This window comes from Alosa sapidissima, chromosome 4 (assembly GCF_018492685.1).
Source record: "Alosa sapidissima isolate fAloSap1 chromosome 4, fAloSap1.pri, whole genome shotgun sequence".
NCBI lineage: Eukaryota > Metazoa > Chordata > Actinopteri > Clupeiformes > Clupeidae > Alosa > Alosa sapidissima.
The window spans coordinates 26,621,694-26,765,872 of NC_055960.1; the positions used below are offsets into that span (position 1 = coordinate 26,621,694).

General features: G+C 39.2%; 8 protein-coding genes and 2 long non-coding RNA genes across 28 annotated transcripts in view; 6 read left to right on the plus strand and 4 right to left on the minus strand.

Moving 5' to 3' along the window:
* The window catches only part of LOC121707712, a 5,759-nt gene extending 5,052 nt beyond the window's left edge, over positions 1–707 (plus strand). For 4 of the 7 annotated variants that reach the window (XM_042090449.1, XM_042090450.1, XM_042090451.1 and 1 more), the window contains 2 exons: positions 1–54; positions 407–707. The exon at positions 1–54 is cut by the window's left edge and continues 6 nt beyond it. In XM_042090449.1, coding sequence (XP_041946383.1) covers positions 1–54; positions 407–688 — 336 coding nt within the window. In that variant the 3' untranslated portion in view covers positions 689–707. The remainder of the gene's footprint in view (positions 55–406) is intronic. The other 3 variants (XR_006031382.1, XR_006031384.1, XR_006031383.1) reach the window with 2 other exon arrangements.
* A 26,213-nt stretch (positions 708–26,920) lies between these two features.
* Positions 26,921–33,219, minus strand: srsf3b (serine and arginine rich splicing factor 3b). 4 transcript variants are annotated; one of them, XM_042089905.1, is made up of 7 exons: positions 33,085–33,215; positions 32,085–32,103; positions 31,118–31,328; positions 30,734–30,868; positions 28,146–28,184; positions 27,893–27,979; positions 26,921–27,668 (listed from the first exon to the last, which is right to left on the minus strand). In XM_042089905.1, the coding sequence occupies exons 3-7, from the start codon at positions 31,318–31,320 to the stop codon at positions 27,641–27,643; spliced, it is 492 nt and encodes a 163-aa protein (XP_041945839.1). In that variant the 5' UTR covers positions 31,321–31,328; positions 32,085–32,103; positions 33,085–33,215; the 3' UTR covers positions 26,921–27,640. The 4 variants fall into 4 exon arrangements, with proteins under 4 accessions (XP_041945839.1, XP_041945837.1, XP_041945838.1 ...); XM_042089903.1 differs by having other exon boundaries at positions 32,063–32,103; positions 33,085–33,201; XM_042089904.1 differs by lacking the exon at positions 32,085–32,103 and having other exon boundaries at positions 33,085–33,219.
* Positions 33,220–37,173: 3,954 nt separating this feature from the next.
* On the minus strand, positions 37,174–38,598 carry tomm6 (translocase of outer mitochondrial membrane 6 homolog (yeast)). The gene is made up of 3 exons (XM_042089912.1): positions 38,358–38,598; positions 37,983–38,125; positions 37,174–37,378 (listed from the first exon to the last, which is right to left on the minus strand). Exons 1-2 carry the CDS (start codon positions 38,456–38,458, stop codon positions 38,029–38,031), a joined length of 198 nt encoding a protein of 65 aa, XP_041945846.1. The 5' UTR covers positions 38,459–38,598; the 3' UTR covers positions 37,174–37,378; positions 37,983–38,028.
* Positions 38,599–38,622: 24 nt separating this feature from the next.
* On the plus strand, positions 38,623–43,449 carry LOC121707385 (ubiquinol-cytochrome-c reductase complex assembly factor 2). Of its 3 annotated transcripts, XR_006031312.1 has the most exons (6): positions 38,625–38,976; positions 39,378–39,452; positions 41,326–41,395; positions 41,476–41,534; positions 41,757–43,164; positions 43,270–43,449. XR_006031312.1 is itself a non-coding variant. In XM_042089910.1 (5 exons), exons 1-5 carry the CDS (start codon positions 38,839–38,841, stop codon positions 43,318–43,320), a joined length of 393 nt encoding a protein of 130 aa, XP_041945844.1. In that variant the 5' UTR covers positions 38,623–38,838; the 3' UTR covers positions 43,321–43,449. The 3 variants fall into 3 exon arrangements, 2 of the variants coding, with proteins under 2 accessions (XP_041945844.1, XP_041945845.1); XM_042089910.1 differs by lacking the exon at positions 41,757–43,164 and having other exon boundaries at positions 38,623–38,976; XM_042089911.1 differs by lacking the exons at positions 41,476–41,534; positions 41,757–43,164 and having other exon boundaries at positions 38,636–38,976.
* A 1,233-nt stretch (positions 43,450–44,682) lies between these two features.
* On the minus strand, positions 44,683–46,468 carry tspo (translocator protein). Of its 2 annotated transcripts, none has more exons than XM_042089907.1 (4): positions 46,172–46,468; positions 45,452–45,625; positions 45,198–45,336; positions 44,683–45,018 (listed from the first exon to the last, which is right to left on the minus strand). In XM_042089907.1, exons 2-4 carry the CDS (start codon positions 45,622–45,624, stop codon positions 44,842–44,844), a joined length of 489 nt encoding a protein of 162 aa, XP_041945841.1. In that variant the 5' UTR covers position 45,625; positions 46,172–46,468; the 3' UTR covers positions 44,683–44,841. The 2 variants fall into 2 exon arrangements, with proteins under 2 accessions (XP_041945841.1, XP_041945842.1); XM_042089908.1 differs by having other exon boundaries at positions 46,384–46,464.
* A 4,701-nt stretch (positions 46,469–51,169) lies between these two features.
* LOC121707387 lies at positions 51,170–59,844 on the minus strand. The gene is made up of 3 exons (XR_006031313.1): positions 59,731–59,844; positions 57,931–58,015; positions 51,170–51,795 (listed from the first exon to the last, which is right to left on the minus strand). It is a non-coding gene; the product is annotated as an uncharacterized LOC121707387 (long non-coding RNA).
* Positions 51,786–53,569, plus strand: LOC121707388. The gene is made up of 2 exons (XR_006031314.1): positions 51,786–52,223; positions 52,256–53,569. It is a non-coding gene; the product is annotated as an uncharacterized LOC121707388 (long non-coding RNA).
* frs3 (fibroblast growth factor receptor substrate 3) lies at positions 59,659–89,610 on the plus strand. 3 transcript variants are annotated; one of them, XM_042089895.1, is made up of 7 exons: positions 59,659–60,101; positions 61,775–61,899; positions 63,025–63,113; positions 64,450–64,636; positions 82,177–82,338; positions 82,504–82,625; positions 83,826–89,610. In XM_042089895.1, exons 3-7 carry the CDS (start codon positions 63,048–63,050, stop codon positions 85,260–85,262), a joined length of 1,974 nt encoding a protein of 657 aa, XP_041945829.1. In that variant the 5' UTR covers positions 59,659–60,101; positions 61,775–61,899; positions 63,025–63,047; the 3' UTR covers positions 85,263–89,610. The 3 variants fall into 3 exon arrangements, with proteins under 3 accessions (XP_041945829.1, XP_041945830.1, XP_041945831.1); XM_042089896.1 differs by having other exon boundaries at positions 59,679–59,762; XM_042089897.1 differs by lacking the exons at positions 59,659–60,101; positions 61,775–61,899; positions 63,025–63,113; positions 64,450–64,636 and adding an exon at positions 66,780–66,808.
* Positions 89,611–92,083: 2,473 nt separating this feature from the next.
* Positions 92,084–125,382, plus strand: LOC121707382 (sodium- and chloride-dependent GABA transporter 2-like). Of its 5 annotated transcripts, XM_042089901.1 has the most exons (16): positions 92,228–92,328; positions 93,044–93,149; positions 93,481–93,713; positions 94,485–94,619; positions 95,959–96,099; positions 98,626–98,713; positions 103,225–103,357; positions 103,862–103,996; positions 104,806–104,909; positions 106,346–106,470; positions 110,004–110,116; positions 110,216–110,353; positions 115,634–115,736; positions 118,782–118,882; positions 119,043–119,213; positions 121,768–125,382. In XM_042089901.1, exons 2-16 carry the CDS (start codon positions 93,103–93,105, stop codon positions 121,921–121,923), a joined length of 1,923 nt encoding a protein of 640 aa, XP_041945835.1. In that variant the 5' UTR covers positions 92,228–92,328; positions 93,044–93,102; the 3' UTR covers positions 121,924–125,382. The 5 variants fall into 5 exon arrangements, 4 of the variants coding, with proteins under 4 accessions (XP_041945832.1, XP_041945833.1, XP_041945835.1 ...); XR_006031311.1 differs by lacking the exons at positions 93,044–93,149; positions 121,768–125,382 and adding an exon at positions 116,111–116,142 and having other exon boundaries at positions 92,084–92,328; positions 93,486–93,713; positions 119,043–119,184; XM_042089898.1 differs by lacking the exon at positions 93,044–93,149 and having other exon boundaries at positions 92,089–92,328; positions 93,486–93,713.
* Positions 125,383–130,700: 5,318 nt separating this feature from the next.
* The window catches only part of LOC121707612 (sodium- and chloride-dependent GABA transporter 2-like), a 23,899-nt gene continuing 10,420 nt past the window's right edge, over positions 130,701–144,179 (plus strand). The window contains exons 1-4 of the mRNA XM_042090304.1: positions 130,701–131,085; positions 131,306–131,440; positions 133,336–133,476; positions 141,733–141,811. Of these exons, the coding sequence (XP_041946238.1) occupies positions 130,914–131,085; positions 131,306–131,440; positions 133,336–133,476; positions 141,733–141,811 (527 nt within the window). The 5' untranslated portion in view covers positions 130,701–130,913. The remainder of the gene's footprint in view (positions 131,086–131,305; positions 131,441–133,335; positions 133,477–141,732; positions 141,812–144,179) is intronic.

The window sequence follows — 144,179 nt, forward strand, 5'->3', positions numbered from 1 at the left end:
GAGCGTTTGCGTGAGATACAGGAGCTCAGCAAAGACTACCAGAACACTAAATGGGTAAGGGATTATATATTGCACATTAAACATCAGGTCAATGCAGATCCTTAATTACTGAGACCGCTAAAACACAGAACCCCCCTCCACACACACACACACCACCACCACCACCACAAACACAGGCTCTTGCATAGACACGCATTCGATCTATGATGTTTTAACACTGTTTTATGCATTATCATCTATTGACCTCCCCACATAGACCTACAGTACACAAGTGTCCATTGCTGCACACAGGAGAGGCATCAAGCAAGTGAGAGCATGGTAGGCGTAGGCCTGGCATGGTAGTGCAATGTTCCTTCCACTAAAAAAAATTAATTGACTGAACTGCCTTTTAATGTTTGTTGCTCAGCTCTTCGAAGAGGCAAAAAAGGCAGCAGACTGGTTGAATGAAAACAGTGGGCTGATAAAAAATAAATATTGGCTGCCACGGGTGTTGGACATGGAGGCGGAAGAGCAGGAGGAGGTGCTGGCCAGACAGTTTGTCCAGTTGGACGTTGAAAACATGAATTTGTTCACATTTCAATTTACCACCGTCCAAGATCACGAAACATTTTCTATTCATGTACGGGACGAACTTCACATTCGGGCAATGACATCATTTGTCCAAAGATCGTTTCCAAATGAAAAATAAAAAACTCAAATAACATTGATTCTGATTCCAGTTCTACTTATCAATTCTGGTTCCTATTGATTCTTCATTTCAATTTCAAAATGTAAACTTTTGTTTTTAGATCTGTTCAAGTGTACTGTATTGCTTGTACTGTATGCTACACATCTCTCTCTCTCACACACACGCTAGGCTACTGTATTGCTTGTAGCCTACTGTATTCCTATAAATGTGCCATCTGTTCTGGTCCTGCTGTTGCCAGTGACTTTATAGGCTACTTACACCATTTACTTTTATCTACATTGTGTACATGCTCTTCGAACAACAACAGAACTACAACACACAACAGTACAATAAATCATTGCTTTTGGTATCTTTATTAAAACTACCTCAAAAGCCTAGTGGAGGAGCATGATCTTAAACAATGTTAATACGTAACGCTAATTCGTTTTCTGCATTAGTTACGATCGGTCGATGTTCAGAGGAAAAACGCGAAAAACGTAAAATTACCTAAGTTAACGGAATATCACAATACCTAATGTTCATTTATATACAATTAATTTAATTATATATATATATCAAATACACAAATAACACAAACCTGAGGTCTCACGTTATTTCAGCGACTACTTCCTTATTCAAGTGGAGGTGACGTATTTCCGTTATTGAGTGGAGCTCCACTAATAGAATTCCCCCAGAGGTCTGCAGCCAGGTCCCTCTCCAAGAGCACCTGGCTGCAGACCTATGGGGAGTGGAGCTCCACTCCAGAACGGAAATACGTCACCTCCACTGTCTATGACGCACCTCCACTCCGCCCCTACAGTGGTGGCTGCCTGGCCGCGCTTTTTAAAATGTGTGCACATCTTGGAGGAGCTACGTGAAAGAAGATATCTCTTGAGAGACTTGTACAACTTATACAGCTGTAAGTTTGTAATGTTTTGATAATAAAGGAGTTAAAGATATAGCACGACGTCTGTTTTTTCATGTCAGTAAGTCAGCAGGTTATAGTAGTCTTACTCGCTAGCTGCTAATGTAGCTAGTAGCTCTAATAGGTCGGGCGAGGGGCAAAAAACTCCCTGACGTGCAGCCTCCGCCCGATTTCATCTTTATGGGGCCAATTTGAGGGGTTCAGCGCAGCCGCCGCAGAAAAAATGCAGTTGTCATCGAGCCTGCTCTGAATGTTATCGGCCAAGGAGATGAAAAAACGCTAACGAAAGGTCTCTAGCCTTTGTCGTTGTTCTCCGTCACTCGGCTGAGACACATTAACCCCTTAAATGTTTGCTTGCTGCCCAATTCCTCCTTCAGACATCGTATGTTCACTCCATCGGCCTTCCTCATGGACCTCAGTTCAGCATTGGCAGTTTCGTTTGTTTTATGGACTACTAGGTGGTCGTGGAAGAGATCGTTAAAACATTATTTGTCTTGTAAGCGGAACCAAAGTTTCACAGGCACCGTTGTGATAGAACAAAGGTCCTACAACCTCGTCCTTTCATTGGAGAGTCGCCTCGCGTTCAACTGATTCATTTGCATAAAGATGGGCATCGGCCAGCTTTTTGACGCGCGACATTATTTCAAATGCAGCACTGCCTTCCCGGAATGCTTTGTGGGCGCGTTAAAGTTGCTTGACGTCACCCATAGGACTAGAGTGGAATGCGACACGACAAAACGAAGTGAAGTACAAGTGGATCTGTGCCGTTAGTCCCTGATGTCGGAACAAGCTTGACCCGTCTGTGCTGACAGCTAGCCACTCACGATCCTCCCTCCATTTAGCAAAGCACCCCGGCTCAATGCACCCTCCTACCACATGCGTTTCAGAGTCACTAGCAACATCGGCGTTTCTTTCATCATCAAGAGGCTGGGAATCGTCCTGTAGGCCTACATGAGCGCCAACCTCCAGTGCATTTCTTGCGCTATCACTCTCAGGTGTTAATTTAGTTGTTTTATTATTGGATCCTGTAAAGTAAGACGATATGCTGCTCTGAACGTTTCATGTTCAGCGCTGTTTTCCCTGCGAAGTTCCCGCACTAAAATGTTACAATGTTTTTGTGTTCAATGACGTTCAGAAATATGCGCCGTCTGCCAGAAGGCTACTGAATAGCCTACTCTGATGTATTCGTGAAGATCGTTAGATTTCAAGAGTTTAAGTAGGCTAGCAGTTAAGTTGCATTCATCGCTATCAAGGGGGGGAAAATCGTTGTCCCCACCAGGGATAAAAATAATTTAGCAGAGGTAGGGATAGGAAAACCAGAGGTGAATCCCCACCATCCCCCCCTATAAATCGCACCCTGCCCACACAGAGACAGGGTGCAGTTCCTGTTTGTCTGGGTGGACACTTCTTAGAACTCAGCGCAACAACATTTAACTTGAACTCTCTGTTCTTAGAACTCAGCACAACAATATTTCTGCTTACACAAATGGTTATACCGTGATAATAATAATTTCCCCAGAGGAAACTTTTGCTTCTCATTTGTATCCCTTCTGTTGCTAAAGAGGCAAAATGGTGATTATCTTTTAAGGATCATTTAAGTATTACTTTTGTCACAATTATTTCTCCTAATTTTGCCTTAGGAGAAATAAAACAAGCAAAAGATGAGACACATAGCAATAAGACAAGTAGGAGTCACATAAGAGATATTAGTTTGTGAAGCAGGAGAAATACAGGAGATCTCTTATATGTTTGAGTGTAGTCTCATTTACAACTTGTTTCTCCTTAGGAGAAATAATAGAGCAAATGAGGAGACATTGCAATAAGAAACTGTTGAGAAGTAGGAGTTACAATTGATATATCAGTTTGAGGGTCAAAAAATAGGGCACTCCATAGCATTTCAAACGTTTATTTTATAAAACAAAGCAAAACAGTTGTACTTTAAAAGTGGACTTCAAGCAATGGAACCATGTTAATGCCTTGATATGTTCTTTTTATAATGTGTATTCTTATTTATTTATTTTTTGTGTGTGAGTGTGTATGTGAGTATTATTTTTAAAAGCTGCACAAGCAAATTGCATTGTACGGACCAACTGCACAATGACAATTTAAGTCTATCTATAAATCATACAACATGGAGAAATGAACTAATAAACAATAACAAACTGAACTTGTGCCAAAGCGTGCCATACTGTGTACAATGGTGGATGAAAGTGTGGGCTGGTCAATCTGCGTCTTTTATCCTGGTGGTGGAACCAACCAAAGGGAGGAGGGAGAGAAGAGCAGAAAATAGAACATTGTTAGTTTGTGAGCCACTCAAAAATAAAAAGTAAGACATTTGTTTGACCGTCTGCTTTCATAACTGTGGGAATTTTGATACAGCACAAAGATCATACACACCTTATTAATCACTTAAACACAGAATGGGGGATGTGATAGCTACCACTCACATTTGCTATATGTTGCCCAATTGAAAAACAGATTTTATTGATATATTTGTCAAGCTATCCAGCTTACTGCTAGGCAAAACCTTGTTTTGGCTGGACTAAGCCTATTCAGTGTAAAAAAAAAAGGGCAACTGAAAATAGTTTAGTTCAGAGTCCTGATGTCAAAAAAGTAATTTGGGCAATTTTTTTTGTCATCTGGGAGCTGGCTCCATAGTCCGAATGCATAACAACTAAATGCAGCGTTGCCTTGTTTAGTTCTGATAGTGGGTTTCAACAGGAACATTTCTCCTGTGATCAGTGAGGTTTAAGTGATGAGTATTGCTGGAACATGTCACACAGTCTCATTGAAGGGCAAATCTGGTGTAAACTGATTCAAAGCCTTGTTGTTCGAGCTCACCAGGCACTGTCCAAAGGACAAAGAACAATAAAATGTGTCATAACCTAGACAAGTTATGGACAAGAAAGTAAAGCTGATCTGGTGTTTTACACCCATTATGCGGTTGTAAAACACCAGATCAAATCCATAATGACAATTAAAACAACACTTCCCCGTGATGTGCTGTCCTCTCCTTTCGACTGATTATGTTGATTCATTGCTGCCGGTGCGAAAACCCAAAGTATTGTTTGCGCATATTCCAAGAATTTAGACTAGTGTAGTTGTCACAATACCAAAATTATTGTTTCGATACCGATACCACATCAAGAATAGCGATTTCGATACTTCTTCGATAATTCTTAAAAAATGTATTTGATTTGGGGGCCCAGACCACCTTGACATCATCAATAATATTGAATATAGTGTTATCATTCACACCAGTGGGCATCCTAGATTCTGCTTGACTCTTTCCACACACACGGAAAATTATGGCTTATTTCATATGTTTCTATTTCATACACATATAAAGTGTACAGTTAATGTCATATTCATATAAAGTGTACAGTTAATGTATAGTATTTTTTTAATCTGCATAATTACTATTAATCTGCTTAATTGCTAAACATATTTAGTCATTTGAATACTTAATATTTATTTTTTAACTATTACACCTAGGCAAATTTTAATGTGGTGTGTAGGCCTAGGTGTAATTGAGTGCTTGTCACTTTAAGAAATACGTGAGTAATTACTGTAGCCTTCAGTCGCACGGTTTTAGCCTAGTGAATAATAGTTGCACATAATGTATAAGGATATGTGGATGCAATTCATTGTTGTCTGTCATTAGATAAAATATATGTAAATAAAAAACTATCAAGTTCATAGAAGGGATCATGTTCAATAATGATTTTAGCACTAATGACGAATGACATACATGACCCGAGCTAGCAGAATTAGTCCAGATGTAAAAGTTTGCAAAGGTTGCACTGCCTATTTCTAAATGACATTAAACCCAATAGTAGACCTACGTACATCTCATAGCCTAGGTTGGTTAGCAACACAAAGTTGAGAGGTGCAAGTGAACTCAAATCAACTTGATATTAGCCTATTATTATGTGTTACCACAGAATCACTTAAGCTAAACTAGCAGCCATGTCTCGCTGTTTATGGCACGACAGCTGGGCGTATGTGTGTGAGGAGAAAAGACGCACAGCCACAGGCTTGGGGAGGAGGCACTAGAAGCACGCCTTGTGCACACGAACAAGAACACGGTCATTCTTAAAAGTATTGATACTAATAAAATTAGGTATTGTGACAACTGCTAATAGCTATAATAGACACTTTTGTAGTGTCGGTGCACCGTGCAACACTAAATTAGACGATCTCTGACGTTACGCAACCCCCTGTTGAATTTTCACATTGTTGTTGTTTTTTCCCCGATTTCACCTTGCTTGCAGGCTAGTATAATTAAAATTTAAGACCTTCGTTTAAAAAATTAAGACTTCGGCAACAGAATTTAAGACTTTTTCAGACCTTAATTAAGGAACATGACATTTAAGACCATTTAAAGACTTTTAAGACCCCGCGGCTACCCTGCATTAGGTCAGGAATACCAAAAGTACTTCTATACGGCTCTGGGCTATACTTAATAATTTTACGTTAATCATTTTGGCCATGTCATTTTTTTTACTTTTGATGTATGTTCAGCCCATCTGTAAAATATCTTCATAAAAATTTCGCCTCTATCATTTCTATGACAATGTGATTTTGTAGCTTTTGTAGCTACACAGTTTGACGTTAACTGTATGGTTGAATAATTTTAGTGCAATAGAGGCCTACCGTTTATAAAAAGCCCACCAATAATGCTCACCACAATTGGAAATAATTCAAAATAAGAGAAAATTACCCCAGCTTCATGGATGTTTTGGAACCTCCAGCCCTCGTAACAAAAGCCTTCTTGACCTTTGCGGATTCCACAGCTGTCCATCCGCAGAGCGTTCCACAGTGCATAACGTAGGCTGCAAATAAAAAGCAAAATCAATCTATCAGTGTGGTAATAATAGCTCTGAAACTGACAGTTCCAGTCATTGATTTTGATTAGCTGAAACGTGTTCCTTTCTGTTGTAATTCCCAAGTTAACCTTACAAAAGGTTACACATCCTTGTGTATACATCCCTAAACAAAAAATGGTAAAAAAGTTGTTACAAGCTGTGGCCAATGTTCCACTTACCATTGTGTGACAGTCTACATGAACTATTTATTGGTGTAGGGGTGTCTTTATAAAACCACCAACTGTGCATAAGGTAAGACAACCAGGCTGAAATGACTAAAAGAGGAATACAATAAATCATCTGTTGGAAATTGATCTTAATGCCTCAATTAAAAAATGAGGAAAAAGTCCAACCTTTAAACACACCAATATTCTTTGTGAATGAACCAGGTATCGTAAATTAATAAATGTTATTCCTTAAAATACAGGGGGCATAAGTAAGGAACCCCCTATGTTAAAATCCCATAGAGGCAGGCAGATTTTTATTTTTAAAGGCCAGTTATTGAATGGACTCAGGATACTATGCATCCTGATAAAGTTCCCTTGGTAATTAAAAGATAGATAGATAGCCCCACATCACATACCCTTCACCATACCTAGATATATCATGGTTTTATTTCAGTTAGGCTAATAGCTGGTTTGATTGGCATGCTACAGATTCTATTAATTGCAAAAGAAATGTTGACTGGTAAGTTATTCATGACTGCAGATGCTGACTTGCCTATTTCTCGATCCTTCGACCGCAGCAACGCTACTTCCTAGTTTACCTGGGTTACAAGAATGCCCTTTCACTCCTGTTACAATATGCTGTAATTTATAGCAGGTTAAACAAAAGTGAGAACATATTGTGGGGAAAAATATACTTACCATTTTGGTACACTGTTTGTTCAGCAATTTGATCAGATGGTCTAGCGCAGTCTTTTTTAAGAAGCTGCCGGCCTCTTGTCAGTGGCATTGAGCTGGAACCAGTTTAAACCAGTGGCAATAACGCTAGCTTCGTCATCTTGACTGACATCCCAAAGACATTTTAAAATTCTGTGCATTTTGGCTACAGCATGGCTTAACACCATTCAAAACTTAATAAGGTAAAGTAAGCTAGCAACGTTATGTCTAACGTTAGCTTTATATACAAGCGGGCCAGTGATGTAACTTACAAGTAGCTAACATTAACTAGCTAGCTAACTTTATGTGCTGCTTCGTCAGGTTGTTCAATGATATATTGAGTCTAAAAATATGCAAGAATGTTAGCAAATTACCAAAATGTTAATGTACCTTCTCTGAGTTTTCGTGGTGGCACAATCCACCGCCAAATCTAGACTGCGTTTTCTGCTAGGAGTCTTCTGCACATAAGTTTGTCACGTCCGACCATTATAGACCTCTGGAGTCTAACTTGATTTCTCTAACTTGCTAACAAGTCGCAAGTTAGCTCTGGGGTAGCAAAAATTGTGCCGCCTTCACGTACCATTGATTATAATATCTACTCGAAGGTTGAAGACAAAAGTGCGTTCAGGAAAACGTCTGCATGCATCTCCAATTTCGTTGTCTCCCTGCGCGTGAATTTAACAGGTGATCTCCTTATATGGGCATAGATGGTAGCTTTTTTTGTAGGCGAACTTCAGAGGTCTGTCAGAGCATCGTCATGTGTGGTGGTCACATCACATGGTTAGGCCTACTGTTTGCAAATGTGAACTTGAAAATATGTGCAATTAAAACAAATAAGCCAATTTAAATCATTTGAGAATTGTTGTACAACAGCTAGAGCTCTTACAGATCAGACTAATTTATAAAACAAATAGGTCTGGATGAGCATTACATGAGTTCACTTAGAGAGCTCTCTGATGGATAAGCCTGAGTAAAATATGAGATATATAAATTGAGCAAGTCTGAGTATTGTATAAGCCTTTGCTGAGATCTCATTTGTAAATCAAAAAAGGACTAAACTGAGATGACTAGAATGAGAATGGTTCAAGCTTGTGAAGAGATCTCTTTTACAGAACTGATGGAGCCTAATCTGAGATTTACCAAAAAGATCTGAAATGAGAATTGCATGAGTTTACAGAGAGAGCTCGCTGGTGGATCATCCTGAGTAAAATATGAGATGTATAAATTAGACAAGACTGAGCATTATTTAAAATATTTATGAGATCTCATTTGTAGATTAAAGGGAGTCTACACTGAGATAACTTAACTCTTTTGCTCCAGAGACAAACCTGAGAAGCGGGAGACAAAAGCAATAATCTCATTTTTATATCACTGTGATCTCATTATTGTCTAGGAGGAACAATTGAGAAAGAGAGGAGCTCTCATTTTAACATTTTCTTTCCTCTGGGTCCTTACAGTAACATAAACGTTTCTTCAGTTAGGAGCAGTAGCCTACTGTTTTTTTTTATGTTGCATTCATTTTCATTGGCAAGAGAACCTATATAGATTTGAGGGAGCTGCAGCTGTTAGCATCAGCACGGTCATATTAACACAGCAGGCACTAGCCCAGTGAAGGATCGTGTAAACACCATCCCCAGATGCTTTTCTTACAGGATGAACACAACCATGCAGGTTCTCTGAATCTCAAGCTCTTTAGCCTAGCATCTTAATGCTGTATTAATAGCACGGTGAATGACAAACGGTGACAAAATGCTGTTTATGAGTTCATAACCTGGTCATTTATCAAGGACTATCATGTTTTATATGTTATTATGATCACTCGCATCGCATTACCATGGGGTTACTGTGTAGGTAATGCTACGGTTAACTTAACATGTTACAAACTGGTTTCTGGGGATGGTGTTTACACGATCCTTCACTGGGCTAGTGCCTGCTGTGTTAATATGACCGTGCTGATGCTAACAGCTGCATATTAGGCTAGCTTTTGCCAATAAAAATGAATGCAACATAAAAAAAAACAGTAGGATACTGCTCCTAACTGAAGAAACGTTTACGTTACTGTAAGGAAATTATTATTATCATTGTATAACCATTTGTGTAAGCAGAAATATTGTTGTGCTGAGTTCTAAAAACAGAAGTGTGCACCCAGACAGACAGGAACTGCACCCTGTCTGTGTGGGTGAGATAAGAGTATGTCACAATGAAGTTGCTATGTCTTGCTTCCTATTTTCTGTGTGCATCTGTACAATAAAAGACAGCTTTTGGGCTGCAGAGTCAGGCTGATGGTGTGAGGAACTCTTCCTTACATTAGCAGGCTCTCCTCTTGGTACCAGAGTTTGTGGGCAAAGCCATACTACGTGTTGTGGTTCTTGTATCTGTATGTTGGGGTTAAATTCCCGTTGGGACAGTTACCAACAATGTTAACAACAAACTCAGCTTCACTGCTGCAAACAAAGTTGGCTATATGCTTTGCCATATAACGAACCAGCTTGCCTTGTGATAACAAAATCTTTTTTGCACTATATCCCACTTTTGCTGCCTTTTATCCACTTAAATCCATAGACTAGATGAGCATTGCGCATACGTTACAACTTGACGTGATGGTGAAGCTAAATGCCCAAGAAACGTCATGTCATAAAAGTTGTAGGCCTACTAAACGCAAAAACTTAATGACAGCTTGTTAGCAAGGGGGCAGGCGAACGTTTGGAGAGCGTAGACACTATGGCTGATCTGAGGCTAAATAGTAGACCAGTTCACCTAGCCATCCCATTGAAGCCCATTCAATTTTGGTGCCACTTTGACATCAAATAACGTTACAGCTGAAGCGTTTTAAGCCTTTATATGAACTTTTTCTATTTTCGGAGTAATACAACATTGTGTAATTGGCGTCATAACCTCGTAACTGACTTAACGGCTGAGTAATAAACTTTTTTCCGAAATCAATGCTAAAGTGACGTGCAGCTATCACAAGAGTTACACGAGTCAGACTACGTGCCTTTGTTACATTTACGTCCCCTGAGCCTGAGCAGAAAGCCTCGTCGACCAACAGGAAACGGTTGAAATTTGCTTCACCCGCCTCAATTTACTGCTTGATTGACGTCTACGTGATGACTCTGTCCATGTCTTTTACTGTCTATGCTTGTTAGTGGTGGTGTAGTGCTGCCTAATTGAAATGGGATAGGCAAGGGTTATCTTATATTCGGCTATTAGTGTGGCACATTTATTGGGCTTTTAGCCTCTTTTAATTTATTTGATGAGGAACTGATAAAGACTGAGCAGCAGAAAAGTCATAGTCAATCGTTTATTATTATAATTAGGCTATTGATAGCCTACTATTGGGCAATTCCATGTAAAGGTCATCCTTACCATGGAAAAAAAGTTGTGCATAAGCAAACAGAACTGTTGTTAAACTCTTTATTTAGGTCTATATTTTATTGTTTGTAACTGATCTGATTGAATTTGATGGAGAATGACACTCTCACATCATACATATGGTGTGCAACCATACAGAAACAAGATTTTTCACATGGTAATATTATACATATTTAAAAAGTGGATAAATGGACCCAATGTTCAAACAAATTGTGTCATTTGACAAATTCCAGATTGACAAGGGAATGGTAGAGCAATGTCTATGCTCAGCTTGCCTTTAAGAGCACAACTCCTTACATTTGTAAGGCTTTTGTTTTTAAGTCAGCAAGTTCCATGGCCATGTCACATCCATAATGTTTTATAGGAAAAGTTTATGCTACACATACAGTGTTGATGCGACAATGTCCATAGTTTCTGTGCAAAGCTGATTTATATCAATGTGAAGTGTGATGACCAAATTGTGCCCCTTTCTTACTTTTAAAACCTTTAATGTGACGTTACGGATGTTACATAATGTGAATTTACAAGACTGGGGACTTTATTATACCTCAAAGCCGATAAAACGTCTGTTCTGGTGGCATGTCAGTTTCAACGCATTTCAACTTAGTGTTTACAATTGACATTTCAAAGATTATTAGGATGATCAAAACCTCAGAGAGGCCTTGCCTAACCATTAGCAAAACAAACATAATATTAAAATACCTCCAGTGATTAGACTAGCCATAGCCTATTTTCAAGTGGCCTAATAACGAAAATCTGAGCGATTATCTTCCTGTAACTGTCATACTGTTGTTGTACAGTAACTGGTGAGAGTGGAATAGAACATTATGTCCAATATTCCAATATATGGTTTAATGTTCTGCATTATGTCCAATACTCCAATATGTGGTTTAATGTTCTGCATTTCTCATTAGTGAGTCACTTTGATACTAAAAGTATGATTCTATGTAATGACTGTATGATATCTGTACTGTCCCTGTGTATATCTGTGTGTGACTGTATTTAGAGATAAGCGGGAATATTATGACTTTGCAGTGTTTCACTGTTCTGCATAACTGCGTCAGTAGCTATCTGCTCCGGATTGCCAGGTTGCCACTAATCAGAGTCTGATTCAGTGTAGTCCACGTGAGATGGGATGACCAACGCCATCTCCTGTCAGCCTGGAAGGATACTTACCCTAACTATTTCCTTGTCTAGTTAGAGCAGCTGATGGATCTTTAGGTGAAGTCATGGTGTCTCTCCCTTGATGCGCATCATTGTAAATAAACTCTGTTCCTGATTTTTCATACTATAGGTCTGACTGGGTCTCTATTAAATCTATGGTATCAAAATTACCACTACTGGATTATCGTGTTAGCTGGTGAAGATGGCTGACTTTGCAGCTGGAGTTAACATAGCAACCTCCTTCTGTTGCAGATCTGTTCAGCCTGCCGTTCACGTCTGCTTAACACAGTTTAATTAAGTGTGCTTGCTGAAAGCAGCACACTTATTGTTCTTCTTAAGTTTTCTTATTCCTGTAAGCCCGATTTTTGGCCAGCTCCTGCTCCACGACCTTTTGAGATATCGCCACCGGTCCAACTCTGGAACGTTCAGCCGGAACCGGTGTAGTGTGGAAATTGAAAATGATGTCACTGACCCTTGTCATTCTTCCGCCATATTGGATTGAATAGAAAGCGAAACTAAAGTTTCACAGTTCACAAATATGGTCCGAACTTCACGAAACTTGACGTACATGTTCCTTGGACCAAGCCTCACAAAAGTTACAGAAAGGATTTTTGATTTTCAGAAGCGTTTGCCCGTCACAGCCAAACGAAATCGGCGGCGAAGCTCCGAAACAGGAAGTCGTCCATATCTTAGGAACACTGTCACATATCGATACCAAATTTTATGTTTGAACTCGGGACTCCAATGTGAGGGTGCATAAGCTAAAAAAAAAAAAAGAAAACGTTTCCAAAAGTTTCCAGCATTTGGCAAACCACCCTCCTGTATTTGGTAACTATCACCTTCCACATTTGAAGTTGTTCTGGTACATCTATCACAATGCCTTCCAAGTATGCATAATGTCTCTGGCCAGCCACAATGTCTCTGGGCAGCCCTGCCCAATCATGAAATCCTTGCTCAGCCATGGGATAGTATGGACTTACAAACTGAAATGGCAAGGAGAACATTAGCTATTTATTGCTGATGCAGTACAGTTATTTTCACATTGACGGTATTCAAATAAAATTTTTAATTATTGTTAAATATCATGATGGGAGAGTATTATTAAAAATGTTACAAGTATGCAAATTCATATGTTTACGGGCATTTAGGTTTACTGTGTTGTTTTGTTGTAAAGACATGCAAGGCATTCTGGGCCATGTAATGAACAGTGGTTGGCAGCACTCCATAAGTATTAATATGAATAGGTGTTTCTGTAAACCTAGGGACAATAAACAGCTATCTCTGTTACAAAAACGAGCTGGTAATCGCTCATTGAAGAGGAAACTATGATAAAAAGATTGTTTTCCTAAAAGCATGGAGTTGACGAAAGAATAAGCAGCTGTCACGTTAATCTTAAATAGCCTAGGCTACATCTGAATGCTAGGTGGCAACATTGTATTACATTTCACTAAATGTGGTGGAATTAGTGTGAGCTTCACAAGGAAGGAAGGTGCAAATATCATGTAATTTATCATGGGAAATTATTGGAAATGTTATTTCTTGTTTATTCTAATTGCAAACCACACATATCCATTCGTAATCACACGTAGGCCTACACATTTAATACCTGGAAGACTCTCATTTCGTTTATTTGATGTTGCCTAGCAACGGGAACAGACTTCAGAGCAAAGATTCTAGAACAGAGCTTCAGAGAGACACGTTTTGAGTTCGTGTCCAAGAACCTAAAATATCGGTTTCCATGTGTATGTGCTGGATGGTGTGCGTCCTTTATGAAAGTAAGTGTTTTATAGAGTTACAGACATAATGAGTCATGTTGTAGTGGTCCACATAAATGTGCCCCTTCTGTTATTAGAATGCTAAGCGGAGATTTAACATCATTCATTTCTTGTGTGGCTAGAAGCTAGCTAGCTATGTCATAGGGAGGAGATGTTGCTGTAACGTTATGGGATTTATATTGCTTAGCATAATGCCATGGTCATTTGATATGAGATGCTTGTACTCGTAACTTCGTCACTCTTAACTTTAGGAGTCCTATTTTTTTTTCTAAGAGTAATTCAGGAAGCATTTAGCCCTGAAAGTAACGCCTGAGTCTGTGACAGCTTAAGCGAGGACTCCTAATAAGACCGATTCACAAACAATGTTTTGTGGTGGCATTTCACGTCGCGATGTTTTGAACAATCACGAGGGAACAATTTTGCATTGTAGGCATAACTAAGGGATGCAGTAACACCACCAACAACAACCCAAACTAGCCTACTCATTGTTTACATGTACATTAAATGTAACGTTTCATTGTGAATCGAATGAAAAGATTCTCCTCTTTGCAAACGTTGGCATAGGCATATGGTGACAGATTAATTAAATAATGTTGCTGCGTGAATCACGGTAAGCGCGAATGAAGTGGTCACTTCTTAATGGGACTCACTATATGGAAGTAGGCTAAAATAGAGATGTTTCAAATAAGATAAGGTTAGGATATGCCCGCTTGACAACGGCAGAGATAACTGGCCTTTGGCCATAGCAACCATCCATTTAGAACGACTGGCCTTCATAGCAACCAAGGATCTTAGCTGTGATTCATGTAGCTACAGTATGCATGCAATGTGATGCAAAGTATAGAAAGGTGATGAAATATACAGAGACAGGTCAAGAAATATAGTGCAATGTAGACAGTAGTATACAGTTGATTTACAGAAGGTGGTTTAGAGTAATATGAATTAAATATAAATATGTGCAGTGTATTAGCAGTTATCTCATACAATAAGTAGAATAATGTATGTAGATGTAGCAGTAACATTATAATAGTAGAAATAATAATATAGATATATGCAGTGTATTAACAGAATATAATAAAACAGAATAAATATGGATATTCAATATGACAAATATATAACAGATATGTAAGCTATGTGCAGTGTGGAAACAGTGTCATTGTAGTGCAGAAACAACATTATAAGAGTAGTAAGAACTAGAAAATGCAATTCCAGGGAATTACCATGTAAATGCAAAAAGCTGCTGTGTATAACATTATATTACTTACAGTATGATTATTTATTAGATTACATAGTCTTACAGTATTCTTGAAAACCACTTACTTGGTTAGATGTTAGCTTAGAGTATATGACAGTCAGTAAAAATAAATGGTCAATTCAATATTGATCAACATTCTTTGTTTTAATACAGCAGAATGATACTCAGAATACACTAATGAACACTTACCAATGTAAGCTTGAAGTAAAAATCACAGTTGTGTATATTATATATATAGAAGACAGATCTATTTATCAGTGGTAACTCTGAACTGGCAGCAACAGCTAGAGGCCTCAGTTAATGGTATTAGGTCAAATTTGATGGAGATATATACACTGAAGAATAAAAGAGTCAGCACTTCAGATGATCAGTTTTAGACAGAACTTAGGTTAGAATCTTATTTTTCACACAGCACAGCTCAGGTCTAAAAAGAGAGGTCTAAAAGCACAGCTATGTTTCACAGATGTTACAGCACAGGTATGATTAAAGGTATGAATGGTTGACAAATATGATTCACAGGTATACATGTTCCATATAGTTAGTGAGTATAGTCCTCACACAACAATATATTTCTCAGAATGTCTCAGTGTAGATCTCAGATAAGTCTCAGTATGGTTAAATGGTATGTGCACAGATATGTTGAGATATGGTCACATGTTTGTAAGAATGTATGTTAGTAGGTATGTTGCTAGCAACATCGTCAGAGATGTATGGTTGACAGGTGTGCACACAGACAGGCACACACGTAATGTCATACACGGTCATCACCACTGGTCTGGTCTGGTCTGGAACCTAAAAGGCAAAAGCAAACAAGTTTAATAGCTAACTATATTCATGCCATGAATGAAACCCATGATGGGTTTCATCAGGTCCCTTCACCCAGCCTAGCCCTAGGCTATAATCAAGCACCACGAAGTCTGCATTCATAATCTATTCTAGGTGTTTGATTCTATACACCTGTGGAAAGTGACCTGATGTTGAATAGAACGAGCCTAGTATCTGTAGGCCTACTTCTCTGGTTGACGTTAACGTTCTAGTTAAAACGGTCCTGGTTGGTAGGCCCAGAGCCATATACCTTTATATGGCTCTGGGTAGGCCTAATGAACAAATGTAACGTTAGTGCATTACGTTTGATTGTCGTTAGCTATCTAAACCTACAGCTAATCGGTCACTGTAAAGTTGACATATTAACGTTGATTAACAGTGGGTTTCCTTACATAATACATATCAACGTAGCAAGGTGCTAACGTCAACTATTTCACTAACGTTAACGTTACCTAACGTTATAACGTTAGTTAAGTTATTTGTGACCCATCATTTCATACACGCTAACGTTACATAATGTTTGACGACATAAATGACTCAAATACCAAAAACCGGAACACTTACCTTGTCTGTAATTAGAGAAATGTGCCTCTGAAGGAGAGTTTTACAAGCAAATAAAGTGACCAAGGCACAGCAGGCGAAGACGTTCAGAAGATTCACAGCTCCAGGGCCAGCGGTAGCTCACGTTCAACTGTTGATTGCTTTCAGCTGGAGGTCACGTCATAATGCTAAAAGTTGCCGCCACGGCTGACAATGTTAAGTCAATGGGAATTTATTGCTCTTTTATCGTAAATATCTCAAAAAGTATAAAGTTCACAAATGTAAAAATTACTTTGTACAATTGTCCGTTACAAGACCTTTGTAGGAGTGTTTGAATGACGTCAAACGGTTCAGTGGGTTTAGTGTCATTAAACGTCAAATTTGGTCGGAAGAAGAATAATAACTAGAAAACGCAATTCCAGGGAATTACCAGTGCATGAAAATGCAAAACATATGGTGTGAAATATATTGTTAAAACAGATGATGTGCTAATTGGCAACCAACATGATGAGGTTTAATATAGTTGGAATGACTGAACTAGGTAGATGAGGTTTAATATAGTTGGAATGACTGAACAGTTAAATATAGGTGGATAGTTTAAAAGGTTTAATTATTTGCTAGGTAGATGAGGTTTAATATAGTTGGAATGACCGGACAGTTAAATAGGTGGATAGTTTAAATGGTTAAATTATTTTCTAGGTAGATGAGGTTTAATATAGTTGGAATGACTGAACTAGGTAGATGAGGTTTAATATAGTTGGAATGACTGAACAGTTAAATAGGTGGATAGTTTAAAAGGTTAAATTATTTGCGAGGTAGGCCTAGATCAGGTTTATTATAGTTGGAATGACTGAACAGTTAAATAGGTGGATAGTTTAAATGGTTAAATTATGTTGTGGACAGAGGAAACAGTTGAACAAGATGTGTAGTCTTATTAAGAGAATGAGACTGCATGCTTAAAGCCTGAGAAACTGACAGTTGATGCAGGTGGCCGGAACACCTGGCCTAGGATTCTAATTGCTTAAGTGCTCTATTATGATGTCATCAGCCCATGTTAAGTCTATGGGGAAATTTTGAATAGTTTTTAATTAATTTAAAAAGTATAACAGTTACAAAGATGAAAAATACAAAGGCCCCATGTCCTAAGTAAGACCTACGTAACATAGTTTGAATGAAGTTTCTAGCTTAAACGGTTGAAGCTGCATTAAATGCGTTAGCGCAAGAATAAGAATAAGAAGCCTAGAAAGAACAGTACAGTGCATTTTCATGCACTGTAATAAGAAGATGACTAGGAAGAACAGTACAGTGCATTTTCATGCACTGTAAAAAGCCTTGGAAGAACAGTACAGACTGTAATAACAGATAATAAGAAGAACAGTGATAATAGTCTATTGCATTTACATGCAATGCAATAAGTCTATGTGCAGGATAAATAGTATGAAGATCAGTAGAATAGCTATGTATAAATGTAATTACAGTAGGCCTATGTACATTTGTAAATAAATAGAAAATTATGGGTGAGAGGGATAAATTAAATTTTATTTAATCGTAAAAGTAAATTGCATTCAATTAAATTGCAATTAAAAATCTTTCCAGTAGGCTTTAATGTCATGCAAAAAGTACAACCAAAGCTGAGCTTGATCAACTAGAACGTCTAAAGAACCAGAACTTGAGTGTAGTTTTTTGCTGGGTCACAGGCCATGTTGGTCTGAGGGGAAATGAGAAACCGGACAGTGCTGCTTAGCAAGCCCTCAATGAAGAAGTCACAGAATGTCAAATCCCTGCCCCAGACCTTAAACCTATACTGAACTCTTACATCACAGATAAGTGGCAATCTGAATGGGATTAAAATGTACCAACAAGCAAGCAAGGAATGTGAATTTTGGCACGTTTTCATGATCCACTGGGTCGTTATGGGCCACACAAAATACGGTGTTGCTAAAATTACTCCTATTGTGGCTATTAGAGACATCCGTTCATGAGTATCCAGCTACATTCAATGAGTTAAGTAAAATACATTTACACACACACAAAAAACATCACTAATGTTGTGGACATTCCTTTATTCTGAGATACATCAATAGGCTCTCAAAACAATCCCAAACAGACATAAGGTCTTTATAGAGCAAATCCATATAGATTATTTGTCAAATAAACCAGCAAAACAGAATTAGGGGATGGAATATATAACATTCACACTCAAAGCTCATATTTTTAAAATAAATCAGTGAAAAAGTATCCTGACAAACAAGCAGCATTTTAATGCCTTAGTCATATTTCATAATTTCAAATCTCTAGGTTACCTGATAGCCCAGTTTGAGAGGTGCAAGATGCGTGACATGCGTGATAAAGTTTGTTAACAGTCACGGTTTTGTCATAACTCTCTCTATGCATTTTTGCATAGAATAGCTCTGAAACCGGGGGCGAACACGTCGCGGGGGCGGGGGGGGGGGGGGGGGTTTGGGGGGGCACCAGTGCGTGGATATCTCAATCGCAAAATTAAACAATATTTTTATTGGGCGCCTACCATGGACTAGGCTGGGTGAACTCAGCCTGATCTGCCGGCGATTCCTTTTCGATTTCTTAAAATATTGAGCTGCCAGACTAACCATGGACCTCATAGTTGCAAAATGCAAGGGAACATAAATCAGCATATTATTTGCACAAACAATAACGGACAGTAGCTCTTCAACTTGGCCCGTGTATGAACAGTCTAGCAACGGATTTCATGAAGGCCCTTTTGGACAAGGCAGTTATTTGCACCACTGGGTAAAACGGCATTTTGTTTTAGACTACTGGTATTTAATTTGTGCATTGACAATAAAGCTGAATATCATATGAACAGTGGTTCTCAAATGGGGGTACGCTCCTGGGGGTACATGAAGGCAATCCAGGGGGTACGTGAGATTTTAAAATATACATATATTTAAAAAGTAGAATCTATGCAAAAATACTTTAAAAACAATTATTTAATAAATATTTCAGGAAAATATAAGTTCATAAATGAATTTTATATTTCAGTAGGCTATTCAATTTCATTATCCTAAAAACCCAGAGTCCCCCCCATACCAGGATGGTTTTAAGTCTTTTTTTTTTAAGTCTTTTTTTCTCAACTAAAAATGCTTTGCACTGGTTAGGGCGGGGGTGGGCAAACATGCGGCCCGCGGGCCGGATCCGGCCCGCCGAGCATTTCATTTGGTTATCAGGCTGCTCGCTATTTTTTTCCTGCGATAGAGACGACGTTGGTTAGCTTTAAACTGCTTTTCACTCTCCTTAGAGAACATTATGTCAATGTCAAAACATCATGTTAAATAGAGATGACATCATGTTAAACTAAGTTAACTCTTAGTTATCTCCTTTGCAGCAGATCTAACGTGAACATTATATGCGATCCATTTAATTGGGAACGCGTCTGCACTCACAAGACGGAGAGAGAGCCGCAGGTTCCAGCTCGCTTGTCATTGTTGATAATTGATATCTCCTTCTTATAAGAAACTTTGAAGGCAACAGTAGTTCCCACTACTGACCATTGAAAAACTGTGAGAGGGCCCAGTACAGCGATAGCCATAGCGGAGCAGGCAGAAGATCAAATAAACGTGAATTAAAGCGACTGTCTTAAAGCGACAGTGCACAATTTATACATTTGTTATAAGAGCATAAAATTAGCAGCATTTTTAAGCAATTCATATTTTAAAACAAATACTTTTCATACTAAATTATAGGCTATAATAAATGTATTTTTTTATGTGTGTGTCGTGGGGGGGTTGTTGTGCGGCCCGCCGGCCAGTTTTCAAAACCCAATGTGGCCCTTGAGCCAAAAAGTTTGCCCACCCCTGGGTTAGGGGGTACTTGGCTGAAAACATATTTCACAGGGGGTACATCACTGAAAAAAGGTTGAGAACCACTGAACTAGATGACTAAACTTATGCTAATGTAGAAGAAGAAACATTCACAAAAATCCATGACATGACCTCTCTTCTTGATAGCTGTTGAAAACTGCATGGAACTGACAGGGATTGTTTTGTTTAATAATAAATAAATAAATACATTATGCTGCTACCTTCTGCTTTTCCCAAATACAATGTAGCCTACAGGTGTACCTTTTATCAGTCCAGTTGCAAATGGATGGACTGTGATGAACTGCCCTACTTGTGATTGTTTAGAGATTTTAAAGGTTTTACAACAATGCTACAAATTTTTTGGCAAGTGCTACAAATCACCTTTGCAGCGCCAGTAGGCTACTTTGTGTGCGGCCCGCAAACACACATTCCAAACAAGCATACACAAAAGTTTCAAGAGTGGGGGATGGAATAGAAGATGGAGACAAATTCATTAATATGATTTATTTTCGCGGCGGTCATATTTTGTACCACTATGCGGTACGTCTAGTTAGGCCTTATTATATAAAAAAAAATGTAAGACATTTTAAGACTTCTTAAGGATCTGTTACCTGATGTAAACAGCTTGGACTGACATGAAAGCAAAGAGTTGTTTATTGATAGCCTAGACATATGTATGTTAGGACCCGGTTTCTCTATCTGTTCAACACTCCAGATGACCTTTTAGCTAATAATAGCACTACATAGACTCTACGTCCATTTTTGTCCATTTTGTGAATATTTAGTTTATTTTTAATCACTGAAATACTGTGATAATATAAAAATATTAATAATATGTGTTTTTAGCAAAAATTACCTTACCTAAAATTACCTTAATTATGCAGGTTGAGAGTCGTTCTGATGGTTCTACAACACTTTTTGGGTCGTTTGGTGGGTGCTTTGTCTCCCCCTAGTGCTTCTCCGCGGAGAAAACGAATATGCAACTTTCTGGTCGCGGTCCGAACACATCCGGATGTAACTCAGCGGAAGTATCCAATCGCACCTCGAAAATGTAGTCTGATTGTAGTTTCTAAGAAGACTGCAAAACGGACTCCGACTTGGCTTTGTTGCTGTTGAAATTGTAAGTAGCCTGGGTGAACTTCGTTTTTGTAATGTGATTTGAACAATGTGTTTGCCCGACTGTTTTATTGTGAGCCCTGTATGTGTTTAGCTTGGTTTCTTGATGGCTAGGTCGCTAGCTAGTGGGGGTTTAGCGTAGCAGGCACTTGCTACCAAAGCTGCAGGGGGTGCTATGTCGTGAAAAATGCGAGCCCAAATCAGGCGAAAACCCAGAAACAGCGAAGGAATAATCAGACCTGCATAGGGCTTCTTTAAAATAATCAAATGTATTTTGAAATACATTTTGATGTATTCTTGCCCATCTCAAACAACCTCTAGTCCAGCCCATTCACTGTCTTCTCATTTGGTGTATATTATAGGCCCGACCACCGACGGTGCAGGGCCGGGTAGGCCTTCTTCTTATTATTCCTAATCTTGGGACATGACTTTGCCTTTTTTTAGATGGTTCCCATGACTCATGAACTTTGGTACACTTGTCAGTCTTTGCACCCGCTACTCAGTTACAGATGCTTTGCCCAGAGACTCACTAGCGCCCCCTTAGGTGACTGATCCCGTGGTTGGCATACTTTCAGCTACACACACCAAATTTGGTAGGTGTGTGTATCTCCCCAAGATGAACAACTTTTGTATGTACAATGCATTAGCCACACCCAACAGGTTCCCAACAGGGAGAAAACTCATGTTAATTGGTACAGTGAATACACAGGAATAAAGGCTTGGCTCCAGGCGTGGCCCAGGAACTCCATAGCTCCCCCTAATGTCACTGCGACTTGTGGTTGGCATATAGTTTCAGCTACACACACCAAATTTGGTATAGGTGTACCTCCCCAAGACAAACAACTTTTGTATATACACGGCATTAGCCACGCCCACGGGAAGTGAGGTAATTGAGATTTTGTGCGTTGTGGACATGATCAATTTTTACACACTTTTCCTAGAGGATTGATCCGATTTATGTCAAAGTTACATTGGTATATATTCTAAATTGAGAATCTTTTTTTGATATGTTGTAATTTGACGAAATGGTAAAACTATGAATTTGAACACCCTTCCACATAAACAATAAAGTTGTCAGATTCATGTGAAATTTGGCAAACATGATGCCAAGATGTCGCTGATGTTAAGGATTTTTGATATGTTGTAATATGTTATGATTTTAATATCTCACCACATAAACAGGAAATGTGTCATAAAGTCACAGTGCATTGAATGAATGGTCTGAAACTTCTCAGGTTAGATATTAGATATATAGATATTATGATTATGATGATATCCAGACACCCAATGGGCCTGCCTGGCATAGCACCACCACCTGGCCAAGCAGGAAATGTGCCAGAAATGGGCAATGCCTTAACTCTGAAACTTTATACAATATTGGATAGCATTATTGTGATGATACTCCCATGTGTAATTCACATGCCTAGCATAGCGCCACTATCTGGCCAAGCAGGAAATGTGCCACAAATGTTTCTTTGCTTTGAATGAATGGTCTGAAACTTCTCAGGTTAATAGATATTATGATGATATCCAGAAACCCAATGGGCCTGACTGGCAAGCAGGAAAATGTGCCAGAAATTGGCAATGCCTTAACTGATTGATCTGAAACTTTACAAGATATTGGATATCATTATTGTGATGATATTCACATGTGTAATTCACATGCATAGCACCACCATCTGGCCAAGCAGGAAATGAACCAAAAATGTTCAATGCTTTGATGGAATGATCTGAAACTTTACAAAATATTGGATATCATGATTGTAATGATATACACATGTGTAATTCACTTGCCTAGCATAGCGTCACCATCTGGCCAATCAGGAAATGTGCCAAAAATGTTATATGCTTTGACTGATTGATCTGAAATTTTACAAAATATTAGATATCATGTCCTATTAACATGCCTGGCATAGTGCCACCAATTGGCAAGAGAAGGAATGTGTTTTTTTTTCTTTTCTGTTGGATATCACAATCAGATTAATCAGATTAGCTGTATATGACATCCAAACACCCAATATGCTTGTCTGGCGTAGCGCCACCAGCTGGCCAAAGTCAGAATAGTTTTTGGAATTTATTAACAAAATATTAGTTAATATACATCTGATGATATCCACATACCCAAACTGCCAACCTGGTATAGCGTGATAGCAATAATTTTACGGTTAAAATTATTAATAGTTTAATTGCCATGTGGCCCTTCTTGGTTTAAAACAAAGACACCCTCCCCTCCCCCAATCAAATGCTAATGTAGTGGTTCAGGTACACAGGACAAAGGATGTTACCTTGATATAATGTATCCATGTGTCATGAAATGTAAATGTATTCATGTCTGGTATCATTGTGATAGCCTCAGTACAAGGATTGTAATGATTTGATTGTGAGAATGTTTGGAACATTCTATAAGTGATATTTCTGATATATAAGATATCTCTCCTCATGCTATTCAGATAGGTGTGAAGTGGGTGTGAGTAGGTGTGTCTGATGCCAACTGGAGAACCAATCATGTGGGCTTGTTTTGGCGCCATTTTCTTCTTTGTTTAAAGCATTTAAAAGTAACTAAACTGCAATGTTTGTCAGAATAAGATTTAGACTTGGACTTAGACTAAGACTAAGGATGTAGAACGGAAGAGAGGAGAAGTTGGCTACAGGCCAACCTAGGCCTTCCAGGCCTGGGCTAAGGCCTACATAGACCATAGACCTTTTTTTTGTACCCTCTCTGCTTGTAACAGAATAAACTTGATTCCTGAGTTTTTCCTGAAGTTTGCCAGTCTAAGATTAATATTAAGTAATTATTCACCACAATTACTTTCAAGCGCCACTAGCTGACCAAACAGGAAGTGTGCCAGACATTGACAACACATTGGTTAATTGGTTGGAAACTCACAAAAATATTGGATATAATTATTATGATGATATTCATATGCCTTATTAATGTGTGTGGTATAGCGCCACCAACTGGCAATAGAAGGATTTTTCCCCATCTGTTTTGGATATTGATAGATTCATTAGATGAATTCAGTTTAGGTGCATGTCAACATACTAGTGTCCTGACTTCACACATCTACACCCTACCTGCCAACACTCCCGTTTTTCCAGGGTTTCTCCCATGTTTCATGGTCATCTCCCTCCCGGCACCCTCCTGTTTTGTTGTTTCTCCTGGAAAACTCCTGTAATTTGCCATCAAACATAATTTTAAAATCACTGATCCATTATTTTTTTCTGTTAGTTTGACATCAAGGTAGCCAGATTGTGTATGAAACACACACTACACAAACACAATCACTTACTGTACTTTCAATTTCAAGCCTTTTGTCATAGGCTAAAACCTGGCAACCCAAAACCCAAAAGAAGTGCCACTGAAGTGCCACTGAGTCTCGCTAGCAAGCGGGCTAGTTGAATAGCCTAACCTACCCCAGAACTAGCTGTTATCACATTTTTGGGAATTTGATTAAAGCTGCAGTAGGCAAGATTTCTTTTGATCATATTCACTGAAAACAACACTATGCTCCGACAGAACAACATAAATCAGCCGGATTTAGGAAACCCCCCGCACTTCTACCTCCACCTAGAGCCTTTTATTACTTTTGCAAAAATCAACAGCTCCTGGTTCTTCTGGTCCAATCAGAGCAGGGCTGTGTGAGATCTGACTGTCAATCACAGTCTGGTGCAGTGTGGTGCGCACTGACGAGCACAAACTCGATGAGAGGGTGCTCAGTGATAGTGAGGAAGGGGCGTGCACAGAGTTGTAAACATTAAAAATTTTGACTAAGTCCCCTCAATCTGTCAGCCAACTGCAGCTTTAACACATCAAATAAACTGTTATTGAGTGTTGTTGATACACCATAGACAACTTGTGTCCTCAGAACAAAATCTGACAGCAGCTTTGGAGTTTTGGAAGTAGGCTGCAGGCAGCAGGTGAATAAATAAATGGCATGCGTAGGCTTTCGGTAAGTTAAAAGCAAATATGCAAATACTGATCCTGAGCAAACTGCCCCCTCCCCCTTCCATTTTTTTCCCTCTGATCTATACACTGTATTTATCAGATTTTAATTAAGATACATTTAAGTGCACCAAATTACAAAAACTATTCAACTTGCTACTGCTGTAAAATATGTCAAAGCTGCTCAACAAGATGAATGCATTTCTTACAACTAGCTCCAGGCCAGTAATCAGGCTTCTGTTGACAGACAGAAACTATTGCCCGGTATTTGACTTAAATATCTTGTTGCAAAATGCTAATACGCTAATGTATGGATCATGAAAATATGACCAGAATGTCTCACTCAACCAAAACCTTTTGTGACAAACTTACACACTCAGATAATTCTGTTTAAGTGTATCCAATTAAAAAAGCTGCTAGGTGAGATGAAAGTAGCACTCTTCTTGGAACTAGTTTTATTGTAGCTACTGAATACACAAAGCCTCCCACACATTGGGCAGGGCAGCCTGAGTTCAGCTGTGCTTCTCACCTTTCACCGCAAATATCACCTGATTGCCACACAGATAGATACACCAATTCATTAAATTCTAAAATAATACAGGTTTCAATTCTAAAATATATGAAATATAGTCTTAAAATCGGTTGAGTGACTCAGACACCCCAGAGGTGCACTAACATAACAAAAAAAGTAGTTCAGTGGGGTAATGCTTATGATTAAGTGTTTTGTATGCTGTGGGGAAATTCCCAGCTGTTAGTGGTCTAGTGAACTGGGGTTGCTTTTGTCCAACTGGCTACACTTTAGACATTAAAATAAAAGGTTGATCTGTTATTTTGTATTTTCTCTTACCTATGACAGGTCAACCTCCCCCTTAGGGATTCAGAGGTAATAACAGCTTATCTCTTATCATGACAGCTTTCACTATTCTTTTCTTTGTAATCCATCAAGAGCACCTGTTTTAGTCCTATAAATAATGGTAAGATTTTGTCTATGACTCTCATGCTCATCTATTCGTGTGTGTTTGTAACCTGTTTCCAGTGTTGTGAATAAAGCTTTGTACTCTGCCGTATGGTGGGCTTGCCTGTGCCTTACTTTTTGCCTCTTTGTAGATGAATACTTATTTTTTACCACAATACTCTTTGACTGTTTCTGACATTTTCCCTACAGGTAGGTAGTTACTATGCAGGTAAAATTATCAAACTGGATACACAGGGTTCCATGATTTAATAGAATTAGACTAGACTACAACCAGGGTTCCTACACCTTTTGCATGTCAAAATTCCATAATTTTCCATACCTTCAGACTGCTGAGGATTTTTATGACCATATTTCCTTACTAATGAATGTATTTGCATATTTAATACTATGACAAAGATCTTAAGCACAGCCATCAGTGGATTTCATTTTATTGGAGTTCATGTGTGAGACTTTGCTCATTGACTGACTTGGCACTTTCCCTGTTGTTTAAATTAGGGGTCTGAATGTTATTTAAACATATATTTAGTATGAACTTGCCTTGCTTCTGTTCCAATGACAGGTTGTCAGAACATAGTGTCCATTTCTTGTAAACTTCTACAAAAAAACTACATTTTTGCATTAACACAACAATCTAGAGTTTAGTGGTACTTTATCAGAGCTACACAAACATACCAGTGCACAATAGAGTAGGACATTTGCCTAAGGCAAATTCATTTTGTGCTGTGTTTGAGGTAGCACAGTTTGTGTTGCATTTCAAAGACAAGACAATTACTTGTGTAACCAGTTTTAATTTTGATAACATTATAAACGGTACAAATATGGGGGAAAACTTCCATGGGTTTTAAAAAAAGAAGCCATTTCACATTGCCATTCAGTTCATTCAATCATTCATTTCCCTTGTGAAGCCCTGGCATACACTCTACTAGGAGGAACCAGAGCCTTCTATATGAAATGGCAGCGTAAAAAAACCAAAAACATTCTACATCTTGAAGTTTGGGACCGGAATACCAGATGTTTTTACATGAATAGCTGGAGAAAATAAAAATATAAAATAAAAACAGGGGAAAAAAAATAAAAATAAAAACACATTTGGAAAACAGACTACAGTTATAATGTGTGATCTTTACATTCAGACTACCAATATAAAGACAAAAAGTCCATTATGAGACAGAAGCAGTGGAATGCTGCCAAGAAATAATGGTGGACTAACAATAGAGCATGACACCTGAATACAACAACTATTTACAAAAAAAAAAAAAAAAATCACAGAAGATATCAGGTACCTTACACATCACAGCAGGGGGAAAATGCACACTGCAAAAAAAGAAAGACTAAAAAGGTAAAAGCTAAAATTGATGCGTAAAAAAAAAAAGAAGAAAAAAAAAAAGAGACTCTGGGGCAGTAATATCCATTGATGGGCGACCGTTATGATTTCTCATTGCCATAAACTCTGACCGGCGAAATGTTCTTCTTTTGCTTCACACAGCATGGGCTTCACTTTCTGTCATTAGACCTGGAGCGGCTGTAGAGGGCAAACACAAGTTCATAAATCCCAGAGATATTTGGCATGGGTGTGTCAATAGTATCAGCTGTCCAAAGATGACTGAGAAAGTATGCAAACTAAGCAGCTAACCCCTTCAAAGAAAAATAACCTGTTTACAGTGCATTTCTCATCAATTACTCAGACATTACAAAGGCATGTTTGCTAAAGCCTACATTAACAGTAGAGCAGGCCAAAGAGCTTACCTGCGTGATCTAGAGAAAGATCTAGATGGTTTGTGGTTCCTGTCCCGTGACAGAGACCTCTCCCTCCTGCGATCTCTGGAGAGGGACCTAAAGCGGACAGAAAAGGAGAGTTATTTTAAGCCCTAGTGCACAACAGTCTTTGTATTCTGATTTCCTATGTCTTACTGCTATAGTAGCTTCAGAATCCACCAGCTCTGTGGCCATCAAAGGGCCGATTTATGGCACACCAGCAGAAAAAGGTGAGCGTACTTACCTGCTACGACTCCTGCTGAAGCTCCTTCTCCTAGGGGATCTGAGAGGAGGAGGAACGGATAGAGAAAAGAGTAAAGGGTGAGAGCGCATACGGTGGTGTGGAGACCTGCCCCATTTGTCTCTTAAACCCCTTTAATGCACTATTCCCGCTCCTGCTCACAACTGCCTGTGCTAGACACATATGATCTTCCCCATTCCTGCTAAAAGGATAGGGGGAGGGAGACAGGATTTTTAGGAGGGGATGGCTGGAAACTGAAATCTGAACCCAACTCATCCGATTCCCTCATAGGGCTGGACTGGCAAAATTCTGCCGTTTCAGGATTTCAGAAGAAAGAACTGTAACTCAACATCTGGGCAAGTAAAACAGTTCTATAAGCACCCATTTCACTGTGGGACCTAGACCACACCCAATAAATGAAAAGGGCCCTTAACATACCAGGAAAGTCAAAGTTACCCAATGAGCTGTCAGAGCACTTCCTCTCACACACATACCAAAGCACTCATACACCGTAGAAATCCCAACCCATGAACCAAATGACAAAGAAAAGCTCTCATCAGGTCTGCTTCTCATAGAGGTCAAATGTCTTTGATGCTGCTTTGAAACACACATGGGCCTCATCTACACCTTCCTTAAAACTGTTTGGAGGCATCAAAGCAGTGTCAAGAGCTAATCTCTATTAAACTGAGATCTCAGAAACAGAACAAAGAAAAGGAAAATAAAAATGATTCAAAACCAACCCTTTGCCTGACAAGAAAAGGGAGCACCTTTCTCTTCACTTTAAAACTGTTATCAGCAGTAAACCGTATGAAGCAGGAAAAACTTACTAGTCTTTTGGTTTTCAACAAGCTAGAAATGACGAAGGGGAGGCAGACTGTCGGCTGGGTAGGCAGAATTGGCTGAATAGGACTGGCCAGATGCTGCGAGGTGATTAGTTGTCTGGCGGATGGGGGCTGGCTGTGGATTTTTCCTGCTTTTATTGGTTAGCCGAGGGCTGCTGCTGGCAGGTTGTAGTGTAGACATTTGGGAACGTAAAACGCTGATTGGTCGGATATGTGAAGTGGGCCGCTGCCGATTGGGTTAAGGTTGGAGGAGAAGGAGGTTGGAGGAGGAGGCTGAGAACGGCATGCTCAGGAACCAATGGGCTGATGCGACCTGAAGGTTGGCCATGCCTGGGTCATGAGACACAGCACCAGCCAAGCTGATTGGGGCACGCTGATCAGCGGTCACATGATGCTGAAAGAGGACTAGTTGACTGTGAGTCACAGGTTGGTGAGAAGAGGCATGGTGGTGACTCTGCAACGGGGTTCATTTTTTTAATTAATATAGATGGTAAATAAATAAAAACAACCTTAAGAAAAAAAATTAAACAAAAGCTAGCATTGCAACCAACCAAATCCATACAATCCCTCCCTTCCCAAAAATGCAGGAGAACAATTTAGACTTAGACGTGGGCTGCCAGCTGGGGACAGGGACTTGCTAAACTTTGTTAAAGTGCTTGGCTTTGAGAAATGAGTTAAAAAAAGAAAGCAGTTTAACAACTACCCGGGGTACATTCATGGATGGTAACGAGGGTAAATTTTCATTTTGGACCAAAATGACATAAATCGCTGAAGTTTTGAGTAAGACCAGAATATGCATTTTCAACTGAATAAATTTAAACAAAACCACATACATCACAGCTACGTCAAAGTAAATCTAAAGTGTACCATCTCTAGAGTAATCGCTTTTAAAGCTATTAGCTAGGCTTTAAAAAAATATATATTTTTTAAACATCTGCTACTATGGAGAGGGTCTCTGCAGATAAACATACAATTACAAAGGGGAAAAGGGTAAGAGGGTACCAAACTGTTTGTGCAGTCAGTGCATTACATGGCTCTTTTTACGGTGCCTCCATCTGGTGTGGAGAAGGTCCGTACAAGTCAATTATCAAATGCAGTACAAGCAACTGTCAATGGTTGCAAAAGGAGCGCTCGGTAATCAACTTGTACAAAGTCCTCACAAGACAGCAGGCAACCTGAAGCAGTGATTGCACAAACAGGTATTTTTATATCCTTTCTATACACAATTACAAAAGAGGTTTACATTGACATAGCAAAGTTGCCCCCAAAGACTATGCTATATGCCACATATTTCTGTTTAGTCTCAAACCTGCACCGAATGATGGTTTGGTCCCAAACAAAAATGTACACTCGTCACCACCTAAAAAAAGTCAACCCAAGGTTGTTATTAGACCGGAGCTCCCCTTTAATGAACATTTAGATCGTTTTGGCCTGACAGCCCAGTCACTAATGTTTGGGTTTGAAATGATCTGAATTATGTTTAATGATAAAAAATGACAGAGGATAATGACTGTTTAGAAAGCCCTACATGGTCACACACACACTAGCCTATGGCTGTATGACACCAAAAACACCGTCTGAATGACTTATAACACTGGTACAAGGCAGAGTAGCAGCGTGAGGAGAGCAAGGGAAAATACAGGAAAGGTTAAACTGGAGATAGGACAAAAAAAAAAAAAAGGTTAGTCATAACCCACAGACCACCACTGAGATTGAAGTCAGGTGAGGGGGTGGACAGGGTGCGGTTACCTGCGCCGAGCTGGCGGGCTCCGCCGACGGTAGTCATCCCGCGGGCGCCGACTCCAAGACGGTGGCGGGCCCCTGGTGCGGGAGCGCTTCTCACCGTTGGACAGCTCCACCCGCACCCGACAGCCGCACAATGTCCTGCAAATACATTAACATGATTACTATTACCAAATTACTGTTGAGAATAAATAAGTTGAACTAGCTAAAAAGTGACTTTATACAACAGGTCCATAAATATATGTAAATTAGCATTAGGCAAAACTCTAACCTGGTGCGGTGCATCAAAAACAAACGAAAAAAGGAATACAAAATGAAATAAAAAAAACCTAACTCGTATCCTCAGTCATACATTAGCATATATTTTTACATTTCTCATCTGAACTTTACCTTCCATCAAGTTCCCTCACTGCATCTGTTGCATCTCTGGGGTCTTCAAATTCCACGAAGGCAAACCCTGGGGGGTTCCTGGCCACCCAGACACTGCGGAGGGGGCCATAGTAGCCAAAGGCCCTTTCCAGCTCCGTCTTATTGCCATTGTTCCCCAGGTTCCCCACGTACACCTTGCAGTCCAGAGGGCAATCTCTGTGCATGTTGGGCTCTGACAACAAAACACCACAAGTGTGAGGCTTAGGCGCAACTTTCTTGCTTGTCACTTGAACAATCCGGCCCCATTTCCCACAAGTTAACCATTCACATGTACCGGGGTGGGGCCAAAAGCCCCATAACATGCACTTCTGGTTTGGTTTCAAATCTTATAGTTGAAGCTGTCAAAATGATAAAAGGGATTCATGCTTTGTCAAGTTATACTTGTTCAAAGGGGCTGGAAGAGCAACTTCACAATGGCAAATGCAACAATGCATAAAATAAGCTAAACCAAAGACCGAACGTTTACACCCAGATACTTGAAATAACATGAGTCCTACAGCCCCTGACGGAAGAACCAGCAAACAACTTGAATGATGTGAAGGAGTCCCCTTAAGGCACTAAGGGCAAGCCCATCATAGCAGGAAATCTCAACCTAATGGCCTTAACTTTATCTGTAATTAGTCTCCCTAATATTAGCTGTTTCCCACGAACATCTTGCAACAGAAAGGGGCGGAAGCGTGCAAAAGGTAGCAGTTCTAGTTTAATTATCCATGGGATATTAATGACCATGAAATGAGTACGTAAATAGCTGAAAAGTTCGCAACAAATGTCTGCATGTTGGTGTGGTGCGGAATTCAGCTTACCAGTTAACGTTACATTTTAACACTGAACACTGGAGTTACATTTTAGCATTGTTCATAGCAAATATGAACCAAATATCCAATTAAAATGAATAAAGCCCCTCACGTGAGTTATCCGTCATATTCACCTTAACAGGCTAACGAATCCTGAAAGCAAAAATAGGAAACTAGAGTTAGCGTTAATTATCATGCTAATGGTTGAATGACCGCATCTTCAGTAACGTTAACTTGGTTAATGGCAGTGCCAACAGTTAACGTTAGTCAACATTACGCTTCAATAATAACGTCTACATTGATGTCTGTGAGAACTGATGACATCATACATGTTAGATGACAAAACTAAATTAAACTGAGCCTAATATAACTAACGTGAACCTTAAAACTGCGTAACGTTAGTACGTGCCCTAACTTTAGTCCAGAAACGTTGGATAGTGTTATTCAACGCTAATGTTTGCACATTATAATGCTAGGCTAAATCAAACGACGTAACGGTCGCTAACGTTGGTAAGTTACATTCTTAGCCTCGAAACCTCGAAACATTTTCGACATAGCGTCCTCTGTCTGTGAATCAGCCCGTTGACGTTAAATTAACATTAAGGTCTTGCACATCTTGTCAATTGAAAACTGTAGGTTAGGTTACCAGACTCCGCTATTGTCTACAGTTCAAAATGGCGGACAAGACATGGCTATGATACCTGGTTAGCTTTCCTAAGATAGCTGGATTGCTACCAATCATCAAATAACCCGTTCAGGCGGCTAATAAGCTTAGAAACATTAGCCGTGAAAAACACGCTCACAATAATACATTGTTGACATTTATGTTGCTAGTATATAAACGATATATAAAGACAAAGATAAGCCCACGACTCATTCACACTTAATTTGCGTCCAATGTTACCTTTTCAGTCTCAAGCTAGCAGCAATTAGCAGCTAGCTGTTTGTGAGCAAGACTACCGTTTGCCAGAGAATGTCGTTAGCTAATGTTACATAGGCTTTGGAAATGGCTGCCGCATTATGCTACATTCCCGGTGAAGGATGTGGCGCCAACAAAGCAATTAGTAGCAGTTTCGTTGAAAATCACACCGCCACAAATCATACAAAGCTTGCAAAAACATTTGTGCAAATTACCGTCAATGTTGCTTTAAAAGGATCTCCGGACCTCTGTCGATCTCGTGGGTCGAAGGAGCGAGACTTTGAAATGAAATGGCGTTGCTCAAACCAAACGGATATCCGGCCTCATGGTAACACGGTTCTTCTTCTTTGAATTTGTATTGGTTGGTTACACCTGCCACCTACTGGAGCAAAATGCTCATTCATTAAGGCAAGTTTATTTCCAGCGCATTTTGCTTAAACAAAAGCAAATCATAAAAAAAAAAAAGTAGTTGAAACATGTTTTAAAAGTAAATGGCATGCATTTGAATAATGAATAAAAACCGATTGTGATACAAGCTCCCATATTTAGCTGCAAAAAGGACATTGACAACATATCAAATGTTGAAAATGAAAAAAAAAAATCATGGAAAATAATATATATGTTCATTTTGAATTTGATGCCAGCAACATGTTTCAAAAAAAGTTGGGACAGGGAATGTTTAGGCTACCATGCTTCACCCCTTCATTTAATAACATTCTGTAAATGTTTTGGAACTGAGGAGACTAGTTGCTAGAGTTTTGAGAATTAAATGTTATCCCATTCCTGCCCAATATAGGATTGCAGTTGCTCAACAGGGGTATTCTTAATCATGTTTTTCATTCTATTATGCACCTAATTTGACAGGTCTGGACTGCAGACAGGCCATTTCAGCACCAGGTCCTGGACTGTTTCTATATGGAGAAATATGGTTTAAATATGTTCAGAATTAAATTTGCTCATGTTGCTCAAAACCTGTATACATCATTCAGAATTGATTGTGCCTGCCAGATGTGCAAGATGCCCATGCTGTAGGCACTAATTCACCTCCACCTAGGTGTTGGGTTTTGAACTAGCACTAAAACAAGTTGGATAAGTTGTATACTTGGATACGCCTCTCCTCTTTAGCCCAGATGAGTCCATGATTTCCAAAACGAATTGCAAATTTTGATTGATCTAACCATAGGACCTTTTTCCATGTTACCTCAGTCCATTTTAAACAAGCTCAGGCCCAGATAAGACAGTGGTATTTTCTGTATCATGTCTCAATACAATTTTGGCTGTTGCATTGTTAAAGTTTGTGAATTGATCTGGTTTTGATGCAGTGCCATCTGAGGTCCAAAAGACCATGGCCATCAAATATTGTTTTTCAGCTCTATCTCTTGTTTACAAAGATTTCTCTGAATATGTTTTTATATTATGTCCTACAGAGGTAGATAATTCATTTACTTAAGTGAAAGCATAGTTACCTTGTCAAATATTACTCCAATACAAATGAAAGTTGCTAAGTCAGATGTTTTACTAAAGTTGAAGTACAAAGTACTTGCTTTTAAAAATACTTTACTTTACTTAAAAGTATCCAGAAGTACAAGTATTTGTCCTTTTTAATGTTTGTAATGTAATGTTTATTTGGTCATTACAGTAATAGGGTATTCATAATTTGGTCACTCATAGGACTTACATCCAACAAAAACATTTGACCTATTTTCATAACCTTGCAACTATTCAAATGGATGCAATAATATAATTTAAATCATTATTATATATTAATCATTAATATATATATATATATATATATATATATATATATATATATATATATATATATATATATATATATATAAATTATACTGCCAAATACAAAACCATACTCAATTTTGAGTAGATTATTTATCGTTTAATGATGTACGCTAAGATATAGCTATGTGGTGAATGTCAGGTGCTCAATTTCACAATGATCATGCGGATAACCTGATTAACTAAGACTAGACCACTTCTCAAGTCTCAATTGTAAACAGGTTAGTGTAGTTCTCCCAGGCTACATGGAGGATGTTCTGATGAAGAATTTATTGCAAACAGGTTAGTGTTCTCCCAGGCTACATGGAGGATGTTCTGATGAAGAATCTATTCGGCCAAGTTCAAATTGCACTATTGGAAAAAAATGCATTATTGCATTCAAAGACTCAAATGTGGTTAAAAGTAACAAATACTTTATGCTCATATTTCAAATGTAGTGGAGTCAAAAGTACAGTATTTGTCTTTCAAATGTAGTGGAGTAAAAGTCACAAGTTTCAAAAAATATTAATACTAAGTACAGATACTCAAAAATCAAGTACAGTAATCAAGTACATGTAGTTACTGTCCACCCCTGCCTGTATATGATGAACTCCTCAAATGCTTCAGAATTTCATGTTAAGAAACATTAAAATTACATTGTTTCATAATTTGTGCACACAGGTTTACAGAGTGATGAATACATCTTTACTTCTAGACCTGCCTCTCTGGGATGCTCTTCATACCCAATCATGTTGCCAGTTACCCTAATTTGTTTTGAAACATTACTTTACTTTCGTTTTCTTTATCATTACACGACAATCAAAGTAGCCTAGAATAATTAAAGGTACACCAGGCAAGCCTGATGCTTTTTCTCTACGAAGCTCCCCCTAGCGTCTGTACGTGTCGATACGTGTGCGAGCCCTCGCTCGGTCTGAAGCTCTTTTCCTTTTCGTCTTCCATCAAGGGTTTTCGCTGCTTCTTTGCCGGCTCTGCCATTATACACGTTTGCAACAATCGCTAGCGTTTTGTTAGCCTGCCTCTGTGCTGGGGATGCAGGATGTAAACTGATCCTGCTTCTCACGATGTCTGACACTTTGTGAGACTGAAGGTTGGCGGGTCGGATACACCGGGGCACACTAAGGCATTGAACAGTTCAATGGCCCTGGGGACAAATGACTTCCTCAGCCTTTCAGTTGTGCATGGCAGTGAGCGAAGTCTCCAGCTGATCAAGCTCTTTTGCTTTTTGATAGTGCTGTAGAGTGGATGACATTCATTGTCCAAGATGTTGATCAGTTTGTTTAGGGTCCTTTTGTCAGATATTGAAGTGATGCACTCCAGTTCAGCTCCCACTACAGAGCCAGCCTTCCTTACCAGCCTGTCAAGTCGCCCAGCATCCTTCTTCTTTGTGCTTCCTCCCCAGCATACCACCGCATAGAGGGCACTGGCCACAACAGACTGGTAGAACATCCTGAGGAGCTTGCTGCACACATTGAAGGACCGCAGCCTCCTCAGGAAGTAAAGCCTGCTCTGTCCTTTCTTGTAGAGTGCATCAGTGTTGGCTGACCAGTCCAGTTTATTGTCCAGATGAAGACCCAGATACTTGTAGGTGCTTACCACCTCCCTATTGACCCCATCAATGGAGACTGGTAGCAGAGCGGGCTTAGACCTGCAGAAATCCACCACCATCTCTTTGGTCTTTGAAGTGTTGAGTTGAAGGTGATTGAGTTTGCACCAATGCACAAAGTCCTCCACCAGGCTCCTGTACTCCTCCTCTTGCTCGTCCCTGATACACCCCACAATTGCAGTATCATCAGAAAACTTCATTCGCCCTGTAATGAGTCATTTAACCATATACCGATTTACGAAGATGATTAATTAACACGAAAACGTTGCCTGGTGTCCTTTACAAGACAGAGTGCATCACAACTTCCCATTACTCAAACAAAGCCAACAACTTAAGAAAGAAAGTCTCTCAAATCGCTGTGAGATGTATAGTAGCCTGTTTCTTATTCTTAGATATGTGTGAGTATCGAATAGGCCCTGGGGTTCTTTTTGACAATTTAACACATTAAATAATCTTTCATGTGGGGAGGAGTTCTACCCATCAGTCAGTGATCAACATTGGGCAGCCCCTTAATCCGGCACCCTAACAGTTGGGGGTTAGGTGCCTTGCTCAAGGGCACCTCTTCCGTGGATGTGGTAGAGCGTTATTCAATCACCCCCCCCCCCCCCCACTCCTACCAGTCAGGGATCGAACCAGCCACCCTCCAGTCACAAGTTTGATTCCCCAACCAGTAGGCCACGGATGCCCATGTGATCTATGAAATCTGTAGGTATTAACGAAATCCTTGTGTGTGAGCATACCTGGCCAGTAACAAATGATTATGATCATTATTGAGACATTAACTGAGAGCTTCTTTCTCTTAATGGTGCTCACTTTTAGATACTAAATAAAAACTCAGACCTTGTATGTTCACAGACACATCAATAGCTCCAAGAAAAATATCATAAACACACACAGAAGCTGCTGCTTTTACTTTAGGGAACTTTTATCCATTTTAAATATCACAGCATGTCACCTCTCAAGCAAAACTTAGAAAGCAGCACAAACAGAACACTTTTATTACGATAAGAAAATTCTTAATTCAACACACTATCACGGGAGACAACCCCTTCCAGCCATTGGTCACTGTGTAGCAGGCCATTTTCTTTTAAGATGGATAGTTTGGTCAGCATCTAAGACAACAAGAAAGACTGTGTCAGTGTCTAGTATGAAGGGTCATATGCAAGGGTAAACGTTCTTTATTTGAGCTGTATTAAGCTAATAAAAACATTCATTAAAATCTTTATTCATATTTTAACTGCAATATTAGGAGTTTTCCTGTGAATACATGACAAAAAAAACAACAAGAAACAAATCATGATTATTTAAAGTGGTCTCACTTGCTAAACCACTGAACTGCATGACATGTCCATGATGGCACTTCATATGGGAGCAACAACTAGTCTACAAAATAATGTAGGAGGGTATGCACATTTTAATGGAATTAAAGTGTGCCTTTACAATAGAAATAATAATATTTATTAAAAAAAAAAAAAAAAAAAAAAAAAAAAAAAAACACATAGACAACTGTCATCAGGGGACATTTTGCCCCATCAGTTCAGCATCATAATATAAGGATATACAATGAGGCTCAATGTGATTACTACACAGTAAAGCTATATTGCACAACAAAAGTCAATCAATACAAACATGATTATTAATATGATTTTGTCATCCCAGCCCAGTTCCAGCAATTAAAGCTGACAGTGCAAAAAGTATACATTGGCATTATTTTACCTGTTACATTAATGTTGCATTATGATTTCCACACACTTCTGTCCACCTATGTTACTGGCTGAGGGGCCATGAGGTCAAAATCTGACAGGTTTCTCGCTACCCAAACGCCTGCTGCAAACAGACCCAGGTTGACGAGGAGATTCCTTTGAAAACACAACACACGAATACAAGATTTTATACAGAGGGCAAAAGCTAACTCAACAGACACCCTTAATCCGAAGACTGCGCATTCATTCATTCATTCGCCTACTTGTCCCTGGGATTTATTGCAATCATTTATTATTCAAAAACATAGTTTCTCACTCCAACTACAAGATAATAACAATAGTTGTCTAGTTTAAAGCGAAATGTTTGTTATTGGCTAACGTTATTTACCTTCTGAAATCATTTCTGTCTGTGGCAAAACGACAGGCTTTCCCGATCCATTCCGAGACTCCAGATGACGCCGATCCGGCTTTCTTTGTCGGTCCACTCATATTTAATGAATTCTACTTGTGAAAACGACCAGATTTATTTGGTATCCTATATCTATAAACGTCTATAACCATACAGTTGAAGAATATATAACACGCATGGACACTTTGACCTCCGTGTAATGACCCCCGGAAGTTATACCATTCGGAAAAGGAAGCTACGGCAACCGAGCGAGCAGCGATTTCTTATTAAAGGTGTCCCTAAATATTTAGATTTGTTACTGTGTCTAGTATGCCCGTGATTGATGTTGACCAGTTCTATGTTTCTGAGAACGTATGACTAAAACAGGACATAAAATAGGAATTTACTTGTCGCCTGGTATTAGCGTACATCAAAGTTAACTTTAACCCATAGACCGTATATATGCGTTAACCTCACAAAAATGTCCGCCACAAGGTATAGACGATTTCTCAAACTCTGCGAAGAATGGCCAAGGGACGAATCAAAAAAAGGTCGTGATTTAGGCACGTTCCTTCGACAGAGAGTAGCGCATGCATTTCGTGAAGGAGAAAATACCCAGGTTTGTGGATCCACGATTTTCCCGAATTGATTCTAGTCACTTCATGATGGCCAACTAGCTTACAACTATGCATGACCTCGTCATGAGCCGTTTCATCGTTTTCTTAACAGAATAACGTTACCACACTCTGATGTAGGCCTACTTATGTTTAACATTAATCCTAATTTCTGATATGAGTAAATTAGATTGACACCGGCAGGGCAAATCTATTTAGTCGTCTAACTACTAAACTAGTTGTATTGTGTCCTAGACTTGCGTTGTATAACACCTCTGCTGTAGCCTAAACCGTTTTAATTGCATTCGTTTTGGAAATATGCAACTAGGCTACTCATGGTGTTGATGTGTAAATAAGTGAAATGTGTCTTAGCACTGTGTTCTCGTGTGTATGTCTGTGTTGGCAGTTGTCAGACCCAGAAAAATGTGACCAGATGTACGAAAGCTTGGCCCGAATCAACAGTAACATGTACAGGGAAAAGGTAAGGGTTGCCTACAAATCTGTCTTTGTCCTACAAATCTGGACTTTTTTTAGGATCTCGCCCTGGTAATGATGATGGTGAGGTCAATCATGTTTGTTTATTGTGATGTTCCCTGACAATAACTACACTACTTCAGGTGTCAATATTGCGGTATTCTGAGTAGCCAAACTGCAGTTTTGGAGGAATTATAGTTACATATAATTACAGTTCATATCCAGGAAATGCAATATTTAGACACGAGAAAAAAGCGGCATTACACGAAAATATTACTTAACGGCATTGTACTTCAGAAAAACAGCAGTATAACTGTGCCATATACAGTTATTTTTTTTGTAAAGGTTTATTCGTCTTTTTTAGTATTAATGCTTTAAACAGAATGTTTAAGCTTGAACACTGGTAGCAAGTAGTTTAGTAAACTATTTATTGTGCATCCTAATCTGTGTGTTTACTGAAAGTGCACCAAAAATATATCCTCCAGTGTGCGACATACTCGTCTTTGAGATTTCCATTTAGCTCAACTGCACATCATCAGCACCTGGAGAAAGAAGGGTTGCGCACAGGGATTTTAACCTTGTCATTCTCCTGTTTTGTTTCTTGCTACAGTACTGGCATACGGCATCGATTACCTTGTTAACTAGTGCTTACATAATTGAGTAAATTTGATGCATGGCAACTGAGTGTTGAGTTCAGTGATTTCATTGTGGTTAGATGTACAGCTGTGGAAAAAAAAATAAGAGACCACTGCACATTTTTCTGACGCACTTTGGTCTCAGAAAATTCTGAAAAAATTACCAGGTGTACCTATGTTACCCAGGAGACACACTGTAAATTACTCTTATGTAAGATCAATACTTTCCAAGATACAGCCAGTTTTACAGGGGGAGGGGGGTGTCAATTTTGTTCGGCCTCTTTTTTGTCAAAGTTCACAAGCCCACAGCGCAAGAACTAAACCATGTAAGAGGCTCAAATTGTGCATGCTGGTACATAAATAGGAATAGTATGTATGTCACGTTTGGTCTGGATAATCCTGCATGGCCATAGCTGTCCCTCAAAGTTGATACAAATTTGATTGACTGGCTGGGCTCTGTTTAAGCCTTCAGAAGACATATTTGTACTCAACATAGGCTCTTGATTTATTTTCCTTACTGAGATAAGTAGAAACACTCTCACAAAGCAATGAACAGAAAACAAATCCCTTCAGGGTCTGAACAGCAGACCTCACAAGTCTGAAAAATCATTTTGGTTATCATTTTCAGAGCACCCAAACACCTTGTGGGAATATGCAAAGATTTTTTAAATATGTTTTTATTTATTCTCCATGATCCCTTATTTTTGAAAACACCAATTTGACTTGTCTTATGCAAATCTTTCTTTTTTATTTTCCACCCTGAACATGGGCAAAATGCCCCATTGACATCAATATGTTTTATATAGAGTCACCACACTGCCACCTGTGGTGGCTCTATACAAAACATATTGATGTCAATGGTGCATTTTGCCCATGTTCAGGGTGGAAAGTGAAAAAGAAAGATTTGCATAAGACAAGTCAAATTGGTGTTTTAAAAAAGAAAAGATCATGGAGAATAAAGGAAAAAATATTTTAAAAATCTTTGTATATTCTACAGTGCGTCTCCTGGGTAACATAGGTACACCTGGTAATTTTTTCAGAATTTTTTGAGACCTAAGTGCGTGGGCCCTGGTTGAACTGACGTGGAATGACCCGTATATTCTTTTTTTAGGTTGCAGTAAATGCATGAAGCAGAGTTTGGCTGGTAATAGAAATATCAGTCACTACTGTTAAATGACATTTTGTGGATTTGGAAACAAATTTTAAATAGAAAATTTGAATTGTTTTTCAAATGTATTGACACAGTTTCCTCGAGCAAAGGACACAAGTTTCACAGGTGTTACAGTTGAGGAGTGTCGGATGTTGTTATCAACAGGTAAGGGAACAATTTCAGAACTTCATGTTCATCTACAGTTTCAACTATGTGATGGCCTGTAGCTTTGTCATATTCTCTAGATACAGTAAGTGGTACTTCAGTCCTTAAAGGACATGGCCAGACCAAAAGGAGAAAAATGGTTAGTGTTGATCCAGTTTTCTCTTACTTTATGAAAATCAATTGGTGTACAATGCTAAACTATTTGGAATAATTTGGTTACTACACAATATTGTTGATTTAACAAACTTGGTTTGTGGTAAGAATCAGTACTTGGCTTGATGTGTGTGCCTTACAGAAATGTGTTTTATACATGCTCATTTAAAGCTGTAGATTATTGCAAATCATAACAATGTACTGACAGTTCATTCAGGAATTCGTCTGACAGAAAAAAAGAATGGTAAGAACAAATGCACTACCATCAGGTTTGCTAATGATACAACAGTGGTTGGAGTGATCTCCGGAGCAGATTAGACAGTGCACAGGGATGAAGTCTAAACCAGTGTTTCTCAACCAATGGGCCGGGGCCTATTAGTGGACCGTGCAGCGCCATCTAGTGGGCTGAGAAATGTTTTCAAGTTGTTTGGAAATGAGATGTTTTAGAGTAACCATGTTAAACTTAAATAAATAGCAGCTATCAAAGTAGCTATATTATTGGTTCCAACTTCTATTTGATGCGCTCAGTTTGACAAGCTAATGTTATATACTGGGGTGTACTTAGAATAGGTAGTGAAAAGTCCCTGAAGTGGGAAAAAATGTCTATGCTAATGATGGTCGTAATATTTTAGCAAAAACTTTTTCTGTTCTGCAAAAATACAATCCGGATTACATAAAATATGGCTTTATCAATAGAGGTGCCCAAAGCCCAGTGTGTTGAGTGTGGCTTAACAATGTCAAATGAGGAGCTGAAGCCTTCAAAAGGAAAGTGGCATCTGGAGACAAGACACCCAACTCTAGCTGGTAAGCCGGTTGACTGTTTAAAAAAAAAAACAGACTTCAGCTACAGGAAAAACTAGCCCAAATCGGGGATCTTTTTTTAATGGAACTCCGCTTGTTACAAATAGAATAGGTGGGCCTTAAAGCAGAAAAGGTTGAGAACCCCTGGTCTAGACTGACAGCATAGTGTTCCGAGAATAATCTCATAATAGACTTCCAAAGGAAAGCGCAGACCTAGAGTCATTATACATTGACTTGACTGTATGGAAAGGGTTCCTGTTTTTTTTGTTCCAGAAGACATTGCCTAAGTTCTGGACCACCAACACCACAACAGTAGTGAAGAGGGCACAGCAGCGACTCTTTTTAGGAAAAACAAGCTGCTGCAGAAGCTGCTGGTGTCCTTACTACTGCCACTCTATCGAGTGTATGCCAGCTGCTCAGCAGCAGACAGAAGAGCCCATCAGTGGGCTGTCAGTACTGGCTAAAACATCACTGGCAACTTACTACCCTTTTTTGGGGGATTTGTTCTTTAGCAGTTCCTTAGCAGTCGACATACTGAAAGACCCAACCCACCCTGGACATCATCTGTTTGATTTGCGGCCCTCTGATAGACTTCTCAGGGTCATCATATCACAGACAGACAGACTTTAGAACCGTTTTTACTCCAGTCATGCAACAACTGAACACTGCCAAACACTGACTGTTTGGGACATGTATAATATATATTATATTGTGTGAAGCATGGCCAGGATTCAGTTTCATGGCACTTTGCAATGGCTACTAATGCATCTATCCATCCGATGTTGTAAATATCTTATCTGTCAGCGACTGTACAGGTGAAATACATTTGTGAAGTTATTTTCCCCCCTTTCCCGATGTTCATTGTAATAAAAAGTGACACATGATTCCAAGAACTGATGTGCCTTACCGGTGTGTTCCAGGGAACATGCAGCAGATGGACGAGGAGAAGAAGGGTTTGTGGAAGACCCTGATGGAACGATTCTCATCAAAGCCTGAGGAGACCCCTGAAAAGCCCACTGAAAAGTAGTTTGCCAATGTTCTTTCTGTATATTTTACCTGTTTCTTGGTCCAAGTATAAATAAAAAAATATTGTAATTAAATAGGAATATGTAAGTGTTTTTACTTGAAAACAAAGAGGTAAAAGAGGGTTAAAATTAGAGGCTACAATTTTATAAGGTCTGAGATGACTTAAGCACATTATTTCACTTTCACTATCTTGATTTTTGGGTAATGTGTTAAAGAGAGATAAACAGGGTAACTAAGCGGGAAGTACACACCCAGCACCTGGCAACAAGTGAGATTAAGTCCATCCCTTGCTCTTCATATTTTCACCACCACCTGCTGGTTAAATGAGCCCTATCTGATAAACCTCAGATGAGATTAAGTTGTCTGATTAGATTGCTACTGGTGAGGAGGTAAGGTTGCCTATCTTTCTACTTTGGTTTGGTTAGATACATGAAGTTGGCATGGCAGCCTACCTTACTCCAGGGGTCAGCACATAGATGACGAGCGCAAGTAAAGTTCTACTCTTTACAAAACTGTCCTCATTGGGTGCCTCATCCACACTGTTTATAATTCCTAATCACTGGAGGGCAGCCGTGGCCTAGTGGTTAGGGCTTCAGGCTTGAAACCAAAGGGTTGCAGGCTCGATTGCTGACCAGTAGGAAAAATGTGGGTGGGGGAAGTGGTTGAGCACTGCTCTCCCATGCCCACATCTACGGCTGAAGTGCCCTTGAGCAAGGCACCTAACCCCTCACTGCTCCCCGAGCACCACTGTAGCAAGGTAGCTCATTGCTCCGGGTTAGTGTGTGCTCATTGTGTGTTTCACCTCACTGTGTGTTCATTAATTAATTAAAGTATAGCACCAGTGAATAAGGCAATAAATATTGGCCTGTTGTGACCCTGTAACCGCAGCTCAGTCCTACACAGAAACATGGCAAGTTGAGCTAAAAACTTTTTATGACATTTTCCCATCATTTGAGTAAAAAAAAACTGATGAATGATGTGTCATTATTTAAACCCTGAAAATCCATGAAATATCTACTCGAATTCAAGAATGCATACCCTTCTCATCTGTGTGTGCAATAACCCTGTCTGACACTGACACTATCTTAGCGTAAATCATTGGAAGTGGGTTACACCATATGGCTAAAATAGGCTAACTGTAAGGAACCCAGGAAAAGAGGTTAGACCTCTACAAAGTAAAGCACAGACACCAATAATTAACTAAATTAGTTGTAATTGATATCCCTTTTATATTCCCAACCCATTTAACTCACTTGGCATTCTAATAATTATGGCTTTGTTACAGAACAGAACCATAATCAAGACCACAAGAGGGAAAAAAAAGCTTTATGTAGCTTTCCACACATATAACAAGATTGGTAACCAGTTGTTTTGCCTTGAATGGCAAGAAGAAATATAGAATTCCACGGAGCACTAACAGCTATCTTGCATTCTGTTATATGTATGCAAGATTTTGTTTTACACAATTATTTTTTTTCCTTTTTCTCAGGATTGTCTCTCCAGATGCAGTAGTTCAGGGTGGTGGCTAGACAGAGCCAGGCCAGGTATGGGGTCATGAGTAGAGTGGCAGTACGGCTGATGGGGTACCAAGACACCATGGTGGCACCCACTGTCCCAGTGAGCAGCACAATCTCAATCAGCGCCTGTGAGGAAGCAGAAGATATTACAGTGCTAAAGAGAATACGCACATTTTCTCAAGTGACAAACAAATGCATATTATTTCATATCATTATGAAATACAAAACAAAGGGTATACACTAAAATGAACTCAAATTGTGTAGTAAAACACCTTAAGGGTCTATATCAGGCCTCTATCACTGACCAATTTAATTTTATGTGCGCCAAAGAAGATGGGTGTCCATGCCCAGTTCAGAGCCAACTGCAGACCATAGAGTCCTAGAGGTACTACAGCGTCATTTGTGAAACCACCCAGCTCATTCCAGACAAGGTAGGAGGCATACCTAATGCAGTACAAATACATGTCAGCTTACATACCTTCAAGCCAAACAATACACTAAAAACAGGATAGTGTTTCTTACAGTACATTACAGTGATAATGTATAAAAGCATGCACACCCCATGCCTGTGTAGAGTGTTGTCCAAACTATTGGGAAAGCTGCATTAGGAGGTCGCCAGGAAGGTTTGTTTATAGTTGGATACCATGTCTTCACTTCTTTACGAGTGACAAAACCGCCATACAGCCCTCCTAAATGAGGCAGGGCAGTGAGACCCAACATAGGCATCCACATCCTGTATCAACAGAGTGGTCATTAAACAATTAGACCTTGGTTCGCTTTCAAATGTAGCCTATGTAAAAATAGTTTTATATCTATCAAATGTAATAAACAATAATAGATGTAGCCTATTGTTCCAGTTACTAGTCTGAAACATCAATCTAAACTTCACTTGTTTTTACAATACAGCAGCAAGAAACCAAGTTAGGCTGATAAAGTTCTTGACAGCTGAGCTGAATGACAGTTAGCTTGTGCATGCATTCCCCTTTGACACAAATTATGCTACGTGACTACGTAGCTCGAACATGGATTGCAGGATATTTAGTACAACACAATATATTACTTCTAACTTGTGTTAAATCTTCACAGGTAGAGAATTGTCCAGATGGTTAGCCAACTATCTTAACGTCCGACTCCAGACTTCATAACATTAACGTTACATGTAACATTAGCATTACAGCCGTGAGACGTTAGTAGCAAATCTATGCGCTTAAAATATAGGCTATTTTGTCATAAGAGATGTTGTTAATCTGTTACGCGAGTGAATTTGATTATATCTTACCTTAACTGACCCTTGGATGTTCCAAAAAACAAGAAACTAGCTTATCGTACGAGTAGGCTTAGCTGGTGTCACTGTGTCGTTGCTACACTCGTGAATAAGATAAGAATGGGTGCGCCGAATTTTTAAATGCGCCGAGTTTTGTAACTATTGATAATGTGTGACCTCTCTATGCCTTTCGAACGCGGACATGACTTTTGTAATAGCCTATTCACCAAGCAGACTCAGCCAAAAATTGTGTGGATTCCTGCAGCAGCCACTTCCTTGTTTGGGATGTTCACGTGAATGGTCTGGGCAATGCAAGAGGCTGGTAACGCCGCAATGGGGAAGCAACTTTACGAATAAATACTTAGCACACACAAATACTGGAAAAACTCTGTATTATCAGCTCTGGAGACCACTGCAAAATGATCAGTTTCTCTGATGTTAGGCTATTTAAATAGGTAGGCTATGTTTGAGTAAAATTAACAGTTTTGTTTTATTCTATGAACTACTGACAACATTGCTCCCAAATTCCAAATAAAAATATTGTCATTTAGAGAATTTATTTGCAGTTAGATGCAGTGTTTTCAGACCTCAAATAATGCATAGAAACAAATTGATATTAATTTATAAACAACACAAAACTAATGTTTTAACTTAGGAAGATTTCATGAGTTGTAATATTCCTTTTATATTCCCTCATTTAATTCACTTGGCATTCTAATAATTATGGCTTTGTTACAGAACAGAACCATATTAAGTGTGAAAAAAAGCTTTATGCATCTTTCCACACATATAACAAGACCAGTTGGTTTGCCTTGTATGACAAGAATAAATGTAGAATGCCACGGCTATCTTGCATTCTGTTATGTAAGATTTTGCTTTACACAATTATTCATTTTTCTCAGGATTGTCTCTCCAGATGCAGTAGTTTGGAAAGAGTTATAGCCTAACTATAGGAATATAATAGCCTATAGGAAGAGTTCAGAAATTAATATTTGGTGGAATAACCCTGATTGTCAATCACAGCTTTCATGCATCTTGGCATGCTCTCCACCAGTCTTTCACATTGCTGTTGGGTGACTTTATACCACTCCTGGCACAAAAAAATCAAGCAGCTCAGCTGTTTGATGGCTTGTGACCAACCATCTTCCTCTTGATCACATTGTAGAGGTTTTCAATGGGGTTCAGGTCTGGAGATTGGGCTGGTCATGACAGGATCTTGATCTAGTTGTCCTTCATCCACACCTTGATTGACTTGTATGGCATAGAGCATTGTCCTGCTGGAAAAAACAACAACAAAAACAATCCTCAGAGTTGAGGAACATTGGGGCTCTTCTTTGTTTCCTACTGATGAAGGTTTTTTTTTCTGGCTTTACACAACTTTAGCCTTACCCTAGCCTCGTTCTCGCCGTGTACTTCACCCCAGCTGCCATTTGCCATTCTTTTTGTAGGTCACTTGATGTTACGGTTGCTGAGTGACATTCGAATGAGTTGACGGTCATCCCTGTCAGTGGAGAGTCGTTTTCACCCTCTGCCATAGCTTTGTTGTCCCCAATGTCTGCTGCTTGACCTTGCACTTATGAACCGCTCTCTTAGAAATTTTAAGGATGGAAGCAACCTGACGCTCACTGTATCCCTCTGCCAGTAAAGCCAGAATTGAACCCTTCTTTGCCTCACTCAAACGTTTTCTTTCAGCTTCCACCGTTTAACGTAGAAACTTCATTCAAACTTTGTAATGTAGGTCTTGAAAATGACACTTGAACGAATGTATTTTTCATTTTTGTAAACTTTATACTTTTTGAGATATTAACAAAAAACAAGCTTATTTTCCCCCATAGACTTTACATTGGCACTATGACATCATAAAGGGCTAATTAAACTGATTTGCACCTGTATCAACTGCCAGCTGCTCAACTAGGCCCCCTCAAAGAAACAATTAAACTGATTGCACCTGTATCAACTGCTTTCTGCTCAACTAGGCCAAATCTCTCTATCTCCCTCGCTTCTAGTTTCTTGGTATTTTATGCCCCCAACGTTGTCTTCAAGGCAGCGCTGCCTGGAAGGCACTAGAGTTAGGCATGGGTTAGGGTTGGGGTTAGGTTTAGGGTTAGGTGCCTTTAAGTCAGCGGTGGCAGCGCTGCCTGGAAGATGAGGTTGGGGGCATAAAACACCATCGAGCTTCATTCTACAAGGATATAAGGCACATTCCATCCAACTTTCTATCTATCAATCTTCTTCAAACCATTCACTCATCCACCCATTAAACTATCTATCAACATCCATTCAACTTTCTGTCTATCAACATCCATTACACTATATCTACAGTACATCAACCTGTCTCAGGCTTTAAGCATACAATCTGGCTCTCTTAAGACTACACATCCTGTTCAACTGTTTCTTCTGCCTACCCTGGGAATCCAGAGTTCTTGCGGGCGCACAATATCAATTTGCTCAGCGAGAGACACTGGCAATGAGTAATGATGCACGTTACTTTTGCCCCTTGGATCACAGGGAACCAATCACATCTCTGTATCTGATATAGGCAGACCAGAGGCGAACTAAACAGATGACAGTCGTAGTGTTATCCAATTGCGTCGAGGTCCGGAATCAGTCAGTAAACATTGGTCGTATAGTGTTATCCAATTGCGTGCAGTAAGATTTTCAAATGCATGCTTGGTGCCGCCCCTCGAGTTGGGCCATGACATTATTCGTGGCCAGACCCTTAGGGCTGTCTTTTGCACCCTGGCGCATGGCGTAAAACTTGTTTTCCACTCGGCGCAAAGTTTAATTCCTTATTTTGCACGTTTATTTTTTAAACAATGCGCCCATGGGTGTGGCAATTAACAACCTAGGGAGTGGCCTGGCACATTGTCTAAAAATCGCTATTGTACACCTGGTTAAGAAGTCTATGGCGAGTTGTTTATATGTTATTTTAAGAGGGCATTGTCAACAGTCATATCCACCAGCACCATCCTTTTATCATTCATGAACGCACACCAGCGCACGTCCATGCAAAACATTACAAATTGCACGATTACAATGGGATATTACGAAATACTGTACATCTCATGATGAGTAGTTATTCACCATCATTTGCAAATTGGTAATGACGGTTAAAAGTGATTAGGGGAGAGGCGAGAGACACATATGAAGAACAGCTGAAGACGCACTGTCACGAGATATAAGCAACTCCTCTGCAGGATAAATGTTGTTTTGTTCAGTCATTTGAGCAATATTTGGGTAAGTGTTGCTTTTTCAGCCTATGTTTTAGATGGTAACCCATTGTCAGTCAATAGTGAAAGTAACTGCATATAACTGTCTTGTCGTTGACTGACACCTTGGTGAAGTTAGTTTCACTTTGCCAATGAGTTCAAATAATAGACGAGTGCAAATGCGTGAAGGCTATGCTAGGTTTTAGTAAAGCATGGTTTAGTGGAATGACTATTCCATACGGATTTGCAAGCAGCCTCCTTCAAATGCGCCATTGAATGTCAAAATACCGATGCATTTATTTGACATAGCGCTTTGCGCCATTAAAGGAGAATTATTGACCTAAAGTGTGTTGAAACATGATACCGAGTGTGAACGTATGTCTCATAGCTCACCTCGGCTTGTCCCCTGCACTCAGAAATCTGGCGCTAGTTATCCAATGCTACCAACACAGTGTTTCGTTGTGGTGCCTCGGGCATCGGCCTAGCCATGCAAATAAATCACTGTTTTACACCATTTAAGAGGCTCAAAGTAGCTCCATACTTCATTGGTAGACTTCAGAGGGCCTTGACATTTAAAACGAGACATGGAGAACTTTGAAAAAGCACTGGTAGTTGTAGTATAAGTAGTTGTAGTGTAAGTAGTTGTAGTCAAAATTGTAGTCAAAATCACACCGGAATTATCCTTTAAAGGGAATGACAGGTGTCATTCTCATTGGTTTAAATGATGTTACGCCCCAAACACACCCATATGACTGATTAAAAAACCTAGGAACACCTTGTTGCGCCATGCGCTCGATGTTTGATAACGAAACCCCTCCCAATGTGGACTGTACATCCTACTAAATTTGAATAAGCTTTTGACGAGTGACGATGCGCTTTTGACTGTCATGATAGGGCCCTATATCTTTCGGATTTAGGTCTGGAATCTACAGGCTATCTTCTGCCCACAAATGTTTCAAAATAAAAGTCCTCACAATAATAATTCACTATTAAATAATTTAACTATTTAAACTATCCAACTATTTAACTGTTCAGCCATTCCAACTGTTGTCATCAACTGTTTCCTCTGCCCACAACTGTTTTCAAATAAAAGTTTGTATTTTATGTTAATACATGCACATGCACTGGCAATAAAAGTGTGTTTTGCATTTTATGTTAATACATGCACTGGTAATTCCTCAGAATTACATTTTCTAGTTTATACTTTTCTTTATTAAATAATATTTGGATCAGGTGATCACCTAATCGGTACCTCATTAAGTAAAATGAGGTGTACTTGTGTTGGAATTCAGCAGACACTAGAATGGAATGGCTGTCATACATGTAGAGATGCTGATTTCAGAAAAAATCGCAGTGGTCTATCATTTTTTTCCAGAGCTGAATATAGGTCTACAGACCAATGAGGAGTGAAATTGATCAAGTCATCCCAAAGCGGTTTTGTTATTAACACTAGAAATTAATATACTATGCTTCACTTTAATCTATTTAAAAGCCTATGCTGTTAGGCTACTATATTCACTATGAAACATTTCCCTCATTAGGCTACAGGAAAATGGTAAGTTATAACAAATCACAATAACTCAGATTTACTGCTAATGCATAGGTCAAAAGTTGTTGATATTTACGAGAATACATTTACTGTGGAATTCTATTGGGACAAATATAGCTTATTAAGTTGCCACATCAAATATTAAACAATTGGCATATATATTTGTCCAACATTTTACAATAAACCAATACTTTTTTTTCATCTAGCCTACTTATCCCCAAAGATTTCAGAGTAGCGCTACATAGTCAAGTGAACTAAGCCGTATATAGAGTATATATATAAAGAGTATATATACTTATACTATACTAGGAGTAGCCTACAACATTTGGCTCAGAATAAGGCCCTGTGTGTGGACACACTTGGATGGAATGGCGATGTTAAATGCCAAGCTGTAGTCGACAATTGACCTTGTATAGCACAGGTGATGGCCTTGCATAACACAGGATATGTTTTTATATCAACAGCGCCTGGTGTAATGATGTAACAGTAATTCAACAGCACTGTTCTCCTGACTTGGAGTCATTCTTCACTAACTGTAAACTTCCACTCCCTGCAAAAGTTTGCTTCAATTATTCTGGTTGGTGTTTACATTCCACTGCAAGCCATCATACAGGAGGCACAGTGCACACTCGCTGATCAGACACTGTTTGTGGAGCATACTAGCCCAGACTGTAGTTTTTGTCTTGGGTGTTTTCAACAAGGCAAACCTCAGCCATGAACTTCCTAAATACTGACAGTTCATTAAATGTATGACTAGAGAGGACAACACTTTAGATCACTGTTTCACTACAGTAAGCAGTGCTTATCACTCAGTACCTTGTGCAGCATTAGGACTCTCAGATCAGGTCATGGTTCACTTGATCCCCGCATACCGGCAGAACCTGAAACGTGGTAAACCTGTTGTAAAAACAGGAAAGCAGTGGACAAATGCACTGACTTGGACCACTACTAACAGCTTGGATGAGTAGGCCTATACAGAGGCAGTTTCTGTGAGGATAGTACCAACATACAGGGTGTGCTAAAACAATGACAAACCCTTGTTTAGCCTACAGGCACAGAAGGTTAAGGATGGAAAAGGAGGAAGCGTTTAAGAGTGGTGACAGAGACAGCTCAAAACAGTGAAGTATAGGTTCAACTAGGCTGTGAGAGAGGCTAAATAACTGTACTCTACTGTACAAACGAAAACAATCGGTTTAACCTAGCACGAGTTGCTGCAGCCAACAGTGCTAATGGGGGCATGAATATGGGGGCTCATGAACATCGCCGGAAACATCGCTAGAGCCCACAAGGTTGAATAATTAAAAAAAAGGTTGAATTAATTGAATAATTATAATTAAACAGATTTAAAATGTTGTAACTCAGTGATAACAGGAAGTGCATTTGATTAGTTAGCAGAAAGCATCTGAGAACAGTTTGGTTGTAAGTCTAGATTTAAAACTGGCTACAGTTGGGGCCTTTTTGAGCTGATTTTGGTTTGCGTAGCTCACTTAAATGTTGTAAAAGTTACAAAGAATAAGACACTGTATTATGTGATGGCTCCGTTATTTCAACCAAAACATGTCTGAGCCTAGGTGAGAGATTTCTGAGGCCTCTGCAAGCTATTGTATGCTGTACCTATGGGAACTAGAAGAGACAACAAAATTGGTGTGAAAGCACATTCTAACACAGAGCTTGAATATTATCCAACAATGGATTAAAGGTTTCTGAGTTAATAGATAGATAGACACTTTATTGATCCCTAGGGGAAATTCAAGAAATGTTAATGCTAAATATGGTAGGGTACAGATCCCAAATTGCAAAATGTGTGCAGCTCTAGGTTTTACAGCTACAATCTTCTGCAATATAAAAGCATATGTAACACGATTTTAAAAACTTTTATTTAGGTAATAAACATATAGAGCCCAAAGTTAAACACAGAGCAAAGTACAAAGTCAGTGAAGGAGCAGTCTCCATGAACTAAAGCTATTGTGTGGCATGTGAGAGTGTTGAGCCACCCCAGTTCCTTCCCTGTGTCTCCAGCCAGGTTGGATATTTGTTTGTCACTGCGACAAATTAGTACGATTACGGTAGTAGCAGTGGCCATGCTTTTGGATTCACTCACCTGTGCACTGGATCCCTCTAGGTCCTTAGAAGACTGCTGGCCACAAACTGCTTTAAGGTTACCGCTGAATGGTTGTCAACATTCTATGTGACAATATGGCTGTTCTGTTTCTGGTTTCATTTCATACTGTCTTGCCTCCGGTCATGTGATGTCTGTGTCTGCTCTCCCTGTGCTTGGACAACGCTGGTTCGAGTGCTGGTACAGGTGTGAGCTGTACAACGGCCGAAACCTGTTGCACCATCCAGACTCATCTGTGTTCAGTCTGTGCTTATTCTTTGTTATTTTCATTTAGTGTATTGTATTTATTTTTCTGTTCTGTGCTTAGGCTAAATGGGGAACTCCCTTTAAGGCGTTTACTGTGTGCTGTGCTGTGCTTTGCCGTGCCTATTGACTTGTACTGTTAATTCACCCAGCTTGATGTGTCTTTTGTGGAGCACTCTGACTTGCACCTTGGTTGGGGATGTTGCATCCCTCTCCTAAGTTCCCTGGAAACAAGCCTAAGCGCCGAGTAGACTTTTTTGTTTGTTTAATAAATCATATTATAATTTTGTAAACCACGCCTCTGCCCATTCAGTCAACAAACTTGTGTGACCTGTTATCATGTGTGGGGTGTCCCTGAGGCCCCTGGCAATTCCTGGGGTGGCGTAGTCTAGGGAAAATATCCTGTAATGCCACAAGGGCACAGCATCTGCCTTGATAACCAATGACCTCCTCTGTGCAGCTAATTCTGGGGACTGTTTACTATCCTCATCTTCCTAGACCTAAGTGCAGCCTTTGACGCTATCTCTCATCGCCTTCTGGAGCATCAGGGAAAACCCTGATTTACTTTGACATATAGCGAAATTGCCCCCAAAGGCTATGCTTGGGCTATTCAGTTGTAAATGCATATTCCAGTCTTACTCAACTTAAAAGGTTGTATCAGCGATTTCAGGCCCAAAAAAGGCCCAAACATAAATGATCACATTCATCTAATCTTTCCTAACGATCCGCTAGCTGCCTGCCCCATAAGCAGGCCGTCAAAAAAACGCGTCTCTGTATGCAGCTTAGGCTCCGAGATCTGTACACAAAATAATTGCTACCAACAAGGGTTGGCAAACCCTCAAAGGAAAAATAAAGTGTTTCAACCAATAACGGATGAGATGTGCGTTTAGGAGAGTTTTAATTGCACTTGAGGGATGGGGAGGGAGTAGCGAGCTAGCTCTCTATTTTGTTTGAACATCAACAGAAGTGACGTATCCCCGCTATCGCTGATACAACCTTTAACTGCACCGATTGACATTGTTTTAGACCCAAATGAAAATGTACACTTGTTATCATCCAAAAATACACCCTAGGTTGTTGTTAGAATGGACTTTCTCTTTTAAGAGCATGGGCAGGTGGAGGTGATACAATTCAATGCTGACTGACTAGACTGAGGGCAGGTTGCTGATCTAAGAGACTTTGCTAAGGCTATCAATGTTGTGTATTGCTATTAACACTTCAGCTCCCATGAGTTTACGATTGTTCTTTTACTCCCACTCATCATGTGAAGCAGACCTGTTAGGCATTCAGTGAAATAAAGTTGTTGATGATACTTTCACTTCCGCCTCTTCCATGGTGAGCATGCACCAGTCGGACACAACAATCAATACCACTGATGAGGGTTAACACATTGAAACAGTTTGGATTTTTGCCATGTTAAAGGTGGTACTTTGACTCATTACAATGTAGCTGTTTCAGAGGTGGAGAAATTTAAGACCTCACTGTGTTTGTGTCTGCTTAGTCAATCTAATATACAATTCATAGAACAAAGGTAATCTCTAAAATGGCAATACTCGCAATACTCCCAAGATCCCAAGTTAACATGCAAGATCACATTGTGTGACTTGAAAGTATTCTTTTTTTGTTTGTGATCGAAAGGAGAGTTATGATTTATTGGTTGATTTTTTGTGTTTTATGCTTCTGTATAGCCTACTTTAACAGTTTATCACTGTATGTTTCCTCTGTCCTTCTCCAGTATCAGGGCCAAATATGTGCTGTCTTTGCTTATGTCTGTCTTCCTTTGTTGATAGTCAGGCTGTACAACGTCAAGGTTTAGGCCCAAGTTAGAGATGGCTCACTCTGTTATTGTAAACTCTGTTATGCAAACCGACTACTGGGATAAGTGTGGAATATAAAGGCTATGCTGGACAGTACAGTGGGTTGCAAAATATTCAACCCCCTTGAAATTCATCATGATTTTCACCATTTAAAAAGATACCTTTATATGTCAGTTTTACCTCCAAATATATAAGTGTAAAAACAACAAGGGCCCTATCGTGCACCCGGCACAAGGTGGCGCAAAGCCTAACGCAAGGCTTATTCTTATCTTACACTCAATAAAGTGAGTGAGTAATTTTCCACCATGCCCTCCACTTTTATTAAACCTTGTGCCCAGGGGTGTTGCAATTAACAACATAAAGTGTGGTCTGGCCAGAGGTGGACGAAGTACACAACTCCTTTACTTAAGTGAAAGTATAGACACACCTTGTCAAATATTACTCCAATACAAGTAAAAGTTGCTACGTCAGATTTTTACTTATAAGTTGAAGTAGTTGGAGAAGTACTTGTTTTTGAAAATAGTATTCAGAAGTACAAGTATTAGTCTTAATTTGTTTTAATGTATTTGTCCTTTATGTTGACCTTTAGTTCCTTACATCCAACAAAAAAACATTTGACGTATTTTCATAACTTTGCAACTGTTCAAATGGATGCAATAATATAATTTAAATCATTATTCATTCTCTGTTCACAAATCTAAAACATTTTCACCATGGAGGATAGCCTGACCACTTCTCAAATCTCAATTGCTAACAGGTTTGTCGGGGTTCTCTTAGGCTACATGTAGGATGTTCTGATGAAGAATCTGTCGTCACTATTCAGCCAAGTTCAAATTGGACTAAAAATGAACTTCAAGATGCCAACACCCTCTAAAAATGTTAAAAAAAAGTGTTGCTTTTTTCAGGCTATGTTTTCAATGGTAACCCCTTGTCAGTAAAAGTGAAAGTAATTAACTGTGCAGAACTGTTTTGTCGTTGACTATGACACAAGGTGAAGCTAGTTTCACTTTGCCTATGAGTTCTAATAATAGGCGATTGCAGATGCATATTGGCTATACTCTGCTAGTCACAAACAGGTTTTAGTAAAGCAAAGTTTAGTGGAATCCCTGTTCCATATGGTCTCGGAGTAGATTCCTTCAAATGCGCCGTTGCTACCAATGCGCTGTTTGAAGTTGTGCTGCTTGCTGTTAAAGGGAATGACAGATGTCATTCTCATTGGTTTAAAGGATGTTACGCCCAAAACACACCCATGAATGATTAACAAAGTGTGCAAAGATGTCAACAAAGCATGCATAGATGACATGGGGCAGGTCAGTCAGGTTGATGAAGTTGAAGGGGGCTGGGGAAGTGGGGAATGGGTGCAGGGAGGGAGTGGGACTGGGAGGTTGTTAGAATGAGGGAGGAGTGGGAGGTTTTGGGGTTGGTGTTATGAGGGAAGCATGAAATGTTGGAGGGAAATCAACTTTTGGAGTTCTCTCTTTTTTTTCTTTTTTCCTTTTTTTTCTTTTTATTGAACATGTTTAGAGAGAAATGTAATTTAAAAACTGCTGTTATTTTCCCTCTGCAAGTATTTAGTTTGAATGGTATCTTCAGTTGTAAGGTGCTGACCCTAATAACTTCATACAATAAAAAATAATTATATAAAAAAAAAAGTGCACTAGCTTATCGATTGTACCATGAAATTGTAAGTGATATACGTATTGCTGCTGCCACGGTTTGGACTGGCATGTCATCATACCACACAGGAATTTCAGATGGTATAATTAGATGAAGACATAAATTCAAAGAAACACACTAAAATTAATATCTGCACTCTAGCCTTATACTGTTGCCCTGGCTGGCTACTCATAAAAGCCAATTAAAATGTTCCTGTGTTTAGAATATTTGTGCCTCAGTAGTTTTGTTTATTGCCTTAAATTCTTTTCCCCTGGATCTAAGTAACTCTTCAAGTGGTTTTGGGCTTAGGGAGATTGGATTTTTAGATGCATGTACATGGGATTTGTAGATGTATAGTTGAATAAATATGTTTGAGTTGAGGTTTAGAGAGATGGACAAAAGTGGGAAAGACCCACAACAATTCCAAAAAACTTGGATCGCTTTGTGAAATGCACATAAAATAGAATGTTATAATCTGCAAAATCAGAAGGAGGAATAACAGAAGGAGGAATATGTCACAACTATTTGGGTTAACTGGCACCATAACTGGAAATGAAAAGAGCAAACTAGAGTTGCCTAGGCATTCATCATTCCGTGAAAACCTGTGTGGTTTGAATGCAATAAAATGAAAAAAAAAATACTCCCCGATTTGAAATTACAAAGTATATGGGGACTTCATAATCTACAGTACATCTAGCCTGGTGCACCAGACTGCTAACCTGACTCTCGCCGGATGAATTTTGTTCCGCCTAGCTCCACTCATCCATCTGGGATCGATCCATTGGAGAGATGTTTCAGAAGGCTGGGCCTTATCAAATCTCACAGTTGATTCTACGCTACGTCACAGCTATGAAACTCCCGCCCTGCGTCCTGATTGGCTCTACCATAAAATCTGGTGCCGAAATCACTCTCAATGGAAGCGATCCCAGATGGATGTGAGTGGAGCTAGGCGGAACAAAATTCATCTGGCGAGAGTCAGGTTACCAGACTGCATCTCAAATCTCAATTGAGATTGAAAGTGGGTCTGAAAAGGCTTCATTGACTTATGACTTCCAGGGGCATAACCAGCAGTGAAACTAAACTTAAATTGGTGCATCGATTCCAAAGAAAATAAACATCCATATCTATTTAACCCTGTCACCATAAGTGCAGACATTGGTTGTGTTGAATGCACTGCCCACCTCACGGCAAATAAGCGATTGTTATTGGATCCTGGGTTTTTGGTGATTTGGAAATGGGCGTCAATGGGCTCCTTTCCAGATGGACCTGCAGAGCAAATTCAAATGTGCTAACAGGTTCGTCTGGGTTCATCCTAAATAATTCAAATATTCAGAGAATCCAGAGACATCTTTGCAAACAAGGGACGGGTCAAAAGCAATATTGAATAGCCGTGGTCTTTTGGGCCTCAGATGGCACTGCATTAAAACCAGACCTGTTTCTGTAAAGGAAATCAGGGTCAGGAAAACTTCTAATAACCACTGTAAAGTTGAATGCTCTATCCACAAATGCTATTAAAACTCTACCATGCAAAGAAGAAACCATATTCAGACATGATACAAAAATGTTGCCAACTTATCTGGGCCCAAGCTTATTTAAGATGGATTGAGGTAAAGTGTAAAACAGTCCTGTGGTTAGGCCAATCAAAATGTGTCATTCTTTTTGGAAATCATGGACTCTGCATCCTCCGGGCTAAAAGGAGAGGGACTATCCAACTTGTTATTAGTGCACAGTTCAAAAGCCAGAATCTATGATGGTATGGGGGTGCATTAGTGCTTATAGCATGGGTATCTTGCACATCAAGGCAAAATTAATGCTGAATGATGCAGGCGTTATACATAACTTATACTGCCATCCAGATGTCTTTTTCAGGGAAGACCTTGAATATTTCAGGAAAACAATGGCAAACTTGATTCTGCATATATTATAAAAGTATAGCTGAAGAGTCCAGGTGACAAAATGGCCTGTCTGCTGTCCAGACCTGTCACATTGGGTGCATCATGGAATGAGAATATGGTTGAGAATACCCCAAACTGAACATTTAATTCTCAAAACTCTACCAGCTGGTTTCCTCCGTTCCCAAACATTTACAGAATGTTGTTCAGTTAAGATGTGAAGCAACACAGTGGCAAACATGCCTCTGTCCCAACTTTTTTGAGAGGTGTTGTTTCTGGCATCAAATTCAAAATAAACATATACAATACCATTTCTCAGTTTTAACAACTGATATGTTATCTTTGAACCATCTTCAATTTGGTTAACATGATAGGATTGTATAATCTTGTGATTCTGCATAGGCCTACTAAAGTAGCCTAATATAGCAGCGACAATATTTAAGGAATTTAAAGGGGAGCATATTGCCGACTATTAACTAAAGGTAGGCCTATAAGTGTAATAATCCCCATTATTGTTCAAACTTCAAAGGGTTTCAGCAAGTTTATAACAGCAGCTGCAACAGCTGAACATGACAATCATCAAAACTGACATTCACTTAAGCTTTTTTTCAGACATAAAATAGTATCAGTTATTCTAGACCTGCATATTCACTTGCACAACACTGGAACAGAGACAGACAGGCTGCAAGACTTGTTCTCACAGTCCTCATGACCATAATAAGACATATGATTTTAAGGTTACTTTAAGACAAGTGCCCAATTGTCATAGTTATCATTTCACAAAATATCTCAAGGGATGAGAACGGAATGTTACAAACTATGATTCCGAATCATTAGCCTACAAGTTTGATGACAGTGAATGCTGCAAATAAAAGTTTATACTATAGCCATTAATCCCCAACATAGCCTTCTATGTAAAAACACTGGGCCAATGCCAGCTTTGTGGTCTTCTGCAGTGTATTGATAACAAGATAGATGATGGACTGTGAGATGCCATCCAAAAGTAGAGTTGCAAAATCCAACCAGCAGGCTATCATCAGTCACCTGATTTGAAGTGTTACAGCACACATTTAAGACCGGCGTTGTTACCTATGTTCTTTTACATCTCTGAAGTTATTCGTGTACGTCACCATCCAATGGCAAACACGTTCTCACATCATCTCTTGGTCCTCCAGCGGCTCTACCTTCTTGTCGCGGCACCAGCCTTCGTTGTCTGGCTGTGAACTCTAACCTCAGTGGTCGGGAAATGTCAGAGAGAGGCCCGTGCTGCAGCAAGGGGGCGTTTAAGGGAAAAACAATAGCCTTTATTGTTATATATTTAATAATAATCCTTTTTTTTGGATGCGCAAATATATTAATCAACGCAAATCAACGATTCTCCATTCTCGTCCGCTGACAGCAAGCGCGCGGCAGTATTTGCAGCCTTCATCTCGTCTCGTATTGAAATCTTGGCCAAACATGTGAGTAGCAATCGCAGCTAAATTGTTTTTCCGTAAACATGTAATGCACCTTCTGTGGAGCTTATGGCTGATGCTTGTCTGCCACCTCCACTCTATTAACATATCTTCCCAGTAGTGTTGAATGAATTTCCAGCTATTCGTGCATTCATGGTCCTCAGTGCTAGTCATCACCGAACGCGGCAGCTTCATGTATGGTGCCTTTGTGTCATATCTTGTGAAGTGATTCGCTTGCGTTGTCACCTCATGCAGATTTCACAGTGCCATGTGAGGATTTTCTCCCCTGTGCTCAAGGTTGGCATTTCAGTTAGTCAGTAGCCTATGGTTTCCTGATTAAACGTTTCTAGATTCAAGTGGCACGTTAAAATGAGCTCTATTGCACTAGCCTGTTTATCAGTCCTTTCTATTGCATTTGCAAAAGCTGTGATGGCTCACCTCACTCACATCATTGTTGGAAGACGGGTATTGTTTGAATAGAAGAAGAATCGTTGTTGGTCTATATACAACTACTTGTCTGTATCGTACAAACGTTGCGATTTGAAATTATTTTTCATGACATACAGCGCTGGTCCCCGCGTCATTCAGAATAGGCTGCACATCGTTTGGCATCGTGCTCTGCAGTTGTTTGAAGTAGGTTACCTGCCATAGGAATAGTAGTCTGAAATCTGGTTTGTTGGATTGCGTTTTTTGTCATCATCCTCTTGGGGATATTTTGCCATATTAATTTCCACATATGTCACATCTGGTTCTTGAGTCACCTGTGGATTTTCTTACAAATTATCCTATTATTGCTGTTTAGGACTATATTTGTTTTGTGTATCCATAAATAGCCTATTTTTTCCTTACATTGCTATGCCTGATGTGGTTTGGGGATTGATAGGCTACTAGGCTTCCCATTAAATGTAACGCGATAGGCTACAACGCATTGTGAAACATTGTTTCACATTGTGCTCATTGATGCATTTCAAGTAGCCCAAGTTGAAATCGCGATGGGTACACAAGACAAAATAATGTCTGTAGCAAACTGTACTCAAGTTTTGTTTTCAGTCCAACTTTGGATAGACCATTACAGCTTATTGCAATAATAGGTTACCTCGCTTCAAGTTCTGGCTTGAACGTGAATGTTCTGATGAAATTTAGACTTGGTAGGTAGCACTCAGATGGACTATAGATGAGTTCTTGGCCTACATTGCCAGAAGTGTAAAATAGTTTGGTCTTACCGTGCATAGATAACCAACAATCCTGTTAGCAATGAAAAACGTGATAAAATGCTGACTGATGTTTCTTGAGGATAGTTGACAATGCCTTGTATTTGCATTGCCTTGAAAAGTTCTTGCATTGAATGGGAATGACAGCTGTGTTTTCTGTCCCTCACATGACCATATGCCATCATAATGCATTTCAAGATTATACCAAAACATACCTCATAAAGTGGCAAACTGTCGTATTGTGTGGCTTTAATGTTAACCCCAGTGAAAGATACTTTACACTGATACTGGAGTGTCCTGATTAATTTGCTTGCAATAATTTATGTTCTTGTCAAGATTAATTATCTTTGTCGTATTTTAATTACATCTAGCCAAAGAGAGGTCATAGAAACCTTAGGGAGTGGGTGGTGGTGAATGTAGTGATATTAATGTAAAGTCAAACCCAAGACTTTTCTTCCAATCTGTCAGGAGAGGGGGTACTCGACACCTCAGGGAAATGGTTTTCCAACAAGAGGGCTCCTTCCTCGCCATGACCCCCAGCAGAGAACTCTGGGATTGACAGAAGCATCACTCCCACTGATGGCCTGGTGTGGGTAAGAAGCAGAACAATAAATATACATTTGAAGATGGATTAAATAGCACATGTATTAGTTGTGCCCTTTACCTTCAGTCCTTACAAGTCTTAATTAGACCCTATTCTGATTGGTCAATCAAAGCTCTGACATGTCTGAATGGAGCTGAAGGGGAGCCGCCCACCCACTCAGATTCCATAAGTATCTAGTACTCATTTGTCTCTATAGAGTCTTTTTTTTTTTTGCTTAATAATTAAATTAATTTCCTAAAGCCAAAGCTACAGGTGCTCTTTTGTATATAATACATCTTCCCATCAATAAGTACTGTAGTCTTTCAGAAAGAAATTTGTGTTTTGACACGTAACACACTTTAAATACTTTATATCTAGATTACTAGATATATGTTGTAGATCTTATCTTACTAGATGTTTGCTTAACTTTACTTGACAACAGACAGCATGTGCTTATTATGTTATTAGGAGATTTAAGGGGCTACTGTTTGTCCACAGGATAGATCATGATTCATGTTTAACTGTAGCTTTTAGGTGTTTCAGTTCCCACTCTCTGCTGACTGCCATTTAGTATGGAGCAGAGACTATAGCACATTTCCATCAAATATAAACACAGTTCAAAAGAACAGTAGGATATAAAGTGTTGTGCATTTACATGTAATACATATGTAGTAAGTGTGTTCTTTCAGCTAGACACATGCTCTAAGCATGATAAGACAGGAGTACAACCTATTGTAAGGAAGGTCTGCTGTCTGTTATTACTGCTACCAACATACGGTAGCTACAAATTTAGGTGTCTCTATTTTGGTATTTTGTCTTTTTAATACCCTACAAAAACTATTTAACTTGTGCACACGTGTTGGCAAGAAGTGAAGCTGCAAAATAAATAAATGTCACAGAATCATAGGAGGCTTTGGCCCTTTTTCCAGCTGTTGACTGAGTTGTGTAGCTTCCCCTTATTCTTTCTCTGTTAAAAACTTTCTTTAATAATATTTTGGCCCAGTTTCTTCATTCCGTTACGGATGACTGAAGTAGTGTGTGTCAGTCGTATGGTTTAGCTGTCTGAAGGTACTGCCTATAACGCCAACCTTTTCCCTGCCCGCACCTCACATTTGATCTTCCTCTCCTGGGCCAGGTTTCAGCTGTCCTGCTGAAGCTATGGGGAGCTGTTGGAGCTGTCTATACAGGGACTCCATTCAAGACAACCACCCCAACAAGTTCAAGGTACCTGTTTTGACCTGCTCTTGTATTATGTTTTCCATAAGAATTCTAGTGGTATTCGTTTGTTTTGGTGCAAAATGTTTATTTTTTCTGTATTTTTAATTTTCTGTTTATCTATTCAGTTTAATAGCATTTTGCCATAATGATCCATTTAGCATACAGCTCACCATTTGTTTCGCTGTGCAATATTTAGCCTAAAACATTATTCTGTGGAACCAAATCTTGTAGAATACGTGGCACAGAAAACAAACAAGCTGCATTAAAATGTTCAACCCGTCAAGACAACCCATTTCAACTGAAACTCTTGGTGTTAGATCATTATTTTGTTAATTGCTAATTAATTGCAGCTTAATTGTGCTGTGCAGGATTTCATGCGCACAGTTTCACAAAAAGTGGATTCCAAAGTGGACAAAGACAGTGTTCATCCTGTGTTATGTAGAAGATTTCGAGTGGTTTGACTAATTGAATGGAAAGGACAGGATGGAATGGTGCACACACACAAGGATTGGGTATTTGCAACTCTGTTTCCTGAAAACAGAATGGGGCAGTTTAGCACATGCAAACTCTCTCTCATTCCCCCTTACAGCATCCAGTTTGCATCTCTTTGGACTTTGACAGTGTTCAACACATGTAGTGAAGAACAGCCACTACTGTCTCTGTGATTTGGGTATACTTGTTAGATAATACTTCTATTTAGTGCTCATCTGGTCACAATACATAAACATACAGCTTATGATTCAATGTACTGAATAGTACAATGTAGCAAAACGACCAATGTGTTGATACATATTGAGGATGAATGAGGATCTTCCACTCAAACTGTTGCAATTATTTAGAAATACAATTAACATTGTAGAAATGTATCCTTAAGTACAATCCTCAGTTCAGCCATTTTTGGTCAAAGATTCAACATCACCAAGCTAAACAACTCAGAAAGCATCAGGCACAAACATCCCTGGTAGCCAATCACTTTGCTTGTTCACAGGGAGTGTGATGAAGGTTAGCAGGGAAAGTCACATGCAGCTCCTCTAAAGATATAATGGATGTAATGTAACCTATATGCTCTGTAATGTAAATAACGTTTCAGTATTCAGTATTTCAGTAGTACCATGACATTCTATCTAAGATAGAAAATGTCACGTTAATAAATTATGTACAGTAATAATTATATCCATGTTGTTTTGCTTGGGTCAGTGGGGTCAATCAGATTACTTCAGATGGTGTACATTAAGTTAAGGAACAACAGCCCTCACAATTATGGAGACATAGGCCTTCTGAGATTTCTACTGAATATTTAATGAAGTAAAAAAAATTTAATTAATAATTTCTGTCAATGCAGGTGACCAATGTGGATGATGAGGGGAACGAGTTGGGCTCGGGAACTATGGAGCTCACACAGACAGAGCTCATCCTGCACACACGGAAAAGAGATGCCATCCGGTGGCCCTACCTCTGTCTCCGGCGCTATGGCTATGACTCCAACCTCTTCTCCTTTGAGAGTGGGAGGCGATGCCAAACTGGACAGGGTGAGTCTTCAATAGGAGTTATACAATTATATATTTGAGGCACATAAATGCTCCCATCTTGCCAAACTTGTTTAAAGAAAAGGTTTTCATCAGTGAATAGTTCCATTATTGTGGATTTATCTATAGTAACAAAGCTAGTTAAAGCAACACACCAACTTTTTGGGAACTTTGCTTATTTGCCAACTTCTCCAGATGACCACAATACATACCCTTCTCTGGAAGTGGGTTTCACCAGTTAGCCTTTAGCTCCCCTTTAGCTATAGGCTAGCTATATGCTAACTGGTGTAACCCACTACCAAAGAATTATGCTTAGCCAGGCTAATGGTGTCAAACAGGGATATTGCACACACAGAGAAGAGAAGGATATGTGTCCTCTTATTTAACTTGGGGATAGACTGCAAATAATGTATAATTTCCGGGAACCTACTTGCTTCAAATGACAGAGTGACTGATATTATCATTTGATGATATTGAAGATAAGAACAAATGTATAGCCAGTGTTGCATTTCTCAGCTTAGGGGGATTCAGAACACCACAGCTAGATTTTTAAGCTGGACTCAAAAGGTTGGAAGATATTTTTTATATTGGGTTTGCTTCACTGGTATTTGGTATGTTGAAGAGATCAGGTTTAAGTTCAACCTGGACAAAACTAAAGTAACAAAGTGTTGAACAGTGCACTGAACACCACAGCTGAGGAGGCCATTGTTCACTTTTTTCCCCCCGAGCCCGATGTAAATGTATATGTTCAATTTTCTTTTCAACTTTTCATTTTTTATTTTTCATATGTAAATGACTAGGCTATAGGTGGATACACTGTGCACACTTGCCTTTTAAAAGCGCAGGTTTTGTAGTCATGTCCCTGCTGATAGGATAGCACCTCTGACACAACCACAAAATGAGAGAAAACGACCTCAAAGCCTTTTTGGTCTGTGTGACACTTATTAGTAGGGCTGTCAATCGATTACATTTTTTTTTTTTATTAATTACATACTCTGTGATTAATTAATCTAAATTAATCTCATATATAATTTTTGCTGTGAAAGTATTTTAAATATTTAAATTCAAATGAATCATTGAATAATCAGCATTAGTGACATTAAAGTTCAAAAACTCTTTTATTATTATTTTCACTGTTCAAATAATTGCCATAATAATCTGTGATATGACCTAATATGCTGAGGAAATAAATTCAAAAGTGCTTCGGGAAGAAGTTTTTTTTTTCACATACAAGGCATTTCATTGCAGGGGACTTTATTTTCAACACTTTATTTTTTATCAACACCATCAGGCCGTTTTTTAAAAGTAAATGTTCCAATCAATGATCCAGGCAGCACGTTTTCTTCTCTCTCCTTCATTTTACAGTCTAATTTTTACTTACTAGAATGGCTCGGGGTCAAAGGTCATACGGAATCGATTAATCTGCACAAATTTTTTTAATCAGTTATTTTTTCTCAAATTAATTAATCAAAATTAATCAGTTATTTTGACAGCCCTACTTATTAGTTAAATTTTCTACTTACAACATGAAAAATAGGAAATTGGAAATTCATAATTAATATTTTTGAGTTCCTGATTTTGTATTTGTGTAACAGTGGATAACTGACAAATATAAAATCGTAGCTGATTAAAGCTGATTGGCTGGCATGCCGAGTCCCAGCCCTCACAATGCTTGCATTAATTTGCCATGATGTGCACAGAATTTAACAAATGCCTCAGCATATGAGGAAGATGTATCTTGCTAAGTAAGTGCAGTGTTAAGTTTGACGTTGTTTGGATAACAAATGCAAAATATTGTAAAACATACAGTGGTGTGAAAAGTGTTTGTCCCCTTCCTGATTTTTTAAATTTTTTTGCATGTTTGTCACACTTAAATGTTTCAGATCATCAAACAAATTTAAATATTAGTCAAAGATAGCACAAGTAAACACAAATGTTTTTAAACAAAAGTTTTTAAACACAGTGTTTAAATGAAAGTTGTTACACTATGTTTTACTGGTATAAGAAGCACACATTGGCTTTTGCCGCTCTAGCCGCTGGCCACTTCCCCTCTCACACAGCACAGCGCAGGACCAGAGACAAAGGATAGAAGTGGAGCTTTGGCAGCACTGAATCATGCACGGCACGGGTAGTCAAGATGCAAGAGGTTTTGCTACAACATGCCAACAAACATGGGTAGGCTGCAGTGGCTATTCAAAACGATGATAAAAAATGATGTGCAACAGGCTAAACCGACACTTCGAATAGCCCAGGGCAGCTACTTTGGACTGTCATTAGACTTTGAATCGACAATTTCGACTGCAAGGTCACAAATTGAAACGAGCGATAATGGTCCCAAATTTACGGATGTTTCAGAATGCCACACATGCAAAGTAATACCAGCTGCAGACAAGGGGTGGCAGAGTGTGATGTCACTTATAGGCTCCCAGAGACTGTTTTTGAGTCCCACATTTCATATGATGCATCATTCCACAAAATGGTTAGTCTTCGCTATTATGAAGTTATTCAATAGGCTAAACATATAGCCTTAACTCAAAACAGCTGTTAAGCTTGTCATTTTGAAATGTCACATCCATGCTTAAATTCTGCTCACTGCACATTTATTATAATGTATTATAATATAATATTCATGGCCCTATTTTCGCAATGCAAAACCTGGCGCAAAGCGGATTATTATCCGGACGCAAAGTTTATTCCTATCTTACTCTCTGATTTTTTCGCCATGCGCTGTACTTTTATTAAGCTGGTGTAAGGAGCTAGATTGTCATGCCTGAAGGGAAAAAGGGTCATATTGAAAGGGCCTGTTCAGTAAGAAAAAGAGTACACAACAAATGAACAGGAATACCTACAAACAAATAAATGCACACATAAGAAAACAGTGCACGCTGTGGAAAGACAAGTTAGTTTCAGTTATTCATCAGATGACGAATTACCATTACACATACTTACAGTGGCAGGTGGGTCAGACAGCTACTGGGTAACACCCGTGTTAGAGGGCAACCCAGTACATATGGAGATAGATACAGGGGCTGCAGTGTCCCTTGTGTCAGAGACTGTGTATCAGCAACACTTGAAACATCTTCCGCTCCTGCCAAAATGGGAGGTGTTGAAGACTTACCCGTAAAACTCCAAATAATAGCCCGGGCTTTTATTTTCCCAAATCGCCAAACTGCACCGGCTAGTATTAAGAGACAGGCGTCTATATGAGACAGGCCATTAATTCCCTTTACACAAACCTTTTCCTCTGCAAAGATGCAAAATATTATCAAATTAATTATTTCAAACACACTGAATGTCTACCCATATGACTAGGCTATCCGATGACAATTACGGGGATAGCCAGAACAGATGAAACACGTTTTAATCAAACGTAATTTACAAAGAGATCGAATCACACTGAAAGCTCATATTTTGACACTAGCAACCTAGCCTATATCTGTCCTCTGTCAAATACAGTTGCATTATCAGCCCTGACCAAAACCGTTCAGGAATTATTTATGCAAAAGTGGAGTGTGCGTAATGTTTTATTCTCTCTTTTGTTTTGTTGCCAGCATAAAAACAAGCTTGTTATCGGCCTATCCACAAATTTGAAACAAAAGGGATGAATTGAGCGGTGACGAAGTCGGACATATAGGCATAGTTCATATTGAAAAGAATTATATAATTAGGATCTCTAGCTTTTCCCCACCGCTGTCTTTTAATGCCATCTGATCATAACATTAGCGTGCGTAGTCTGCACCATACTGGCTTAAGCCCAATTCACAGATGAGCTGCAGATGAGCTGCAACATTCTATAAACCAGCAACTTGATGCAACATTCTAAAACCTTGCAACTGTGACTAGACATGGTGAATGCTTTATGACGGTTTACAACGACGTGCAACGTCTAATTCACGACGTCTAATTCGCAACTCCTTTCTGCAACGGTTTCGTGTCATTGTGAATCTTTGGTGTGAATTGGGCTTTAAACAGACGATCTGACGGGTTTTAGAAGATTTAAATACAACCCGAAACTAAAAAACAGACCAGGCCTCTATTTGAGACCGGCCTTTAATCCAAACCTGTAGCCACACCAGGCGTTTAAAAAAGAGACGGGCGTCTATTTGGGACTCTGCTATTATTTGAAGTTTTACGGTATACGGGAGGAACCGTGGAGCTGGTAAAGGTCAGCACTGAACTGAATGGCCAATGTTTGGAATTGCCTTTGCATGTCGTACAGAGCGATCACCCATCCCTGCTGGGTCGATCATGGATGGACAAAGTAAAAATTGACTTGTCAGCAGTACGAATGTTAAACAAGGGAGAGACGGTGTAAGAGAAGATCTTAAAGAAGCACGCTGATCTTTTCACAAATGAACTGGGCCACATGAAAGACAGTACAGCAAAGTTGAGCATTAAACCAGGGAGCAGTCCACGATTTTTAAAGGCACGATCAGTTCCGTATGCTCTTCGGCCAAAGGTGGAGAAGGAGTTAGATGATCTAGTGACAAGTGGGGTGCTGGAACCAGTGAGTGTCTGACTGGGCCACACCAATCGTGCCTGTCCTCAAAAAGAATGGGACACTCCGGATATGTGGTGACTTCAAAGTGACTGTTAATCCAGTGTTACAAGCAGAGCACTACCCACTTCCCCTCATCGACGATTTGTTTGCAGGCCTGGCGCATGGTAAACAGTTCAGCAAAATTGACCTGAACCAGGCCTACCTACAGATGCTTGTCGATCAAGAGTCCAGAGAACTCCTGACCATCAGCACCCATAAGGGTCTTTTCCGCTACTGCCGTCTGGCTTTTGGGGTCACCTCAGCTCCCGCCTTGTTTCAAAAAGCTATGGATCAGATTTTGTCAGGGTTGCCAGGCGTACAGTGTTACCTTGATGACATTTTGATTACTGGGACAGATGACTCTGACCACCTTCGCAACCTGGACGCGACGCTACAGAGGCTGAGCGAGTATAAACTGAGGGTTCGTAAAGAAAAATGTGAGTTTTTCCAGTCCTCTGTGGAATATCTCGGACATGTGATCGACGCCTCCAGGCTACATAAAGCTCCTTCAAAGACCCATTGTGGAGGCTCCACCTCCTCAAAATGTGAATCAACTGCGCTCATATTTAGGGCTGCTTAACTACTATGGCCGGTTCATTCAGAATCTCTCCATGAGCTAGCATGTGACCCATCTCCCTATGGGGTAGGTGCAGTGATTTCTCACATTATGCCTGACGGTGTCGAAAAGCCCATAGCATTCGCTTCGAGAACACTAAATAAAGCAGAATCCAACTACGCTCAGATCGAGCATGAGGCCCTGAGCATTGTGTTTGGAATCAGGAAGTTCCATCAATATCTGTTCGGGAGGAGATTTACACTCCTAACTGATCACAAACCACTTACTGCTATCCTGGGACCACACACAGGCATTCCACTGCTGGCTGCCAGAAGAATGCAGAGATGGGCTTTGCTGTTGTCAGGCCATGACTAAGACATCAAATACAGGAAATCAGAACTCTATGGCAACGCAGACGGCCTCTTACGCCTTCCACTTCCTGTAACTAGGCCTATGACACGGCACTCGGACATCTTTTACTTCCACCAAGTTGAAGATGCCCCTGTTACAGCACATCAAGTGAAAATCGTCACCGGGAACAATCCGGTGTTGTCTATACTAGTACTAGAAGCCATAAAAAAAGGAAAAAAGATATCAGACACACCAGAAACTAAGCCATATGTGGTCAGACAACAAGAACTGTCTGTGCAGTCGGGCTGTTTGCTGGGGGGGAGAAGGGTCATCATGCCCCCATCACTGCGCAGACCCATGCTAAAACAGCTCCATGCTGGACACTGTGGCATAGTGCGCATGAAAGAGGTGGCCCGAAGCTAGCTTTTGATGGCCAGGATTGGACAAGTGCATTGAAGATAAAGCTAAATTGTGCACCACATGTCAGAGAGTGAGAAATGCACCGCAACCAGCTTCTGTTCATCCATGGGAGTGGCCAGCTGTAGCATGGCAGCGCATACACATCGATTTCGCTGGACCATTTGAGGACAAAATGTTCCTGCTGGTTGTAGACGCACACAGTAAGTGACCTGATGTTGCCATCATGACATCAACAACAACAAAGAAGACCGTTGTGAAACTGGGAGCAATGTTCAGTCGGTTCGGATGTCCGGATCAACTGGTGAGTGACAACGGGCCTCAGTTTGTGTCCGAAGAGATGGCTTTGTTCCTTAGAGTCAATGGTGTTCAACACATTAGGTCTGCACCCTACCACCCGGCCACTAATGGCTTAGCGGAGAGGTTTGTACAAACGCTGAAGCACAGCCTAAAAGCATCAGCGGGTCAGGGTACCCTCCACCAGCGGCTACACCGTTTCCTGTTGACCTACCGGATAGGGCTGGGACAACGCGTCGACATAATCGATAACGTCGACGCAAAAAATACGTAGGCGCAAAATATGCCTATTCGTCCAGCATAACGTGTGCCGCTAAATATTTTTAATTTTACACCTTCAGGGTTTCCCACACGTTGACTAATCTGTGGCTGGGAGCCACAAAATCGAAACCGGCCACCACACATTGACGTTCTATGTTGTAGCCTACTATTTAAAAGATGAGATAAAGTCCTTTCACTGAGCTGCGCTTTTCACTCACGCAGCCTTTCCTTGCCCTGCCCGCTCTCTCTCGTAACGAACACGCTGCCCCTCCTCTGCAAAATATTCACGATTGTTGAAGGATTGTTGTTACCACATAGAAGCATTGCATAGAACACGGCAGGCTAAATTGCTATTAAATCCGCTTCGTGACCATGCATCATGACCATGCTGCGCAAATTTGTTCAAAACTGCTGAATTAAAGTTAACTGCTAAGGTCTTATCACAACATAGTACATTAAGGAGACTAAACTAAGTTATGCAATCAAGCAGTATCTCAAAGCTAACGTCAGAATACTGTTTGGATGTCAAGTTTAGCATGTTTACTTACAGCTGCTTGTCAATTTCGTTAGTCATGCAGGGTTCATTATATTGACTCTGAATGTTTGGAAAATCCCAATGTAAATGGAAAAGTGTTTTCCAAGACTCAAAAGTGCTTGTCCTAAGGAGAAGTACGAACCGTTATTTGAACTACGTTATGAATTGCATCCACACATCAGCAGCCTTTTAACTATGTTAATGTTAATTGCAAGGATTCCCTCACGAACGTCTTAAAGTGACAGGCACTCAATTAGACCTATACACTACTGAACTTTATTGAATGCTACCTCTGACTAAGAATGCATTACTTTGCACTTGTATAGTCTTTTATTTTGGAATCTTAAGAGCAATAAACATATATTGCAATGTTAAGGAATTCATGTTTTTTTATTCAGATATGTAAATCAACATGTATAAGTTGCAATTAGTCAATTAATGGGTCGATAATCGAATCGGACTGAAAAAATGAATCATTAGATTAATCGATGCATCGAAAAAATAGATCGCTAGATTAATCGTTTAAAAAATAATCGTTTATCCCCGCCCCTACTACCGAACCACCCCACATGGCATCACAAAGTCATCCCCAGCAGCACTACTACTAAAAAGAGAACTGCACACGAACATGGACTTAAAGGGGAACTTGGCAACTATTTCAACGTAATAAACCCGTTTAGAAATCATTTGGATGGTTAAATGACCTGTTTCGGTGAAAATGGTGACTTTTCCCGCTGCCCCTAGCGTCCCCAGGCGGAAAACCAACCTTGCAATATTGAGACTACCGTCTCGGAAAGAGAAGTGAGAAACAACATCCACATTGTCTGCCGAACTTATGCTAACCGTTTTGCTAGCTTGTAAACAAATCCATGTGCTTTATCATTATACCTTTTTCCACAGTTTGAAATAGCATAATGCACAATTTCTTCAGCAGAGGGGGAAATCCTGCCAAGTTTCCCTTTAATCAAACCACCAACAGGAAGTGAAATTGTGCAACACTGTCAGCAAAAACATGCCCGGTGGCAAGCTGCTGCACTACGGGTCCTTCTCTCCCGGTGACCAGGTTCTAGCTCGGAGTTATCATGGGGGACCTAAGTGGGTGCCTGCTGAGGTGGTGGTCGTGACCAGTCCACTGTCATACCAGGTATGCACCAGGAACGACATGATGTGGCGGCGCCACACTGACCAGTTGCTTGCTAGTAAGGACCCAGAGACAGAGGTAACGTCATTCACCAAGCAGAACGAGTACCCAGTGCAGGACACCCTGAGCCCAGGAGTCATGTCAGAGGTCAGGAACGATACGGAGACTCCACCCGCCACCCTTCATGACCAAAGAGGAGTGGACACAGCAGCCCAGATCTTTGTGGCTACCGGCCTGGGCCAGCACAGCCCCCCATGGAGAACAACCTCAGCTGGTATCCAACACGGGAGCGGCATCCTCCCGACCATTTGAACTTATAATTTACAAATGTAGCTCTCACATTCTGTCCTAAAATGGAAGTGTTCATTTTGATGGTGTTGTATTGCAATTGCAGGTGGTTGTGTTAAATAAGGGGGGTGTATTAGAGTTCTACACTTCTTATCCTTAATTCTGGCCCTGTTGGGCCACTGTACTGAAGCGCCCCTATTTGGCAGGTTGCTCTATGTATCGTATCTTTTAAGTTTCACATATAAATTAGTTAATGGCATGCTGCCTCCGGTCTATTCATTTATTAAGGATTACATTGTTATTAAAATATAACACCAAGTTTTGTGGAATTTCATCCATGGGGGGGGGGGGGGGTAGAGGATGATGAGAGGAACTACAAGGCAGGACTGTCTTACACACACACTTTCTCTCATAAACACACACACATATACACACATGCGCACACACACATACACGCATACACATACACGCACACATGTACACAAAGTCACATTCTGTATTTCCAGTATTGGCGTTACGTAGTTTGTCCACCATATGGCGCAGCGTATTGCTGCAAGACAGAGCCGTAGGTATGGTTCTGCTGCCAGACACATTCATTACTCCACTTCACTTCCGAAAACCACAATGGATAGCTTATGGTTTCACAGCTTTGTGGCTTGTGTATTCATCGTATAAGTAGGATGATTTTCAGGTGAAATGTGATTCCCATTTCTTCTTGAAGCCGAAATAAACATGAGAATGTTTATCAGACATGCTTGGTTTTTACTGTAGGTACGTTAATCTTTCACCAGCTTAATGTTATATCCATAGGTAAAATAACATTAACGTTTGCATTGGTTGAGTGATGGAGGCGTAGATTGTTGGTGTAGTTTTGAAACATAAACGCGGTTATATGAGCAAATTGATAACAGCACTGTAATATCTCTTTCGACTGTCATCCCATTGTGTTCTGACTATACTGACAGGAGCTAAGTTAGTTAGCCACAAAACTAGTTAATCGCTATGTGAGGGTTTGCTGTAGTGCTGGGCGGTATGATCAAAAATGTATATCACAGTATTTTTCAAAAAACGGTTTCATGGTATAATCAGATGTTCACAGCATTTTCTACAGGTTGAGAGAGGAATTGCTGCAGTAGATTGACTATTGGTCTATTTTACTGTCATGATGTTGACTAACTCCACACTAGTGGTAAAGCAGGTTTGCATGGCCCCAGGAAATGATGCTGTTTACAAAGAGCCACTCATGATTCTAATGAAGTGAGGAATCAGAATGCAAAGACAATTGCAGTCAAAATACAGAACCTTTACTGTGCAAATTTCACAAACATCTTGTATAAAACATTACATTACATTTACATTACATTACATTTGGCTGACGCTTTTTAACCAAAGCCAACCAATGGTAAACAGTAAGTTTTAGAACAATTCTCACAATTTTAGGACAGTTTAACCAATACAAAAACCAATACAAAAAGTAGTGCAACTTGCAATAATTATACTTTTTTGAAAATGATGCAATTGAAAATAAAACCTCTCTGCCAATATGCTTACTCTGTCAAATAGGCCTATCAGAAACGTGCCTTAATGCATGGGTTCCCAAACTCCATCAATGTGGGCCTCCCCTCCGAAAACAGTGACACCTCCGGATCCGTTCTAGTGGTCATTATTTCTTGGGAAAGGACCTCTGAAAACAAGAATGACCGCTGTCAATGGCAACGGAGTTTGTGCTTGGAACTTCATTCAAAAGTGAAAGCAGACAGTTGATCAGCTGTGTTCTAAAGAATGTTTGATTCAAGTTCAGCATGTGTTGCGAACTATTTGTTTCTCAGCAAAAGCCACGACGAAACGGTAACAAATAAGTGTAAAGAGACATATCATGGAGTTTATTTTTTCGTTTTGGCAAGCAGCCGTATAATAAGCGGGATAATGTATAGAACGCCGGTCATCATGGGAAAATAAGTCCCTTCAGGGCGAAAACAAGACCCCTCCGCTGGCGCGTCGGGGTCCGGTTCGCCCTGTCGGGACTTATTTTCCCCATAATGACCGGCGTTCTATACATTATCCCTTACTTATAATGTTGACAATTACATAATCATTGAAAAAAAAAAAAGATAGTTCTAACATGAAATAAACGTTTTTCCTTCTTTTTTGAATCAACCTTCCGCGCCTCCCCTCAAATTATTTGGCGCCCCCCAGGGCAGGCGCGCCTCACAGTTTGGGAACCTCTGGTGTAGACAACTGCCATATTGGCGTTACAAACTAACCCCATGCATTACTATGGAGAATTTTTTGAGTGCTGTATCTCCTCATTAGAAAGTCTCTAGTAAAACTAGTTGTTCTGGTACCCCCCCCCAAAAAAAAAAAAAAAGTAACTAAGTAACTTTTACTTAAAGTACATTTTAAATGAACTACTTTTTACTTTTACTTGAGTCAGGGCTGTAGTCAAGACCACCTTTGTCGAGTCCAAGACAAGTCCAAGACCAGGACCAGTCGAGACCAAGTCAAGACCGAGTCCAAAGAGGTTCGAGTCCAAGACAAGACCGAGTCCAAAAAGGTTCGAGTCCGAGTCAAGACCGAGTCCAGGATAGGAAAAAAAGTCTTGTGCATGACAGTATCAAGACAATCATTTTGGGTTATTATTATTATTATCTAAAAGCAAAAACAGTGTGAACACACCCAGGATTTGTAAGTGTAGCCATTCCCCTTCTCCAATATTATTATAGGGCTGTCAAACGATTCAAAATATATATTTTGAAATGAATTAATCTCGATTAACCGCAATTAAAAAGTTCCTAAAGACTAAAGCTTCAACATAAATCACAAAATTAATGAGTAACCACAAAGGTAAAAGTAAAACACTTTTATATTATTTAAATGATAATACTGACACAGTAACTGTGTTTTAAAGTATTCATTTCTTAAGAAATACTACACATATGATGCTGTTTAACTCATTTGTAAATGGTGCACTGTTACTTTAAGCCCATTGTGGCCACGTTCTCATAATGATCTTTTTTGTACCAGCTCCATTGAAATATAGCCTATAGCTAGTCCACAAGCTCTAATATTGTTTGTACCACATGTATTGTACAATATTAACAATGATAAGCATGATATTAAGTTGGTATAAACAGTTTTCATTCCTTTGGAAATAGAAGCATGTAATGACATGATGCTAGCTAGACATTTTCTGTTTGCAATTAAAAGTGAATGATGAGCCTGAGCCAGTCACCTAGCTATCTGAATGGAATGTGTTTCAATCGGCATAATATGTGCTTCATGTAAACAAATTATTGAAGACTTCAAGACTCACCAGTTCCATTACACAAAGGCAAAGACAACTCTTCATATTTTTGTCCATTTTTCAAATCACAGTGAGTGCAGCCTACATACATGTTTATAACTGGTCAGTAGTGGAAATCGGATAAATCCGCAATCTCCTCTAACCTCATCTTTGTTGCCTTCCTTTTATAAGTTTCTTATATTAAAAAGGAGATATCAATTATCATCAACAACGACAAGCCAGTTGGAGCCTGCCAATCGTTTTCTCTCCTTCTCGTGTGCGTTCAGACGCGCTCTTAATTAAATGGAGTAGCATACGTTCAAGTTGGATCTTAATGGAGAGGAGCCGAAAAGTATCATCTTTATGTAACTGTTGCAGTTGGTGCATTTTGACATTGTAAACGTTATCTAACAAGAGTGAAAAGCAGTTTGCAGTAAAGCTACTATTTGGCTAAATGTTGGTTCCTCTTTATCTTCAGCTAACTCCACAGACAGTAAAATAAACTCTCAGGCTTGCGGTTTTAGGTTTTGCGGCTTCCGTTACGTGACATCAGCCCCCCACAAAGGTAAACACTATTTTGTAGTTAATAATAATAGGAGTTAATATTTTGTAACGCATTATGTATTTCAAAATGAATCGCGGCGATTAACACGTTAATTTTTATGGCCCTAAAGACACCTGGACTCGGTCGAGACCAAAAGCCATATTTGGCAAGACCAGTGGCCGAGACCGAGATAAGACCAAGTCCAAATACTAGCGAGTCCGAGACCATAGAAAAACGGTCTCGAGTCCGGACTCGAGTCCAAGACCGGACTCGAGTACTACAGCCCTGACTTGAGTACATTTTCAGATCGGTATTTTAACTTGTACTTGAATAATATTTCATCAAGGTATTGGTACTTTTACTTGAGTACAATAGTTTCGTACTTTTTCCACCTCTGACATTCATATCATAACGAAAATATACACCGGTATACCGCCCAGCACTAGTTTGCTGGTGATGCACCCTAAACACCAGGCTAGGACATTTCTGCTTGCTAAATAGGAGCAAATAATAAATATATAGCACAAATAAGTAGCACACATTGGCTCTCTCCGCTCTACTACCCCTCTTACACACCACAGCGCAGGACAAGGGTACTTGGTACTTGGGACCAAACACTGAGGGGGTAAGCAGAGTTTTGGCAGCACTGAATCATCACGGGTCAAAATGCAAGATGTTTGGATGATTATCATTTCTGTCATTAACAATTAAGGCTCCCTGTACGCAATTTGCTTGTATAAAATGATTCCACTAACACGCCAACAAACACGGGTATGCAGTGTCTATTCAAAACGACGAAATAAACTGACAATAGGAATAACCCAGGCTATTTTGGACCTGACACTTGGATTAAACAAAAAACAATTCTGACTGAAAGGTCCCAAATTGAAAAGAGTGATACACTAATGGTCCCAAATTTAAGGACGGACGTTTCAGAATGCCACACAGCTACAGAGAACAATTGGCAGACAGAGCGAGATGTCACTTATGCTGCCTACCAGAGACTGTTTTTTAAGTCACATTGTTGCAAATTTCATATGATGCATCATTCCACAAAATGGTTGGTCTTCTCTATCATAAAGTAATTCAATAGGCTTAACAAACATATAGCCTTAACTCAAAATAGCTGATCAGATGCACATGCAGATGTCACATGCAGCCATGCCTAAATTCTGTTCACTGCACATTTATTAAAGGCTAATGTATTACAATCTAATATTCAATATTCATTCTTGAATAGCTGAAATAATGTTTTTCCCTATCATCTTATTTTTAAAGCATGCCTACCTGCGGGCATGCAATTTGCAGTGGCGATTCTAGACATTTTTAACAAGGGTGGCACTAGTGAGGCACTGATTAATTCAAGGGTGGCATGAGCCTACACAAAGTTGCGAATCAAGGAGTATTTCCTGATCGGGGAAACCTTTTGGTCCGCAGTTCAATTGTGCCGCAAATTAACAGACAGAAGCGGGGCGTAATTTAAATTCATGGCTCCATAGACCAGCAATCTACTCGTCGAGGAGGCTCATAATTTGAGAAACGCTGCAGATCATAGACAGAGAAAGCTCTGTGAAAAGAACGCAGGCATAGGCCTATGATTTTGTTGTGACACGCTACTATGGAAAATTAACTTTATAAAGACCGGCTCGGCCAAAAAAATAAAAGAAAAAAGTATGCCAGATGGCCAGTCCAGCCCTGCGTTCAGGAATTATTTAAGCAAAAGTGGAACGTGCGCAATGTTTCATTTATCCCTCCTGATCGGGAGGAATAAGCAGGCATGGGGGATGAAAAAAACAGTTTAGCCTAAGCTATTTAAACTTCCCATAATTTCAATATTTTACAACAAATGCTCAGAATATGTAGCCTAGATGCGACGAGAGTTTAGTGAGTAGGCCTAAGCTTGATGAACCATAAATGAAAAAAATTCTTAACATTACATTAGGACATAATTGCCATAAAAACATTTACAAAAGTATACAGGCCTAGCCTACAGTTAACACTTAATGACCTAGCAAATGTCGGCGACTTAAGTGTGTGATTAGATAAATAGGCAGATGCAATAGGTAAATAGATATCTTTGTGTGTTAGCACAAGCAGTAGCCTGTAGGCTAATAAAGGCCAGCGTGTTTGCCACTTACATTAGTAGTTTATGGCAATGTGGTTATCACCTATAGACCAAGACCTATTTTATTTTTATTCATTCTATTCTATGCACTCTTTTATTTCTTAAACAAATAAATTACTGTATATGAAGAGCCTTTCATTAGGAATCTAGATAGATAGGCCTATTCAAATACATAATGCTCCACCTTGATTAGAACCTCGTTATGGGAGAAAATTTTTACATCGTGTTTGTTATAAATGACTATCGGCAGATATATCGGTTATCAGGTTTTGAAAAACTCAAATATCGATATCAGTAGGTTATCAGCCTTCAAAATCCCCTATCGGTCAGGCTCTATAGGAGATGGAGACAAATTGACATACACACACACACACGCATACACACACACTTACACACACAGTACAAGCATACACAAAAGTTGCAAGAGTAGGGGGTGGAGTAGGAGATGGAGACAAATTGACAAGCGTGACAAGTGGGAGAGGATGTACAGGACTGAGTGGCGGTCATATTTTGTTAATACTACAGTACACAATCTTAATCATATGTTAAATTACATATGGTAATTACATCATTAGTAATAGTACCACAAAATGGTTTTACACATTATTCCAAGTTGATGAATAGCAGTGGCTGTTAGTTCTGCCTTTGGAAATAGCACTATTTAATGTTTTAGTTTAAGGTTTTTTGTTGAAGACAAAACAGAGATATCTAACTCAAAATACTTTCAAAGCAAAAAATTCCTATGTCTGGCAATGACAAGATTCCTCTGTAAAAACAAGCAGAACAGGAATCATCTGTGCAATCATCTCCAGTCAGTTGCACATATTGTAAGTAGGCTGCTATCAGAAGATTTCATCTCTAGATGGCGACATGCACCCTAATAGGTGATGACCGCAAGACAAGTACTGGTAGTATAGCCATGTTCCAAAGTCAAGGAAGCATACTCAACGGCAAGCCTTTTCAAGGACACCACATCATCAAAAAAGTCAGGGCCGTCCAATTTATCAAACCATATTATGTTGCAATTACATAAAGGAGTATATTTTTAATGAAACAACACCTTATTGTGTTCAAATAGTCCTTTCAATTCAGTAATCCATTTTTCTAAATGAATCTTGTAAGGTAAGTGTATATGCTGGGGACAAGAGAGTTTGTCACAGTTACTAAACCACAAAACCAGGAATTAAGCAAACCCCTCTGGCTCCGCCCCTGGCTCTAACATCACATGTGATGAAGACAATGGAGCGACTGGTCTTAGGTATGCTCAGACCCCAGGTACGCCATGCTGGTTACAGTTTGTATACCAGGAGAAAGTGGGCGTGGACGATGCCATCACTTATCTTCTACACAGGACACATTCTCACCTAGCCTGGCCATTTGCCATCCCCTTGGTACGCTTCGCTTCTACAAGGGTCTGGGATCTCGGCTATTGACGAACGTTTGCAAGCTACTTCAACATTTTGTTATATATGGCTAGTTATTTTCCTGGATTACAGATTACCTGACCGAGCGACCACAGTTTGTCAGACTGAAGAACTGTCTCTCTGACACTGTGATCAGCAGCACCGGAGCGCCACAGGGAACTGTGCTCTCTCCAGTCCTGTTCACCTTGTACACATCTGACTTCTGCTACAACACCAAGTCATGCCACATGCAGAAGTTTTCTGACGATACTGCAATTGTGGGGCGTATCAGGGACGAGCAGGAGGAGGAGTACAGGAGCCTGGTGGAGGACTTTGTGCAATCAACTCAACACTTCAAAGACCAAGGAGATGGTGGTGGATTTCCGCAGGTCTAAGCCAGCTCTGCTACCAGTCTCCATTGATGGGGTCAATGTGGAGGTGGTAAGCACCTACAAGTATCTGGGTCTCCACCTGGACAATAAACTGGACTGGTCAGCCAACACTGACGCACTCTACAAGAAAGGGCAGAGCAGGCTGTACTTCCTGAGGAGGCTGCGGTCCTTCAATGTGTGCAGCAAGCTCCTCAGGATGTTCTACCAGTCTGTTGTTGCCAGCGTCCTCTTCTATGCAGTGGTATGCTGGGGAGGAAGCACAAAGAAGAAGGATGCTGGGCGACTTGACAGGCTGGTAAGGAAAGCTGGCTATGTAGTGGGAGCTGAACTGGAGTGCATCACTTCAATATCTGACAAAAGGACCCTGAACAAACTGATCAACATCTTGGACAATGAGTGTCATCCACTCCACAGCACTATTGTAAAGCAGAAGAGCCTGATTAGCTGGAGACTTCGCTCACTGCCTTGCACAACAGACAGACTGAGGAAGTCATTTGTCCCCAGGGCCATTGAACTGTTCAATGCTTCACTTAAGGGAAGAGGAGAGATAGACTTCTCCGCATAGTCTGTCTGCCTCTCCACCCTCTCCATGTTTGGGTACTGTCTGTCCACTAGCCACTTTTTACCACTGTCTTTCTGCCTCACTGTTTGCATGCTATATTAGCACATATGCATAACCCCTCCCTCCATGCCACAGCCGGATTGTGGCCACACTTATACCTTTCCTAATATAGTTATATATATACAGATATAGTTTTTTCTATAGTTGTTTTATATGACCTTGCCTACTCTCTGATATGTCCATATTTATTTTATGCTGGTCTCTAGACTTTATTCTTGCACTGTTGGACTTACTCATTTAACCCATCACCATGACATTCACTCACACAGAGCACCTTACCTTATTATGCACAGAGAATCACAGGCTCAGTCCCTGCCTCAGTCATTGCAAGCGCCTCTTGATTAATCACCCACTATGCGGATACTGTTTTTAGAATTGATTTAGATTAAGTGTTAATTAGTATAATATGTATTTTAGTATATTCTTTATCTTCGACTGTCATTGTTGCTTAGTTGTGTTTTTTATATTATATACTTTTAATTACTTTTTTCTGCTGTTAGTGAATGTGTGTGAGATGTCTGTATGCTACTGAGACCTTGAATTTCCCCTTGGGGATCAATAAAGTATACAGTATTTTATTTTGATACATGGCATGGCTACTGTATTTTGACGTTTATTTTGTTTATTTTATTTGTTATTTTATTTCCAAATACACTTTGATGCATTTCTGCCCATCCCTGCTCATATGTATACATTTGAGGGGATTTTGAGATCTCTTTAATTTTTTGTTGCAAAAAGTTTGGATGACAGTTTAGAATTTCTCAAGTTGATGTCTGGTCTCTCCACAGGAATCTTTGCATTCAAATGCTCACGTGCAGAGGAGATCTTCAACCTACTGCAGGAACTCATGCAGTGCAACAGTATCAACGTGGTGGAGGAGCCGATGCTAATGACCAGGCCAGCACACACACCTGAGATAGACATGTCACGAACACCACAAACACCCAATAGTAAGTGGCGGCCTATTTCATTTCATTATGATTTACCTTGCTTTCACAATTCACACAAAACAGGCGTTTTGAAGTTATGAATAACAAGATGTTGACTTATTTATTTGTGTTGATGTCTTGAAGGCATTTAAATCTTTCTTTGTGAATCTGACCCTGCCATTTTAGCTCCAGCATTCCCAGTTCAGGGCTTTCCCAATGGATATCCAGGCTACTCAATCAGCGGTGACTCATCTCAGCCCTCTCTCAATGACGACCATGGACACAGCCTCATGGGTTTAGATGATCAGGTAATCATGTGAGAGGAGATCCACTAACATGTGAAAACGTACAGGATGAAAGATTTGAAACATGTGATCAGAGAAAACATACATGGTGCTTTGTGACTTCAATATGGGCATATAGGACAATGACAATGTGTAATAGGGTGTCATGTCTTTTGAACTTATCCCTTGATTCATTAGATTAATCATAGGTTGGGTGTCTTTCAGTTCCCTTAAGCGAGTCCACCAGAAATAGTCAGTGACACTTACTGTATTCATGGTTTGTCTCACTGGTGTTACATTCTCAGTGAGTGGCGCTTTTTACATTCTCATTGAGTGGTGAATTTTGCACTGATGAGACAAAACATTCTGACCAGCCCAATGTGCTGTTGGTGGCACCAAAACGGCTGCCAAGGCACATACTTTACAAGACTCTGATGATGTTCTCAGGTATCCGGCTCTATGTCAACAGCACACGGCACTGTTGGAGTCTTAAACAGCTTAAACAGCTTAAACTCCTCTAGCATGACACAGTTGCAGGATAGCCTGTCTAAACTGAGAAAGACTTGCACAATAACGCCAGACTGCCGCCGCCTGCATCCAAAATCATTTTGCCATGACAGGATTGGAACCAATCGTAAGAACAACAAGTAAACCAGAAAAAACATGTTGTGGACAATCCACATTTCCACAGAACTAATGTGTGTACAGTTTCCAATGGAACTTTCCACTGAATTGGCACTCTCTCTTTGGATTGTCTGCAGCCTTCTCTGTGAGCCCCAACGTCATTTAGCAAGGGCTACCCCTCCTAACAGATCCAAGCATAGGTTGTCAACAAGTGACAGTGAAGTACATCTTCTTAAACATAAACAAAAATGTATTGGCTTGTTGTAGGTAGATAGATGGCACACTATACTACAGCCACTGTCATATAAATGACATGTAAGGACATGTAACCATAACTCATTTTTTAAGACCTGGCTTCAACATTTTGTTATATATGGCTAGTTATTTTCCACGATTGTTCTGTCTACTTCCATGTTAACTTCCTGTTTTCTGTTCTGAATCATCTGTTTCAGTCTGTCTCAGTAGGAGTCATAACAATAATCACCAGTATGTTACAGACAAGTCAATGTATTCTGAGGCATCCTTTGTTGGGCCTGTTAGAGTAGTGTAACTCTTTAAACATTTCTTGCAACAATTCTGTTTTGTCTGTTCTGTTTTAAGGCTCACACCTATGTGAATACTGTTAATGTGGAAGGGGAGCTCTCCAGTCGACATTGTGTACACTCCCTGCCTGAGGTGAGGCCCAGCTCTTTTCAAGACAGCGGGTGTGGTGGTCCCTCCACAGGCCCAGCCAGCATGCACTGCTGTGGGCCGCTGGATGACCACAAAGACCCTCAGGTCTTCCTACAGCCGGGCTCCCAAGAGGTGAAGTTCATGCTGGGGCCAACGCCTGCCCAGCGTCACCTGCTGGAGCGGGATCAGCAGCGCCACTCTCACCAGCTGCCCCCTCACGTCATGCGCAGCGGCGGCGGCGGTGGTGGGGCCGAGACCAGCTCAGGCACAGAGGGTGAGGAGCCCCCTTTACACATGTGTAACAATCACTCATACCACCACTACCACCATCACCTGATGCACATGCACCCGGAGAGCTGCTCCGCACCGCCCAGCCAGCTCACCTACGAGAACATCAACGGGCTGCGCGGCTCGCTGAGTTCCGCTGGCCGGCGCCAGCGCCTCAGCCCCAGCAGTGTGTCCCAGTCGCTGGGCTCCAGCAGCAGCAGCAGCACGGGGGACATGCACCCCCACTCGCTGCCCCTGGTGTCGCACGCTCACCCTTCCTCCGCCTCTCTGCCCCACCCGCTGCCCCCGCAGAGCTACAGCTGCGAGAGGGGGGGCCACCGGAGGACGGCGCTGCTCAACTACGAGAACCTGCCGTCTCTGCCGCCAGTGTGGGAGTACCGTGCACTGCAGCGGCACGAGGACGAGGACGACGAGGAGCAGGACGAGGACGAGGAGGAAGAGGAGGAGGAGGAGGAGTACGAGGAAGAGGAAGAGGAGGACGAGGAGGACTTTGATGAGTACGAGTTCTCCGAGGGGCCTGGCACACCCAACGGCTACCACCAACAGGAGGCTGGGGTCCACCGTGACGCCCTGCAGAACTACGTGAACACCGACCAGATGCAGATCCCTGCACCCCCGCGCCACGCCTGCCCCCCCCACCTGCCACCCCACCCACAGAGGCCCTGCCAGGCCGAGAGGGGCGGGCGGATCTTTGGCTTCCCCCACCTCCGGCGAAGGTCTGGAGGAGGGGGCAGCGCCAGGGGCGGGAGAGGCAGCTGTGAACACGGTCACATGCCACCACCACCATCCCGCCAACTCAACTACATCCAGGTGGACTTGGATGGTGAGTCGCCATCAGTCTGTCAGGGGCATGGGGCTGGGGCAGCTGGCGTGGGCCCTGTGTCCCAGCGCTCCCTGGCTCACAAGAGAGGCATGGCAGCATCGGCCTCAGGCCCACCCCCACCGCGCCGCAGTGAGTTCTACGCCGTCATCGACCTGAAGAAGACGGTGGCCATGTCCAACCTGCAAAAAGCCCTGCCGCGTGATGATGGAACCTCGCGAAAGACTCGCCACAATAGCACTGACCTGCCTCTGTAGGACTGGGAGGAGAGGGAGAGTGTGAGTAAGGCGGCTATTAAAAGTTAACTCAAAGCGCTCCAACACTAATGTCTGTGCATTATCGCCATGGAGCAGTTTAGTTTTTTCCTCATGTTTAATACCTCTTCCACCACACCTTCATTATAAATAAAGGTTACACAAAGGGTCCTTGCTGAACACTACTGGATGAGATAATGTAGCATGACGGGGAAGGATTTGTTATTAGTTTTTTTTTTTTTTTTTAAATACTTTAAAAGTCCTGTCTTGGGGAATCAATATTCTACTGAATGGCTTGTTCAAAGCTGAGGATCTCCCAACTCCATGTATTTAAGATTTTGTTTAGCTCCTTGAGGACAGTGTTTACAATTTTTCACTCAAAAACAAGTACTGAATCAAAACGTATCCTCTACAGTACCATAATTAAACAGGATGTAGCAGAATCCTTATTTTGTGTACCCACGTCTGGCCTAAATTACAATCATATCAGAGAGCATGTACTGAGTTCATTTTAGTGAACAATTTGAATGAAATCGTTAACATGCTTCTCTGGGTAGGTCTTTGGGTTAGTGTCATCTGCCTTCAATACAGAAATTAGAAATTGCACATTATCTTCCACAATTGTAATGAAACCTCCTCACACACCAGTATAAGGCTAAATTTACATTGGCATGCTGGATTAGTGGATGGCCACATTTATCAGTCATATTTGTTTCATAATAAGGGAGCAACATAAGTAATAGGTTTCTTGGACTTACTGGTTATGTAATGCATATTTAGGGTGCATCAGGTTGAGTATAACAGTCAAGGTACATAAGTCCTATGACTTTGGTGATGTTCAAAAGAGTTTGGCCATGGAGTATTTTTACTTATCCTGTGAAGAGCAAGGACTGTTTTTGTCTAGAGTCCTAAAATGCAGGATGTGCCATACTGTGATCATGCCTTGCTAAAAGCTCAAACCTTCAGGCTTAAACCTTCAGAGATAATGCTGCTTGTAAACAAGGAAACAAAGATGGCTCATGTATATACTGTATGAGAAAGAGAACATATCCTCTGAGACGTATAGCATAGTAAGACTTGATAAGATACTGCCAGTGTTTGATATGTTTATAAGAAGTGATTGACATCCCCTTAGAAATGACCTCTTGAAATATCATCTATTACAGGGATGGGATAGGAGGGTATTTAAAAATCATTCCATTAAGTTTTTTTTACTTGACAGGACAGATTTATTTATTATTTATTTACTTATTTATTTATGTATTTATGTATGACGTTACCTTTTGAACAGCATTAAGCTCCATTGTGATTGTAATCCAGACAATCTGGAGACCAAAGTTTCACTTGTGTCAACATCATAAATAGATAGCCTACCAGCGGAGCTGAATGTTTGCTCAGAAAATATACAGCATGTATGGAGGAGATTTTTCTCTCACATATTGTTGATGTATAGTGCCAAATTTGAAGTTGCTAAAATAAACATAAAGGACGTAATTTATATTACATTAAGAGAGGATTTAACCTGAGGGCTACTAATAACTTCCACAACATAAATGCAGCTCAGTCAATTCTAACTGGGCACTTCCTTTAGCAGTCAACTTGGTCTAGTCAAAGGCATTGACCAACTTCTGGTCATGGGATCATGTTGCCCTGCTCTCCTTTCACAACGCGCTTGTGGCTATACTTAGCAAAAGGAAAAAGCTCAAATGTTTTTCTCACACAGTTTCCTGTTACACACCTTATAGAAGAGAGAAAATATGAAAGTCCAGAGCATTGGTATGATGTCCTTGTCATCATGGCCAAACCTTTCATCACATCACAGGATCGGCTTGCCTCATTGTCACACAATAGTAATGCATAGCTTGCACTTCGACTTATTTTAATTTTTTTTTTTTTAATTGACGGCTAAAGCCAGATTCACTAAAGGGCTTTAGTGTGTGCAGAATGTCATAAATGTGTCTAACCTACTTACACCTGAGTAGAGTTTCATGTGATTCTGGCCTCTGATTCGAATAACATTTTGCATATTAAGCCATGCTACATGACAATAAGGCCACGTAGATAATGCAGAAGATGCGCATTGCTAATCTGTTGACTTAGAAATATATAAGCTTGAAGAGAAGAAAAATATTTTGCCACTTTTCTGAGGGGGTATATTAATTTCTAAACATATATTTTTTATGGTATAGTATGTTTTAAAGAGTGTTTACATTTTGCAATAATGGCCAATGAGAGTTAATCAGACTGGAACCAGGTTGTCGTAGCAATGTAAAAATGGTTGTGCAGTGTTGAAATTCCTCTGGATCACACATGTCTGAATCATCACTGACCTCACTCAGGCTTTTTGTGTTGATAAATATGTTCTGTTGTGCTTCAGTTAAGCTTGGTTAAGAAAGAATAGACCACATGATCTGAATCCATTTCTGAAGCATACAATATTTACACTTTTACAGTAGGTGACTCAACTGTGCCATATTAGTGATTATTGCCAAATACTGTTTTGGGCACTTATGGCATTACTGAATGTTGAAATCTATGAATCCATAAGAACCAGAGTAGGCTACATTTTCTTAATGTGTGTGTTTACACTAGTATTGTAGGTTTCACTTGAATACTGAATGTTTTTGAAGGTTTACATCAGAGAGAAAAAAAACATTTAAAGTTATCATCAACTGCTTTTACTCAACATTTTATAATTTGTCATTTGTAGTGTTTTGGCATTTTTTTCTTTTGATATGCATAGATTGTAGGTTTTTATGGAACCATTGTTTTTATGCTGAGGATACCTCAGAACATTATCAGAAGCTGCCAGTGCCTACCATTGTGTCTATGTCCTAGCAGCATCAACACCTGTTGCATACCTATAATTAGCATCCCATTAGAAGACTAGTTTGTACTTCAGACTCTTCAAAGCAATCAATAGGTCAGCTTCTTTATATAAAATAGCGTGACTTTCTCTTGTCCACAGAGAAGTTGATTTTAACCCAACAGAAATCAGTTTTATTGAAGAAAAAAAAGAATCCATCAGCAATTTGTTCAATCAAGAGCTGTATTATCTTGATTGTTACTTGCGGTTGAGTGAGTGCTGGTCAAAACAACTCTTTGGCAAACCTGGTTGATTGTAATGTACACTGATGATTCTGTGTGCCAAATTTGGATGAGAGCAAAGCCCATAAAGGACAGACTTCACTGGGGACTAGTGGCTCACTCTCATTGCTGTATTTTCCCCCCAGAGTATGAATGTAATAAACAGTAAGACCACCGTGTGCAAGTGGACACTTGCACTCATATGTTTCTATCCTTGCCATGAAAATAACAAAAGATAAAAAGTGGAAGTGTTATCATTGATGTTTTGTCTCTAAACGTTTCAAAAAGCAGAGAAATTGCAGTTTGTTTTCTTTGTATACAGTATTTACATTTCTTCTATGTATGTATTTCTGTGTATGTACATACATATATATATATATATCTATATATATCGACATATATATGTGGGTATGCGGTGACAGTCTGCTTCTTGTATGTTTCATTTGGGAAAGGTGAAAGGGAAACAGTTCACATTTGCCACTGCGGTTAAACACGGGCACAGGGGGAGACAGAGTAGAGTGAGTGAGTGACAGAATGAGGAAGGATGACAGTCGAAGAATTTATTAATTATTATTCTATTGGTTGAAGCATTGCCATGTCACTTTGCAGAAAGCTCCTTTAGTAATATTGTCATTTTATCAACCTCCCCCTTTACTCCCCTTCCCCAAACAAATCAGGCATGCCCTCTGGTGAATGCTATTTTCAGTTCTTTACACCTTTTGAATCGTAAAGGCTTGTACAATTAAAATGAATGTGATTCAATGTATTATGTCAACATTAAAATAATCAAACTGTAAAGAGATATTTTGATTACTATTTCAATCCAAAGTGGATTTTTACACACTGTTTTTCCTTTGGAGGAAAAAAAATCGCAAATGCTGCCTGGTTAAGACATACTTTCAACTCACCTAACGGATGAACAATTTTACCAACAATGTTGTTGCATACTCAAAAGAAAATAGGTTATTAATTTAGATTTTGCCTAAAGTTAAATGCTATTTTTTTTTTCAGATTTGCTGTAACAGTTAGCTGCTGGATAGCAATTTAAGCATGAATTCAACTGTGTAGGAGTCTGGCTTTTGTGGACAGCAGAATGAGAATGGTCTTAAAAATGCTGTTTTTGCAGGAAGCTGTAAATATCCCTCACAAGGTAGTCGTGTCAAGTTTTTGTCTTTCCATCTTCGTATCCTTTTTATTTTGTTTAACTGATTTTTGATAATGTGTCATTGTGATCAACAAACATATTAAAATGAAAATAAACTTTCCTTGTTTGATGTATCAACTCTGTCAGGCAGCTCAATGTTGTAGGCTCTTGACCAGTGACCGACCAATATTAGGCTATTTTTTATATTGCTGAAAATGAACTCTAAAAGGAAGTGGCATGCAACTTAGTTGTCCTTTTGCCTTGTCTTGTCCTTGACTCAAGTTACAGAAACAAGTCTGCAAATGCGTTGCTTGGAGGTTCCTGCCCTGCCACACTGCAAAAAACTGCTTATCTAATAAAATCTAACCAAGATTATTAGTCTTATATCAAGATAAAAATAACTAGTTTGTTTTGTTTTCAGTATAAAGAGACCAGTGGCGATTCTAGACATTTTTAACAAGGGTGGCACTAGTAAGGCACTGATTAATTCAAGGGTGGCATGAGGCAAAACATCCAGATTAGAAACAGGCTCAAGATGTGAAATTAGCACAAATACATTAGGGAAACAAGATGCAAACACCAAACTCATAAATTGAAGGACAAAAAAACACAAATACCTTACTCTCACATAAAATGTCTTTGTATTTGAATAAAATGTAATACAAACATATTAAAGTTAATTATCTAAGTTGTCTGTCACTGGGCTATGCTGTTCTAAAACAAATTCCATCATGGGGACATTAAAATATAATCATTTTATTATATTACTGTAAATGAAGATATACAAAATATACTCATCCAAGACATTTCCCCCACTCTATGGCCATCTATTTTTGTAGGTGTTACAATAATTTGACCTGCTTTTTTGTCTATTTGTTTATTTTCTCAAGAAACTTGAGGTTGGCATGAAGGAGTGTATTGTGTATGTGAGCAATTTCATCTTCCTGAATCTCAATATTATGATCACAACAAGTCTGGGCAAATTAAAAACGTTAGCCAGCTGGGTGAGCTCATTGATGATGTTTGCTTGCAGCAACAGCCATTCTCGCTGTTCGTCCGAACAACGGTTAATGATAGTCAGATGTGAATTGCTAACTTAAAGTTAACTTATATCAATATTGCTAAAGTTAGCCTATTAAACTCACAAAACCGTACATGATTACGAGGAGTTAACGTTACATAAGTTAGCTGGTAGCAGCTAAACCTCCACGTTAACGTTAACGAGCAGCACATCATCTTCAGCCTAACATTGTGACAGTAACATAGGCCTAGCACTACTAGCGAATGTTTTATATAAATTATATGAATATAATAAACTGAACTAAGGTAGGCCTAATATAAATGAGACTGCCATAACGTTAACGTAACATAAAACATTAGCTAACGTTAATGCCACCGTCACAGCAACAGCAACTATGGTAGCTAGCCTAACGTTACTTACTTAGTTGATCCAACAAGCATGGATGAGTTTGTAAGTTAGACAGTACAACGTACATAGACTGTACACATGCCCGAATTTAATGTAGTACAATTTCACAATGAAACATTAACGTTACATAAATAAATGCTTGCTTACCATTAAGGTGGAGCTGCAAACTTGACAGAGTGCTGAACACCGTTGGTCTGACTCTGACTGAACTGTTGCTCAAAAATGATCTCCCGCCGGACAGTTCAAACGTCGTCGCGCGGTGTACGTTTCAATCACCACGTCAACATTTCCCAGTAAACCATAAATCCATGACTTTTCAATATCTTTTCAAAATGATGATTTGGATGGAAAATCAACATAATATCAATGTTACCTTGCTATCTGGGAGCTTAACTTTGTATTTATGTGCAAAAAGAAAACAGAAAACCCCAACTGATTTTCCGCCATGTTTTTTCAAAATTTTCAAAAAGCTGACAAGTGAGGGAGGAGTCAGATTTATTACTGTGTTATGATTCGCAGCAAATTTTTATTACTGTAGTTTGACCATTTTTGACCATAATTCATAGCGAAACCACAGCAACATACTGTATTCACAAATACAGTACACATTTTTCTCAAAAACAGCAGTGATGCTGTGAAAATCACAGAATCTTGTTACAGTGAATAAAGGCAAGCGTGTTTGCCACTTACATTTCTGACGTCTGACACTTCACACTGCTGCAAGTGCATCAAGAAAGGTCCCGCCTTACACCATGTTAATGGCCAATCGTAGACTAGGATTTGGGGTGGCACCTGGGGTGGGCAATCGAATCTCAAGGGTGGCCTGTGCCACCCAGAGCCACCCCTCTGGCTCCGCCCCTGAAAGAGACTTACCTAGCGCTTTCGTGAAATCATTTGACTTAATTTAAGAAAAGTTTGACTTATTTTAAAACATCTCATCCTGAAAACAAGCACATTTTTCTGCCAGTGCGTTAAGCAAATTTGTCCTAAAAACAAGCAAATTTGTCTGCCAGTGCGTCTTGATAAGACTCCTTAAAATAAGTCAAAGTCTTCTTAAATTAAGTCAAAATTATCTTTCAAGAGAGCACTAGGTAAGTCTTTTCATACTAAAAACAATACCAAATAGATTTTTTGATCTTATTACAAGATTAATAACACTTGGTTAGATTTCATTTTTTGCAGTGCACTAATGTTGTAGGCTAACCCCCATCCAGTGTTGAGAATACAAAACATGACTCCTTGACTCTCTGAACCCCTTTCAGGTGCTGCTGGCAGTGGCACGGCAGGTGTTTTCAGTAGCAGGTTTACTGCTAGTTTACTTCGAATGGGGGAAGGTCGTGTATGGCTTATCTGTCATTCAACTCATGTAAACGCAGCCCAAGTGCCCAAGTGCCTGGATCAATTTCCAGGTAGGTCAATGTTTGGACATCGTAATATGTAAAAAATAGGCTATAGTTTTATAAAAGTGTGAATAGGCTAACGCCTTGATTGACCTCGTACTTTAATGTTTATTTTAAGTATATGAACAACAACGAAACTAATAAAAAACTAACTGCTAGGCCTAATTGTTTTAGTTACATTGGCCGAGTATCCTAGGCTATTACCGCGTTATTACACAAATTGCTTTAGGTATACGGCGGGTTATTTTACCATGTGAGTAGGCTATAATAGCCAAGTTAACAAACTGGGCTTTTCCGTTAACTTTTATTTGCGAGCAAAGAGGTAGGCCTATCCTAAATGACCATTATGGTTTGTAAACAAACTTATTCTTAAGACTACACACAGCAAGACTCATTAATGAGCAGCGACATACCAGTGACCACTCAGCTGACTTGGTTTAGTTTATCCGCAATGCCAATGTGAATGACTCAATGTGCTGTTTTCGAGTGGAAAAGTACTGCGCTGGAGACAGGGTAATTCCACTAGGTTGGGTGACCCTCTTAACCGAAGCGTTTTAAAATACATTCACCAGTAATGACGCTTAACAGTGTCTCGCCTGCCACTGCGTGTTTTTTTTTAATGAGGATACAATGACCGTTGATGCAACTTTTCAGATGACAAATGAATATTTTTTATGGGGAGGTAAGCACCTGTTGTGCATCATGACATCATTTTGTCTTGCAGTGCGTCAACTTGCTGCAGAGGCTGATATAATGCAAACTGCCGTAGGCTCCTAATCCGAAATGCTAAAGTTCAAGAGGAAACGAATGAAGCTTACCATCGGTGCCAAGTAAGGGTCAGCTGAATAGTTTTAGGCTCTCAGTCATATTGAGAACAATAGAAGCGAAATTAGGGTTTCTATGAAGATACTCGTGAGAATACCTCTAGACAAAGGTATCTCTGTACACAAACTAGAACATTCACTAGCTCCAACGCTCTCTAACCTAATTGTGCTATTCTTTTCAAACGAAGAAACGCCTATAGAAGGTGGAGCCTATTTATTTAGAAACTTGGCCTCTCAAGCTGTTTGCCCGTGTCTTAATTAAAATATGTAATGCAGTGGTGTGAAGCAGCAAGATTCTTTTCAGCCTGTGAAAGTTATTGCACCCTCTTTGGACTGAATCAGATTTGCACTCTCAACCAGAGAGGCTTGTGACAATGGCAAGGGACCTCACAAAGGAAACAGGATGTGATCAGACTGCACAAGACAGCAGTGCTGTGAAAAAAAGCCAGTTGCTTCTGGATCGGGGCCAGTGGGCCAACAAAGTGGAGTTCTTGTTGGCCGTGGCAGGAACACTTGTGGGGCTTGGAAATCTTTGGCGATTCCCCTATCTGTGTTACAAAAATGGTGGAGGTAAGGCTCTTTTGCAGCAGGGCCTTGCATCATGCATGCTTTTACTTGCATAGAGATACAGGATTTTTGAACAGTAAACATCAGTTGTGAAATAACTAGTAAACACTGCACTCCTTTGTAAAACAATGCTCAGATTTGTGGGATTGACTGTGGCATTCTCTTTGTTTTAATAGTCCGATAACCCACTGTTATCAATTATTTTGTTCTAAGTACAATCTAAGTACAATGTTATCATTTCACAGTGAAATCAAGAACCAACACAAGCTTTAAGAGTTTCTTTTCAAACAATGTGCTCTCTGGGGTGTGGGGGATGGAAGCTTTACAACATCATCAGGGTTAGCTGTCCTATCAGTACAGCCTGACATGTTTGTTGAGATTAATGGTGGAAATAAAAGCTATATTTGAGATAGCTCAAAATCTAAACAGGGCAGATTAGCTAAGGATTTATTGTGTAGTTTTGAGGTACATTTGTTCCACCTTAGTTGAACTAATAAGGCACAGCCACAGTGTCTGACGTAGGCCTGATTTCCACATATTTTAAATATCTGATAACCTTATTGTTGACATATCAGAGGTTGTTGTTATTCCTGCATCTATATTCTGCCCCCCCCCCCCCCCCCATTTGTTTCCACTCCTAATGTACATTATATTATAGGTAACACATTCATGAAACAGATAATTTAGCCAGTGAGCAATTGCTTTGGAAGAAAGACTTGAAAGACTCAAGTGAAGACGCTTGACACTTGCATGTGTTTTTGTTTTCTCCCTGAGGTGCTTTCCTGGTGCCATATGTGCTGTTTCTACTCTCCTGTGGGATACCAATGTTCCTCATGGAAACTGCCATGGGACAGTATACCTCACAAGGATGCATCACTTGCTGGAGACACTTTTGCCCTCTATTTGAAGGTTCATTGTTAGAATTACCAGCAGCACAGAAAAGTGCTGTGGTTGCTTATGTGGTTGCTATTTCCAAATTCTTAAAATAAAATGTTAAACTAAGACGCCCCCATACACACTGCAGACTTCTCAACCAACTCCATTTGTTGGATTGTGTGTGTGTGTGTGTGTGTGTGTGTGTGCGTGTGTGCGTGTGTGTGTGTGTGTGTATATATATATATATATATATATATATTAGGGCTGTCAAAATAACTGATTAATTTAGATTAATTAATTTGAGAATAAATAACTGATTAAAAAAATGAGTGCAGATTAATCGATTCCGTATTACCTTTGACCCCGAGCCATTCTAGTCAGTAAAAATTAGACTGTAAAATGAAGGAGAGAGAAGAAAACGTGCTGCCTGGATCATTGATTGGAACATTTACGTTTAAAAAATGGCCTGATGGTGTTGATAAAAATAAAGTGTTGAAAATAAAGTCCTCTGCAATGTCTGCAGCAAGGAATTTGCATATCACCGGAGTTCATCAACTCTATAGTCGGACATCAATGCAAAGAAATAAGTGTTGACATTGAGGGGAGTGTTTTTATTTATTTATTTTCATTGTGTCCCCTAGGTTATATCTGTGGCCTGAAATGCCTTGTATGTGAAAAAAAAAACTTCTTCCCGAAGCACTGTTGAATTCATTTCCTCAGCATATTAGGTCATATCATAGATTATTATGGCCATTATTTGAACAGTGAAAATAATAATAAAAGAGTTTTTTAACTTTAATGTCACTAATGCTAATTATTCAATGATTCATTTGAATTTAAATATTTAAAATACTTTCGCAGCAAAAAATATATATGTGATTAATTTAGATTAATTCATCACAGAGTATGTAATTAATTAGATACATTTAATCGATTGACAGCCCTAATATATATATATATATATATAATATAATATTGTATCACAGTTTAATCAGCCAAACTACATAGAAGGATGAGAAGAAAAAGTGAAAAAGATCTCCTGATAAAATAATGTCAATATCCACCGGAAATTGCTCAAAAGTAGTTCTATGTATCATCACTTTTAAAGTCTTTAATTAGTAGTTACTTTTTTGTTTGTAGTCTTTAATTAGTTTATTACATTTTTATGACTGTTTTGGTAAATGTAATAAGGTTGGTTAACTCACATGTAAACCTTTGGATGTAAGAGTAAGATGTGATTGTAGCATTAAGGGGACAAATCTCAATGTTATTCTGCTGAAACAACACGCTAATAGCACAGCATTATATTGTTGACCTTTTGGATTATATTGTATTTTAATGTCTAATTGTTGTCCAATCTTGATCTACTTAGGGATTGGTTATGCTACACAAGTGGTGATTGCATATGCTGCAGTGTCCTACATCATCATTCAGGCCTGGGCATTCTTCTACCTGTTCTACTCCTTCAGTGCAGAGGTGCCTTGGGCCAGCTGCAGAAATGCCTGGAACACAGGTAGGCTTTGGAGAAACTTTTCATCTTGTCTTCAAAGAGTTGTAAGCTCGAGTTTCTTGACTAAAAGTTTACAGTTTTTCTCAGTCGCTTTGGTGCTTTTCTCACATCACTATTAACATTTGCACAGAAGTTAGTGCATTTCTCAAAACAATTAGTGCAAACTGCAAAACCTAGTGGATAACCTGCAAAAGCATGTCACTTGCTCAAAATTGATAGTCCACTCCTCAAAAGCAAGTATTTATATCAATGAAACTCAGTGTCATCAAAATGAGAAGTCTTGACACCATCGTTTATGAACAAGATAATCAAATGGCTTTGTCATGTTTTCATTATGGCAGTTTATTCTCTCAGTGTTTTCCTATGCAAAAAAAGGTCAGAACTCAGTGACACTACCTCAACATGCTCAAGACAGCACTATACAGTATTTGTACAGCCATTTGAAAACTACAGTAAAGTTAGAAATTGCTGTAGTTAGGAGAGTAAGTGAGTGACACTGAATATGTATGTTTCACAGTTTTACTGTATATGCTCTTTGCAATTCTACAGCATTGTGACAGAATTTGATAACTAGTTCACCAATTTGTATGTAATGACTCAAGCAATGAAATGAAGACTATTAGTTTTATTGGGAACGACTATTCAGCATCCATAAGTATAGTTCATTTTGACTGACACGACAAAGCAACTGATACATGTCCAAAAGTATTTGCAATTTGTTCAGAGGAAGGAGAAATTGCTACTATGATGTGCACAAATGACTAAATGTTGTGGAGGTTGAACTAATAGCTATGAGAATTTGCATTCTGATCTGAGAAAAGCACCAAAGCGACTGAGAAAAACTGTAATCTTATTTGTGCACTAAGACCATTGAAGGTGTATTGCACCATTTGGGGGAAGTTACACAAATCTTTTCCACTAGATGGCAGCAGAGGAGTTGTTGGATGCATATAAACCATCATTCTCTGAAGGCTTTCAAAAGACTTGATGCAAAACTCGTTTTATAGCGTGACAAAACCTCACAGGGGAGACATTTCACTCTTTGCACAGAATGGTGTAATACAAGCACTGCTTTAGTGTTGAACACTGTGTGGCAGTGTTGTTTTCAGATGTAGGGATGGAAATTCCATAAGCAATTTACTTTTGCCAGACTAATAGACTGACCTCTACAAATTCTACATATTGAGTTTGTTTACAAAGATGTTTATTGTGGACAATATCATTTGAAAAAATAGGGTTAAGTCATGTGAATGCACGGGTTACTAAGGTGACCAGAGTCTATCTTCCCTGATTGACATTTGCTTGCTGACCTCATCCACGCCCCCTGTTTACTGTGAATGGACAGTAATTTGTGGTGGCATAATTTTAAGCATGTACCTTTCAAGAAAGAACTAATAGAGCAGCGAGGAGAAAACCAAAGACCCCTATTCCATTTTTGTGTGGTATGGCATGGCACAATTTCCAAATGTAATGAAATCCTTTCTCATTGTTTTTTTCTGGATGGTACTGGAACAAGATAGAAATCAAGGAAAGTGATGACTTTGCTTTTCATTGTAGTACATTCCCCTCATTTCACATGGTGGAAAACAATACCTTGTGCATTGCATTACCACATTCCATGATTACTGCATTAATGAGGCAAGTTTTTGTCATGTTTACAATCATGCTGGTATGAAATCTTCTTCACACATCAGGTGCTATTGATTTTGGTTTTGATATTATCAATTTGAAGTGAATTTAGGCAACTGGATTATATTTGGAAAAAGAGATTGGTGACTTAGTTAGTTAGCCTACATCAATTGTAGCAGTATGTCGGTGTGCTCATGATATATCATTAAATTCTGCGTGTCATGCACCATTTATAAAATATAATTCCATTTTCCATTTCTGTTAAATCGTCATAATAGTAAATGTATCCAACTAGGAAACTTATTTTGTTTTATGGAAGCCTATATATAAGAAGGTTTTAATTTTCAGAGAACGCTCCCGTAGAGAGTTAAATCCCTAGAGGACTTGCTAATATCAGGCGAGAAAGTATAAACCGTGCTAGTGTTTTTTGCAGTGTTTTGAGATTTTTAACTGATGTTACAGAATCGTTTTGGGAATGTTATTTTTGGAGGTCTCCAGGGCAGCATGGGCACATAGGATGTTTTTTGAACCAAGAACATATTATATTAACTTAAATCATTAAATATGACTAAAGCCACAGGAAATCAGATTTTTTTCTTAGGAAAGCCTGGATTTGAACTCCCTTGGAGAGCCTTGTACAAATATGAACATAGATTGTGCCAATATTTAGCATGTGCCAGTTTATAACACACACTGTCTCTCTCTCTCTCTTACACACACACACACACACACACACACACACACACACACACACACAGGCACACACAGGCACACACACACACACACACACACGAATGCATGCACGCATGCACGCATGCACACACACACACATACACATACAGACACAAACACACCACACACTCCAACTTCATATCATTGACCACTGTTTCATCCTTATAGATTCTTGTGTGGAGTTTGACAAGAGGAATGTCTCATCAAACTGGACTGTGCCAGAAAATGCCACCTCACCTGCAACAGAGTTCTGGGAGTAGGTTTACGTTCACGCAGATGTGTGTAGAGAACAGCATAATTGCAAGATATCAGGTCATTGACCTTCATATGTCTCCATGTCCTGTCCTGAGTTATCCAGCTTAACATAGAGGTCCATAGAGGGTCAGTCTAGGACGTCTTTACAATGTTTGCTTTTTCATCCTATTCTGTCACCTTTTTGACTGCACTATACAGCTCTGGAAAACATTAAGATACCTCTGCACACTTTTGTGATGTCATCCTATGGTTGCTGAGTGTACGCTCCTAATTTTGAATGTGACTGATAACTCACTCAAATGTCCCTCAGCAACCATAGGATGACATCAGAAAAATGTGCAGTGGTGTCTCTTAATTTTTTCCAGAGCTGTATTATCAGTATGGGAAACAGATAGCTGCTTAGGGAACGTAATTAGTAGATAACCAAAGCTCTGTGGGGACAGACATGGAAAAATGAAATATGAAGCTGATAAAAATATGATGGCTAACTTGACTCCTATATTAGCAGAGGTAGAAGGTGTGTTATATGACCAAAGATTTGCTTGTCGGTTGTGGTCCAGACAGGGAGGGACACTTGCAGGCCAGTGGGGGATGCTGTAGAGTCCAACACCACACATAGGGCCAACATGGACCAAGGTGACCTGAGGTCACGGCCCGCTCTCTATCTATTTCTGACTAATTTCCTGTCACATGATCTTCACTGTGCTATAGAAAAAGCTCTTTCAAAAGCTCAAACATTAACTACAAAGACTTACATATTAATAAGTGGGAAGTAGAGTCGTGGAAAAGAAGTGACTTCTTTTAGTGTAAATTGCCCACCATGTTATCGAGCAATTTCATTTTATTTTTTTATTTCAGTATAGGCTGTTTAAATAGAGTCACTATCTCCACCTCTCATTTTTGGTCAGATATGCCTGACCAATAGTACTTAATAAACAATGCAAAAGGAGGACAATTCATTTTTACATCCAGTTGTTTGCGCCACTAAGTAATTCTTAGAAATATATTTACAGGTAGTATTGCTTACCTAGTGAGCTCAATCAGCTATTTGCCTCCATACAAATTGCATAACTCAGGAGTTCTTAACCTTTTCTGCTTTAAGGCTATTCATTATTTGTAACAGGCTGGAGGCCATTAAAAAAGGTCCCCAATTTGGGCTTGTTTTTTTTTTTCTGTAGCTGAAGTCCGTTTTTTTACCGGTAGTCAACCGGCTTACCAGCCAGAATTGGGTATCTTCTTTACAGATGCCGCTTTTGTTTTGAAGGCTTCATCACCTCATTTGACAATGTTAAGCCATACTCAACACATTAGGCTTTGGGCTCAACATCGTCACTTCCATTGACAAAACCATATTTTTTGTAATCCTGATTGTATTTTCACAGAACCTTAGTAGTTTTTGGTAAAGTATTAGAACCATCAGTAACATTGATTTTTTTTTTCATTTCAGGGACATTTTTCACTAACTATCCTAAGTACACCACAGCATAGAACATTATCTTATCAAACGGAGCGCCTCAATATAACCTACTTCAGTTACTTATAAGTTTAACATGGTTACTCTAAGACATCTAATTTCCATTGTAGATTAGATTAATATTGTACTCTATCTAAAAAAATAAATAAAACAACTTGAAAACATATCCCAGCCCATTAGGTGGCGCTGCGCGGCCCACTAATGGGTTCCGGCAAGTGTGAGAAACACTGCCATAACTCATTGAGAAACACACATCATTGAAGTTGAAAAAAATCAACAGTGAGGAATTCATTCATACACAAGCACATGCAAAGGTTTAAACATAGACAGATACTGTTAAAGCACCAGTTATGATCCCTAATTCACTACATTTCTATGTTCATGGACAGAAGCACTCTCATGTGCACAACAAACTGAGGTCAAAGAACAATGGATATATGAAGTATTATCCATGGGGCTGTGTATTAAGGTTGAGCCATAAATGCCTGACACCTTAACCATAGATGTGTGCCATTTTATGTCAAAAGTCAAATGTTGGAACGCACCTCACCTACTCATTCATGCATGTTTTCTTTATTTTGACTATTGTCCACATTATAGAATATTACTGACGGTTAAAAATGATAAAATAACATATGGAATTATGCAGTAAACACAAAAGGGTGAAAAACGTATATCATTTTATATTCGATATTCTTCAGTGTAGCCACTTTTTGCTTTGATGACCGCTTTGTACATTCTTGCCATTCTCTAACCCATCTTCAGGTACCTGGAATGGTTATCCAAAAGTCTCGAAGGTGTTTCCCTACATGCTGAGTACTTGTTGGCTGCTTTCCTGTCACTCATGTAAATTGAAAAACATTCCAGGAGACTACTTCAAAATGAGGACAAAAGCCCCAGGAGGCTGTAAGTTCCAGTGATTATAGGCTACTACGGATTGGTGTCGTGTCTAATAACGCCCCTTATCTATTCTAAAATTACCGGAACTAATGACCCCCCAGGGCTTATTGCTCAATGCATGATACCTGGCAAGATTTCATAAAGGCACAGCAACATGAAGGCACAGCAACAATACATTTAATGATTTATTCATAGATAATCATTCTTTCGCCATAAAATATATTTCTTCTATCTGATTGGTTGCCAAGCAACGGCGAGATGCAGCAACTTTTAGTTTTTATAATGGCATTGCACGCGAGTCAGACAATCATAATCAACAACTGGAACTCCGTTTTAGAAACCAACAACAACAGCATGTTTCATATTTTAAATTCTTATGTGTAATGTCATAGTCATTTTATCCCCTTAGTATTATTCTAGACAATAGTCAAAATAAAAAAAAAAAGCTATGAATGGGTTCACATGTTCAAACGTTTCACTGGTATTGTATATTTTTAAAGGCTCATGGATATCAGATAGCCAGCATTACATATTTCCCACTCAAATCTTTTTGGTCTTTTATTAGAAGCTCTAACTCAGGGATTAGGCTTTCATGATATCAGTCTGATTTCAGAACACTAAGTGATTGGCTAAACATAGAAAGGAGAAGGAAGGAGAGGGAAGAGAAGGGAAAATATCTATTTTCTGTCTGATTATGTCTTGCACACTGTGGCTTTAGTGCCATAAGAACATGTTGGCACAAAATGTAGTAATTATAATGTAGTAATTAATATCTGTAAGATATATTGTATTAACTGAAATACAAACCACAGCTGTCAGGAGACAAGATATAATATATCATATGGGGCTGTACCATTCTTTTGGCCTGAACTTGCAATATTGGAGATAGGTTACATGTGTCAACACAATTGTTGAAGCGTTGAAAGTGATGTCTCATTTTTCCTTTACTGAGCACTTGCTTTAAATGTATTTTGGGCATTTGATATATCATCCCTTTTGATGTTTCAATGCCTTTATTTTAGGACGGAGGAGGTGGGGCAATCTAGTCTAGTTCAATCTAGTAATGCAACTTAAGGTGCTGTCTCACAGTGATACAATTACGAAGAGTCATAGAGTCTCAATAGTGTCAGTAAAGGTGAATCATGGGGCCAAACATGTAGACAAACTGGAGAATAGTGATTTTGCTGTTAAGAAATGGGTTCTGACTGGCAGTCAGACATAATCTGGCTCCGCCCAGCTGTATCTAAGTTAATTTTCTCACCGAGATATCAATTTGGAAACGCTCTTTTTTAAAAAATCAATGTTTCCCTTAACCACCAGAGGGGATGATCTAGCAGTTTAAAAAATGGCAGTGTTAGAGCTAGGTGAAGCCATAACGCAGTAGTAACAATGCCAGCAAACATTAAAGAATTGCAGCAGAAAGAATGTTTAGAATTTATACAGCAAAGGTAAATACATTGTTTCCTTACTGCCGATGTGGTTTTCAAAGTTTTCAAAGATTTGTGGCGAAGTTAGGAAGTTACGCTAGTGTTTAGGCTGGACCAAGGATTTCCAGGTTAATGCAAAGTCTACATCAATTAGAATGCTACAATCGGAAAATAAACCAATAGAGTGTTTCTATAGAGGACCCAAGTCAGAGAGGACCCCAGGGCCAACTGTTTGGTCCTGCAGATTCATTCGCTAGTACATTTAGATGGATTGAACAGTTGAACATAGACAGCAACTGACCAAGAATCATACCCAGTGCTCCCAGAGACTGTTGGAGAATGAGAAGTGTCATTTTCTTCAAAACTGTAGTCAAGGTTTAACTAAATTAATACAACGAAAGACCTAAATCGCCTTAACAAATTCCATTTCAGATTAAGAGTCTTCTGCCAATCTTGTTATGTGACCAAAGATAAACCTTCACCACATTCTTCTGTTCTTGGGATGCAGAGAGCCCGACAAAGCAGAATTACTTAGAAAATGATTCAATTATCAACTTACTTTCATTTGTGTTTATGAAATTACTTAGGCACCTGCAGAATTAGTTAGTTGCTTTCTATCTTTCTTTATCTGCCGTATCTTTCTTCATCTGTCTTGTCTGCTTCATCTAGAGGCCTTTATCTGCCTCTTTGACTGTGTTTGGTGCTTTTTAGGAGACGGGTCCTAAACATTTCCGAGGGGATTGACCATGTTGGTTCTGTTCGTTGGGAGTTGGCCCTATGCTTGATATTAGCCTGGGTCCTCTGCTACTTCTGTGTGTGGAAAGGAGTTAAATCTACTGGAAAGGTATATTTGATTTTTTTAACCTTCAGCTAGCATAAATGATATGATATTGTACATAGAGCCTTTGGGCCATGGATCCTATTTTAATTGAAGGATCAGTGAAATAAATATACCGCAACTCAAAGCCAGATGAAGCACAAGGACTCATTCATAGGTGATGACCTAGGTGTGCATCTAGATTCAGCAGAGTTAATGTGAGTTGATGCTAATTGAGAAGTATTGAGATTATGGTGATAAAAATGCCAGATGTTGTGTTGTACAACGAGCAGGTGTGAACACACCCATGATAATCCCCAGGTTGGAATGTGTCTTTTATTACAGTATTACAAGGCATTGCTTGTATCTTATGATGTATTAAATGTTATATGTCAATGTGCAACTTTTCATCCATTTTGCTTCCTATACAGCCGAAATACATGATAAACAATGCTATATTACCAAGATCCAGCAATACTGTATTTCTGGGACATGTCATTGGCATCAGCTCCTATGTTTTATGTACTACAGGTGGTGTACTTCACAGCCACATTCCCTTACTTGATGCTGATTGTTCTGCTGGCTCGAGGGCTCACTCTCCCAGGGGCCGCAGACGGCCTGCGGTTTTATCTGTACCCTGATCCGGCACGGCTCGTAGACCCACAGGTGCCAAAAAGCATGTTTTGCATACAGCACAGAAGATTAGAAGAGATACGGGTGTACCTTTCTGTTCTAAATGTTACGCCAAGCTTCTCTAAGGCAGTGTGGCAGATTGATATATTAGTCTGAAGTATATTAGCCTGAAGGTTTTCATTTTGCCTGTAAACAAGTGGTGAGGTTTGAAATGAGAGATTCTTCAGTTTGCTACCCTATTATATTTGTATTGGCAGCAGTAAGTTTTCGTCTGCCATTCGTGCTGCCTGTTTTTCACTGTTTTCTTTTCACCTTTTTTTAATTTAGCATGTGCAGTGATTCCAAGAACGTGTTTACTGTTTATGGGTTACAGATGCATTGTTATTACATTAATACTGTTGAAAGACCCATAATGCCATTTTGTCAATGGGCAGGGTTCCATGAAAGTCTATTGGGCTGTCCTGCTTATTGAAAACAGTCACCATTGCATCAGTTAGGCTACTGTTACTTCAATAACCATAGCTTGTTATACTTCATTCTGTCCTTTTCCCACACACATATTCTTTAAGCCACAGAAACCAGGATGAATACACAACCCTAACCTTGAATTAGATGTTGTAAAAGGTAACTGTGGTGGTTAATCAATACATTGGGTATTTTTTTATCCTCCCCCTCTTGAAACGAGCATTTTCCACGTTAGCATTTTAAACTGATGGGACCAATGCCGATATGTTAGGTTAGGTATGTGTATTCTGTTAGGTATGTGTATTCTGTGCAGCTGCAGACAGAAGGGTCCGTGTTTTTTTTTTTTGATACAGTACTCACACACTGTTATTTTCCAGGTTTGGATGGATGCAGGGGCACAAGTTCTCTTCTCTTTTGGAATCTGTCAAGGCAGCCTGACTGCACTTGGAAGTTACAACCAATACAATAATGACTGCTACAAGTAAGAATCCATTGCAATATATTTATATGTTTTCTGTTCTGTTGTGATGAAATGGTCGCAATAATAGTACTATGAGGTACTTGTATTGAACTCCCAAGTCATACTTCCAAGTATTAATGTAATTAACATACATTGCATGAATTCTTGGCACATACAGTAGGGTATACTGTACAAAGTAACTGCAATGTACCGGTAATAGGTCAAATTATTTAAAACGGTATCACTTTAACTTACAGCAATTGCTCCCTGAATCTCATCTGAACTGACCAAATGTATCATCTGACCAAAGAATGTGCCCCCAATATTCATTAGGCTTCTTTTCATCTGACTAAATAATGTGCCCCCAGTATTCATCAAGCTCTTTTCATGTTCCTCAGTAAGGTTAAGGGGACTTGGCATCTTGCTATAGCTGATTCTCGGCTGGAAGCTAGTAATTCGTGTGAGAGTGTGCTGGAAGAGACCTCTGGACACTCCAGTTCTAGGAGGCTAGCCACGCATAAGAACCTTGTAGAGCTTAGTCTTAGCATTTAGCTATATCCACAATGGGGGCGCATGGCTGTCCTTTGTTGGTGGTTGCACGATCAAGTGATTTGCCTATGTTAGAGTTCTCATTTAGAAGGTAGCTCACAGATCTCTGAGCAATTTGCCTGACAGGGTGTCACTATGCATCCTGATTTGCATTGAGCTCAATGAGCATCAAACCAGCTAATAGGCTAACTGAAATACACACCATGCCAATCTCTAGGTATGGTGAAGGGTATGTGATGATGTGGGGCTATTTTAATCCCAAAGGTCAAGGGAATTATCAGGATGCATAGTATCCTGGATCCATAAATTAACTGGCCTTTAAAAATAATGCCTGCCTCTATGGGAGAACAACATAGGTTTAACATAGGGATATGAATACTTATGCACCCTGTATTTTAATGAAACAAATATATTTATTTACGATACATTATTCATTCACAAAGAAAATTGGTGTCCTTAAAGGTTGGATCTTTCCTCATTTTTTTAATTAAGGCTTTAAGATCCATTTCCAAAAGATGTTTTTTTTTATTCCTCCTTTTAGTCAACTTTAGCATGGGGCTGAATACTTTTTATAGGCACTGTATGTTTAACATAATTATTTAATACATTTAATAACTTCATGACAGATAAGCAAAATGCCATTTTGTGGAATGATGCATGGTCCCCATGAAATTTGCAACAGTGTGACTTTCTAAAAATGGTCTCTAGTATAATTGACATCACAGTCTTTTCATGTGTGGAATTCTGAAACCGCCCTTAAATTTGGGACTTAACAGTTGGAATTGTCACTTGTTTCGATTCAGGACTGTGCAGTTGGAATTATTGTTTGTTTATTCAAAGTCCAAAGACAGTACAAAGTATTCAAAGTGTCACAACACATAATTTTTTATTACACTTGCTGTTTTTAGGGACACCTTTGTCTTATGTTTGGTGAATGGAGGTTCCAGTTTTGTCGCTGGGTTTGCCATTTTCTCTGTGTTGGGCTTTATGTCTTATGAGCAAGGAATTCCCATATCGGAGGTTGCTGCGACTGGTAAGATTTCTATTAATATTCTACTATTTGTTTGTCTATTTCTACTATTTGGTCATAATAAAATCAGGCTACTTTTGAATCCCACAAATATAGTGGCAAATCACAATGTGCCAGATCTGTTAATGTTTTGGGCCAGATCTGTTGATGTTTTGTACTAATTCAGACCCTGTGATTTGAAATGGTAGATTTACAAATAGACAACAAGATTCTCAAATATCAAACTACAGCATATTATGAATGCAATTCCACTATGCAGTGATGTTTCGAGCCCCTACGGCTTTTCCTCAGACTGGAAACTCTTGGTGTGTGGATCATCTGTTATCTAATTGGTCCTTGCCTAGAGTGTGTCCCTGTGTTTGATACTCGTGTGAACCCCAATTGTAATCCTGAAACCCCAATCCCAAAATGCTACCAATTTGTCAACTGTATTCTGACTGACAAGGACAGCGTCATTGCTGACTTGCTGTAAGATTGACAAAGATTGACCAAATTAGTAGTATTATTTTCAGGCATGAGATGCACTGAAGACAATGAGGTTTTCACTTTAGTGGGAGACAGGGCATAAAGGTCGGGGCAGCACTCCATAGTGGGTGGCATTCAGTCATTATTCTCTAATTTTGACTGAAATACCTAGCTTGGCCACGCCCACCTAGACCTCCTCTCAGGGAGATACTAGTCTAGAACACCATAATTCACTAACGTTTCCATCAGATCCCAAAAAGGTCAGGCGAGTCAGTGACGAGAGGGGATGGCACTATAGTAACACATAAATGTAAGAATCTGTACATTTATGTACAGTAAGGTAAGCAAAACACAATGCTCAGACCATAAGTTCTATCTCATGCCTAAGTAACACAGGCGGTTTGCCTAAACTGACAATTGAATATGCTCGCATTTGTTGTACTCTAGCATTACGCTACGCTGCAATTGTTCCGCAGCCGAACCATAGAGAATATTAGGAAACCTGCCGCTTGCCGCTGGTCAGTGTGATCCCTGCCTAAAGGTACATATATTGTTTACTGACTGCAATGCTGTTTATTGTAAAGTGTAGGTGAAGTAGGAAGTAACGTTAGGAATAGTAATTGGTTAGGCTGAACCAATGATTTCAAAGTTAATCCTATGTCTATGCTCATCACCATTCTAGAGTTGGAAGCGTTTCCCAATTGTGAGTCCCCAGACTCTTCTAACAAAGTGACCTGAGCTTTTTTGGAAGCTCAAGTCGGCGGCGGTGTGTACGTACAGTTAGTGAAAACAAAAACACTGTGTGAAAACCATACCTGTCTGAAAACCGGTGGTGAATCTCTGTTCCTTGTCTATCAAAATGGATGAGCTGCTTATCTTCAACAAGGACTTTCACCAAAACTTGACTCAGTGATGCTATCCCTGGCAGTGGACTACCTCCGCTGAGTTCTCATCTACACCAAGTAAATTGTGTATCAAGGAAGGCCAGAGGAAGCAGAATTGGCACAATGTAAATACCGCTGTCTGAATTTCGAGCCATTTTATTCACTATGGGGGTTTTTCCTCCTTTATCCTGTTTACATCTCACCGCAGGCCAATGTGACGATCTGGAAACCCTTGCCCATCAGATAACCACCACAGACTTCATAATCACTGGGGATTTTAACAGGGCAAAATGAAAGCACCGACTGTAAAATATAAGCAGCATATTAGTTGCCCAACCCAGCTCAGATGTGAAGAGGATGTGAAAAGGCTCTTCCAAAACCAGGAAATCAAAAAAGTACAGGGTACAGTGTTTCTTTTCCCTTTAAAGCCTTGAAGCCTGTGCTGACCAACTGGCTCCTATCTTTACATATACAGTATGTGATGCGAAGGGAAAACCCTTCACATGATGCAATCAAAAATCCTTGATTTTTTGCTCTGTTTCAACCAAATTCATGAAATGAAATCATGAAATCATGAAATTTCACCAAGTTAAGATTCTGATACCATCCCTTCAACATTCTGCCCCCTAGCAAAATCCTGGATACCATCCTCCCAAAATCTTGGATGTTGCTAGGATGGTATCAGAATCATAAATGGTAAAATTGCACCATGTGAAGGGTTTTCCCAGATCACATCACATTCAACAGATCCCTAGAGCTGTGCCGCGTCCCCTCCTGCTTCAAATGCTCCACTATCATTTTTGTCCCCAAGAAACCCTCCATAACAGGACCGAATGACTACAGACCTATTTAAATTTGCCACTGCCTAAATGTAATGTTATCATCCAGAAATGTTGACTAGATGACCTAAGGATGCCAAAAATGCAAAACCCACAATAACTCATTTTTGGAAGGGGTCCAACCTCATTTTGCTAGTTTTCCCCCTGACTAATTGCTCTGATGTCTGTGCTCATGAAGTCCTTCGAACAGCTGGTGTTGATACACCTGCAGAGTATTACAGGATACCTGCTAGATCCCCTCAGTGTACTTATGGGGCAAACAGGCCAGTGGATGATGGAGTAAACATGGAATTGCACTGCATTCTGCAACATCTTGACTGCAGAGGGACAAATCCTCTCCCCACAAATCCTCTCCTCCAAACTTTCCCTGCTCAATGTCTCTTCTACCTTTTGTCAGTGGAGCTTCCTGACAGGCGGGCAATAGTAGGTAAGACTTGAAAAAGTCATTTTGCATACGAACAACACTAGTGCTCCACAGGGATGTGTCCTCTTGCTTCTGCTTTTCTCCCTCTACACCCATGACTGCACCTCCAAGTACTCAGTTGTTAAACTGCTGAAATTGGCAAACAACACTATGTTGACAAGTCTGCATACTGAAGGGAGATCGAACAGCTGGTGCTCTAGTGCAGTCAGAACAATTTAGAGCTGACCACACTCACGATGGTGGAGATGATAGTAGACTACAGGAGCCACACCTGAGCGATGCAACCCCTCACAATATCCAACAGTCTGTGTCCCACTGAGTAGACCCTCAAGTTCCTGGGAACTAGCATCTCACAGGACCTGAAGTGGGAATCCAACATCATCCCCAAAAGGCTCAAAAAGAGAATATACTTTCTGAGGCAACTGAGAAAGTATGGTCTGCTACAGGAGCTGCTGGCCCAGTATTACACTGCAGTCATTAAATCGGTCATGTGCACTTCCATCACAGTTCACAGATTGATTCAGAGCAGCCACAAGACAGGTCAGGGCAGCAGCTAACTATCATCTAACCATTAAAACCACAGAAAGAATCATTGGGCCACCCTTACCCAGTGCCAGGACTTGTACACCTCATGTACCAGTAAACAGACAAAGACACTCCTCATTCCCTAGACATCCTTTCCAACTGCATCTCTCTGGCAGATGCTACAGATCACACTCCTGGTGTGTGTCCTTGTAAATCGGGTCACCTCTGTGGCCAGCATTAATATTTATGGTTACGAATCTTAGCAGACACTTTTGTTCAAAGCAAAAATCTCTTACATGATCAACAACCTTGCACCATAACCAATGACTGTGCCTTTACTGTATGTACTTGGATAACAAATATTTTTTTAGTGTAATATTATATCATGTGACATTTAAGGTCCTGGACTGGCGTTCATCGCCTACCCACGTGCTGTGGCCATGATGCCTTTTCCACAGTTGTGGGCTATATGTTTCTTCATTATGGTCATTCTCCTTGGGGCGGATACCCAGGTGAGTCTTTGGTGGCTTCACTCTGACTATTATGGTATTTCTTACTTTCTGTTGTTGACTAATGTTTATGTATTTATTTTTGTCTCCGCCTGGATCCAGTTTGTTAGTCTGGAGTGCCTAATGACATCTGTGACAGACATGTTCCCCACTGTGTTTCGGAGGGGATACAGGCGAGAGTTTCTGCTTCTGGGTCTGTGCTTGGTTTGTTTCTTACTGGGGCTCCTACTTGTCACTGAGGTATGTCTGTTATTGCAGAAAGCTTTAAGATCAAGGCGCATACAGTATCAATACGCCTTATTTAGGGTAATAATAATAATAATAAAGCTTTATTTGTATAGCACCTTTCATACACAGAATGCAGCTCAAAGTGCTTTACATTTGAAGCATGTAACACAATAATAGTCAGTCATTATCAATCACTTTTCTTTGCTGTTTATGATATACTCAGCAACATATCAAAAATATAGAAAATGACGTCATAAGACTGGCAGCCTTAACCCTCTTACCCCCCACAAGCACGCCATATGGCAACTGTGGCAAGGAAAAACTCCCATATTCCAGGAAATTCCAGGGTGCAGCCATTGTAAACCAAAACTATAATTGCACCTCCGAGGAATTGCAAGAGTGGGCTTGATCAGGTGCAGTTCGCCAAAAGGATTGCAACAGTACCTCAATTTTGAAAATAGGACACACGGATCAAAAGTTATCTGCATTAACGCAACATCCAATAAGCCAAAACGCATAAATTAAGCGGTTGCTATGATGGTTGCTACGGTAATCATGCTGGTTGCTATGGTGGTTGCTAGGGTCACATTATAGTGGTGGCTGCTAGGTTGTTGCTAGGGTAATTAAGATGGTTGCTAGGGTAATTAGGATGGTTGCTAGAGTGCACATAGTGGTTGCTATGCAAAATAATGCAGTAACTATGGTGGTAACTAGTAGCCTAGAAATCTAGACGCACCCTAGCAGCGTCAAATTAATTTGCTCAGCCTGTACGTCTAGTAGCAAACCATAGGAATTTCTATTGGCGAACATTGTGGATGTTATCCAATCACAGCGCTCTATTTTGTTAGAGAGTCTTAAGGCGGGCTTAACAGGATAACGACAGTCCTGCGATGGTGAACAACAAGGAAGGTGGCTATTGCGAACGAAGAGCGGTTGTTTGAATCGGCATTGGCATCAACTTTGGAGGAGTTGGACTTTTCTTTGAAAGTTGAGCAACACAATGCACTTAAGTCATTCCTTTCGAAGAAGGATGTAAAAAGGATGTATTTGCCGTTTTGCCGGTCGTAGCGCTGGCCTATTGCATGCCTAGGCAGTTTGAAAGACAATTCTCTGCCCGCTCCATGGATTAAGCGAGGTGAATGGCTCGATTCCAGACTATACATTTCAATGATATAGGATGGGCCGCCAGGCTAGGTAACTAGAGTAATCATGCTGTAATCATATGGTGGTTGCTAGGGTAATCATGTTGTAATCATGTTGGCTACTATGGTGGTTGCTAGGGTCACATTATAGTGGTGGTTGCTAGGTTGTTGCTAGGGTAATTAAGATGGTTGCTAAGGTGTTGGTAGGGTCATTAAGATGGTTGCTAGGGTGTTGCTAGCTAGGGTGTTTCTAGGGTACTTACGGTGATTGCTATGCTAAATAACATGGTTGCTGTGGTGGTTGCTAGGGTAATCATGTTGGTTTCTATGGTGGTTGCTGGATTCACATTATAGTGGTGGTTGCTAGGTTGTTGTTAGGGCCATTAAGATTGTTGTTAGGGTACATATGGTGATTGCTATGCTAAATAACCTGGTTGCTATGCTGGTTGCTAGGGTAAACATGTTTGTTGCTATGGTGGTTGCTAGGTTGACATAGTGGTGGTTGAATGGTTGTTGCTCGTATAATTAAGATTGTGGTAGATTACCCGAGTGGTGAAGGAGAAATCAGGCTAAAACAGCAGGTTTAAGAGGGCCTACAGTGTTTTATTTACAATGTGAAAAAATAGTCAAAAATACAGTCCACCTCCTATCCGACACTCGGTCGCACCTGACATGAAGTAAAAAGAAAATGACAAACAAAACATTTAACAGATATGAATATTTAAAGGTCTCTTATGGCTAGGCTACATGCCACTATATAAAGCAGACTTGATCGCAGGACTCACACTAGCCCCTTACCGCGTGTCACAAATCATCAAACCCTTGCATAGAGAAAAGCCGGAGTTTAAATGGCCAATTAACTAATTACTTCCTTTGTTGCTAGGATAATTTAGGTGGTTGCTAGGGTGTTGCTATGCTAAATAACACAGTTACTATGGTGGTTGCTAGGGTCACATTATAGTGGTGGTTGCTAGGTTGTTGCTATGGTAATTAAGATGGTTGCTAGGGTACATATGGTGGTTGCTATGCTAAATAACACATGGATAATGGATTGGCTTAAAAAAAAGATGTGACAGCACTTTGCGCAACAAAAAACAGGAATAACGCAAGCTGTGGTCTACTGGTTAGGGCTTTGGGCTTGAAACCGAGGGTTGTCGGTTTGATCATGGGTAAATACAACTTAAACAGTTCTTTGCAGTGTGTTAATCTGAGAGCAGGCATTGTAAAGAGATGAGATGTGGTCATTTGAAGTCTAACATGCATCAAAAAGCTGGTGTTGTCTGAAATATGGGAAGCTTGAGAACAAGGCCAGGAGGTCACTGTCACATTTTTTACTTGAATAGGCTATCCCAGAAATAAAATAAATAGATGTTGGGTACTCTAGTTTCCTTCAACCACAGCCTTAACATTTGGATTCTGATGAACTCCTCATGGTCCCCCACTCACACCTCAAAACAAAAAGTGACTGGCTTGGGAATAGTCCTCCACCACATATTACATTCTGCCCCACTATTGCCTGTTTTAAATCAAATTTAAAGACACATCTCTTGTTTTTAGCACAAAAGGTCATTTCAGTAATGAGAATTTGACCAAAAACAATCTTACTACTTTTCATACTCATTTATTGTCTCATTTTATCTTTAGGCCTATTTGATTTTTATTTATCTACAGTATGTCATTCTTCTAAATATTTGCTCCTTCTACTCATGTATTATGTTATGCTGTATTATCTACTTGCTTGTCTCACCTGTAAAGGTCCTTGGGCCAACTCCTTTTTTAAAATTGGTTGTGATTTAAAAAGTAATTTGACTTGACTTGAAAAGTTAAAGCAGGTGAAGGCATTGCAGTGAAATTAGACATGGTTGTGAGTAATCTAAGGTACTAATGTACTGGAACAAGAGGTGATGAGTAAACCTTCCTGGGAAAGCCCTTAAAGGAAATGGTAACTAAAGCGAGGGAATGAGGTTGACAAGCATGTACAAAAACAATGAAGATAGGTGTTAAAGGCTTTTTAAATTAGCAACACTTCTTTTGGATTTTGGTTAACAAGTTCTTTGAGGCTACTGAAAAGACGAGCCACTGACTATGGCTGAGGTGTTTGCGGACTGATGGTGACTGTAATCTAAATTAACACTGAGATAACTGAAATCTTGTTGAGGTGTATCTTTGTTTATTTGTTGGTGTCTCTGGTTATGATGTGTCGTAACCCATCATGAGTAGGTTTGGGATGCCAGGTAAAACTGTTGAGGCTTGTGGAAGTGTTGTGGGCCTAATTCAATTAAACACAGTCGTAGGAAGGTGTCTGATTGAAAACCCAAAGTAAAATGCTCACGAAGGCTTTGTTGTTGATGGTTTCTGCTGGTCAGGTTCTATAGTTGGGCCAAGTAAGTGAGCCAAGTAAGATGTTGTGGGCTACTAACAGGGCATGTTGTCCTGTAAAGGAGGGTCTTCACGGATCTTAGGTACAACATGTGCCATGTTTTGTGGCTGCCACTAGCCAGTTGTGGTTATATTTTCATTACAGTTTTTCTTAGTCGCTTTGGTGCTTTTCTCAGATCAGAATGAAAATTCTCATAACTATTAGTTCAACCTCCACAACATTTAGTAATTTGTGCACATCATAAAAGCAATTTCTCCTTCCTCTGAACAAATTGCAAATGCTTTTGAACATGTATCAGTTGCTTTGTCATGTCAGTCAAAATGAACTATACTTATGGATGCTGAATAGTCATTCCCAATGAAATAATAGTCTTCATTTCATTGCTTGAGTCATTACATAAAATATTGTTGAACTGGTTATCAAATGGCATCTGTGTGCTGTGGCTGTCTCCAGTCTTTTGGGCATTGCTGTTGAATCCTTCATCCTGTTGTATAATTAATTAATTAATTAATCAATTATTAGTAAGATCTTCCCAGAGTTTGTGCAAGCACACTCAGACAATGTGCCAACACATTCACCACAACAATATGTGTCTTGCACTAGGCATGGAAATTAGAAGCATATTTTGCCTTAAAATAGATGTTTGTTTTTGCATTGTCAGTATGCTTTACACAGTTAAGTCGAGCTATGGCTGGAATTGTGGAGCATGCATAGGCCAATCATTGTGTTAGTCTGACTATAAAATTCAGTTTTGTCCGATTTTAGTCAGACTGACATGTTAACATAGCCTGACGTAGCCAGACTGTTCAGAATTTGAGTCTGGTACTGGATCATTGGGATGTGATTATGGGATGTGTTTCAACAAAATAGGGGTAAAAAAATATTCTGCACACAACTGGATAGACCTAACCAATGAATTATGTGAATTCTGTAGAACAGCCCAAACATCCTTCTTCTTGACAAGTGAAGTGTCTTTTTATTGCACTGTCAATATCTTGCACAACAGACACAATAGCAAAATCTTAACATCTAGCTTCTCTAGCAAAAGCCTTTATGTTGTAAACAAAATCAACTAAAGCACACCCAGGTGACGTGAATGGCTAGGCAAAATAAAATAAAAAAAACTCAACATGGTCTAAATACTGTAGTTGACGGCATTCAAGACACCACAAGTGTCCACAAAGCATAATAATTATTGTTTGCCTATACTGTGACATTTACCACAATGCAGACATCTTTCTGATAATGTTAAAGTGTTTATTAGCAACAATGCAAGGATTTGCATCTCATGGTTCATCAGGAACCATGGTTTTGAGATTGTCCACAAATTATTGACAAAAAGGCAGGGGCCTTTCACACCAGGAACGATAACTATAACAATAACTATAACCATAGCGATAAAATCGTTCACACTGACCAACAATAAGAAAAGTCTCACTTTGTGTAATGTGATGGCTAAAATTTGATAGATTCTGATTGGCTATCAGCTATTTATTGTTCTCAAAATCGCTCTGAAAGTGATCCATAACGATATTGTTCTTCATGTTGTTATAGTTATAGTTTAGGACTTGGTCATTCATATTAACTAGAATAATATTTTTTTGGCCCTTATTGGTCCATTTCAGTTAAGCTGATGAAAACCTAAAATAAAATGTAGGTTTTTGTATTAGCTTCCTATGGACTTTCAATCAGTGGTTATTTTATCATTAAGTCTAATCATGCATTTTAAAATAACATTTTCATTCAATTAACCATTTCTCCTTTTTTCAGGGTGGCTTGTATTTCCTACAACTTTTTGACCACTATGTTTGCAGTGGCAACAACCTTTTGTTACTCTCTGTCTGCCAGTCTATAGCCATTGGATGGATCTATGGTGAGTTGTATTTTCATCATCATACTTGACAGTTAATCTGCAGTTAATCTGAAAAGTTTCTACAAATATAACTATTCAATGTATTCAGTTGGCATGACAAATGTTTGATTAATTGGCCATGGTGAATGTTTAATAAACTGGTTAGAGACTTGCGGTCCACTTTTTGGTAATTTACTCTCCTACCCATTGAATCTTTTGTAGTTTTTGTAGACCTGTTCTTTTGCCTGACAGACTTAAACAGCTAGCAGTTCAATTCAAGTAGCCTCGAAATTGCTTCCACACTGAGAACCCAAGTACAAACTGAGTGGGTCAAGGAATGCTGTCTACTAAATTGATGATGTCTTTTGTCCTTAATTCTATTGCGCTTTGTGCAGACTTTACTATGCTGTGGTATTGGTCTTTACAAGTGAGTATGACGGAGAGGGGTCATAAGAACTTGTCTGGCTTGAATCAGAGTTTCCTTTTTCCCATGAGACTTAACTCTTAACACCTGACACATACATTGCATGCATATACACAACAAAACAGAGCTCTTTAGTTTCTACTTAAAACTCTGTCCTGTCCTGTGAGTTAATACTGCATGGATATTGTATTGAGATACCCTTACCCCTATACCTGGGTTATAAGCTCTTTGGAATACTGACAATAGAGCGCTGTCAATGAGCATTCCAGTCATGAGCCTGTAGAGGCTTGCTTTGGCATTGGCTCTCAGCTGCAACCGAGGTCAGCTTGGTATGTTTGAGCATTTAAGTGCCAAGGATTAGGCCTGCTCTGTACTTATGCAGCATGTTGCAAGTCTGCCTGCAAATGTTATCAACCATTTGTATTTATCCTAATAAAAACACCTAACACAACTTATTTTACAGTACGCTATTAATAAAGCGGATTCCATATTGTAGCGGATTCCATATTGTAGCCTTCTCATTTTTCCGAGTATCCCTCATATATAAACATAACTGGACTGATTATCAGTCCGTGTTCTTCGGACACTACAGCAGGTTAGTCTCTTTGGTAATACAGGAATTAGTTAATCAAATCATTGTCTATGGTGATTCAAACACTACTGACCCCAACAGATGCATCAGAAAATGATTTGCACGTAGCAAAGGGGATATTCCTGCGCAGTTTAAGAGCTATTTTATAGCTAATTCACGGTCATTCTTATTTAACTTGACAATCTGCAGTTTCTTACTTAGTGAAGGACATTCTTTTTTTATAAGATTTATGGAACAGCCTTTCCTATCTCGCAAAAACTGTTCCTCTATAAAAACTATAAAATAAAAGTTAATTTAAAAGCTGCTTTGTAACCAGTTTTCTTATGTATTGTTGTTCAGTATGCATGTACTGTATGTATAAATGCATGTTCTGTTTTGTTGTGTGATTATTGTCATTTTGCTGTTTGCTATCACTCACATGAAGTCTACTCTATTTATTAATATGTTCATTTAAAATGTGTATAACTTTATGACATTTTGTTATCATTGGTGCACGCTCCAAATAAGCCTTTTGGGCTTTCTGCATCCCCCTGCACAGCATTGCTTATTTTTTTTTATCTTTCTTATCTAATGTACATTTGTGCAAAATAATAAAACCTAACCTAAAACTTAAATAAAAATTCAAGGAAGTATCAAGATAAGACTATGCTGTGAAAATATGACCAAAGGGACCGAGTGTGTTTTTCAGGTTCGAGGCAGAGCTAGGAGGGCCAAATATAATTATTACTTCAGTTTTGTTTTCATTTACCTGTAAACTCAAAGAATGAGCCAAGGTGGAGCATATACAATAAAAATAAAAGAGTACCTAAAATTGCTGCCAACAATACCACAATTAATGGGTGCAGAGGATGGCGAACAGTTTCCTATTTAAACAGAAAACATTCTCTCATTTAGTTATTTTTTATACTGAGCGTTGCTGACAAACCTCACACACTAAATGTTTTAAAAATGTTAAATGTTACATTAAGAATGTGTAGGACTAAAAGGACACAGGAACTAGGATCAGTTGAGAGAAATATATCACTGACAACTTTCAACAGAGCAGATTCTGTATTATCCAGTGCTCTGAGACGTGACTGTAAAAAAAGCAAAACAACTTCTCAGAAAGTGTGAATATTCTCCCAGGACACAACTAATCATTCAGAATTCCATCTGTCTAGAAGTGTGAAAAGGTTAATCATAGAATCCAATTGGCCCAAAGGTATAGATTAAATTACATCAGTAAATTTCATGATGACAGCTATGTCGAATTGTATGGTATGTTTCTACAAGCAAGGATGTAACCATGGTTCAGTGAAACCAGTGTGTGTGTGTGTGCATGTGTGTGTGTGGGGGGGGGCTGTATTTGAACATCGATAAATGACTGTTGTCAATGTGCCCTCCACATATATTGGCACCTCTGTTGAAGTTAACTAAAAAAAGGCAATTTTTGGCAACATAACATCAACAGTTTTTCTTACAATGAATCCAACCTTGAAGTAAGAGCTAGTAGGGCTGAATGATTCATCTTGTTTACATTTTCATTGCAATATGAAAAGTCACAATTAATACTTCGCAAAAGATGGCCTAGAATGCGATGACTAATAAAAATGATTTTCTGTACTCATGCCATGCATTCACATTCAGTATGCAAACATTTAACCATTTGGCCTTTCAGAGGGATCTCTACAATTCCACTGTATGGGTTACAAATTAATTTGGGCTTTAGATCATGCTCTCAGTCAAGAATTGTATGTGTAAAATTGTATTTGAACTCATGGATTTGTGAACGCGAGCATCTTTTCACCTTTTCATTTTTTGACTGCTGAATTCCTTTAGTCTTCCTCTGAAGGGTCACATAAAAAGAGAAAAAATATTTCTTAGCCTCCATATGAGAACATATAGAATAAAGTTCTAGGATAAAATAACTTTGATTGTTGTAAAATGGATTATTTAGCTTTTTCACTGGAGGGCTTTGGCCATTTATGTCAATTTGTCAGTTCTGCCACATTACCAAAAATGGGCTTTCAAAAGCAATTTTGTCAATGGTTGTTTTAATTTTCTGTGCCAGGTGCTGATAGTTTTTATGACAACATAGAAGATATGATCGGCTACCGTCCATGGCCTCTCATGAAGTACTGTTGGCTATACATCACCCCAACTGTTTGCATGGTCAGTACAGTATTACCTTATGTTATTTGTAATTTTCACACCTCTAGCCAAGAATAAAACTGTCATGTTTAATATTTTAAGAAGTCTTGTCAGCCAATCAATATAAATCATGTTTTGCAGATCTGCAACTTATCCTCAACTAACTCTGCCTTCTTCCCAGGGTACCTTTATTTTCAATATAGTGAAGTATCAGCCCCTGAAGTTCAACAAGACCTATGTGTACCCTGACTGGGCATACATAATGGGGTGGTTCTTAGGCCTGTTCTGCGTGTTTCTGGTGCCTCTGTGGGTTATCTATAAACTCTCAAGGTCCAAGATGTCTGTGTTGCAGGTAATAAACCATCTGGAGTTGATAATGTATTCTGATGATAATGCAGTGTTTTCCATACATTGACTTATTTGTGGCGGGCCTCCATTATAACCAACATTGACCTCCAGGCACTTGTTATTAGATAATAGATTTGTTCTAAAACAGATACTTCTGGTCCTTGATTTAAATTGGCTGAATCACACTCAACGCCACTGTAAAACCGAACACAAACATTCTCACATTTCATTTCACAAGGGCTCTCATTTCTCTGATTTTGTTAGAATTCATACATTACAAACTGGAGCATTTTTTAAATTCTCGAGAATTTAGCTAGTTTCTCTTTGTCTGCACTTCTTTTTTATACCATTAGGGTGCTCCTCCTAGTGGGTTTGCACCTGCCCAAGGACCTTCCCATGGGCTACTCTCATAGCCTGTTTCCATTTATTACATGCCCTTCAATAATTTTTGTGATACGATCTAGGAAAACCCTTCACATGGTGCACTCAAAAATCAAGTCAAGTCAAGTCAAGTCGGCTTTTATTGTCAATTTCTTTACATGCACTGGTCATACAAAGAATTGAAATTTCGTTTCTTACTTTCCCATGCAGACATAGACATGCTTTAAATACAGACATAGACATACTATGGACATAGCCATAGACAATAAACATTAAATTAAAGTGCAAGACTGAAATATAGAACATGTATGTATCAAAATAGAAATATAGGACATATATATAAAAAAAAAATAGAGGTAGTTGTGTTGTATATTTCTATAGTCTTAACAGTTACATGAAGTTTAAACTTGTGCTTGTGTGACCTGTATATTTACATTGATATGCAGTATGCAGTAATTCAAGTATATCAGGCTTGATGTGAAGCAGCAACACGTTTGGCTGCGCAGTCACAGTGCAGTTCCACATGCCGGTGTTGGGGGGGGGGGTTTGGTAGACAGGATCCTAGTTTCCTAGGTTCCTGGTTGGCTGGTGGGTGGGGGGGGGGCTGTCAGTGATGGGAGAGTGGGTAGAGTGTTCAGCATCCTGATTGCTTGGTGGCTTGATCCTTGATTTTTGCTCAATTTCAACCCTCTCTGGTGAAATTTCACCAACTTAAGATTCTGATACCATCCTGGCAACATTCTGGACACTGCCCCCATAAGTTGGTAAAATTGCACCATGTGAAAGCGTTTTCCCAGATCGCATTATATTTAGGCATTGCCTGCACCTGCTTTTTTGCGTAATCATGTTTTTTGCTGACTCACCATTAAACTTTGCTTCAACTCTTTCTGTCCTTCATGACCCGCTATGCCATGGTTTTCTCACCATGACACCATGATTTTCAAGCTTGGCTTTGAATGTATTGTTTTTTTTGAAAGGCTAAGACTAACATAAAGTGACAAAGTCCATACTATTTTAGTGTAATGTGCCATACATTACACTAAAATAGTTACATAGAAACCTGATTCATTGTTTAAAATTACTTCTCTGATGGCTGTTATTCATTTGACTCATTTTTCCAACACAAGTGATATATTTCTTGTTGTGATATGATATGACATGATACAGTTCTCATTTATGCACGCAACCGCCCCACCCACCTCAATGTGCACCTAGATGATATTAACCCAAAGCCTCCCTACACCGACACCTGCCCCTGATACAACCCTACAACTCCTTCTCACTCCCCACCCCACCCAATACAATCTAAGTCTGTGAGAAACACTACTATTACACGGCTCTTCAGAGTGCTGCAGAAAGTTCCATTCACATGAGTGGGCCTTCCCAACGTTCTGAGATCTGTTAAAACAATTTTTTATACATTTGGGTTAGGGTTAAGGATAGCCTTAAAGTCGATGGTGGCAGCACTGCCTTAAAGTCGACGGTGGGGGCCCAAAAGACCATCAAGCGACTAGATCTAGATGATAGATAGATAGATACTTTATTGATCCCCAAGGGGAAATCAAGTATCAAGTATCAAGACTATGATAAGCATAGCCTATTGTCATGGTTATAGGTAGTATATTTAACTGAGTGATGAAATTTGGCTTATTTGAAAAAAAGTACACATTTTTTAAATACTCTAAATGCAATCCCTCAAAGTATTTTGTTACAAACTACATTTGATTTTTTCTAATCCTGCAAAATACAAATGACAAAATACGCTAAAGTAATTAAATACATATTACAAATACATCTACTGTAATTAAAATACTGCCCATGTCTGGCAAAAGGGATAGTCAAGATGGACAAAAAGGTTGTGGTTATGCTAGATTAAGCATGTTCAGCTGTGCTAGGAGAGGAGGTTCTCTCGTAAGAATCAGGTCTTCACAAGTTTTTTTTAAAAAAAATAGAGAGTGATGCCCCCACTCTGGTTGAAACTGGTGGCACGTTTCACCACTAAAACCTGTGTGTGATGTGCACAAATGTTACAGTTTCAAATTAGAGCCCATTGAGTTGGGTTTATTGAGTTTAGATTGAGTTTTGCTGAACAGTCTCAAGGGCTCCATTAGCCTTTTTTGGCTGATTTGTATTTCTGCTTGATCTAAATGTAAACAATGAATACTTCTTCTTTCCAGACACTAAAACATCTATGCCGTCCTGCCAACATTCAGAATCAGAACCTCAATCTGAAGCAGACAGCTGAGCGATGCCCATTGAACCCTGTTGCATCACATTCTCCTCCTTCTAATGAGTTCAAGAGAAATGGAGTGGAACTGGAGATGCAAGTTTAACAGACTTCATTATTACAGCTGTATTGCTTCACATTTGAAAAAACAAAGTTGTTACTCCCATCGTATCTGTTAATCTAGTAATCATCTAATTTGTTGTGTGTATGGAGCATAAGGGAGAGCAAGAGAGATGGACAAGAGAGAGTCAAGTTGAGTTCCCTGCTGCCCCTAAAATGAAAGCAATAAATGGTTACATATAAAACAAAATCATAAAAAAGATCAAACTAAAATTTTAACTAATGATGACATTTCTATTTTTACTTAATGTGGAAATGAATTGCCTGGCACAGTCACCTACAGTATACCTCAATTTTGTGCTTCAATATTTGTTGCTGTATTTTACTTATTCTGTTTTCTGGAGAGAACATTTTTAAATGATGACAACAAACTACTTTGTTCCCCTCCCTTTCCAAGCGTGTGGGGCAACCCTTTTTTAGAGCCAGAGTTTTGATTTGTTCTTACCAACGGTATGGCGCTTCAACATGGCAAAAGCCATGTACAGTAAGTGGACTCGCTCCAGACGTACAGTGCCCTCCACAATAATTGGTGCCCCTGGAAAATATTTGTAAAAGGGTTATTATAAATCTAATTTTTTTGTGAATCAGCATAATTTCACACAGTTTACAAATGTACAAAATCCAATAATTGATTCATGTAACTTTATCTAGAGAAAAATATAAAAAAGACCTCAAAAAATGCCTGAATCTACATTTAGGGGAATCTCTAAAACATTCAAAACAACTGGAACAGGGACAAACACACCTGGATGAGAACCCATGTTGCTTTTACCACCATGCACAATGGGGATGGTAGAAAGGTTTAAAAAACCTCCAAGGATCAGTATTAGAGAGCATCGGCAAAAAGTAGCATCTTGGAGTCACCAAGTCTACAAAAAATCCCACCAGATGCCACTTCAAAAGCCCTTTCTTTCATTTAAAACAACACCAAAGAGTTTTTGTATCTTAAAATAATGGTTTTAGTGGTTCATCAACTCATAACAGGGTGAACGGCACTTCTGCATTCGCTTCGCGACCCCTCTTGGCTATAACCGCACTATGCAAGTTTGCCAGATAGGGTAGCGGATCTGTAGTTCGATGGAATGAGACATAAGAAACTACAAATTTGACTTGCTTCTGATGTCGCAATACATACTTTCAGAAAATCATGAAACATACTCTACCTTGTCTGTGGACATTGTTATTTCCAATAGCCAGGAGTTTGCTAAGGGGATTTTGACTAAGCTGTGTTTACTGGCCAATTGAAATAAAAATGTAGCTTTTTGGCAAGAAACACTCACTTTGGATTTAGTTTTAAAAGGATGAATACTTGTATAGTACAATCGTCTACTGTTAAGTGGTAGAGGGTCTCTTATAACGTGTGTGATATGTATGTGATATAAAAATATGTGCAGATCAAAATGATTTACTGAACACCAAATCAAGATTCTGTTATGGTGATCTCAGTCCCCTGATCTGAAGTCCATAGAAAAACAGCGGGTTGAGCTGAGTTGAAGGCATTATGAGATGTTATAAGGGAAGATTAACTGCTGTTTATTGACAAAGGGAGGTTGCACAAAGTATTATATACAGGGGCGACCTTCTGTCAAGGTAAACCTTTTCTTTTCAGTGTGAGACTAAGTTAAATCAGCGAGATTAGATTTTTGTATAACCCTCTTTCGTCTTTACAAGGAGGTAATTGTGGAGGGCACTGTAATATGAAAGGCTCATTCTAGCTAACGAGTACACAATAATTTGTACTTTCAGATGATCGTACACTAATGGAAGCATAATTATGAATACTACATTAATTTCTTCTAATAGATCCCCATACGTCTGCCACACTGTACTTTGAAATTACAATTGATAAGACAGAAAAAGAATTTAACAATATCTGTTGAAGATTTAGGTCTACGAGCTGACTTTACTTTACTTGACTCAAAACTGCCCATGAAAAAAAACACCTTTGCTGCTCTAATTTCCATCTCTTTCAGTTCTGCCTTCGCCAGGCAGTGCCCCAATCCTTCCCACCCATATTTAAGTTGAAGTATTTGGTAGACGCTTTTATCCGAAGCAACATAATAAATCATATAGAAAATGGACTGTAAAATATGATGTTATTACTATTGCACATTTATACAGAAACTGATAAAGATCAATGGTAGCTTTTTGTAGTGTACTGTATGTTCACAGTGGAAATTAAGAAGTGTAGCAGATGCAGATGTTTCGATAGAATTCTGTCTGGTTGCAAAGTGATGTGATGATTTCAGGCATCTCATCTCAGACATTCTGATCCACTTTACCATGCTTAAAACAGCTTTGACAGGTCTGCAAAACTGAAATATTTGAATGACGTTGAGTTATGTTACAGCTAAAGAAAGGTTGACACTTTGCTCCCACCTGCCTAGCATAAGACTTGTTGCCATACCATATAATACACAGTAAAAACGTTGGTCACACTTAACTTGGATAGTCCACCCAAAGACTATCTACAGATGCATAGATTATCATCAAACAATCTGGTGACACTCTGTCAACTGCAATTTATGATTAAAGTCAAGGTTAGGTTGGATTTGGTTGTGGTGATATTCAGTAATTGTTAAGCAAAACTTTTACATACTGAAAGAGATGGTCTGTTAAGTCTGGGCAGACTGCAAAGTGAAGCGTTACCGAAAACTCTACTGTATCTGCCACATGTCAAAGTGATCGCCTTTGTGTTGGCTCTCAGCACACAAAAGACCAAAACCTAAATGTGCCGAAGTAATTTCCAGCCTTTCAAGATCACTAACCCATATGTGGAAGATGAACAATGCAATGCTAGTAAAACTATAGCAGTCAGATAAAGATATTGCACTAAGATGCCTGATGTTTTGACAGGAAAAAAATACTACAATATGTATTACCAAACAAAAACGTTTGAAACAATAGTTGTTATTATTTGTTTAGATAATAGATAGATAGCCTACCTCACTTCCAGAAATCACAGTAAGATTAATTTTATCAACAAGATCATTTTGTGGGTGTGAATTTATGGGGATATTGTTTTTCAAGGAAACAGTGAATTGCAACAATAATTTATTCATCCTTTTAAGGACGCTTAGGATGCATTATTTTGTGATTCATTTCTATATATAATCATCAGTGATGTAACTATTTTCAATTTTGAATAGTGTTTTAATAAATTTCATGACATAATGTTAATGCTCAGATTTGATTAGCAGTATACCATCTATGGGTGCCATGGTACCAGCTCAGGTGTGTCAGCCAGCAGCTGTACACTGTTATGTGTCTGGTTGAATAACAATCACCATTAGACACCTTACGCTTCACACACCTTTCTCATCATCATATTTTCCAATAATCAACCTATTTCCTTTGTTTCTTGGTGTCACATTCGTGACATTAGTTTGTAATGGCAGCTTATAAGGACATGATGCACTGTAAAAATAAAGAGTGATTGAACAAACTTTTGCCCAACCATTTTTCGTCATGTAGTCGTTTTGATCAGTTGTGGGAAAAAAAGAATATACCCTTTTCCTAAGCTCCAAACAGTTACGGAGAGCTGTCTATAGGTAATTAGTAATTAATAAGTAATTTAAGTTAGAGTATGAACTACAAAAGTCTGTTTGTTTGCAATGTCTCAGTGCAAATTCTTGCAAGTTGAAATCTGTCATATATTTAGGTAAAAACTTGTTATTTACCAAAGAAAGAGTCTGTGAAGAAGGCATACTCCATACTTAGTACAGAATTCAATTCAAGGTCTTTTTAACTCCTTGAAAATAGTTAAACTCGACATTTTACATAGTTGAAAATTGAAATATGGTGACTCCTTACAAGGATCTAATAATCTCTGCAAAGTCAGTGGCAACCTGCCAATTACAGTATACTGTATGTCCGTGGGAACAAGCCACATTGAGACTGAATTGAGTGTGCCTAATTACAGCACAGTGAAGTTTACATGACAGTTATACTGTAGTTCATCAGCAGTATTTATTTGTGGAGTAACCAGTGGAAGCAAGCAACAAGAAGGGGCAAACAGCCTACTGTAAATCCTTTTTAACCTTCAGGACATCAATCAATGTGATAATAAGGTGAGCGCAAATGATCTAATGACAAGTAGACAGCATAATTGATTTAGGTATCGTGGCAGGCCTGCTGCTGCTTATGACCTTTTATCTTAATGTATTAAAAAAATGTATTTTTACACTAACATTGGATATTAAAACCTTTCCAGAATGTCATTTTTTTTCACCTTCATGTGGAATCAAGTTTGTGTAGAATCCTAAACACATGGTCATATATATTTGTTATGGCTGATCACACCAGCAGTCTTACTTCATTGTCCTCCAGCTGTCAACAAGATGTGTTAGATGTCCTCAGCTGTGTGTGCTCAGAACACCTCCAATGGTCATACAAAGTCCTGGCTCTGTAAATGGACATCTAAATGGCTAGAGCCAAGCCATACATTATTCCAAACAATTAACAACATGTTACTGCAGGAGCAAGCATGAAAGGAATGTGATTTGATTGGTTGTTGATCAAAATAATATTCTTTTGCCATTATCACAGATATAGCCTATCGTAATGTAAATATTTCAGATGTTTTCATTAACTTTCAAGTAGCCTAAGTAGGAGCTAGTTTCTGCACATATTGTGCAGGCCCAAGAATTGTTTGCAATGGTGGAAATCCATGGGAATCCAAACAAAGCAAGGCTCTCATACAGCTTGAGAGTTGTCTAGGTAACACCTAAAAGCTAGCTTGTTTAAAACTAGTGTGGGGAAACTGAAAAACATTGAAGTCATTTACCCGAAAATGTTGCCTTGGCAAGGCAAAAAGCATTTTCTGAGTCACATCCCACCCCAGCCATGGACTGTTTACTCTCCTCCCCTCCACCAGGCACTAGGCTACAGGAACCTCTATTCCTGCATCAGTATAGGCTCAGGAAGAGTGTCTTCCCTGAGGCTATGACCCTGCTGAACTTCAGCATTCTAAGCATACTAAGCATTAATTTAGCACTCTATGCTCTGCCTGAGTACTATACTTCTATACTTCTCCTCCCTGTAGGTCAGGGGTCTCAAACTACCGGCCCGCGTCCGGTCCAATTCCAGCCCGCAACCTAATGTCAAAATAATAATGTAATTCGGCCCTTGAGGGTATTTTTAATTGCGACAAACAATGGCACTGATTAAAATAGACGATAGATACTCTCCTCTAGTTGCTAGACATCCAGAGCTTTGATTTAAGCCCAAATTCGCTGCACAAAGTTTTCAGGAAATACTTGTATTACACACGAGAAACACGAAGACGTGCATTTGTTTGTAATGACGTGGAAACGATGTAGGCCATAGATTTGCACAAATTGAAGCAGAAATATAGGCCTACACCAAATGTTGAAAAAAAGTTCACGTGTGTCCACTAAGCATACCATGCTTATTACCCTCTGCCCAACATAGCTGGAGGTGGCAGTGCTAATCGTGATGATAGTGTCTGTAATGGACGTGGTACAGACAGCAGGGGTAGTAAAAATAGGGCTCTGAAGAACTACAAAGTCACCTGTGTTAGGAACTGATTTGACCAGGCTACTTTATTGTAGGCCTGTAATAACGGTTTGTGGTTACAGTAATAGTTTACTATTGTTGGTTTGCATCTTAGGCCTACTGTTTTCCTGTTAATTTGTTATGTGGGTAATATGACAAAAAAGAAAGTAAACCTGCTCAAATATGTTCAACATCCAGTATTTACTGAAAGGTGCATAATTTGAAGTGCTTATATACCATCCAGTGGCAGATTAGATGGGTAATTTACCCCCTCCATAAACTTTTGATTATACTCAAAGACTTATACATTTACAGTAGAACTTTATCTCTGACCATTTTCAAGCCATAGCCTTTTGAAATTTTGATATAAAAATCCAATGGTGTCGTTTTCTTAACCCTGGCTCCTAAAGGATTAAATAAGTTATGAGAGGAAAATATTTTTGTTTGGTGTGAAACACACACATACCTGTTTTTATGCTTTTTTGTTTTTATAATTTGTATTAATATTTATTTTATCATTATTTTATTTATAAGCTAAGTGTCTAAAAAAAGATAAAAGGACTTGCACTTTCTGTTTGCAGTTTTGAGTTTTGTATTTTTTTTGGGGGGGGGACATTGCATTTTCAGAAATAGCCGTTCTGTTTTGTATTATTCTGACGTGGCCCTCCAATCAGATGACTTTGGCAGAACTGGCCCCCAGCTCAATTGAGTTTGAGACCCCTGCTGTAGGTGGTCTCATTGTTGTTGCTGATGAGACCAATCAATCAATATTGTGTCATCTGCAAACTTGACAATGGTGTAAGAGCCAGGTGTGCAGTGGTAAGTGAAGAGGGAGTACAGGAGAGGGCTCAGCACACTGCCCTGTGGTATGCCGGTGTTCAGGGTGAGGGTTGAGGAGGTGTAGTTATCTAACCTAACAGACTGCAGTCTGTTGGTTAGGATGTCCAGAAACCAATTACAGAGGGAGGTATTGATGCCCAGTTCGCTAAGTTTGTGATCAGTTTGGAGGGGATGATGGTGTTGAATGCTGATCTAAAGTCAATGAACAACATTCTCACATAGGTTCTGCTATTGTCAAAGTGGGACAGGGCGGAGTGAAGTGTCATTCAGATCGCAGGAATCCTCCGTACTCCTGCTCTGGTGGTAGGCGAATTGGAAAGGGTCCAGTGAGGGTGGTAAGCAGGTCTTGAGGTGAGCCAGGACCAGCCTCTCGAAGCATTTCATGATGATGGGGGTGAGTGCAACTGGACGGAAGTCATTAAGGCTCCTTGCAGTGGAGAGTTTTGCCGATACTGTGCTGTAGTTTACATTTACTGCATATTGTAGCTTACATACACTCAACTGTATAACCAACTGTATACATGTTAAAACACATACATCTAACTGCACTTTCTTCTATACAAAATTCTGTTCACTAGCGTTCATGTCTAGTTGAATGTACTCTTACCTAATCTAATTTTTCTTTACCAAACATGCAGTGTCATTATTTATCCAACAGATGGCCACACAGAACAGAATTGTTACAAAAATCTGAAACCATACTGATATTTTAAAATGTATCATTGTTCTGGCAGACAATGATGAGTTAATTCAGTTCACTAGGTTAAGAAAAGAATATCAATCACCAAGACAATTAAAAAACAGGCAAGCCTCACCCTGTTGTATAATAAAACCACCAATCACATCAAACCAATAACCCCAAAGACATTATTACATTCTGCAGGTATAGCCTACATACTTCTTTCAGCAGCGGATATCATATGATATAACATACTGTAGATGTAAAATGTTTTGTATCTGATTTTGTATCTGAATCCAGTTGCTACTGGATTTGGGTTTATCAGATACAAAACAATGGCAATAGGTCCTTATCCACTCATACCAGTAGTCATCTCAGAGAGACTATGCATAATGCAGGATGTGGGACTGTGAAACAGAAACTAAAGGGATTTTACAATGTAAAGTCAATCAGTATAAACCAGGTCAGTGCATAATATATAAAGGGAAGACTGGGGCAGATTTTAATTGTTTTGCTTTTTTGTATTTTTTTTTTGTCATTTTAACATATTATGTATGCAACATGTTTCATCTCTACATTTACTTCACTGAATTCATGCAGACAAGCCATACCTTTCATGTAATTTTCTTTTAAATGCAGCGTGTTGTAATATGTAGGTGAGAACCATTATCACGTGTTGTAACAATGTGTTGTAACAGTGTGTTGTAATGTGTGGATAAGAACAATCAAGATGCCAATTATCCTGGCCAGGGGAGTGGTCTGTAATGGGGTTTTTTGTAAGTACTCGAGCAAACAGACAACAAATACTTTCAAAGTGGCAGTAGGGTAGTTGTATGAAAACCAAGGGTGTCACATTTGGTAGTTTCCTAGTAACGTGTTGGCTGTCTGTAGCTTGTTGGCCTGTCCCCATTCACTGACTACTTGAAATATTTGATTAGATAAATTGTTGCCCAATATCAATGGGAACATGCCAGAACCATAATACTGAGGAACATTGCCCAGTAACATTGATAAAAAAAGTTGCTCCATATATCATCAGCTTTAGATTTGTGTGGTCCCCAGTTTATACCAACTTTAAACCAACAAATTTACCTCAGAAACTAGCTTCAGTTTTTAACTATGATATGCCATAGGAATGCTGCATTTCTATAGACAGTATGTTATAAACATTGTTTATCTTGGACATAATGTGCTCTCTGTTCCATTCTCAGTACTTGGCCAGTTCTGTTTTGAGCGCAACTGTAGCACCTAGACAAAACATGTATTTGAAGAGTTTGGTTCACTCTTAAAACAAATGTGTTATCCCTATCTGGACACAGAGATATGTTAAAAAACAACGCAAGTTGTTTTATTTTCAACACATTTTGTGTAATAAATAAAAAATGAAACAACACAAACTTGTGTTGTCCCTATCTGGACACAGAGATGTGTTAAAACAACGCAAGTTGTGTTGTTTTCAACACATTAGTTTTAAGAGTGTTCCAAAACACTATATCTCCGTTTTTAAAAATATTAAAAATATTTCAATCAAATTGCAGTTGTGTTTTGATTGAGTAAAGATAAATAAAATAACAATAGCCCATTACAATTCTACTGAAATTACTTGGAAAACAAAATGTAAAAATAATATTTATAAAAAGTCATTAAAATGGTGGATATTGCTTTTTGGAACCAAACTTTTCATTTAAAATTCCTTTTTTATCTCATCTCTGATATTGACAGGGTATCAGTCGGTAACTGTCAATTGTTGATACTTCATAAGGTAAAGTATTTAAGTCATAGTCATTATCAAGATATAATAAAGTGACAGCCAGTTAACACACCTCCCGCCCTGGAGCAAACTGAAGCACCTGCCAGCTCCTACATAAAGCACCAGCTAGCCATGACAGCACACACTCCAATCCTCTGGAACTAAGCTCTGTAACTCTCTCACTGCAAGTATGTTGGACTCGTCCCAAAGTCGGGCAATGGTGTCAGTTCTTGAGAACTCTAAGCAACAGGAGAGGGGGCAGTGGGCAAACAAAGCAGAATTTATTCTCACAGTGGCTGGCGCCATCATAGGTCTTGGCAACATATGGAGATTTCCGTATCTATGCTACAAGAATGGTGGAGGTAAGTTGGAATGAATGCTAAGCAGGCAATAGTGTGTTTTAGCAGGCAATAGTTAGTTTTGTTTTAGTTAGTTTTGTTTTGTGTACAACAAAGTTGTTGTAAAATTATGTAAATCTATCATGTCTTATATCAACTTAAGTTCCAAAAAGAGCAAAGGAGTGAGAGGGTGAAGTGTCTAGATTTTTCACTGTTGTAACCTTTTACTGTTCGGAACCCCAAGGTGCATTTCTAGTTCCATACTTCCTATACTTGGTGACATGTGGTATCCCCCTGTTTATACTGGAGACTGCACTTGGCCAATATACCAGCCAAGGTGGTATTACATGCTGGAGGAAGTGCTGTCCTCTGTTAGAGGGTGAGTAAAATTAACACTGAGTAAAGAAATCAGAATACCTGCAAACAATGTGTCAGCATATCTCTACTGTAAACTTTAAGATGAGTCCACAGTACCCTCCAGAATTATTGGTACCTTTGCTAAAATTGACTAAAAACCAGTATAAAAATTGTTGGTGGTTTATTGTAATCTCACAATGAAAAAAAATAGGAAAAATTAACCCTTGAAGGGAGACACATTTTGCGAAAAAGGAAAATCTCGTTAATAAATAAATACTTTTATAAAAACACGTCGCTCACAATTATTGGCACCCCTGCTTTTAATACCTTCTTAAAGCTGCAGTTGGCAAGTCTGACAGATTGAGGGGACTTAGCCAAAATGTTGAATGTTTACAACTCTCATGCCTCTCCCCCACAACCACCGAGCACCCTCTCATCGAGTTTGTGCTCGTCAGTGCGCCCCAGACTGGACCAGACTGTGATTGACTGTCAGATCTCACACAGCCCTGCTCTGATTGGACCAGAAGAACTGGGAACTGTGGATTTTTACAAAACAAATAACAGGCTCTAGGTGGAGGTAGAAGTGCGGGTTTTTTTTAAAAAAAGATTTCAGATTTCAGTTTTTTTGATTTCCTTTGAAAATATTCAGCCCCACAATAGCACAGCCTCTCCACCATAATTCTCATTAGGCATGGGGTTCTTTTCAGTATAGCCATTCTTCTATGTACCATTCAGTAACTCCTGTTGTTTAAATTGGTAATTAAATGACTAGACAGGCTTTTACCTGGGATGCCCTCTAAATAATCTATTAACAGTGAGGTAACTTCAAGATGGTACCTTTGTCTGTAACTCTCTAACAGTCTGGGGCGGAGCCAGAGGGGTGGCTCTGGGTGGCACAGGCCACCCTTGAGATTCGATTGGCCACCCCAGGTGCCACCCCCAAATCCTAGTATACGATTGGCCATTAACATGGTCTAAGGCGGGAACTTTCTTGATGCACTTGCAGCAATTTGAAGTGTCAGACATCAGAAATGTAAGTGGCAAACACGCTTGCCTTTATTGGCCTGCGGCACAATTGAACTGCAGACCGAAAGGTTTCCCCGATCAGGAAATACTCCTTAATACTCCTTAATTCGCAACTTTGTGTAGCCTAAATATCGTGCCTATGGCGATGACAGCTTAAAAAAAAAAAAAAAAAAAAAATATTTCACTTGTCTCGCTGGATTGAAGGCAGAATGTGGGCTGTTGCGCAAATAGATGAATGAGGGTTGGGAGATTCTGTTAACAAAAACCTAAAGTTTTGCTAACATTTTCTCCATAATTATCGTAAAATATGTCTCCATGCAGGGCAGGGCTGGTTCTAACCTAGGCTAGGCTACTATATTTGGGTGGGCTGGTAGAAATTTTCAGTACAGTAGCTGCTGCAGCCAGCTCCAGATAGGCAGTATGTCTGATACATGTATTTACTTGTAAAATACAAAATAGTATGTTGTCATTTTAATTTTATGAAAAAGAAAGTCATAAACTACTTCTGAAAGTTCACAGACACTTCTGTTAGGTTTTGTATATAAGATTTTTCAGGGGTGCTAATAATTGTTAGCAACGTGTTTTAGTTTCTTTATGAGATTTTTCTTTTTCTCAAATTACATTTGCTTCCCTTCAATATTGGATTTTTCCTCATTTTTTTCATTGTGAGTTTACAATAAATCACCAACAGATTATTTCTTTATACTGGTTTTTACTGTACTGTATATAGAACTTTAAGATATACAGTATATTGTTATTTAGGTGTGTAGCGCCATTCATAATAGTCTTTCAAAACCCCCAAAGCTTTAAATGTATATTAAATCTCCAAATTAATCAACATTCACAATAATAACACTAAAAAAAACCTCATGGTGTTTATTATTTTTTCAGGCATGGGATATGCCAGTACGATCATCATTATGTATGGTGCCATCACTTACATCATAATCCTCGCATGGGCTCTCTTTTATTTATTCTCATCTTTCAGTTATGAACTGCCATGGGCAAACTGTAAAAATAAATGGAATACAGGTACGTACAAGAAAGTTGTAAATATATCTACGGCTTGTAATGCTATTGTAATGTCAATATTATATGCATTACAGAATACACAAATATGACATATCTGTTACCAGATCACTACATGTGTTCCTGTTGTGCTTTATTGAAATATTTGTAGTTGTAATTTAATTTGCACTTTTTGTAGGCGAACTTCAGAGGTCTATAGGGAAAAACAAAAGCAATGTCCCTTTAGGCCTATATGTCCACATTTTCTTTTATTCTTTTATTTCTTCCTCTTTATACTTTCACATTTATTCTGTAATCTTTTTACAGATTTATCATTAATTGGCACAGGCATATGCAGAGACCTTTTGAGGGACAGGGGCTCACATTAAAAAAAAGGCACAAACAAGATTTGTTAACAATATATGTCATCTTTATTAACACTGAATTACCCTGGTTCAAACAAAATGTTGAGGAGAGTTGAGCTTTGGAGAAGTACATTTTTTTTGCCTTAACTTCATTTAGAGTCAGGAATTACTCTAATGTGTATGAGAACTTCTAGTTAGAGGGCATGAAAATGCACTCTACTGTTATCCGATTTATTAGAGTGCATGAAAATGCACTCTACTGTTATCCGATTTCTTCTTATTACAGTGCATGAAAATGCACTGTACTGTTCATCCAAGGCTTTTTTTTATAGTGCATGAAAATGCACTGTACTGTTCTTCCTAGGCTTCTTCTTCTTCTTATTACAGTGCATGAAAATGCACTGTACTGTTCTTCCTAGGCTTCTTCTTCTTCTTCTTCTTCTTCTAACGCGTTTAATGCAGCTTCAACCGTTTAACGTAGAAACTTCATTCAAACTATGTTACGTAGGTCTTACTTAGGACATGGGTGCTATGTATTTTTCAGCTTTGTAACTTTTATACTTTTTAAACTATTAATTAAAAACTGTTCAAAATTTCCCCATAGACTTAACATGGGCTGATGACATCACAATAGAGCCGTTAAGCAATTAGAATCCTATGGCAGGTGTTCAGGCCACCTGTCCCAACTGCCATTCTCAGGCTTTAAGCATACAAACTGGCCCTATTAAGACTACACATCCTGTTCAACTGCTTCCTCTGCCAAAAACTGTTTCAAAATAAAAGTCCTCACTACAATATTTCACTGTTAAACAATTTAACCCTTTAAACTACTGAACTTTTTAACTGTTCAGCCATTGTAACTGTTACTTATCATCAACTATGACTCCTACCCACTGTAGCTAGTTAGCATGTTAGCATTGCTAACATTGTTAGCATTGTTAGCATTTTTAACAAAACTGCTAAAAATAATTAGCTAAGTTAGCTAAGTAACATGGTTAGCATAGTTAGCATGCTAACATAGTTAGCATGCTATTGCTAACTAGTTAGCTAAGTTAGCTAAGTAACATGGTTAGCATAGGTAGCATGCTAGCATGCTAGTTAGCATTTTTAGCAAAACTGCTAAAAACGATTAGCTAAGTTAGCTAAGTAACGTGGTTAGCATAGTTAGCATGCTAGCGTGTTAGCAGAGAGGGTTCAAGCGGAGCGAGAGGCGCAAACGTTCGACAATTTCCGCGTTCGATTATTGCAAGGGGGAGGGGGGGAAATCCCCCTTTATGCAGACCAGAGTAAGCCCTTGCTGCACTAATGTCAATGGAGACTTGTGGAATTTTACCAATAAATTGGTCATTTTGTCTTTCTGGATTTGTTGAGGGTTTTTTGGAAAATTGTGTCATAATCTGTAAGTGTTTGGGATCATTTCAAGCCTAATAGTGTAATTTTTTAGTGTTCGGATTTGTAATAAAATAACTTAATATTAGACCATGCTGCTGCCAGTTACTGTCCGGTTGTTATCATGCTAGCTAGCCTCTTAGCTAAGGTAACATTTTAAACGGAGAAGTGTAATTTCTTTGAAATGACAACTAGCTAAATAACACTACTGACATTAGTTAAAGTGGATAGTTTATACTCAAGCGAATTTGCAACAGTATATTAAGTTTAAGCGAAGTCCTTTAACTACTAGTCACTTGTTAGCGCATAGCTGTATTGCCATAGCTACTACCATCCACTTGTATAGCATTTTAAGCTAGCGTTAGCTAGCTAGCTAGCTCGGTTCACATGACTAATTAAATTATTCATATCATGTCCTTAAGAATGATTCATTGGTATCATACATGATTATGCACAATAATACTGTGAACACAATTATGTTTATCTGTTGTTATTGCTTATTAAGAGAGAAAGTTTATTTAGTGACGTAGGGTGACACTCCCACTTATGCAGACCGGAACTGTCCCGTTTTGCTCCCATAGTAACGAATTACGTTGCTCTATCTTGCTAGTAATCAAGGATCTTTGGTGTTAGCATGCTAGTTAGCATTTTTAGCAAAACTGCTAAAAATGATTAGCTAAGTTAGCTAAGTAACATGGTTAACATAGTTAGCATGCTAGCATGTTAACATGCTAGTTAGCATAGTTAGCAAAACTATTAAAAATGATTAGCTAAGTAACAAAGTTAGCATGCTAACATTGTTAGCATGCTAGCATGTTAGCATGCTAATTAGTATTTTTAGCAAAAAAACTTGGTTAACATTATTATTTTTGATAACATAGTAGCATAACTGCTAGCAAACATTAGAGCCATTCCAACTGTCAGTTATCGTCAATTATCTACCTAAATAATTTAACCATTTAAATGATCCACCTATTTAACCGTTCAATCATTCCAACTATATTAAACCTTATCTACCAAGCAAATCATTTAACTATATAAACTATCCACTTATTTAACTGTTCAGTCATTCCAACTATATTAAACCTCATCTACCTAGCAACCAATATAGTTTGTTTTTACTCTGTATGATATTTTACATCATATTTTTTGCCTTTTCATGCACTGTATTTCCTTCAGGAAATGCTTTTCTAGTTATTCTTCTTCTTCTAACGCTTTTTCCGTGTTTAATGCGGCTTCAACCGTTTTAGAAACTTCATTCAAACTGCGTTACGTAGGTCTTACTTAGGACAGGTGTGGAATGTATTTTTCAACTTTGTAACTTTTATACTTTTTGAACTATTAATTAAAAACTACTAAAAAATTTCCCCATAGACTTAACATTGGTGATTATGACATCACAGTAGGGCACTTAGAATACTATGCCAAGTGTTCCGGCCACCTCCAGCAACTGTCTGTCTCAGGCTTTAAAGGACCATTATGTAGGAAATAATGGAAAATAAACTGTAACCATTTAAAAAATGATCACCATATGTTGTCAGAGAGTAAGGAAACAATGAATTGAAGTAATGGCTTATTTGGCAACATTACTCTAACCCGTAAAACCCATGAAAAAAAATGAGTTACGGGGCGGAATCTCTTGGAATTTTCGTTTATGTTTTGAACGATTAATTCTAGAATAGCGTATTAATAATGGGCTAGCGCGTCCTCCTATTTGGGTTGCCAAATTAGCAAAGGCCAACTGTCAACAGCTGTCAGTTGTAGGCTAGTCATGAACGCCTACGCAGGCAAATTTCCAAAATTAAAACAAGAAACAAATTAAGTGGACATTGGAGGAGCTTTCTGAGATAGTGACGTCTTCGTCAAACGAAGAATATCAAGTCTGACGCAGAGCTGGCCATATTTCTCCACAACAGGTAGCCTAGGCTAAACTTCATAGCTAACTTCAGCTAAATATGTTAGAGAGGTATTTTTTGTTTTCACTGTTTCCGTAATGTGTAGCTGGGTCATGGTTGGAGAAACGTTAAAGCAGCTGCAGGTCAACTAACGTTAGCTAAGTCTTCATTACCCAGAAGAGGCTCGCGTCTGGTAGTCTTGAGAACGTTCACCAGTGTTTTGATTTTGGACTACAGAACGTTCGGTAACAATCCTACAAATCGCACCTTTAAGCATACAATCTGGCTCTATTAAGACTACAGATCCTGTTCAACTGCTTCCTCTGCCCACAACTGTTTCAAAATAAAAGTCTCCACTACAATCAGGGCTTGAAAACGAAATTATTTTTCAAACGTTCCGTTCCGAACGGTTCAGGTAGGCCTATGTTTAACGTTTTCGTTCTTGCGTGCGTTCCGCCACCAACATATCGGTCCTGAACCGGTTCGGAACGCAAAATATCGTTCGTTCTTAAAGTTCCGGCAGTGTTTGGCGGGCCTATCAAGTCTATTTTTGTGGACTTTACCTGAGAATAGACGTAGGCTACTCATTATTTCCCCTTGATTTAGCCTATACCGTAGCTATGCCCAAAAATAATAAATCACAGGCGGCATCCAAAAACATTCAGATGGGCTATCCATCCCATAGCCTACAAACGTACTGTAGGCCTAACCTATGCCTATAAATAATTTCTTATCAAAAATATTTCTGGATATGTGCTAAACTCCTTACCTGGTTATAGCCTAAGTTTTATCCATATGGTGATCTTCAAAGGCTTGCGCTATAATTCCAACCCTGTTTATAAACGAACCTGTCTGTTGCTGACAAGGCCTATCTCAAATTTCCCGTTTAACTCTTCTACATAGAATAGGCTATAATTGCGCAAACATTTCAAATCTCGACTTTAAAACGAGAAGGCGTGGACAGGCAAAATAGGCTATTACGCATAGGCTACAAACAATTTCCAAATCAGTTTCAGTAGCCTACGCTACGAGCTGGCCTAAGATCCGAAGTGGCAGACGGATAGGTTACATTACAACAGCAAGACAAAATATACACATTTGGACCAAAGGTCCATTTATTCGTTTTTTTTTTTTTCAAACTGCAGAAATCAAATTATTAGGCTGTTATATCGAGAACGAAAAAAAAAAACGTTATTAACCGGTTTTGTGGATTTCAGAATAACGTTTCTGTTCCGGAACAGTTGAAGACCATTTTGTTTTCGTTTCCGTTAACGCTCCTCGTAAAATTCCGTAAAATTCCGTTCGTTTTCGGTTTTCGTTTTCGTTCCTTGAACCGGTTCGGAGCCCTGACTACAATAATTCCCTATTAAATAATTTAACCATTTAAACTATCCAACTATTTAACTTTTCAACTATTCCAACTGTCAGTTATCATCAACTATGCCTCTAGCCTACAATATTAAACCACCACCTACCTAGCAACCAATTTAGCAACCATTGAAATTAAGCATCTATGTCAGTTTCCATAGCAACCAACATGATTATATTAGCAAACCACTGTAGTAACTCCTTTATTTCTGATAGTAGCTACCATGGACACCCTAGCAACAACCTCAAGCAACGACTTCAAGTACCCTAGCAACAGCCTAGCAACCACATTCACAGTTAAAACCTTGCAACCAACATTAACTTAGCAACCAGCATAGCAACCACCATAACTACTCTAGCAACAGTCAGTTGTCATCAACTTTGACTCCCGTCAACTGTTTCCTCTGCCCACAACTGTTTCAAAGTAAAACTCCTCACTACAATAATTCCATTTTAAATAATTTAACCATTTTAACTCTCCAACTATTAACTGTTCAGCCTTTCAAAAGGTCAGTTGTCATCAACTATGACTCCCGCCAACTGTTTCCTCTGCCCACAACTTCAACTTCAAAATAAGTCCTCAATACAATAATTCGCAATAAAATAATTTAACTATTTAAACTACTCAACTATTTTAACTGTTCAGCCATTACAACTGTCAGCTGTCATCAATTATGGCTCCCCGCCAGCTTTTTTCTCTATCTGACCTCCATCTTTTTACTTAGATTATATTTTAGACAACATTCAACAATATTTCATTCAGCAGCCATTTTTGCATTTTCATGCACTCGTAATTCCCTGGAATACAGGCTAGTTCCATATAGTCTCCCTAGATAATCGCCACATTTCATCGGCGGCATACCACCAGCGGTCAGCTATCTGCCAATCTGATTTTGCTATCTGGGAAGTAGCAAACTGAAATAAAAATATAGCTGCAAGCAGCAATGAGGGGGCCAAGCAGTCAGTTCAGCAGTCCATATTTGTCATGTAACTCAATGCGGTTGCGTCAGATATATAGCATTAAGCAGTCACAGCCAGTTGCATGCCAAACAACCCAAGGTGCCCAAGATTGGCTGAGTTACAAGGTCAAGCTTCACATAAAAACATAATTGATATTCTGGGGCTGAACCAGGGCTGAGTGTTGCTGCCCCCTCCACCAGCCAGCCCCCCAAACACCCCTGCCCCTGCACGCATGCATTAGAATGAACTGGATGGAACTTGCTGTCATCAGTTTCACATCAAAAATAAAAGATCGACTGAGATATGATCACACTTGCTGTGATTTAAACATACATGTAGAGGTCAAAAATTGACGTCATAGTGTTTGTTGACCTCAGCTTGGTCCAAGGATTCCAATGATACCTCATTTCAGGTCAGATCAAATAAGTCAACTTAACCGATTAAACATTTAATTCACCTGAACAGTGTTTGCATCCTGTTTGTACTCACTGGAAATCTTGGATCTAGCAGTTACTCCGCAAAACACAGATTCCATTACTGTTGATCTGTTATCACAGATTATACTAGCCACCAACAACCAGCTAATGATGTTGTTGCATGTACAAAATACAACATATGAACACCCATATTGCTGTTGTACTTCATTGTAGGCTATCTACAGCTATTAATACTCATATTTTAAGCCGTATTTCTCCGGCCCCTCAGTTGTGATACTTTTCATGAACTGGCCCCCATTACATTACATTTAGCAGACACTTCTTGACCAAAGTGACTTACATATGTCAGCTATATTACAAGGGATCACATTATCCCCGGAGCAACTTGGGGTTAAGTGCCTTGCTCAAGGGCACAACGGTGGAAGACAGGAATTGAAACGACAACTTTCAGGCTACTGCACGCTAGCCCAGCTCCTTAACCACTACACTACCACCGCCCCCATTACAAACTAATTAAATGCCCTGGTCTAAAGAATTAATACAATTTGTCGATTCAACAAGGGAATTTGGAGGTCTATAGATGTACCTATAGTTATCTGCTTGTTTTCATGAAAAGCAATATTAACAATTAAGCATTCAAAATGTACAGCTCTCTCCTTTGGCATAATGAGTTCAGAAGATAAGTTATAAACTTTTTGCAGTATCATCATAACTATTCCACCTGTGTGTGCATGGTCCATCCATATATAAAAATAATCAAGTCTAACCTCTGAATTTATTTTCAAAGTGCACCAGATTGATCCATTTAAACGTTAAAATATACAAAGGTTTCTTATGGGGGACCATGTCCCCGAACCCCCTTAGGGGGGCTTGTGCCCCACTGCAGCTGTTGGTCTAGTGACACCCCTGGTCTAAACATTTCATATGTCTTGTAGGGCAGAGGACATATTGAGAAAAGTTTCTTAGCAACTTTCCAAGCTTAAAGTTGCCTATTATTGCAGGCCCCCTCCACTGATTGTGAAGAAATTGAAAGCATAGTTTACCTATTATAGATAGAATATTTTATATCAAGTACTGAGGTGATAAGCTTAATTATATCTGTCATTAGGTATACTATTTTATTATGGTGGGAGTCATTACTTTAAAAAAAAAAAAACCAGTGAAACCCCTAAAGCTGTTTTGAAATATAATAATTTAAATGTTTTGTAGTTAAAGGTGCCATGTGTAATGTCCGCCAAAAAATCAATTCATACTCCACATTCCATAAAAGATGGGGGCAGTATACCTCCAGAAAGTGAGTTGGTCTACCCTAGAGTAACAACCGAGAAACGTGTATTGCAGTTTGGCTGGCGGTTATGTTGCCCGCATACCGCCTCCCATGGCCAAAACTGGTATTATGACACCTGTCGGGCTGTGGCTAGTAATTTAGCATGCTAATTCAGGTTGATATCTCTGCAGCACTATACCATGTCATTTTTTTAACGACTTCATCACCCTTATTTCTTCTCATTCGTTTGATGTGTGTAGCTCATTTTTTGGATATTTTTACCTCAATTCTTACACATGGCACCTTTAAACTATGTTTTTGCGGTTTGTATTTAATTAAAAAAAAAATCATGTTTGTCTAATTTGCCGACAACTGCGGTGCATGATGGGTATGATATCTGGAGGCTCCTTGAACGTCATCATCAAAGTGCGACTACACAGACTAGTGAACGATCATTCATTCCCGGATCATTCTCACACTTAAAAGAATAACGCAAAGAACGGACAATCTATTTATCTATTTTTCTGTCTCTGGCAAAGTAGGCATATCCTATGTTTATAATGTTGATTTCATTTTTTATTTTGTCTCTGATATCCCAGATAGTTGTGTCAGTTTTGGTAACAACTCCAATTTGACTTCACCCATCAACAGTTCATCTTCGGTCATGGAATTTTGGCGGTAAGTGTAAATGCAAAACTTCCCTATCATTACTAAGGTTGTGTCATAATGCCCTCTGGTTAAAAAAGAATTGCATGTAGGCTATCAGAGTGGCTTACTTATAAGTGGAAGTTTGAAGGTTCAATCCCAGACATTTGAATTGTGACTGAATTGTGTGGCCTAGGTTTTGGACAATCTGCACATCCATCTAAACATAATCTAAACATCATATACAGTAGATGCTACTCAGAGGGTTTTTTGTTTTTTATTTTAAACAACAAAATCTAACCTTACATAGGAATATTAGGCCTCATTCTACACACCAATTAAAATCACACAGCATAATGACAATACAGCTATTAAGACAAATCACACAAGAAATGCAGGAGAGATGTTTCTATATCATATATCCCATGGATAATTACAGCTGGGTTTGGAGGTTAAGGTATTGAACTAGGCTTCGGCAAAAAGTGAGAGCTTTAGAGACTGTATCTCAAAATGTATTTTAAAATAAAATATCAGATACTCTGATTTTAAGTGTATAAAAATAAACTACAAAATAGGAGTAGCCATGCCATGCATGAAATCGCTTGGCAAACCTTCCATATCTGAGTGAATCTCACAGTCTTTCAAACTGACATCAAAATATTATTTACCTCATTTGATTGATTTTTTGGTAACACTTTACTTGACAGTATCGACATGAACACATGACACTGTCATGACATCTGAACCCTAACCCTAATCCTAACCTGTAACACTAATCCTAACCCTAACCCTACTGTAACTATAACCCTAACCCTAATCCTAACCCTAAAATTGTTATGACAAAAACTGAATGTCACTTAAAAACAGAAGTGTTATGTCATAAACATGACTTGTTTATGACACTTTCATGACAGTTGTCCCAAGTGATGCATGATGGGTCTGCTTGTTAATTTAAAGGAACAATGTAATTTTTGCAGGTAAAGCATTACGGTACTGAGAAACATTTATTGTAACACAATAGTTTTACAACAAATGTAATATTTCCTTTTGCAAAATACCACAAATATCAATGTTAACCATAAGTATAGACATTTTTACACAACTTTGCATAATCTTCTTCAATTTATGTGAAAAGGACTTTTCATGAAAATATAACAAAAATAAAATAATGGATCCGGACACATTTCGGTAATGAAAATTCACTGTTATTTTTCATTAAAATGCTATGAAATTGAGATAAAATGCTAATAAAAATGTCTCTCCCTAGTGTTCTTTAATGTCTCGTAGTTCATAGTTAATAAAATAGTGTTTTCGGAAAACAGGACCCGGACATGTTCAATCACTACAGCTTTATGAGAATCATACATCTATTTAATCTATCTACCTATTTAATCTATCCTTCATCAGTTCACTGACTGTTGATTAAGGGCACATTCACACTAGACCCTTTGGTCCGGATCCGAGTTCGTGTGGACCGTCGGTTCGGTTATTTTTGCTAATGTGAACGCAGTCTACCAAATTTGTGTGCGAAAACAAAACCCTGACGCGCAGCGGAGGGGTTTTGCTTCGACCTGAAGGGACTTATTTTCTGATAATTACCGGCAGACAATACATTATCCCGCTTATTACACGGCTACTTGCCAAAACAAGAAAAGAAACCTAACACAATGTGTCTTTAAAAATGATTTTGCTACCGTTTCGTGTCTTCCACTGACAAAATAAATAGTTTGCCACACAGATAGAACTTGACAGTTTCAGGTGTTGTAAAGGTTATATACTTTACCGGTGATTATATAGATTTAACATAGGCCCGAACGTTGGGAAGGCCCATTCATGTGAATGTAACTTTCTGCAGCACTCTGAAGAGCCATGTAATAAATAGATATATATTTGGGCTTTTAAGCCTTTAATTTAAAGTGACAAGAAGCAAGTGGGAGAGAGAGATGGAGTGAAATATGAAAATGACCTGGGTCGCATTTGACCCCAGGTCTCTGTGGACCTAAATAAGCTATGGGCAATGTAGCCAGCCGCACCACAGCACCCACCCATAAATATATAATTCAACATCAATATCAAAATAACCTGATTCTTTTGACTTTTTAAAAAAATATGTAACTGTATTGGTTAGCTTCTGAACACCCCCTAAAGTTCTATTCTGACTTCTCAGCTCGCTCAAACCCAGAGTTAGCTTGGCCCCGACCACCTAGATCTTTTTTCAGGGAGATCTAGTCTGGAATACCATAGTTCATAACAGTTTCCCTCAGACAAGAAAAATGTCAGGCCAATCAGTGATGAGAGGGAAACTTATTGTGATAAACAGAAGCAGCAACAAAAACAGGGACGCTGGAACTCATTTTGACTTGGGTGTGCTTTGTTTGCCTTTTAATGTTTTACTTTTACG

What these genes read in the sequence shown, in the direction of transcription:
- srsf3b (XM_042089903.1), bottom strand. An exon ending in AGCCCGCCAGCTCGGCGCAG is followed by an intron (nt 28,185 to 30,733) that starts GTAACCGCACCC and finishes TCCTCCTCTCAG; the next exon opens with ATCCCCTAGGAGAAGGAGCT. An exon ending in TCTTTCTCTAGATCACGCAG is followed by an intron (nt 27,669 to 27,892) that starts GTAAGCTCTTTG and finishes TGCCCTCTACAG; the next exon opens with CCGCTCCAGGTCTAATGACA.
- tomm6 (XM_042089912.1), bottom strand. Translation starts at nt 38,458, where the DNA reads ATGAGTGGACCGACAAAGAAAGCCGGATCGGCGTCATCTGGAGTCTCG. An exon ending in GACAGAAATGATTTCAGAAG is followed by an intron (nt 38,126 to 38,357) that starts GTAAATAACGTT and finishes GTGTTTTCAAAG; the next exon opens with GAATCTCCTCGTCAACCTGG.
- LOC121707385 (XM_042089910.1), top strand. Translation starts at nt 38,839, where the DNA reads ATGTCCGCCACAAGGTATAGACGATTTCTCAAACTCTGCGAAGAATGG. An exon ending in GTAACATGTACAGGGAAAAG is followed by an intron (nt 39,453 to 41,325) that starts GTAAGGGTTGCC and finishes GTATTGACACAG; the next exon opens with TTTCCTCGAGCAAAGGACAC. An exon ending in TCGGATGTTGTTATCAACAG is followed by an intron (nt 41,396 to 41,475) that starts GTAAGGGAACAA and finishes CATATTCTCTAG; the next exon opens with ATACAGTAAGTGGTACTTCA.
- tspo (XM_042089907.1), bottom strand. Translation starts at nt 45,624, where the DNA reads ATGTGGATGCCTATGTTGGGTCTCACTGCCCTGCCTCATTTAGGAGGG. An exon ending in ACACTCTACACAGGCATGGG is followed by an intron (nt 45,337 to 45,451) that starts GTGTGCATGCTT and finishes GTACTGCATTAG; the next exon opens with GTATGCCTCCTACCTTGTCT. An exon ending in GCGCACATAAAATTAAATTG is followed by an intron (nt 45,019 to 45,197) that starts GTCAGTGATAGA and finishes GCTTCCTCACAG; the next exon opens with GCGCTGATTGAGATTGTGCT.
- frs3 (XM_042089895.1), top strand. Translation starts at nt 63,048, where the DNA reads ATGGGGAGCTGTTGGAGCTGTCTATACAGGGACTCCATTCAAGACAAC. An exon ending in GCGATGCCAAACTGGACAGG is followed by an intron (nt 64,637 to 82,176) that starts GTGAGTCTTCAA and finishes GTCTCTCCACAG; the next exon opens with GAATCTTTGCATTCAAATGC. An exon ending in TCATGGGTTTAGATGATCAG is followed by an intron (nt 82,626 to 83,825) that starts GTAATCATGTGA and finishes TTCTGTTTTAAG; the next exon opens with GCTCACACCTATGTGAATAC.
- LOC121707382 (XM_042089898.1), top strand. Translation starts at nt 92,244, where the DNA reads ATGGGGGAAGGTCGTGTATGGCTTATCTGTCATTCAACTCATGTAAAC. An exon ending in TCCTTGGGGCGGATACCCAG is followed by an intron (nt 110,117 to 110,215) that starts GTGAGTCTTTGG and finishes GCCTGGATCCAG; the next exon opens with TTTGTTAGTCTGGAGTGCCT. An exon ending in GGCTCCTACTTGTCACTGAG is followed by an intron (nt 110,354 to 115,633) that starts GTATGTCTGTTA and finishes TCCTTTTTTCAG; the next exon opens with GGTGGCTTGTATTTCCTACA.